This window comes from Oncorhynchus clarkii, chromosome 20, assembly GCF_045791955.1.
Source record: "Oncorhynchus clarkii lewisi isolate Uvic-CL-2024 chromosome 20, UVic_Ocla_1.0, whole genome shotgun sequence".
NCBI classification, from domain to species: Eukaryota; Metazoa; Chordata; class Actinopteri; order Salmoniformes; family Salmonidae; genus Oncorhynchus; species Oncorhynchus clarkii.
In genome coordinates, this window is record NC_092166.1 from 37,368,861 (window position 1) to 37,490,756 (window position 121,896).

The 121,896-nt window shown below is 42.8% G+C and overlaps 2 protein-coding genes and 1 long non-coding RNA gene across 4 annotated transcripts in view; 2 read left to right on the forward strand and 1 right to left on the reverse strand.

The window, feature by feature from the left end:
- LOC139376320 (zinc finger and BTB domain-containing protein 46-like) overlaps positions 1-3,631 on the forward strand; it is a 177,032-nt gene extending 173,401 nt beyond the window's left edge. Inside the window, exon 6 of the mRNA XM_071118713.1 lies at positions 1-3,631. This exon is cut by the window's left edge and continues 1,148 nt beyond it. The gene's annotated coding sequence lies outside the window, so the exon portion shown is untranslated.
- A 16,879-nt stretch (positions 3,632-20,510) lies between these two features.
- On the forward strand, positions 20,511-22,364 carry LOC139376324 (uncharacterized). The gene is made up of 4 exons (XR_011627903.1): positions 20,511-20,810; positions 20,923-21,832; positions 21,994-22,056; positions 22,247-22,364. It is a non-coding gene; the product is annotated as an uncharacterized lncRNA (long non-coding RNA).
- Positions 22,365-26,571: 4,207 nt separating this feature from the next.
- Positions 26,572-117,606, reverse strand: LOC139376321 (zinc finger protein 704-like). 2 transcript variants are annotated; one of them, XM_071118714.1, is made up of 9 exons: positions 117,013-117,606; positions 105,975-106,207; positions 56,522-56,622; positions 51,092-51,336; positions 38,554-38,654; positions 30,558-30,843; positions 29,626-29,733; positions 29,032-29,159; positions 26,572-28,911 (listed from the first exon to the last, which is right to left on the reverse strand). In XM_071118714.1, exons 1-9 carry the CDS (start codon positions 117,304-117,306, stop codon positions 28,800-28,802), a joined length of 1,608 nt encoding a protein of 535 aa, XP_070974815.1. In that variant the 5' UTR covers positions 117,307-117,606; the 3' UTR covers positions 26,572-28,799. The 2 variants fall into 2 exon arrangements, with proteins under 2 accessions (XP_070974815.1, XP_070974816.1); XM_071118715.1 differs by lacking the exon at positions 29,626-29,733 and having other exon boundaries at positions 26,573-28,911; positions 117,013-117,558.
- Positions 117,607-121,896: the final 4,290 nt, after the last annotated feature.

A 121,896-nucleotide genomic window follows, 5' to 3' on the forward strand; every position in this document is an offset into this window, starting at 1 on the left:
ATATATATATATATATATATATATGTAGTATGCTTGTGCTGTAGTTTGCTGATTATAAAGCCTATGCCTTTCAATGGGTTCTTTCTCCTCCACTTAAGTTACCATGCATTTCTGTTGAGCTGTGGTGAGAATTATGAAAGGTTGAGCAAATGTACATACAAACAAGCCACAGGGATTCTAGTAGACCGAGCAAGAGGGAGCGTTGAAGATAGGGAGAGAAAGGGAGTGTTAGAGACGGGAGGAGAAAGGGAACACTATGCAGGAACATAACCCATCACTCCAGATGTAATTGCTCTCTACTTTCAGAGAGGATATCAACGTTTTTTGGTCGCATACACAGTTTAATAGATGTTATATAGCGGTGCAGCGAAATGCTTATGTTACTAACAGTGCAGTATCCAGATCTCTACTTCAGACATTTACTCCCAGAATGAGAGAGGTTGTCTTGTCTGAGGAAAGGTGAAGAAATGCTTATGTTACTAACAATGATCTTTACTTCAGACATTTACTCCCAGAATGAGAGAGGTTGTCTTGTCTGAGGAAAGGTGAAGAAATGCTTATTTGTGTACCATTTCCCTATACGACAAGTGGGCCGATAGAGGGGTGAGAGAGACAGACTACATACACAATGATGACGGGTCAAATCTCATGCCAAAACAATCACACTATAAAACTATTGTACATGTCGCTACATGGCTTACATTGAGTCTCTCCTCCTGACCCATTCTGTCCGTCCATCTCATGTTGTATCTCTTTACTCTTTAAAACCTCTGTTTAGTGATCAATTGTATATTTCACCATCAATACAGAATATGCGCACTTTTACATCTTAGTGGACCTTAAATGATGGCTCATCTTTCTTTTTGGTGAGGACCTGTATTTCAGTTTGTATTTGTAAAGACAAGGTCAGGCTTCTGCTTGAGTCCATCCAGGGAGTGGCCTGTTCTGTTGCGTGGTTTTATGACGCTTTCTTTTGTTTGAAAAGGTCATTGATGAAAATCCATGTTTTTGTAGTGGAATTATTATACTATAAAGGCATTCCCTCCACTCTGTCTAATGCCTTCGTGTGGGCACGGTGTGTGGATGCGTTCGTGTGTGCGCACGCATGTGAGATGTGTATTGATTTTCTTCAGATGATTTCCTGTTATTTGACCATTTTGAGTCTTGTGATGATCAGAAGTAAGACTATTGTTGTTATGATTACATTATTAACATTATGATTATTAAGTGCTGGATGCTAAGCATTATTGTGCGTTTTATTTTTGATGTTTTATATCTTGTATAAGGAAATCTTTTACATTTGGCCTTGTTGTGGACAGCGAGCCATGTGGCTTTTCTGATTAGTTATATCAGCCAGTTCTCTGCTTTTCTGATTAGTTATATCAGCCAGTTCTCTGCTTTTCTGATTAGTTATATCAGCCAGTTCTCTGCTTTTCTGATTAATTATATCAGCCAGTTCTCTGCTTTTCTGATTAGTTATATCAGCCAGTTCTCTGCTTTTCTGATTAGTTATATCAGCCAGTTCTCTGCTTTTCTGATTAGTTATATCAGCCAGTTCTCTGCTTTTCTGATTAGTTATATCAGCCAGTTCTTTGCTTTTCTGATTAGTTATATCAGCCAGTTCTCTGCTTTTCTGATTAGTTATATCGTGACAGTTCTCTGGTTTTCTGTTGTATTTGGTTTTTACAGAGAAAGACAAATTAGAGGAAGTTATTCTAAGTTAGCTATGGATCAGAACTTACTGTGTGTACGGTATGGCACATGCCATTACTGACATACACTAATTCATTAACATTAGGCCAAAAACAATCTAAGACATTGTATCTAGTGCTTTTGTTTCAACCGTGCGTGTGCAGGCGCAAATATTTTTGTTTGGATGTAGTTATTTCGTTTATTTTTCAGTTTGTATACATATGGTATACTTGTATATGAAGAGCGTTGTGACCTGCTAGTCTAGACCTGCTGGAGATCGCTTCTTTAACCCCTCTTTTCTTTACTGGTCTTGTTGCCCTGGTTTCCAAAGGTGTGTTCTACTGTATATCCTAAACATAAGCCCAATCCCAAGTCTACCCCTGGCCCCAACCCCTATATACTTTTTTGTAGGTCTGAAATGATCGGACTGGTGTACATATTATATATTTCAACTTAGCCTATCAAAGGGCAAGGTCCTTCCAGACCTACAAGACATGTTTTGGAGTGCCTGGATGCTACAAGGTACAGGAACAGAGTGAGCCACAATGTTGGCTCTGGGAATTGGAGTTGGTTTGCCGGAGGTGGTTGCAAACATACCATCTGCCAGACTTCAATTTTTCCATCTGTCCCAATGCTAAACACCGTATCCAACGAACATCTGTCCCAATGCCTAACACCGTATCCAACAAACACCCCTCTGCTGTCTGTTTGATTTCACTGGTTGGAAATGCCTTCTCCATGTGTGGTGACGAGCTTTATTCAAGTTGCATTATTTTAATTTGACCCATCCATCAGCAATCTCTAATCTGTAGACGTTTTCAGAAAGGAAACAAATGACATTGGGTGGATATGTTGAATGTTAATGGCTGAATATAATGGGATTGTCCAGAAGTGTTTTTGAAGTAGTGCAGTATCAGTGATATTTCTCTGTCATCCACCCAGTGCTTTTCCAGTCCAGACTCCTGTGAACACAGGTATTTTTACCCACTTTAGTTCTCTTCTCATCATCACCTGCCTGTGTCTTCTTCTTCCTTGTCTTGGGTTGTAATTCAGGAAATATTTGCCATCCAATCCCCTCAACAATGTGCCTCGATCTGTTTTACCGGCGTGTGCGTGGGTGTGCCTGCATGGGTGTGTGTGTGGGTGTGCCTGCATGGGTGTGTGTGTGTGTGTGTGTGCCTGCATGGGTGTGTGTGTTTCAAGAGAAACGGAAATCATATATTTTATCTCAATCACAGGTGCAAAAAGTTGAGACAAAAAAAATGCAGCTATGTGTTTCTGTTTCTGAATCCTTTGTGGTTTTATGGTCTAAACTGCACGTCTCTGTTCATTTGTCATACCAAAGTCTCTAACATCCGCACACAGCTCATTTCACACCAGGAACAACTGGAGCTGTCAGAAGATGAATATAGCGATTCCTTTCTTAGATGTGCACCAAACTCAAATCCTGATTTAGCCTGTATAGCTTGATTCATATGTGCAAATCACAAAGCCATAGACATGGTGATATGAAGAGTATACTATATTTCAAAATTCTTACTTTTTATTTTCGACTCTGTTCTTTACTAAGAGTGATGTGTTCATATATATATAAATTGATATTACTATTATATATTATTTATTTTCTCTCATGTTTCGCAAGGTGTCTTTCATTTGTAAAGTGAGATGCTTGAAGCTTTACGGTTCTGTTTGGGAATTTTGTTCAATATGATACTGACTTTATATTGATTATATCATAAACCTGTGTTTGTAACGAAGATGTGTTGAATAATCAATACCTTGTTCTGTTTGGGAGGATTCAAGTGGGAAGATTTTCTGTATAGTGCTGATCCCTTGATTGTTTTTATAGCCAAACATGAACTTCCCTACCGTCCTGTTGTGAGGGCTAGCCTAAAGGGCTAACCCAGGCCTCGTTCTAACTTAATGTTTAGTGGAAATTAGCTTGACTATTATTTGCAAAACAAATCAGTCTCAATAAATTTGGAAATTGCTGCTGAAAATAAGTTGTGTGTTGTACATTTTGTGTTCATGTCAAACTCCACTGTATGGTTTCTACGTCAGTAATACACCCGTTCTTCACGAGGGAAAAGGAGGCTTTACAACAATGAAGGGTGAGGTTGCCCCTACATGCTGATCTTCGGTTAGTTTCACATTTTCCCCATTGATGGCCAAGGTTAGAATTAGGGGAGGGAAGCTGATCCTAGATCTGTACCTAGCAGAAACTTCATCCCGGATCTTGTGACACACACACACACCACGAGAGAAATGTGGTGTAGATATTGGGAGGACGAACATTAGATGGGGGGTACTCCCCCATTTTTTGATGACATTAAAAAATGCATTTCCTGAAATTCTACACAGTTTGACATATTATGCCTCTCTTGATGGGTATTCCGAGGGTGTATATGTGAAGGGATATTTTGAAAACACTACAAGTGGGAGGATAAATGGAGGATAAGTTATGAGTTGCATTATAATGATGCACACATGCATATTTATTTATATTAAAAAGACACAAAAGATGAGTTACATTATAATGATGCACACATGCATATTTATTTATATTAAAAAGACACAAAAGATGAAGACAGAGTACTATTATAATGATGCACATGAATATTTACATAGGATATCATCTACTAAGTTGATCATACATTGACTATCACGTTTCCATAGTATACAGGTGGAAGACATATACTTGGAGATATACCTTACAGTATATTTAGAGTCCTGATAGGCAGTCTAACAAACAGCTGTCATTTAAGACAATAGTTAAAGGTGGCTTTTAGATATTTAACTTAATAGTAAATAAATATGGTCACTGACACACCTAAAGGTTCAGTGTGGTCTGAGTTGAACTAAAGACTGGCGATGAACAGTTCTTGTCCTGATGTTGCTTCCAGAGGCAGTTTGGAACTCGGTAGTGAGTGTTGCAGCCGAGGACAGATGATCTTCAGCACTTGGCGGTCCCGTTCTGTGAGCTTGTGTGGCCTACCACTTCGCGGCTGAGCTGTTGTTTCGCCTAGACATAACCAAATCTACTAGTTTGAAGTGGTGTCTACATACTATATATAGTGTATGTTCCTGTATTTGTAGCTGTTTAAGTATAGAGAAGACACTGTGAACCGTACATGCTTGGGAATTTGTTTCAGGGTGCTACAGTGCCATTAACAGCATCTGTACGTTGTTAGCTAAAAGCTAAATTAGTGTGGAACTGGAATGTCATGTGATATGTATAGGCCTTTTACTGTGATCCACCATACCTGTATTCTAATTGGCTCCTGTATTAGAGCAAGAGCTTCTGGGTAGAAGATCAGTCCGGGCTGCCATGATGTAGCGTCTGGGGGTGCCACTATTCCCCCTCGCCTTAATATTTATTTTATATCCCCTTATGAACACAGAGTCTCATCCTTAAAGTTGACAGTTTAATGCACATTGTGTCAGGCCTACAACCCACAGCCTTACATTAGCTTAAAGTTTTTATTTATTTGTTTATCCCTTATTTTACCAGGTAAGTTGACTGGGAACACGTTCTCATTTGCAGCAACGCCCTGGGGAATAGTTACAGGGGAGAGGAGAAGAATGAGTCAAATGTAAACTGGGGATTATTAGGTGACCGTGATGGTTTGAGGGCCAGATTGGGAATTTTGCCAGGACACCAGGGTTAACACCCCTACTCTTACAATAAGTGCCATGGGACCTTTAGTGACCTCAGAGAGTCAGGACACCCGTTTAACGTCCCATCCGAAAGACTGCACCCTACACAGGGCAGTGTCCCCCATCACTGCCCTGGGGCATTGGAATATTTTTTAGACCAGAGGAAAGAGGGGCTCCTACTGGCCCTCCAACACCACTTCCAGCAGCATCTGGTCTCCCATCCCGGGACTGACCAAGACCAACCCTGCTTAGCTTCAGAAGCAAGCCAGTAGTGGTATGCAGGGTGGTTACAGACATATGTATGGTTACTGGTTACAAGCTGTCAGGTTGGATGGGGAGTGTCGCTGCACAGCTATTTTCAGGTCTCTCCAGAGATGTTCGATCGGGTTCAAGTCCGGGCACTGGCTAGGCCACTCAAGAGAATCAATCAGAGAATTGTCCCCAAGCCACTCCTGCATTGTCTTGGCTGTGTGCTTAGGGTCGTTGTCATGTTGGAAGGTGAACCTTCACCCCAGTCTGAGTTTGTGAGTGCTATGGAGCATACTTTAATCAAGGATCTCTCTGTACTTTGCTCCATTCATCTTTCCCTCGATCCTAACTAGTCTCTCAGTCCCTGCTGCTGAAAAACATACCCACAGCATGATGCTGCCACCCCCATGCTTCACCGTAGGGATGGTGCCAGGTTTCCTCCAGACGTGACTCTTGGAATTCAGGCTAAAGAGTTCAATCTTGGTTTCATCAGACCAGACAATCTTGTTTCTCATGGTCTGAGAGTCTTTAGGTGCCTATTGGCAAACTCCAAGAGGGCTGTCAAGTGCCTTTTACTGAGGATTGGCATCTGTCTGGCCACTCTACCATAAAGGCCTGATTGGTGGAGTGCTGCAGAGATGGTTGTCCTTCTGGAAGGTTCTCCCATCTCCACAGAGGAACTCTGGAGCTCTGTCAGAGTGACCATTGGGTTCTCGGTCACCTACCTGACCAAGGCCCTTCTCTCCCGATTGCTCAGTTTAGCCGGGTGGCCATCTCTAGGAAGATTCTTGGTGATTCCAAACTTCTTCCATTTAAGAATGATGGAGACCACTGTGTTTTTTAGGACCTTTATTGCTGCAGATATTTTTTGTTACCCTTCCCCAGATCTGTGCCTCAACACAATTCTGTTTCAGAGCTCTACGGACAATTCCTTCGACCTCATCGCTTCGTTTTTGATCTGACATGCACTGTCAACTGTGTGACCTTGTATAAACAGGTACAGTTGAAGTATGAAGTTCACATACACTTAGGTTGGAGTCATTAAAACCCAGTTTTCAAGCAGTACACACATTTCTTGTTAACAAACTATAGTTTTGGCAACTCGGTTAGCACATGTACTTTGTGCATGACACAAGTCATTTTTCCAACAATTGTTTACAGACAGATTATTTCACATATAATTCACTGTGTTACAATTCCAGTGGGTTAGAAGTTTACATACACTAAGTTGACTATGCCTTAAAAAAGATTGAAAAATTCCAGAAAAATGATGTCATGGCTTTAGAAGCTTCAGAGTCAATTGGAGGTGTACCTGTGGATGTATTTCAAGGCCTACCTTCAAACTCAGTGCCTCTTTGCTTGACATCATGGGAAAATCAAAAGAAATCAGCCAACAAAAGAATTGTAGACCTCCACAAGACTGGTTCATCCTTGGGAGCAATTTCCAAACGCCTAAAGGTACCACGTGCATCTATACAAACAATAGTACGCAAGTATAAACACCATGGGACCTCGCAGCCGTCATACCGCTCAGGAAGACACGTTCTGTCTCCTCGAGATGAACGTACATTGGTGCGAAAAGTGCAAATCAATCCCAGAACAACAGCAAAGGACCTTGTGAAGATGCTGGAGGAAGCAGGTACAAAATGATCTATATCCACAGTAAAACGAGTCCTATATCGACATAACCTGACAGGCTGCTCAGGAAGGAAGAAGCCACTGCTCCAAAACCGCCATAAAAAAGCCAGACTACGGTTTGCAACTGCACATGGGGACAGAGATCGTACTTTTTGGAGAAATGTCCTCTGGTCTGATGAAACAGAAATAGAACTGTTTGGCCATAATGACCATCGTTATGTTTGGAGGAAAAAGAGGGAGGCTTGCAAGCCGAAGAACTCCATCCCAACCATGAAGCACGGGGGTGGCAGCATCATGCTGTGGGGGTGCTTTGCTGCAGTAGGGACTGGTGCACTTCACAAAATAGATGGCATCATGACGGAGGAAACTTATCAAATCAAATCAAATTGATTTATATAGCCCTTCGTACATCAGCTGATATCTCAAAGTGCTGTACAGAAACCCAGCCTAAAACCCCAAACAGCAAGCAATGCAGGTGTAGAAGCACGGTGGCTAGGAAAAACTCCCTAGAAAGGCCAAAACCTAGGAAGAAACCTAGAGAGGAACCAGGCTATGTGGGGTGGCCAGTCCTCTTCTGGCTGTGCCGGGTGGAGATTATAACAGAACATGGCCAAGATGTTCAAATGTTCATAAATGACCAGCATGGTCGAATAATAATAAGGCAGAACAGTTGAAACTGGAGCAGCAGCACGGTCAGGTGGACTGGGGACAGCAAGGAGTCATCATGTCAGGTAGTCCTGGGGCATGGTCCTAGGGCTCAGGTCAGTTGAAACTGGAGCAGCAGCACGGCCAGGTGGACTGGGGACAGCAAAGAGTCATCATGTCAGGTAGTCCTGGGGCATGGTCCTAGGGCTCAGGTCCTCCGAGAGAGAGAAAGAAAGAGAGAATTAGAGAGAGCATACTTAAATTCACACAGGACACCAGATAGGACAGGAGAAGTACTCCAGACAATACTGGAGTCTGAGACAGGAGGGGTCAGGAGACACTGTGGCCCCATCCGATGACACACCCGGACAGGGCCAAACAGGAAGGGTATAACCCCACCCACTTTGCCAAAGCACAGCCCCCACACCACTAGAGGGATATCTTCAACCACCAACTTACCATCCTGAGACAAGGCCGAGTATAGCCCACAAAGATCTCCGCCACGGCACAACCCAAGGGGTAGAAACATCTCAAGGATGATCAATGGAAACAGGATGCACCTGAGCTCAATTTCGAGTCTCATAGCAAAGGGTCTGAATACTTAGGTAAATAAGATATTTTTGTTTTTTAATTTAATACATTTGCAGAAAATTTCAAATAATCTGTTTTTGTTTTGTTATTATGGGGTATTGTGTAAAGATTGAAGAGGAATTATATTTATTTGATCCATTTTAGAATAAGGCTGTAAACTAAATGTGGAGATCTGAAAACTTTCCGAAGGCCCTGTAGATACAATTTACACATTTTGTTACGTTCTAAAATTGATTAAATTAAATCTTTTCCTCATAAAACTACACACAATACGCAACATGCAACAATGTCAACAAATTTACTGAGTTATAGTTCATATAAGAGCATCAGTAGTTGAAATAAATTCATTACGCCCTAATCTATGGATTTCACATGACTGGGCAGGGGCGTAGCCATGCGTGGGCCTGGGAGGGCATAGGCCCACCCACTGGGAAGCCAGGCCAAGCCAATCAGAATGAGATTTTCCCCACAAAATGCTTTATTACCGACAGATATACTCCTCGATTTCATCAGCTGTCTTTTTGGATGGTCTCAGACGATCCCGCATGTAAAAAAGCCGGATGTGGAAGTCCTGAGCTGGCGTGGTTACATGTGGTCTCTGGTTGTGAGGCTGGTTGGACATACTCCCAAATTCTCAAAAACGACCTTGGAGGCGGCTTACGGTAGAGAATTTCAATTCAAATTCTCTGGCAAAGGCTCTGGTGAACATTCCTTCAGTCAGCATGACAATTGCATGCTCCCTCAAAACTTGAGACATCTGTGGCATTGTGTTGTGCGGCCATTTATTGTCCACAGCACAAGGTGCACCTGTGTAATGACCATGATGTTTAATCAGAATCTAGATATGCCACACCTGTCAGGTGGAGGGATTATCTTGGCAAAGGATAAATGCTCACTAACAGGGATGTAAACAAATTTGTGCACCAAATCGGAGCGAAATAAGCTTTTTGTGTGTATGGTAAAATTCATGGAATCATGAAACATTGGACCAACAGTTTACATGTTGCGTTCGGCCAACAATCTAAAGTGTAATACATACACACATACAAATACTCAGGCCAGGTTAGCTAAACATGGTAGCTAGCTTGACTTTATATATTTTTCAAATACTCAGGCCAGGTTAGCTAAACATGGTAGCTAGCTTGACTTTATATATTTTTCAAATACTCAGGCCAGGTTAGCTAAACATGGTAGTGTTAGAGTTGCGTCAAATCGAATCTGGTATCAGGATAAATATGATAATGAGTCACCGATTGTATACTATGTATAAGTGGTAAGTGGTAAAGCAATCAGTGGTAAATGCAATTTTCGTATATACGGGCCCTCTGTCCCACCTCGCAGGGCAAACAGAGAACTGACTTGTTCTTGACAAAGATATTATAAATATACCCTGACAGAAATAGTTCCTGCTTCCGAGCCGGCCTGTCAGAGTAGAGACTGGGCGTGGTTTAGACTCACCCAGCCTATCGTTGATTGTTGTCATACGAGCTGGTACCAGCCCCCGGGCACTCCAGTTGATAGATGTAACTTGCTTGTGAAGAATATCTATGCGCTCATGCTTGATACCGTTAGCTCCTGTTATCTAACAAAAGAGCGTTTGTTCTCGCAACACTACGTTCTGAATGTGCCCCCCCAACTCATTGCACAGTTCCTGTCTTCATGTTATTCTGTATTTGTCCATCATGAGAAAGGCCCATGGCCCTGAAACTGTTAGCAATGTTTCAAAACACACGCTATGTTGCAAAGCACATACAGTGCCTTGCGAAAGTATTCGGCCCCCTTGAACTTTTCGACCTTTTGCCACATTTCAGGCTTCAAACATAAAGATATAAAACTGTATTTTTTTGTGAAGAATCAACAACAAGTGGGACACAATCATGAAGTGGAACGACATTTATTGGATATTTCAAACTTTTTTAACAAATCAAAAACTGAAAGATTGGGCGTGCAAAATTATTCAGCCCCCTTAAGTTAATACTTTGTAGCGCCACCTTTTATGCTGCGATTACAGCTGTAAGTCGCTTGGGGTATGTCTCCATCAGTTTGGCACATCGAGAGACTGAAATTTTTTCCCATTCCTCCTTGCAAAACAGCTCGAGCTCAGTGAGGTTGGATGGAGAGCATTTGTGAACAGCAGTTTTCAGTTCTTTCCACAGATTCTCGATATTGGATTCAGGTCTGGACTTTGACTTGGCCATTCTAACACCTGGATATGTTTATTTTTGAACCATTCCATTGTAGATTTTGCTTTATGTTTTGGATCATTGTCTTGTTGGAAGACAAATCTCCGTCCCAGTCTCAGGTCTTTTGCAGACTCCATCAGGTTTTCTTCCAGAATGGTCCTGTATTTGGCTCCATCCATCTTCCCATCAATTTTAACCATCTTCACTGTCCCTGCTGAAGAAAAGCAGGCCCAAACCATGATGCTGCCACCACCATGTTTGACAGTGGGGATGGTGTGTTCAGGGTGATGAGCTGTGTTGCTTTTATGCCAAACATAACGTTTTGCATTGTTGCCAAAAAGTTTAATTTTGGATTCATCTGACCAGAGCACCTTCTTCCACATGTTTGGTGTGTCTCCCAGGTGGCTTGTGGCAAACTTTAAACAACACTTTTTATGGATATCTTTAAGAAATGGCTTTCTTCTTGCCACTCTTCCATAAAGGCCAGATTTGTGCAATATACAGTTTGTCTGATTGTTGTCCTATGGATAGAGTCTCCCACCTCAGCTGTAAATCTCTGCAGTTCATCCAGAGTGATCATGGGCCTCTTGGCTGCATCTCTGATCAGTCTTCTCCTTGTATGAGCTGAAAGTTTAGAGGGACGGCCAGGTCTTGGTAGATTTGCAGTGGTCTGATACTCCTTCCATTTCAATATTATCGCTTGCACAGTGCTCCTTGGGATGTTTAAAGCTTGGGAAATCTTTTTGTATCCAAATCCGGCTTTAAACTTCTTCACAACAATATCTCGGACCTGCCTGGTGTGTTCCTTGTTCTTCATGATGCTCTCTGCGCTTTTAACGGACCTCTGAGACTATCACAGTGCAGGTGCATTTATACGGAGACTTGATTACACACAGGTGGATTGTATTTATCATCATTAGTCATTTAGGTCAACATTGGATCATTCAGAGATCCTCACTGAACTTCTGGAGAGAGTTTGCTGCACTGAAAGTAAAGGGGCTGAATAATTTTGCACGCCCAATTTTTCAGTTTTTGATTTGTTAAAAAAGTTTGAAATATTCAATAAATGTCGTTCCACTTCATGATTGTGTCCCACTTGTTGTTGATTCTTCACAAAAAACTACAGTTTTATATCTTTATGTTTGAAGCCTGAAATGTGGCAAAAGGTCTCAAAGTTCAAGGGGGCCGAATACTTTCGCAAGGCACTGTACATACATCCACACAAGCCAACAGCAGATAATATTCAATCACATATGTGGTAACGCGCTATAGTGCATAACACAGAATCCTCATAATCACCCTTTTTACACCCCCAAGGGGTGTAACCACACCATCCGATATACTAGGTCGCTGATGAACCCAGGAACTTTAACCAGATAACATTATTATCCAATGTGTAACTTTTTCCCTCTGCCGCAAATGTTGTACATTTCTCAGTGTAAGAAATCCGTAATTTAATCCCAGATATTTAATAAAAATGTAGACGCATTCTCCCATGGCTCCTTCAACTTACATATTTTAGATAACTTCCATCTGTCCCGGAAGAAGGAATTCTACTTAAACACACCAGAATACAATGTTTAATTAAGTTAAATCAACTCCTAAAATAAACAATAAACAGTAACCAAATAAACAAACCACTTTTATCAGTAAAAAACAACCTATACAAAAACTCACTACTATAATGCTTCAGATGACATAATTACTCAGAGACTCACGTTTACATCTCAATAAAACAAAACACCATCTGCATGTTCCTCAAGATTAACCCAACTTGCCCCTGTTACAGATGTCTACGTATCAGGGGAAAAGCTCAAATAACCAAATTCAACCTAGCGAATCTGCTGCTTGTTTTTAGCATCTTTCCTGACTACCCTGACGACTTACAACTACTTTTAGAAATGTATTTGGAAATGTTCATCAACTTCTGAAAAGTGACTCAAAACAATAATGCACACATTTTCCTTCTAAATGACACAAACAATTTTCTCCGATTCCCCCAGTCACGACATCATTTCCTTGGCGACAAAAGTGTCTTGCGAGTGATGTCATCAACAAGTGCTCAACCTAGAGCCGAGCCGCAACGACTTTCAATGAATTGTAAATAATTGTTGGCTGTCTGCAGCAACAGTAGTACTTACGGGTTCGATAAACCAAACCTAATTTATCACATCTGTTGAATGCTGAATTAGAATTTACAACATCAATCAACATCTCTCATCTCTCAATTCGCTAAATTTATAAGAACATTTCGATAGGCATAAATCTATCGTAATTGTCTCTTCCTTATTATTTAGAATTCATTTGATTTAAGTAACTGTCTCGTCTTTGATTTAGCATTTTAATTACGACTCTATTCCCAATACATTATTCACTTGTCTAATTAAAACTCAGAAAATAAAACTCCTAATATTCCATATATGAGTGTACCCCTTTAAGATATCTTGTCTCTGGGAACAGGGAAATCCCCTTAACCCAAACGTTTACAACAACAACGAAACCTAATAATTATGATAATCCCTTCACATCATTCGTTTTAAATCCCTCAACGTTTCATGTAACTCATTCAGTCTATCTTCAAATTGTCGCCCCAAAATAGTTTATACACTGCCATACACTCAAACCACTGTGATAAACGGGCACTGTCCCTTTAAGATAAGACATTTCTAGCCAGCCATACCCTTTGTAGACATTTACTTGTTCCCCGTAATGAAAACAGATCATGTTTTTAGAATACGTTAACTTCTTGTTCGAATTCACTGGAGTTAACTAACCAAAAATCAATACTCGGGAAACAATCACAACTTTTTACGATTAAACTATTCTTACCTATTTATATTCCAATAACGCCCAATGGAATGCCTAGCAATTCCGTTGCTAGCTGTAGTATCTTTTCAGACTATCCTTACGATATTCAGCTCCTTAAAAAAAATGTATTTGGAACTTTTAGCCACTTTTGAAAAGTAACTCAAAGCTATAATGCACCCATTTTCCCTCTAAATGCCGCAACCCATTTTCTCTGTCATAATTTGAGGAACGGTGTTGTGTAGCCAACGTAAAATGATGCCGCAAGTCAGCCTGCCTATATCCCTATTCAGATTGAGTTCTGCTTTAAATTCTATCAACAAAGTAAAACCAACCAAACTTCTCAACTTTCTATACCCTAACATTTAAACGTACCATGTTCTGTGCTAAATGTATCGTATGTCAGTCGATTCATTAAAAAAATAAAACATCCTGGTAGCACAAAACTGTATCGTATCTCTCCGTTATTCCCTACATTTAACCAGGTTTAGGTGACTTTCTCTTCTATGATACATTTATTTAAATACGACTACCATCTCAATACATTATTCTAGCAGATCATTTTGGGCAAAATAGAAATTGTCCCGCCATTATTTTTAATGACTTATTTTTTCAATTCAATCTAAACAACATATTAAACGTTCAGTTCATATCTTATACAAACACTAGCGACCGTATTTTTTCAGGCAAAACATACAAATAGATGAATTACAATTTAAAATCAATTTTAGTCTATCGGTTTCAAAGTTCCGGGACCTCCTTGGATTTCTATTTGTGTTTTCTCCTTTATGGAAACCTTATCAATAGCTTTGACTGTTGAATCAGATATGAGGTCTTACCTATACAACTATAAGCCCAGGGGTCGTAAATACCTAGTTAATATCTTATTTTCCGGTTGTGTCAGAGGGCTTTTAAAGAACGCTAATAATCCTTATCTCACGCCACTATTTCTTAGGCTTCCCTCTCGCATGGAACCTCGTCTATAGATTTGGCTTTTATCCCATTGCTATAGATTTTGGTTTCTCCTCCTCATTTGGATATTTCAGTACTAATTGTTGAATCGGAACGATGATCAATACTCCCACAATTCAAATGACCATTCAAGTGATCTTTTCCGCATATAATTCCCTTCCTGTCTCCCCACGCCTAGTTAATACCTTATTTGTACAAGATCAACGTCCTATCCGCCAGCACCTATTTAATATCCTGTCTTAATCTCGGGCGAATATGCCTCTCATGATTAAGTTTAGTTTATTTATGGTATTGCACATTACCACTGGTTATTTTCGAACCTGCCCAGTGCATATCGGTTATACAAAACCCAGTGTATGTTGGTCATACAAAACCCTGTGAGCAAAGCTCCCATTATTGATGAATTCTAAAAATGTTAGAACATCAATCAAAGAACTCAAATCCCCCCAGAATCAAGAATATAGGCTACTGACCTTGCCGCCGACTGGGAAAAGCATTGTTCGTTGGATCTAGTCACCATCCCTGTCGGTCTGGGGTGTACACCGGCCTGGTCTTTTCACCCTCAATTCAGAGGCAACGTCTTACATAACGGGACCCGGCCCGCTCGTGCACGATTTTTCGGCGTACAACCTTCAGAGGGCAGAGACGGGTATTTTAGATCCCGGTTCGAAGGACCAATTGTTGCAGGAATGAAATTCCTCTGTTTTAATAACCAATTAAAATTAAACACTCTGTCAATTCATAAGAATTTGTATGACTCTTATTTTGTATAAAATGGACAGAGCCCAGTCTTAAAGTCAACCAGCAGCGTTTATTCACGAGAGTACTGCTCATGATACATTTTACCACAGATTATAAACTGAAAATGACGTCAGCATTTTCTAAATGTTCCGTCTCTTCTTGACACTGGTAGAAAGGCTGTATAGTTCTCAAGCCTTCCCGCATCAGTCTAGAGCCAAGGCCAGCCTGTGTAGATGAGCATTCTAGCCAGTCTGGCGATATAGTTCATTAATTTCTACCAAGGAACAGACAGTCATTGTTCTAATTCTTGATTATATTTACACACATTATATTCAGTACTAGGATTAAAAGAAAATTCATACATATACAGTAACATAATAGTATTCTGATTAGTACATATACAGTAACATAATAGTATTCTGATTAGTCAGTCCTGATTGAAATGTATATATAATAAGTCATTATTGATAAAAATTCCCTTAACATTTGATTAAATATTATACATCCAATCACATATGTAGTTATATTGAAATATAAATAAGCCTACTTCTATTTTTATTAAAAATATTTCTTATCAATATATCACATAACATAAACCACTACTTGCATTCGCACTGACTGTTTTTTAGGCCTACATCAGAATCATAACTCTTCTTATCAGGATTTTCGTTAATCTTCGTAAAAAAAACTGTCTAATATTGAAACAAGATACAACCTAACCTCCCTAAATATCAAAAATGGTCTCATCAAACATAAGTTCCCCGCAAATGAAGGATCCAGATTTGTCTACTTGTTCTGTAGACATGCATTCAGCACTCCATGGGTCAGAACCTGGAATCGGCCCGTACCTCACCATCTGTTGTGTCATCGATTTCTCCAGAGTCCTGGAAATAAGGCCTCGTACACAGGGAATTAGACAACAGCCCCATAAAACTAAAACAGTCACACAGGTGAATGTAGCCCATAATACAGTGATCATAATATTTTTCCATTTTCCAAACGTACTATCAAACCAATTAGTCAGATAAGTATCCACCCCAGAGTTTTCTGCCAAACCGTGAGCCAGGGTGGTCAAACCAGCTGAGGCTTCGGTCACTGATTTGTCCAGAGCTGTGTTATTTGGGATGTAAGCACAAACATGGTCCCGAAAATCACGCATACTCCTCCCTTTTCAGCCAATAACATATCTAATGCAATTCTATTCTTCCAAGCCATCAGGCTGGTTGCTTCAGTCTGTTCTGCCAAACCTTTAATAGCATCTCTGGTATAATTGGTAAAGCGCTGTTGATTATAATAAATATAATTAATCCAGTCCACGTTCTTATTGAGAGTAGACCACCCGGAAATGCTTAACTCTAATCCTGCTAGGATCTGATTTCTTACTTTGAACTAGTCTGGTATCCCCAGTAGAACCCCAATGTTATCAATATATACTCTGTCATCAAAAGACCCAGATGGAGTACTTATTTTCTCCCGTTTGGCCAACTTCATGTCTTGGTGTTGAATGAGTGTGAAAGGCATTCCCAAATGTACAAGGGAGCATAATCCTGTCCAATCTGCCGGTAAAACTTCGCCCTGACATCATTCCCTCACACAACCTCCAGATGTCAGCCCTAGCCCACTTTACCTTATTGAAATCCCCAGAGTTCAAACCGCCTATCAAATTAGACATGGTCTCGTCAGTGGTAATATATCAGTGGTAATATTCTCTGTCCAATTGCAGGTACTATCTTCCCCTACATATTTCCCAAGAGTACTGTACCGGGCCAAACGGTAATAATATCCTCCGGTCACTGTAAAGGGAGGAAGTCTTGATTTAAAAGGGGAACCTGTGGATATAAATAGTAACTGTAACTGTCATTATCTGGCATTCCTGCTTTCGTCAACAGCTTTACCATACTGGCCTAACCTCCTCTACCCGGAACCGTACTAGGGTGTCAACCAAAAACTGGTCATATCCAACATACAATAACCCTAGATCCTCTTTCATGACCTTTTGAAGGGTAAGGCGTATCTTTATGCAATATATCCTTCTCTCACCTTCACTATACTCCACCTCCTTCCATACTGGGTGAGTAGATTCATATAGTCCTCTCTCTCCGTATGAGCTATGACCTGTCCCCACAACCAACATGGGGACCTACACCGATATATACCATAATGGCTCAGAGTCCTAGACTGCCATGTAGTTAAAGACCCCATTTGGTCTACATAAAACTCCATTGAGAGATCCTTCCCAACCTCTACTCTAACTTCCTGTCTACCCAGATCTAGGGATCTCTTATGCTTGTGTTGGAACAAAATCCTCACCATCTAAACCATGGGTCAAATTACCACTCTCCGCATACTCAGATGGGACGTGCTGTATCAGGAATATGGCACCCACGATAAGACAGCTCAGATGAACAGCGCCCATGTGAAGCCCCACCCTCTCCCCGAGAACACATCATTAGCAAGAGCCAGACACACATTCACTTCTATGAACAAAAACAGGTGTGAAATGACAGAAAGGATATCTTCATTCGAGAGATGGCCCCCGGAATTCTGTTAATTCCAGTTCTCCTCTCGAACACTGTTTATTTTTCGACAGTGTCAATGTGTCTTACCCTCCCGCCGTGCGATATGAATCCGGGTAGCTCTTTCAGCTAGCTGTCACCAGGAGTCCTTGGTATGGTCCCCCCAACAAGCCTCTGGGACTGGATTGAATGACTTCACCAGTAGTTCACCTGTAATGCATAGAATCCTGGACATACAGGCTTGGTTAACAACACAGTTTATCATATGTTTAATCTGATTATATCTTTAACTTCTATGCCTATTTGTTAGCTAATTTTAAAAAATGTATTATTAGTTTATTATCCAATAGGCCACTAACTTACCCATCCCCCTTTTGATACCTGGCTCTGCCCAGGTAACAACCTTATCTACCCTAAATAATGATTTAGGTAGGATTAGTAAATTATCCTTATTTTCTGACATTATCATGTATGTCCAATTCTCCCTTGGGCATCCATTCATCTCAATCCTGTATCAATTCTCTGTCAAGTGTCTTATCTAGTTTAAGAAGTATCTGTGCTATTTATATATTTTCTTAAATATATATATATTTACCGATTTAAACAGTAACCCCTTTCTCTCCTATCTCTCAAATACCACTAAGCTTCTCACTGTTTGACTTTATCTAAAATCATTAATTTTAGAAAAAACATGTCTATAAGTGGCAATCTCTAAAGTCCTTACATTTCCTTAATCAATCTATCTTAATATTTACAAAAATCCTAAATCATCACAGATGTCATATATTCCTGTCAAATGTAATACTATTTAAATAAAAACCTCCTAATAGTCAAACAAAGCCAAAATGAATGCTAAATGTATCAAATCCTTCCTACACTAATAAGCTTTTTCCTTCAGGGATCCACAGTATTTTATCTGACAATAACATGAATTAACCTTAAAATCAGTTTCATCAATAATTTAATATGTGTTGCATAGTGTGTGGAATACCTTATCTACAGTAATTTATCACCTCTAAGAACTGAAACTTATTTTTCTATGTAATTTCCTGCACTATTGGTTTAATACGGTGTCCTGTCCAAACCTCAAAGGACCATGTTTTATCTCCCCCTATTTATTCTCAATGATAAATATGATTATTTTCTGTTGTAACACCAAATCAATAATAGCCAATTCAAAAACTTCAAAGCTAAAATTGTAAAACAGAATCCTGAAACACTTTCTCATCAGTGATTCAAACAATAATTCTAACCCCAAACTAAAACTCCATTATAATTAATTTACCTTAAAACTAGTAACCCAAATGACCACAAATTCATTATACCAATGGCTCTCCCCTGAGGCTGATCAGACCCCAAAAGATAGCCATGATAAGGTCAATAGGTCATACCACCCTTTTATGTAGTATGTTCCATACTACATTAGACATATTAAAGAACACTTTATCCTTAAAATAAAAAATTAACTTGTGTAATTAAAACTCATAAAGTTCCATATGTGAGCGTGCCTCTTTAAAATACCTTTGCACTAAAACAAATAGTCCTAACAAATGTTTTATGTGTATATATTTGCAAACCTTAATGAATAAACAAAACTTCCAGGGCTTTTTCAATTTGGTCATTTATGGCCTCAATCTCACCCACTCTCCCCAAGATTATAATCCCAGGAAACATCTAAAAGTGAGACACCTAAACATCAATTTCCCAGAAGAACTCAAAACGCCTAACTAGCATTCACTATGCTACTTCGATTCAGAAACTCAAAAGTGAACTATCAACTAAACCTAATGATAATTCCCCTTTATCTCAAATCATTAATCATAAGTTTTAAACAACGTCAATGTATATGTTTACTTAAATGAACATGTTACCCTTAGATACAATTAAATTGTGTTGAGGTAAAGGGGATATTTTTTTCCTCTCTTCATGGTTAAAACTTGTTGAGGATAGGGGGCAGTATTTTCACTTTGGATGAATTGTGTGAACTGCATCCTACTCTGTCCTAGATTGCTAATATATGCATATTAGTATTACTATTGGATAGAAAACACTGAAGTTTCTAAAACTGTTTGAATTGTGTATGTGAGTATAACAGAACTCACAGGGCAGGCAAGAAGTGAAATTCTGAATGTGGGTCAACTTTGACCAACTTCCCCAACAAGATATCGATCTGGTAGCACTTCCTACGCCTTCCACTAGATGTCCTCATTCAGTAGAAAGAGGAATGGAGCTTTTGGTGTGAACTTTGACCGAATGGGAGAGGAAATGGTCACTGTCCCGACAGAATGCCATTTTCCTGTGGCGCTTTTCTCTGTGGGTGCCACCGTCGTTCCATTTGGCTGCAGCTGAAAACGTATGATCCGGTTGGAACGTTATTGGATATATATGAAAATAACATCCTGAAGATTGATTCTCTACTTAGTTTGACCAGTTTATCTGAGCTAGATTGACAGCGCTTTGACCCAATGAGAATGGGGGACACCAAGGATCGCAGTGCATCTAAATAGGGCCGGACTAATGCATTTGGGGCACCTACCTCCATTCTGCAACTTTTGCCATGAGGCTGAGATTTGTTTTTTGACGGTTAAAAGCAAATTGACTGCATTTCGACACATTTTACCAGTGCTTATGAAACTTGCATATGCTATCTGGGGGCCCCAAACTCCAGGGGCCCCCAATCAATATATATTTTGAGGGGGACGAATCCACCTGTTCTGAATATTGGGGAGAGGGGAGCAATTTCGCCTATGACAAAAACACAGAGACACACACACACACACAGAGAAGAAAGAGAGACAAGAGAATACATATTCCATTCCATTTGTGTTTATTTTCTCTCTATCACATTTACATCACCTGCCTTATTTTCAACATCATCTTCATCATGACATTAAGTCATCCATTCACTTGATGTCACAGACTGACATAAGCAATAAAACAAATCCCTCTTCTACACATAATGAAGGAACATCAATCAATCAATTAACACGAACAAGATAATAAAGAAACACAAATAAGGTCAGTTTCACTCCAGCCAACGATAAGGCTCGGTAAAGACATGGCACAGCAGGAGAAAAACATTTAGACAGTTAAAAAATAAAGACAAACAGATCAAAGACAGGTAAAACAGTGACAAAGACAAACAGATCAAAGACAGGTAAAACAGTGACAGAAAGACAAACAGATCAAAGACAGGTAAAACAGTGACAGAAAGACAAACAGATCAAAGACAGGTAAAACAGGTAAAACAGTGACAGAAAGACAAACAGATCAAAGACAGGTAAAACAGTGACAGAAAGACAAACAGATCAAAGACAGGTAAAACAGTGACAGAAAGACAAACATATCAAAGACAGGTGAAACAGTGACAAAGACAAACAGATCAAAGACAGGTAAAACAGTGACAGAAAGACAAACAGATCAAATACAGGTGAAACAGGTAAAACAGTGACAAAGACAAACAGATCAAAGATAGGTATAACAGGTAAAACAGTGACAGAAAGACAAACAGATCAAAGACAGGTGAAACAGTGGCAAAGACAAACAGATCAAAGACAGGTGAAACAGGTAAAACAGTGACAAAGACTAACAGATCAAAGACAGGTAAAACAGTGACAAAGACAAACAGATCAAAGACAGGAAAACAGTGACAGAAAGACAAACAGATCAAAGACAGGAAAACAGTGACAGAAAGACAAACAGATCAAAGACAGGAAAAACAGTGACAGAAAGACAAATAAATCAAAAACAGGTAAACAGTGACAGAAATACAAACAGATCAAAGACAGGTAAAACAGGTAAAACAGTGACAAAGACAAACAGATCAAAGACAGGTAAACAGTGACAAAGACAAACAGATTAAAGACAGGTAAAACAGGTAAAACAGTGACAAAGACAAACAGATCAAAGACAGGTAAAACAGTGACAAAGACAAACAGATCAAAGACAGGTAAAACAGTGACAGAAAGACAAACAGATCAAAGACAGGTAAAACAGTGACAGAAAGACAAACAGATCAAAGACAGGTAAAACAGTGACAGAAAGACAAACAGATCAAAGACAGGTAAAACAGTGACAAAGACAAACAGATCAAAGACAGGTAAACAGTGACAAAGACAAACAGATTAAAGACAGGTAAAACAGGTAAAACAGTGACAAAGACAAACAGATCAAAGACAGGTAAAACAGTGACAAAGACAAACAGATCAAAGACAGGTAAAACAGTGACAAAGACAAACAGATCAAAGACAGGTAAACAGTGACAAAGACAAACAGATTAAAGACAGGTAAAACAGGTGAAACAGTGACAAAGACAAACAGATCAAAGACAGGTAAAACAGTGACAAAGACAAACAGATCAAAGACAGGTAAAACAGTGACAGAAAGACAAACAGATCAAAGACAGGTAAAACAGTGACAGAAAGACAAACAGATCAAAGACAGGTAAAACAGTGACAGAAAGACAAACAGATCAAAGACAGGTAAAACAGTGACAGAAAGACAAACAGATCAAAGACAGGTAAAACAGTGACAGAAAGACAAACAGATCAAAGACAGGTAAAACAGTGACAGAAAGACAAACAGATCAAATAGGTATGTCGATTACGAGTACGGTAGAAGAAGAAGCACAGAGTTGAGTGGAGCTGCCATGACGATGAATTACATTTGGATGGAGATCCATTGGCTTTGCTGTTGCTGTGCTGTTGGGCTGGACTCAACAACATCAACATTCAAAAAGCAAACAAAGAATAGAATCACTGAACATATTTCAAGGGCTTGGTTAGCTTAATATACTGGGTAATGACTTGGGACTACAGTACATTTTGAAAGAGAAAGATACATAATGGAGAGAAATAGAGGAGGAGATGGAGAGAAAGTCACTGAAGTTATGACAGGGAAATGTACAGGTACGGAACAGACAGACACCAAGGCAAGCGGCCTGTTGGAATGTGCAGGACAGGAAACAGAATCCCCAAAGGTGAAACCATGAAACTATAATTCTATTTCTCTGGATAACACACTTCCTCATTACATACAACATTACCTCAAAAGATAATAACAACAACACGTATTCTGATAAATCCATATTTGGCAGGAAGGGAGACAGAAAAGGTAGCAGATTTTAGGAATCGTGTACAAATCATTATGACTGCATTTATAGCACAGTCGATCACTCCATAGTGTATTATAAGACTTGTCATAAGCATTCACAACAGCTCATGGTTCCTTATGACCACCTTAACAAATGCATTACACCTTCATAAACATATTCATTATATGCATTACACTAAGTGGGAAGAGTGCAGTATATGGACCACTATAAGCATTCATAATGGCCAAGGACTCATTATAAAACTGCCCAAATAAACGCCTACATGCCAATGAATGCATTCGTAATAGATCCCACACAGGTGGCTCAAAGAAAGGTCATCAAAAGGTCAAGTTAGTTCAATTAAAGCACATAATTGCACAATGTAAGAAGGTGAAGCAATACTGCATGGTTGTGGTATAGATATGATATACACATGATAGGTCCAACTGTTAGTGTGTATGTTAAATGTTTTCCGATACTGAAGACAGAGCGCACTAACAGTTCTCTATAGGCAGTAGAAACTAGCCAGCGTTACAAGAAAGAAAACAAGCTTTTCTTTTTGTAGGTTTCAAATTCATCAACGTTTTTTCTCCCCTTTTCCCCTAAACTGCAATATAGAAGTATGTACATGTTATATTCAATATAGCTTCTCAATTGCCCTTTAAAAAATAGGAAGGAAAAAAATATTCTGAGCAAATCTACTTGAGAAAGTTTCCTTTTTATACAATAGAAATACAACAAAGAAAACAACATCAAAATAGCACCACGGTTCTCTTTACGGTGCATATGCCCTGAAACTACAAATCCATATCTAATAATCGTCACTGCTTGTCCCACTTCCTCTTTCAACACCTATCATAAAGCCCCAGTTCTCCAAACACACCAAATCAAAACCTTCCAAAGCCTCAGGTCTCCTAAACACGTTCTCATTTACAGCAACAACGTAGGGAATAGTTACACCGGGATGAATGAGCCAATTGGAAGCTGAGGATGATTAGGTGGCCATGATGGTATGAGGGCCAGATTGGAAATTTAGCTAGGACACCAGGGTTAAAATACTCTTACAATAAGTGACATGGGATCTTTAGTGACCACAGAGAATCAGGACACCCGTTTAACATCCCATCTGAAAGACAGCACCCTACACAGGGCAATGTCCTCAATCACTGCCCTAGGTTACATATATATTTTTTAGACCAGAGGAAAGAGTGCCTCCTACTGGACCTCCAACACCACTTCCAGAAGCATCTGGTCTCCCATCGTGGACCAACCCTGCTTAGCTTCAGAGGAAAGAGTGCTTCCTACTGGACGTCCAACACCACTTCCAGAAGCATCTGGTCTCCCATCCAGGGACCAACCCTGCTTAGCTTCAGAGGAAAGAGTGCTTCCTACTGGACGTCCAACACCACTTCCAGAAGCATCTGGTCTCCCATCCAGGGACCAACCCTGCTTAGCTTCAGAGGAAAGAGTGCTTCCTACTGGACCTCCAACACCACTTCCAGAAGCATCTGGTCTCCCATCCAGGGACCAACCCTGCTTAGCTTCAGAGGAAAGAGTGCTTCCTACTGGACCTCCAACACCATTTCCAGAAGCATCTGGTCTCCCATCGTGGACCAACCCTGCTTAGCTTCAGAGGAAAGAGTGCTTCCTACTGGACCTCCAACACCATTTCCAGAAGCATCTGGTCTCCCATCGTGGACCAACCCTGCTTAGCTTCAGAGGAAAGAGTGCTTCCTACTGGACCTCCAACACCACTTCCAGAAGCATCTGGTCTCCCATCCAGGGACCAACCCTGCTTAGCTTCAGAGGAAAGCCAGCAGTGGATGCTGCTGGCAGGTAACAATTAAATAAAGAGTGCTCCCTTTGCATTAGCCCTGGCCAGTGACCCATAAGGCCAATTTAGTGCAATAAAAAAATTACATGGCGGGGATAGGGTGACTTAAATTGAGAACAATGGACTTGATTGCTCTGATGCAAATCAAAAGTATGACTGGCCAATCCGCTGCCAGTCAATTGGTGGAGAAGTGTCAGATGCTTTGTCCGGTGGGATGGACTGAGAGAGAGCTGAGCGGGTGTGTTTAAGTGCTCACTTAAAATCAAATCACAATCAGACAGGAGTCCAAAATAGGAGTCAGTCTGGAAATAAAACCTCTTCTCTCATCTGGAATAAAATGTGAAAAAGCCACTTGCCAAGACTAAACCCAATGTTTCTGAAAGCAGTATATGAGTAGGATGTGTAGGAAACCCCATGTCGTTGAAACGATCTGTTCCGAAGACGACAACAAGCAACCATTGAATGACTGATGGGTAATGCTGGACCAGTTTCCCCCCATACCAAGTTAGGGCAGACTGCCTGAGATGTGACTTCAGGGGTCATCTCGGTGACACAATAACAAGGTTGAGGGGAAACCCTTACTCACAAAGTACCGTGCTGTACTACACTCTTAAAAGGTGCCATCTAGAACCAAATGGCTCTTCGTCTGTTCCCATAGGAGAATCCTTTGAAGAACCCTTATTGGTTCCATGTAGAGCCCTTTTGGTTCCAGGTAAAACCATTTCCACAGAGACTTCTACATGGAACTCAAAAGGTTTTCTACTAGAAAACAAAAAGTGTTCTACCTGGAACCCAACAGGGTTCTCCTATGGGGACAACCGAAGAACCCTTTTGGAAGCCTTTTCCCCAAGGCTGCATCCAGTACCACTCTATTCCAGACAACATTGTGGGCCCCATTGGGCTGTGTACACCACACACAGAGAGAACTAGACATACAGGTTCAGAACGTTCTTATGGGGGGACCCAAGAGGTGTAGAAGCCCCATCCCTGAAACCCCATTTTAACACCAAAGCAGTGACGACTCAAAACCTCTAATTAAATTTCACTTCAAAATCTGTGTATATAAAATCTCCATGTATAAATGTTTTTCTTTGTGCAGTGCAAGTTAGTACCATTTCTTTAGGTACATCATTTGTCCTCGTAATGTTATTTTCATTGGCACTTGTGAAGTTTCTGACCATTAATTACCAGCCTACTCTCCATTCTGACCAGTGAGGAACTGTAAGACACGGCTTCTCTCTCTCAGACAGAACGCCTGACAGCAAGGTTACTAGCCAACAAGCATGAACATATTTGTTGGTAATGGAAATCAAGGAAAAGACTGACATGGCATGGCTCTATTAAACACGTATCGGGAAAGTTCAGCGTGACAGTGGAATTAAAATGTAAAGGCAAATTTCCCTGTTAACATTCACTCAAACTCTGCATATGTCGGCTCAATCGGAAATTACCAGTACGCAATCTGTAAGGATTCAGGGATAAGGATGAATAGAGCCCCAAAAAGAATCCCGTTGGTTCGATTGCTTGTTTGTTGTACCCAAAAAACAACAAGATATAACAGTCACGGCCAGCTGTCTTAGAATGGCCTTCTACTGATGTCATGTCAATTAGAATATGTGACAGCTGAGAGCGCATGTGTCAACATGACAACAGATGTGTAAGACAGCCAACGACTGGAAAGTCATAGGCTGTGTTCGATAGGATAAAAGACGCAATGTATCATGGGTAAATTGTGACTGACTGATCTACAAATAATAATGAGCCGATATTTATGATGGAAGGTGATTTGTAGATCAGTCAGTCGGCAGGCAGTTGCCTGCAGTAGTTTTGATGCAATCGAACACTGCCACTGACTGTGGCCGTTGTCATCGAAACAAGTTCAAGGTGAGCTGAGGTAAGAGGCCAGGTGGCACTACAGGATGTGCACGTGCGTGACTGTGCGTAGGGCTCTAAAGTGCGGCCATAAATATTTTGCTGTGCGACCTAGATTATTTTTGTTGGGGGGGGGGGGGGGGGGTGTACTGTGCTCCTATAAAAACAAGTATCCCAAATAATAATTGTTGTAATGATTAGGCTTCGCAGTACTGTTGATTCCGAGTCCCCTAGAGAAAAAAAAGTTAGCATCATGGTTGAACCATTACTACAGCAAAAATATCTTGTTTCTACCCCAGTTAAAAAGATCTGACCCATATTACCAGCGCAGTTGTTATTCTTTCTATAGCCTATCGACAGGACCGCAATTTACGTTAATAAACCACTTCGTGGGCCATTTGTTTACAGTTTGTTCAGTCATGTTACCTCATTGGCTACCTAGCTAACAAACTGGCAACTTTACCAGTATATCCAAACATTTAGGGGCACAGAAAGGAAAAGGATAGCTTCTTCAGGAGATCGATGTCCTCATCACAAACCTGACGTGCTTAGAGACAGTGTACAATGTTCAATGTAATGCATCTCAATAGGAAAATAGTGATTTTACACAATGTAGAAACCAAATATTCCACGTAATTTCTGATATTTGTATCAACATTTGAGCTTTTATTATAAACTATCTAAACGGTGTTCATTTCTGGGGCACAGCATGTGCTTCAAAAGGAGATAAATATAGGCTGCATCTCAATCAATTAAACAATATAATCTGGTGCTCATACATTTTATGTGCTGCTCCTAACTTTTAAAAATTGGGAGCACCAGTTAATTTAGAGTCCTGTGTGTGTGTGTGTGTGTGCTGGTGTAACTTGTGTAATGGCTAGTAGTCAGTGTTGGGAGCAGAAAGAGAGAGCCTGCAGAGACTACATTCAAAGAGCTGGCAACAATCGAAACAGTAGCTAGAGTAGAAAAATACATCTGTTTAAAAATATACATCTATATCTGCTCTCATGTCTGATCAGGAATCCAGGTACAATTCATGGGAAGCAAACAATCCCTTGGAGACAAACATCTTGATTTCAACGCCATCAGATACCAGTTAAGAGCTGTAACTGGGAGTGAGGGTTGAGTAGGACTGACTATGGTACAGTACCCACAGAGAATGAGTATTCTATGTCTATGATGATACCCAGAAAATGAACACTGAGTAGCCAGCAGCGTTACAGCAGAGATTAATGTTGTCGACGATAACGGTTATCAACAATAGAGCTGATTAATCAAAGCAAGACGAGACTTTCCAAACCCTGGCGATTACACTTTGCAACTACTAGTAGCCTTGGCAACTGATCGCTGAAAACACATGTAAGAAATGAGAGGAAACACTTTAGTTATAAAGTTTACAGTGATCTGTTGAAAGATGTGTTGTTTCTGAAAGATGCATATCAGAGGTATAGAAAGGAAGAAAGGGAAATAGATATCTTTATAAACTGTACATTCAAAACGTAACATTTGGTGCAACCAGATGGAAGAGTGTGTTTCATATCTATGCAAAAAAGCAAGACTCTTATGATGAGTAGCTACGGATGATTTACTTCCCAAACAACGTGATTAGAGTTTCTGAGTTGAATATTCCATAACACTTGGATATGAAGAGCAGAACAAGCATCTTAATAAGCAGCATCTAAATTCTCAGCGATATTCTGATTTGTTTTTCCTTTGGTAGACTTACTGCCCTTTTCAAAAGAGGGACAGTTGAAATTTGAAAACGATCCATTTGAATAAAAGCCCCGAAGTGAATGTGATTTCAGTTCTAAAACATTAACAGAGATGCATTGAAAGAGGCTGACAAGGGAGCGGTATCAGGATCTTATAAACTCAAACACAGTAGCTTACATGATACTCGGACCGGTAAAAAACAATACAATAGCAAAAAGCTTATCTGAAATTTTCAACCACTCCCCTACAGTGAAGGCAGACCAAATTAGAAAATACAAAACAAATCAAAAAAGGTTTTGAATAATATTTTTCTTTTTTTGATTACCTAAAAAGTCTCATCATTAGAAAGAAAAACAATTCTTCCAAAGCCAAATTCATTTTTATTTTTTGCCTTTTTCATCAGTTAGTTGTTGTGTTTTGTGAATTCAGCTGTCTGAGGACTAGGAGAAGCGAGCAGAGAGCCCCCTGCTGGTCAGGAGGAAGCAGTGCGTGCTCTGAGGGGCTTCATCACAGAGAAACCCCCACATCTCCTCAGTGGAAGATGACACCTCATTGCAGCGCTGGCAGAGGAAGAGTCCGTCCCAGTGATGTACTGGGGTTCAGTCAGTGAATCGCTGACAGGCTTTTTTCCAGCGGCAGGCTGTGCACCACATGTCCCTCTTCTCCATGCCATACACTTTCCGGCACTTTTTGGCATCTCCGCGGGGTTTCCTTGGCAACCAATAAGATGGCACACAGTTAGACTTTACACTACAATACCATGAAGTTGCTAAACACACTCACAAAGCAAGGGTCAACACACACACACACACACACACACACACTGTGTACCTGATTCCTGGTGCTGGTTTGGGCAGGGGGGCAGTAAAGGGAGGTGTCTTGCAGATGGTGGTGTGTGTGTGAGGGGCTGGCTGTCTCTTCTCCCCGAAGCTCACCGTGCGGATGTGAGTCAACGGCCCCTGCAGGGGCAACCACAGGTCAAAGGGCATTCAACACCAACCAATCACAGCATGGCAGTCCATAATTAAGGGCTACACCTAATGCTCTGAGATTTTCCTGACCATGTGACATGACAAGAAAGAAGTCTACGTAACTACGGCTCTAGATCAGTGTCACCTCTCAGACCGTGTTATTCTTCACACTGGCTATGTTAGGGCTAAACTGATTCTAGTTCAACCCTAAAGACAATATGTCTACATAGTAAACAACACTCCAGGGACGGGAGGTAGAGGCAGAGAGAGGTAGGGTAGAAGAAAGGAGGAGAGAGATGAGCTAGAATGAAAGGGGAAAAGAGAAATTGAAAAAGAGGTTAGTTGGGGGTGGTAGGAGCTAGGGAGTAGGAGTAGGGAGTTGAGAGATGGGTTAGTGATTGAAGATAGAGATATGAGGATGCAGAAAGAGAGGGAGAGAAAGCAGCCTGCTCACCGTTAAGCCTTTAAAAATGACAGGAGGGGACTGCCAGGACACACTGATCCCATCCCTATTCCCATCAGCCTGCTCCGAACACACAGGAATACTCACAGGAGCAGTGGCCTGGAAAACACAGTACCGCACCACGGTGAGAGACAGAGAGAGAGAGGGAGGGAGAGATGAGAAGGGAGAGAGAGAGAGAGAGAGAGAGGGAGGGAGAGATGAGAAAGGAGAGAGAGGAAGAGCAGAGAGAGATGAGAAGGGAGAGAGAGGAAGAGGAGAGAGAGATGAGAAGGGAGAGAGAGGAAGAGGAGAGAGAGAGAGAGAGAGGCAGGGAGAGATGAGAAGGGAGAGGGAGGGAGAGATGAGAAGGGAGAGAGAGAGAGAGAGATGAGAAAGGAGAGAGAGAGATGAGAGAGAGAGAGAAAGAGAGAGAGAGAGAGAGAGAGGGAGAGAGAGAGAGGTGAGAAAGGAGAGAGAGAGGAAGAGCAGAGAGAGAGATGAGAAGGGAGAGAGAGAGGAAGAGGAGAGAGGGGAAGAGGAGAGAGAGGGAGGGAGAGATGAGAGAGGGAGGTGAGGGGGGAGAGATGATTAGAGAAGAAGTGAACGAGTGGAGGTAGAGGGAGGTTGAGCGACAAAGACTGATACTGAAAGAAAAGGGAGATAGATACTACGGAAAATGGAGTAAAATAGAGAAGGCGGCGACCTCACCTAAAGAAATCTATTGATCTGACGTGACGTGTCATGTGCAGCTTTAAGCTTCAACTCAGTTTCATGGACATAAGTAACTAAACACACACAGACCAGGAGAACCAAAACATTATCTGTCATGGAGTAGAGGAAAGCTCCAGTACATGAAACTCCTGGAGTCTCTATAGCAACAGAGTTCCATAGCCATTGGAGAATAAGGTGGATGTGCGTGCATGTGTGTGCCTGACTGTTCTTACCTGGTAGGCGTGGTCAGTACGGATATGGCAGAGCGTGGAGGGAGCTGATTGGCTGAGCAGACTGGGGGCATGACCCTGCGGTCCCCTCATGACGATGTGGGCGGGCTCAGAGCGGGGAACAAAGGCGGCGTGGGAGAAAGGGGGGAAGATGGGGGGAGGGCCGGTAGTGGTGGGGGAGGTGGGCGTGAGGCTGGACAAGCCCTCTGATAGGCTGTCCATGTTGACCTCGATCTCTGAGTAGTAGAAGTCCTCCTCCCCGTCACTGTAGTCCGAGTCACAGTTCCGCCTGCACCATAGGAGGGTGACATACATGAAGCAGCTTCTAAGATTCAGCCGTACGTACGGGATACACATGGTATACACCGTCCAACCAAATGCTTACTTGCAGATTCCTTCTGGACAAGGCAACATCAATAAGAAATAATATAACAATATGAAAATAAAGTAATTAGCTCAGTAGAATAGAATAAACATTTTAGCATGAGAATAATAGAGAACAATTTATAGTCCCTTATTCCACGTGTTTTGGGGAAGGGAGGATTTGAGGGGTGTTTATTTAGAAATCATAATACGAGTCTGGTAGCAGCAGTTGTAACGTGTGTGTAGCATGAATGTACAGTACCAGTCAAAAGTTTCAACACACCTACCCATTCAAGGGTTATTCTTTATTTTGACTATTTTCTACATTGTAGAATTAATGCATCAAAACTATGAAATAACACATATGGAATCATGCCGTAACCAAACAAAGTGTTAAACAAATCAAAATATATTTTGATGACAGCTTTGCACATTCCTGGCATTCTCTCAACCAGATTCATCTGGAATTATTTTCCAACAGTCTTGAAGGATTCCCTCATATGCTGAGCACTTGTTGGCTGCTTTTCCTTCACTCTGCTGTCCAACTCATCCCAAACCATCTCAATTGGGTTGAGGTCAGGTGATTGTGGAGGCCAGGTTATCTGATGCAGTACTCCATCACTCTCCTTTCTGGTCAAATAGCCTTTACACAGCCTGGAGGTGTGTTGGCTGATTGTCCTGTTGAAAAACAAATGACAGCCCCACTAAGCCCAAACCAGATGGGATGGCGTATTGCTGCAGAATGCTGTGGTAGCCATGCTGGTTAAGTGTGCCTTGACTTCTAAATAAATCACAAACTGTGTCACCAGCAAAGCTCCCACACACCATCACACCTCCTCTTCCGTGCTTCACGGTGGGAACCACATATGCGGAGATCATCCGTTCTCCTACTCTGCATCTCACAAAGACATGGCGGTTGGAATCAAAAATCTCATCAGACCAGAAGACAGATTTCCACCTGTCTAATGTCTATTGCTCGTGTTTCTTGGCCCAAGCAAGTCTCTACTTCTTGTTGGTGTACTTTAGTAGTGGCTTCTTTGCAGCAATTCGACCACAAAGGCCTGATTCACGCAGTCTCCTCTGAACAGTTGATGTTGAGGTGTATTTGTTACTTAAACATATCCTCTGCAGCAGAGGTAACTCTGGGTCTTTTCTGTGGCGGTCCTCATGAGAGCCAGTTTCATCATAGCTCTCGATGGTTTTTGCAACTGCACTTGAAGAAACTTTCAAAGTTCTTAACATTTTCCGGGTTGACTGACCTTCATTTCATAAAGTAATGAGGGACTGTCGTTTCTCTATGCTTATTTGAGCTGTTCTTGCCATAATAAGGACTTGGTCTTTATCAAATAGGGCTATCTTCTGTATACCCCACACCTTGTCACAACACAACTGATTGGCTCAAACGCATTAAGAAGGAATGAAATTCCATAAATGAACTTCAACAAAGCACACCTGTTAATTGAAATATATTCCAGGTGACTACCTCATGAAGCTGGTTGACAGAATGCCAAGAGTGTGCAAAGCTGTCATCAAGGCAAATGGTGGCTACTTTGAAGAATCTCAATTATATTTGGATTTGTTTAACATTTTGGTTACTACATGATTCCATATGTCTTAATTTTTATGTCTTCACTATTATTCTACAGTCGTGGCCAAAAGTTTTGAGAATGACACAAATATGAATATTCACAAAGTTTGCTGCTTCAGAGTCTTTAGATATTTTTGTCAGATGTTACTATGGAATACTGCTTTTATTGACAATTACATGAAGTTGATGCAAAGAGTCAATATTTGCGGTGTTGACCCTTCTTTTTCAAGACCTCTGCAATCTGCCCTGGCATGCTGTCAATGAACTTCTGAGCCACATCCTGACTGCATAATCAATGCTTGGAGTTTGTCAGAATTTGTGGGTTTTTGTTCGTCCACACGCCTCTTGAGGATTGACCGCAAGTTCTCAATGGGATTAAGGTCTGGGGAGTTTCCTGGCCATGGACCCAACATATCAATGTTTTGTTCCCCGAGCCACTTAGTTATCACTTTTGCCTTATGGAAAGGTGCTCCATCATGCTGGAAAAAGGCATTGTTCGTCACCAAACTGTTCTTGTTGCTCTCGGAGGATGTGTTGGTACCATTCGTTATTCATGGCTGTGTTCTTAGGCAAAATTGTGAATGAGCCCACTCCCTAGGCTGAGAAGCAACCCCACACGTGAATGGTCTCAGGATGCTTTACTGTTGGCATGACACAGGACTGGTGGTAGCGCTCACCTTGTCTTCTCCGGACAAGCTTTTTTCCAGGTGCCCCAAACAATTGGAAAGGGGATTCACTTTACCCCAGTCCTCAGCAGTCCAATCCCTGTACCTTTTGCAGAATATCAGTCTGTCCCTGATGTTTTTCCTGGAGAGAAGTGGCTTCTTTGCTGCCCTTCGTGACACCAGGCCATCCTCCAAAAGTCTTTGCCTCAATGTGCGTGCAGATGCACTCACACCTGCCTGTGACATTCCTGAGCAAGCTCTGTACTGGTGGTGCCCCGATCCCGTAGCTGAATCAACTTTAGGAGACGGTCCTGGCGCTTGCTGGACTTTCTTGGGCGCCCTGAAGCCTTCTTCACAACAATTGAACTGCTCTCCTTGAAGTTCTTGATGATCCAATAAATGGTTGATTTAGGTACAATCTTACTGGCAGCAATATCCTTGCCTGTGAAGCCCTTTTTTTGCAAAGCAATGATGACGGCACGCGTTTCCTTGCAGGTAACCATGGCTGACAAAGGAAGAACAATGATTCCAAGCACCACCCTCTTTTTGAAGCTTCCAGTCTGTTATTCGAACTCAATCAGCATGACAGAGTGATCTCCAGCCTTGTCCTCGTCAACACTCACACCTGTGTTAAGCAGCATATTTTGTGAAAATTAATATTTGTGTCATTCTCTAAACTTTTGGCCACGACTGTACAATGTAGAAAATAGTAAAAATAAAGAAAAAACTCTTGAATGAGTTGGTGTGTTGAAACTTTTGACTGGTACTGTATATGTGTGTGAGTGTGTGCGTGAGTGAGTGCTTGTGTGTTTAGGTGTGGAGAATCAGAGTAGGTGGTCAGTCCATTTCAAGTGTTCAGCAGTCTGATGGCTTGTAGATACCAACAGGCTCAGAGACAGTTTCTATCAGACCTGACGCTCCGATACCATCTGCCCGACCGTAAGGGAGTAAACAGCTTGTGACACTGAGAAAATTACTTTTTAATGGTGTCAGACCAAGGCTCTACATCTGTCCTCGTTCTCCTAGACCTTAGTGCTGCTTTTGATACCATTGATCCCCACATTCTTTTGGAGTTTGGAAACCCAAATTTGTCTACACGGACAAGTTCTGGCCTGGTTTAGATCTTATCTGTCGGAAAGATATCAGTTTGTCTCTGTGGATGGTTTGTCCTCTGACAAATCAATTGTACGTTAAGTCAGGGTAGTAAGTTGGTGGTTTGAAGATATCCCTCTAGTGGTGTGGGGGCTGTGCTTTGGCAAAGCGGGTGGGGTTATATCCTGCCTGGTTGGCCCTGTCCTGGGGTATCGTCAGACGGGGCCACAGTGTCTCCCGACCCCTCCTGTCTCAGCCTCCAGTATTTATGCTGCAGTAGTTTGTGTGTCGGGGGGCTAGGGTCAGTCTGTTATATGTGGAGTATTTCTCCTGTCTTATCCGGTGTCCTGTGTAAATTTAAGTATTCTCCCTTTAATTCTCTCTCCCTCTCCTCCTGGAGGACCTGAGCCCTGGAACCATGCCTCTACCTGTCCTGATTACTCTGTCCACTGGGTAGTGCTGCTGCTCCAGTTTCAACTGTTCTGCCTGCGGCTATGGAACCCTGACCTGTTCACCGGATGTGCTACCTTGGCCTGAACCTGCTGTTTTCGACTCTCTCCCTCTACTGCACCTGCTGTCTCGAACTCCGAATGCTCAGCTATGAAAAGCCAACTGACATTTACTCCTGAGGTGCTGACCTGTTTCACCCTCTACAACCACTGTGATTATTATTATCTGACCCAGCTGGTCATCTATGAACGTTTGAACATCTTGGCCATGTTCTGTTATAATCTCCACCAGGCACAGTCAGAAGAGGACTGGCCACCCCATAGAGCCTGGTTCCTCTCTAGGTTTCTTCCTAGGTTCCTGCCTTTCTAGGGAGTTTTTCCTAGCCACCTTGCTTCTACATCTGCATTGGTTGCTGTTTGGGGTTTCAGGCTGGGTTTCTGTATAGTTCTTTGTGACATCGGCTGATGTAAAAAGGGCTTTGTAAATACATTTGATTGATTGATTGGGGTGTGTGGGGTCTTGATGATGCTGCAGGCCTTCATCAGGCCCTGTTTTGAGTAGATGTCCTGGTTGGTTGGGAGCACGGTCCCAGTGATGTACTGTTCACTTAGGGTCGTGGATGGAGCAGCAGGTAACAACAGTGTTGAACGCTGAGCTTTAGTCAATGAAAGGTATAGGTGGTGATCCTTTTGTCCAGATGTGTTACGGCCATGTGGAAGAGGCATCTTACATAGATCTGTTCTAGCAGTAGACACATTGGAGTGGGTCCAGTGTGGGCCATGACCAGCCTCTCGAAGCACTCCATGATGAACGGGGTGAGTGCGACGATGCAATTGTCATTTGGGAATGTCACATTGTTTTTCTTGGGCACTGGTAGGATGGTGATCTCCTTGAAGCAGGAGGGGACTACAGCCTGGGACACAGACAGGTTGAAGATGTCCGAGAAGACGCCGGTCAGCTGGCCAACGCGGCCATCTTGGCCGGCAGCTTTGTGAGAAGGTATTATTTAGAGTTTTCCCCCCCATGTCATCCTAGGAGAACAAAAGCACCTGGTCGTCTGGAGCAGCAAGAGTCTTCCTGGATGGCTCGGTATTGTCTGCCTTGAAGCATAGAATGTATTAAACTCATGGGCATTCGGAGGACGCGGCCAGTATGTATTAAACTCATGGGCATTCGATGGACGGGGCCAGTATGTATTAAACTCATGGGCATTCGGAGGACGCGGCCAGTATGTATTAAACTCATGGGCATTCGGAGGAAGCGGCCAGTATGTATTAAACTCATGGGCATTCGGAGGACGCGGCCAGTATGTATTAAACTCATGGGCATTCGGAGGACGGGGCCAGTATGTATTAAACTCATGGGCATTCGGAGGACGCGGCCAGTATGTATTAAACTCATGGGCATTCGGAGGACGCAGCCAGTATGTATTAAACTCATGAGCATTCGGAGCACGCGGCCGGTATGTATTAAACTCATGGGCATTCGGAGGAAACGGCCAGTATGTATTAAACTCATGGGCATTCGGAGGACGCGGCCAGTATGTATTAAACTCATGAGCATTCGGAGGAAGCGGCCAGTATGTATTAAACTCATGGGCATTCGGAGGACGCGGCCAGTATGTATTAAACTCATGGGCATTCGGAGGACACGGCCAGTATGTATTAAACTCATGGACATTCGGAGGACGAGGCCAGAATGTATTAAACTCATGGGCATTCGGAGGACGCGGCCAGCATATATTAAACTCATGGACATTCGGAGGACGAGGCCAGTATGTATTAAACTCATGGGCATTCGGAGGACGCGGCCAGTATGTATTAAACTCATGGGCATTCGGAGGATGAGGCCAAAATGTATTAAACTCATGGACATTCGGAGGACGCGGCCAGAATGTATTAAACTCATGGACATTCGGAGGACGAAGCAAGTATGTATTAAACTCATGGGCATTCGAAGGACGCGGCCAGTATGTATTAAACTCATGGGCATTCGGAGGAAGCGGCCAGTATGTATTAAACTCATGGGCATTCGGAGGAAGCGGCCAGTATGTATTAAACTCATGGGCATTCGGAGGACACGGCCAGTATGTATTAAACTCATGGGCATTCGGAAGACGCGGCCAGTATGTATTAAACTCATGGGCATTCGGAGGACGCGGCCAGTATGTATTAAACTCATGGGCATTCGGAGGAAGCGGCCAGTATGTATTAAACTCATGAGCATTCGGAGGACACGGCCAGTATGTATTAAACTCATGAGCATTCGGAGGACACGGCCAGTATGTATTAAACTCATGGGCATTCGGAGGAAGCGGCCAGTATGTATTAAACTCATGGGCATTCGGAGGACACGGCCAGTATATATTAAACTCATGGGCACCACACCGCTGCATTTGCCTTTGTAGTGCATAAAAGAATGTAGTCCTTGTGATGAGAGTCTGAGTTGTCAAACATCAATTCAAGTTGGAGTCTGTATTGTCTTTTTGCCTTGTGCACGTTGCACTCCACTGAGTCATCAGGGTTCTGACAATGAATTCTGCAGTACGGGCTCTCAACATGGTGTGGATATCTCCGTTCATTTAGGGATTTTGGTTGGGGTATGTCCGGATTGTTATTGTGGGTACAACATCAACACATTTCCTAATTAAGCCTGTGACTGACGATAGGTTCCTCAATGTTGATGGATGAGTCCTGGGTGGATGAATCTTTGAACATATTCCAATCAGTATTCTCAAAACAGTCCTGTAGCATTGAGTCTGCTTCCTATGTCCAGCACCTCACACCTCACAATGCTACTTAATATAATGTTTACATATCCTACATTACTCATCTCATATGTATATACTGTACCTTATATCATCTACTGCATCTACTGCATGTAATACATGTATCACTAGCCACTTTAAACTATGCCACTTTTGTTTACATTACTCATCTTATATGTATATACTGTACTCGATACCATCTACTGCATCTTGCCTATGCCGCTCTGTACCATCACTCAATAATATATCTATATGTACATATTCTTTATCCCTTTACACCTGTGTGTATAAGGTAGTAGTTTTGGAATTGTTAGGTTAGGTTACTCGTTGGTCATTACTGCATTGTCGGAACTAGAAGCACAAGCATTTCGCTATACTCGCATTAACATCTGCTAACCATGTGTATGTGACAAATACATTTGATTTGATTTGATCTCCATGTTGGTGGCACCCTCCCTTCCCCTAATGAAGGCTTATAATAACATTCATAGCACCCTAAAGATGCAGTGATTATCCCGCTTCATAATACTCTACAGCCACATCAGTAAATTGTTATGAACATGTTAATAAGGCATTATAGCACATCATAATGAGGAGCTGTTCTGATGCTGTATTCTCTCTGACCAGCAGATGGCAGTGATACCCAGGGCCTCTGAGCCAAAGCCACTGAGTTTACGGGCGTCATTGGTCATAGCCCTCACTGACTGACAGAGTGCAGGATAGCAACAGGAGGCTATAAAAAACCTTCCTATGTGTTGATATGCATCCACCCTGCATCCCTTTATGGTACTTTGTAAGAGGATACAAGACTAACAAACCTAATGACATAAAGAAGTCATAACAAACACTGAGCCCATGGATAGGCAGCGCTACCAATGTAGCACATACTCTAAAATACTAGCTCCTTAGTAGATAAATAGAGTAAGGTATTGTATTATATCTGCTCTCTTATTGGTCCCCAGGAGACCTGTATGCAGTGATTGCTTACAACAATTACCAATTCAACTATTGCGATTGGACACCTATAGCAGTGTACCTATATCTTTCACTAGGATTGGTTGACTGGTGCCTTACCCCAGGTGGACGGTGCGGATGTGTCGCTGGATCCCTGAAGAGGTGCTGAGGACCTTTTCACAGTTCTTCCACAAGCACTTGAGCATCACCTTCACGGAGTTCTGAAACACAACAGAACAACACAGTGGAGTCAGTGCTATTGTAGCGGCAAGAGTGGGAAGAACAAGAGTGGGGCTTGAACCAACAACCCTGTGGTTATGGGGTGAGCGCACTACAAAAAGGTTCAGATCTCTCAGCAGAGCTCCACTTTGGGAGGCTACACGTATTCTACTATTATTCTAAGTGAGGTCAAAATAAATAAACACGACCTTTGAGACAAGCAGGCCTGTGAACATAGAAGCTTGTGAAGACAGGTTAGCAACGCACGCACGCACACACACACACGTGAAACTTTACACCTCTAAATTCATTTATGGAGGGATGGCGAAGGGCAAGAAAGTAATATTCCTAACACCCATAGTGTTTAACACTTCTTTAGCGTGTACTGTATGGAAGCCACTAAAATAGTGTTAAACAAAAAACAATCTAAGTGTCGATAAACTAACAACCCCAGAGTGTTGGTCCCTAACACCATGGGTGCTGCAAAGTCCAACTTAAATGAACACTTTATTCGTTCTGTACTAGAGGTCGACCGATTATGATTTTTCGACGCCGATACCGATTATTGGAGGACCAAAAAAAAAGCCGATACCGATTAATCGGACAATTTAATTTATTTATTTGTAATAATGACAATTACAACAATACTGAATGAACACTTATTTTAACTTAATATAATACAACAATAAAATCAATTTAGCCTCAAATAAATAATGAAACATGTTCAATTTGGTTTAAATAATTCAAAAACAAAGTGTTGGAGAAGAAAGTAAAAGTGCAATATGTGCCATGTAAGAAAGCTAACGTTTCAGTTCCTTGCTCAGAACATGAGAACATATGAAAGCTGGTGGTTCCTTTTAACATGAGTCTTCAATATTCCCAGGTAAGTTGTTTTAGGTTGTAGTCATTATAGGAATTATAGGACTATTTCCCTCTATACCATTTGTATTTCATTAACCTTTGACTATTGGATGTTCTTATAGGCACTTTAGTATTGCCAGTGTAACAGTATAACTTCCGTCCCTCTCCTCGCTCCTCCCTGGGCTCGAATCAGGAACACAACGACAACAGCCACCCTCGAAGCAGCGTTACCCATGCAGAGCAAGTGGAACAACCACTCCAAGTCTCAGTGCGAGTGACGTTTGAAACGCTATTAGCACGCACCCCGCTAACTAGCTAGCCATTTCACATCGGTTACACCAGCCTAATCACGCGAGTTGATAGGCTTGAAGTCAGAAACAGCGCAATGCTTGACGCTCAACGAAGAGCTGCTGGCAAAACGCACTAAAGTGCTGTTTGAATGAATGCTTGCGAGCCTGCTGCTGCCTATCATCGCTCAGTCAGACTGCTCTATCAAATCATAGACTTAATTATAACATAATAACACACAGAAATACGAGCCTTAGTTCATTAATATGGTCGAATCCGGAAACTATCATCTCAAAAACAAGACGTTTATTCTTTCAGTGAAATACGGAACCGTTCCGTATTTTATCTAACGGGTGGCATCCATAAGTGTAAATATTCCTGTTACATTGCACAACCTTCAATGTTATGTCATAATTCCTTAAAATTCTGGCAAATTAGGCAGCCCAAACTGTTGCATATACCCTGACTCTGCGTGCAATGAACACAAGAGAAGTGACACAATTTCACCTGGTTAATATTGCCTGCTAACCTGGATTTATTTTAGCTAAATATGCAGGTTTAAAAATATATACTTTGTGTATTGATTTTAAGAAAGGCATGGGTGTTTATGGTTAGGTACACATTGGAGAAACGATACGCACCGCATCGATTATATGCAACGCAGGACACGCTAGATAAACTAGTAATATCGTCAACCATGTGTAGTTAACTAGTGATTATGATTGATTGATTGTTTTTTATAAGATAAGTTTAATGCTAGCTAGCAACTTATCTTATCCTTGTGGAGTGCAACGAGAGAGAGGCAGGTTGTTATTGCGTTGGACTAGTTAACTGTAAGGTTGCAAGATTGGATCCCCTGAGCTGAAAATCTGTCGTTCTGTCCCTGAACGAGGCAGTTAACCCACCGTTCCTAGGCGGTGTGTTCTTAACTGACTTACCTAGTTAAATAAAGATTAAATAAAGGTGTAAAAAAAACTTTTAAAAACGGCCAAATCGGTGTCCAAAAACACAGATTTCCGCTTATTAGGAAAACTTGAAAATCGTCCCTAATTAATCGGCCATTCCGATTAATCGGTCGACCTCTAGAGCTGACGCTGTTACACTTTCTCATTGTTAGGGACTTAAAACCTGTGGCCTTACAGTAACTCTTTTTGGGGTGTTGTTTTAACACAGTAGGATGTAAAGCCTTATTTGCATATTTATGTCCCTTTATGCTTTTTGATTTAATTTTAGAGGTACCTGTACCACCTATGACTGTGTATGCTAGTGACAGACACATGACTGTTGATTCGATGACTTCCAGTCCTGTCACATCTACTCCTGCTCCCCCTCTCAATGGTCTACTAACCACCAGTCCTGTAGCCTCCTGTCACATCTACTCCTGCTCCCCCTCTCAACGGTCTACTAACCACCAGTTCTGGCAACCCATCTTTTATGCACACCTGGACTTCATTACTCTCTGATTACTTACCCTTATATCGTACTCTTTTGTTATCAGTAATCAGCTGGCACCACTGGGGGCGGCTATGAAAGAGGTCTTGACATTTCCAGAGGGGTGTCACGTCCAACAGGCGGAGGATTCTCTACCACAAGTCAGTACCCTAGCCAACAGATTCCGTGGCTTTTCTACTCTATTTCACTCATCAGATGGTAGCCCTCACCACGGAGTCCAAGGTTGCCACGGTTATTTCCTTGCTGACCGGACGGGCGTTGGAGTGGACAATGGCTGTCTTGGAAAGAGGAGCTGGGTTCCTATGAGGGGTTCATGGCTCTGTTCAGGGGGGACTTGGATCATCCACTGGAAGGCAGAGAGGGGGGTGAGAGCTGACAACTACGGCAGGATGACCATGGTGGAGTGTGCGCTCACCTTTCAGACAGCATCCAGCGGGTGGAATGAACCGGCACTCTGCATCCGATTCAGAAGAGGATTGCCCGAAGAGGTCCAGACGAAGTTGGCGTGCCAAGACAATCTTACCTTGGACACACTCCCCACAGCTGAGCGACGCCATCTGAGGCAGTTCGGGCTTGTCCCTATTTCAGCCAGGAGGGGCACCAGCTTCAACGGTGTCCGGTACAGCCCAATCCATCATCACCAAACCACCAAACCTTTTTAAGTATCAATTTCACTAGCTGGCTCTCATCTATTGTTTCTACAGCTCTAGTGGATTCTGGTGCGGCGAGGGATTTTATTGACCAGGCCTTGCCTCCTCCCTGCACATCCCCTCATACCTGCGACCATTAGGATCTGGCACTATCACAGTGGTTCCTCATGTAAAATTGCATCATACTGCAGCATACCTTGCGGGCTGCCGCAGAATACTATGGAATTTCATTTAAATCAAATCAAATTTTATTTGTCACATACACATGGTTAGCAGATGTTAATGAGAGTGTATTCATTGGCAGCCATTGTTGCCATTAATGCTAGTTAGTGCTACGTTGACCACCAGAGGGCATCTTTGAGAAGCATTTGACTTTTTGTATTGGCTGTACTGGAGATATTGGCTGTACTAGAGAATTTAAAACCTTTTTTTGTAAGAACATAGTAGATGGGATTGATTTTAAATTTAGCTTAATTAATTAGATGAATAGTATGGTGTTTCTATTCCAAGAAAAACTAAACCCTCAGGGTTTCCGCGAGGTAAATATGACGCTGTTTCCACACCCTAATTGTAGTCTAACCAACACCCAAACGGAGATTCAGTGAAAATAAAAATCTCATTGATTTATCAAGACCAGTCCCCATGCTTGTCTCAGAGCAGCGCAGTCTTGACCTCCGAATGCTGTCTTTTCCCCCTTCCACTTGCCATTCATTTTGAAAGAGTATTTTCCAGAAAGCATAACCACCTTGAAGTGGTCTGGAGCAGTGAAGCAGTGACGTAGGGTACCGGTTCTAAACCACAAATTACCTCTAAATCCCGGAGCATAATCTCAATACTCAACCGGTGTATGCACGTCACAGCTCCACTCACCCTCACCGTGAGACCCAGGAAAACCTTTCCTTCCTCATCACCTCCGTACCTGTGCACAAAGTCATCAGCCTGCCGTGGCTCCAACTCCATAACCATCTCCTAGTCAGAGGAGGATTACCGCCTGGGGACCAGGATGTCGAAGGACCTTCTTTCCCCTCACCCTGTGGTTCTACGTCGGTGGAGGGCCCTGTGAGTGTCCGTCAGCCCATCAATCAGTCCTCCTGTATCATTGGCCCCGTGTTTTGGGACATAGATGTGGACATCCGCCAGGCTCTGGAGGAGGAACCCGCTCCAGCCACCTGCCCTCACCTGCATCTACACACCCACAGGGGTCAAAGATCAGTTGCTGACCTGGGCACACACATCCCTCACCGCTGGACACCCAGGTATCACCCACACCACTCAATCCCTTTCTGAGAAATACTGGTGGCCCACTTTGGCGCAGGACGTTGCACACTATGCCCACTCATGTTCATGTCCAGCAGGAAGACTCCTTTTCTTTCCCGTGCCTCAGCGTCCCTGGTCTCATCTGTCCATTGATTTCGTCACTAATCTCCCCTCCTCTGATGGTTTCACCACCATTTTGGGGGTTGTGGACAGATTCTCAAAATCATGCTGTTTTATCCCTCTCTCTGGTCTCCCTACCGCTCTCCAGGTTGCTGAGGCACTGTTGCAGCAGGTCTTCTGGCATTATGGCCTTCGAGGACATCGTCTCCGATTGTGGCCCCCAATTCACATCACGTGTATGGAAGGATTTCATGGAGAAGCTGGGGTTCACGGTCAGCCTCACTTCTGAGTACCGGCCTCAATCTAACGGGCAGGTAGAGAGGATGAACCAGGGCTGAGGAGGTTCCTGAGGAGTCACTGCCAGGACCGGCAGGGGGCCAGTGGGCCTGATTCCTTCCTTGGGCTGAATACCGCCAGAATTTATTGTGACACTCCTCCACCGGGCTGACTCCCTTCCAGTGAGTTCTGGGTTATCAGCCGAACCTGGCTCCGTGGACTCCGAGCCAGACCGACGCTCCTGCGGTGGACGAGTGTTTCAGGTGCGCAAAAGAGGTATGGAACGATGCCCATGTGAGACTCTAGCAAGCCGTCTGCCGTCAGCAAGAGCAGACAAATCACCACCGCAGTGAGGCTCCCGTGTTCCAGCCTGGTGATCGCGTCTGACTCTCCACCAGGAAGCGAGGAGGCCTTTCTAATCGACCTTGCCCGGGTATCCTGGAAGGATATTGACCTCAGTCCGTCAGTAGAGGATGACTTTTCGTCTGGACTTAGTGCTCACGTGTTGTGCATTTGGATTACTGGACTAAATGCTCAAACAAAAAGGAGGTATTTGGATGTAAATTATGGACTTTATCGAACAAAACAAACATTTATTGTGGAACTGGGATTCCTGGGAGTGCATTCCGATGAAGATCATCAAATGTAAGTGAATATTTATAACGCTATTTCTGAGTTTTGTGACGCCTCTCCTCAGTTGGAAAATGGCTGTATGTTTTTCAGTGTATAGGCGCTGACCTAACATAATTGCATTGTGTGCTTTTACGGTAAAACTTTTTTGAAATCTGACGGTTGCATTAAGGAGAAGTTTATCTTTAACCTGTTGCGACGACCAAACCCGGATCCGGGATTCTATTTATAGACCTAAGCTCATTACCATAACGCAACGTTAACTATTCATGAAAATCGCAAATGAAATGAAATAAATATGCTATCTCTCAAGCATAGCCTTTTGTTAACAACACTGTCATCTCAGATTTTAAAAATATGCTTTTCAACCATAGGAAAACAATCATTTGTGTAACAGTAGCTAGCTAGCGTAGCATTTAGCGTTAGCATTAGCGTTAGCATTTAGCAAGCAACTATCACAAAAACAAGTAAAGCCTTCAAATAAAATAACTTACCTTTGAAGAACTTCTGATGTTTTCAATGAGGAGACTCTCAGTTAGATAGCAGATGCTCAGTTTTTCCAAAAAGATTCTTTGTGTATTAGAAATAGCTCCGTTTTGTACATCACATTTGGCTACCAAAAAAAAAAAAAAAAAAAAAAAAAAAGAAAACGAAAATTCAGCCCTCAAAACGCGAACTTTTTTCCAAATTAACTCCATAATATCGACTGAAACATGGCAAACGTGGTTTAGAATCAATCCTCAAGGTGTTTTTCCACATATCTCTTCGATGATATATCCTTCGTGGAAGCCTGGTTTCTCCTTGCTCTCAAATGGAAAAATAAGTGCACCTGGCTTTGCGCTCCAATTTCGACGCAGGGACACCAGGCGGACACTTGGAAAATGTAGTCTCTTACGGTCAATCTTCCAATGATATGCCTACAAATACGTTACAATGCTGCAAACACGTTGGGGAAACGACAGAAAGAGTAGGCTCATTCCTTGCGCAATCACAGCCATATAAGGAGACAATGAAAAAAAGAGCTTCAGAGATTCTGCTCATTTCCTGGTTGACGCATCATCTTGGTTTCGCCTGTAGAATGAGTTCTGGGGCACTTACAGACAATATCTTTGCAGATTCTGAAACTTCAGAGTGTTTTCTTTCCAAAACGGTCAATAATATGCATAGTCGAGCATCTTTTCGTGACAAAATATTGCGCTTAAAACGGGAACGTTTTTTATCCAAAAATGAAATAGCGCCCCTAGAGATCCAAGAGGTTAATTGTGTGTTTAACACTTTTATCTTTCATCAATGTTTATGATGAGTATTTCTGTAATTTGATGTGGCTCTCTGCACTTGAGACAATGCATTTAACATAACGCACCAATTTCAAAATAGTTTTTTGGACATAAAGAGGAACTTCATCGAACAAAACACACATTTATTGTCTAACATGGAGTCCTGGGAGTGCCATCCGGTGAAGATCATCAAAGGTTAGTGATTCATTTTAACGCTATTTCTGTCTTTTGTGACACCTCTCCTTCTTTGGAAAATGGCGGTATGTTTTTCTGTGGCTAGGCGCTGACCTAACATAATCGAAAGGTGTGCTTTCGCCGTAAAGCCTTTTTGAAATCAGACACTGTGGCTGGATTAACAATAAGTTTATTTTTAAAATGGTGCATAATCCTTGTATGTTTGAGGAATTTTAATTATGAGATTTCTGCTGTTTTTAATTTGGCGCCCTGCAATTTCACTGGCTGTTGTTGAGGTGGGACTGTAAACTCTCCTTCCAGACTCACATTAAGCATCTCCAATCCAAAATTAAATCTAGAATTGGCTTCCTATTTCACATCAAAGCATCCTTCACTCATGCTGCCAAACATACCCTCGTAAAACTGACTATCCTACAGATCCTTGACTTCGGCGATGTCATTTACAAAATAGCCTCCAACACTCTACTCAGAAAATTGGATGCACTCTATCACAGTGCCATCCGTTTTGTCACCAAAGCCCAATATACTACCAACCACTGCGACCTGTATGCTCTCGTTGGCAGGCCCTCGCTTCATATTCGTCGCCAAACCCACTGGCTCCAAGTCATCTATAAGTCTTTGCTAGGTAAAGTCCCGCCTTATCTCAGCTCACTGGTCACCATAGTAGCACCCACCCACAGCACGTGCTCCAGAAGGTATATTTCACTGGTCACCCAAAAGCCAATTCTTCCTTCGTCCATATTTCCTTCCAGTTCTCTGCTGCCAAAAATCTAGAACGAACTGCAAAAATCACTAAAGCTGGAGACTCATATCTCCCTCACTAGCTTTAAAATAAATCATCCCTGGCCACTACAGGGATATTTTAAATCGACAAATTTAAGGTTTACTTGTTCTGTTGGTCTGTAACAAAATGGTATGTGCCAATATTGCACTGACGCAACCTTGACTAGGCTACTAGTTACTACTAACCTCAGACAACATTTAGTTTTTCAGTATCACACACTAGGCTACTAGTTACTACTAACCTCAGACAACATTTAGTTTTTCAGTATCACACACTAGGCTACTAGTTACTACTAACCTCAGGCAACATTTCATTTTTCAGTATCACACACTAGGCTACTAGTTACTACTAACCTCAGACAACATTTAGTTTTTCAGTATCACACACTTCCATGTGCTTTCATGTAAAACAAAAAGTACGCTTATCATCGTAAAAAAAATAGGAGTCATGTGGACTATCGCTGTCATCATTGCTTCTCAATGGCACACTCTGCTAAAGTGGTTAACTTCCACTTGATAGTACACTTTAAACATGGGTTCGAGCCCCCCCTCGCACAAGCTTCTTTGTTGAGGAAAAATAAATAAAATGTTCACTGCAGGTCCTTCATGTTCGATTCAAAACGCACGTGGCGAAGTGGATCATTATAATAATGAATAGCCTATAAAACATTGTAGCCTTCCTTGTACATGTACACATCCATATCATATGCAATATTATTTTTAGGAAATAGCACTGTGTTTGTGTGCAAGGCTGAAGAAAGAGGTAGTTCCTTATTAAATTAATTAATAGTGTTAATGTTCAAGTTGTTGGCGTCCCTTTTCAACACAATAACAGTGCTTAAGTTTGGGCAGGAGCTCACCGGAGTACCGGCACCTCAAATTCTCAACTGCTTGAGTTTCTACACCTCTTATGAATATTAGCTCAAAAGTATACCTAAATATAACCAGTACCCAAAATGAGAAACCACACCTATTTTAGTCAGGCACTATCACAATACATGTAAATCAACATTTCACACGGGGTGGGACAACTCATGTGAGATTCAAACCCCTGGATTAGGCACATTACACAGAGAGCAACTATTTCCTCACATGCACACTCTAATAAATGCTGATTTAAAAACAACCCAGCGTTGGGTAAATAGTTGACAGAACTAAAATTGGGTTATTTGCCAATTGGGTCACGGAGTTGGGTTATTGAGCTATGATCCACCCAATCAGATCAGAAGACTGGAGGCATAGCTTAGTAGGGGTGTGACGTTCACTCCAATCTGAAAGACACGTCCCCAATAGATCACACTTCCTGACAATAACCTATGGATTTCATTTAAAAAAAAAACATTTACTCTCCCGAGTCACCAAAAATAACTATCTGAAAGCCACGCACCTATTAAACCATGCCTCCAGTCTTCCATCTGACCCAGTGGATCATAGCTCAACAACCCAACTGGCTGGGTCAAAATAACCCAATATCAACACCCCAACTGGCTGGGTCAAAATAACCCAATATCAACACCCCAACTGGCTGGGTCAAAATAACCCAATATCAATGACCCAACTGGCTGGGTCAAAATAACCCAATATCAACACCCCAACTGGCTGGGTCAAAATAACCCAATATCAACGACCCAACTGGCTGGGTCAAAATAACCCAATATCAACGACCCAACTGGCTGGGTCAAAATAACCCAATATCAACGACCCAACTGGCTGGGTCAAAATAACCCAATATCAACGACCCAACTGGCTGGGTCAAAATAACCCAATATCAACGACCCAACTGGCTGGGTCAAAATAACCCAATATCAACACCCCAACTGGCTGGGTCAAAATAACCCAATATCAACGACCCAACTGGCTGGGTCAAAATAACCCAATATCAACGACCCAACTGGCTGGGTCAAAATGACCCAATATCAACACCCCAACTGGCTGGGTCAAAATAACCCAATATCAACACCCCAACTGGCTGGGTCAAAATAACCCAATATCAACGACCCAACTGGCTGGGTCAAAATAACCCAATATCAACGACCCAACTGGCTGGGTCAAAATAACCCAATTACAACAACCCAACTGGCTGGGTCAAAATAACCCAATATCAACAACCCAACTGGCTGGGTCAAAATAACCCAATATCAACACCCCAACTGGCTGGGTCAAAATAACCCAATATCAACAACCCAACTGGCTGGGTCAAAATAACCCAATATCAACAACCCAACTGGCTGGGTCAAAATAACCCAATATCAACACCCCAACTGGCTGGGTCAAAATAACCCAATATCAACGACCCAACTGGCTGGGTCAAAATAACCCAATATCAACGACCCAACTGGCTGGGTCAAAATAACCCAATATCAACACCCCAACTGGCTGGGTCAAAATAACCCAATATCAACACCCCAACTGGCTGGGTCAAAATAACCCAATATCAACGACCCAACTGGCTGGGTCAAAATGACCCAATATCAACGACCCAACTGGCTGGGTCAAAATAACCCAATATCAACGACCCAACTGGCTGGGTCAAAATAACCCAATATCAACGACCCAACTGGCTGGGTCAAAATAACCCAATATCAACGACCCAACTGGCTGGGTCAAAATAACCCAATATCAACGACCCAACTGGCTGGGTCAAAATAAACAAACATGGTATATTCCATATTTACCAAAATTGGGTTGTTTTTAACCCAGCATTTTTTACACTGCAGAATCTAAAAACATAGAGCTATGTTTTTTCAGACCTATTTTGTCATGCAGCATTACAGATCTCAGAGGTAGGCAGTGGAGGGAGAGGTGTGTTTTCAGACCTATTTTGTCATGCAGCAGCAGATCTCAGAGGTAGGCAGTGGAGGGAGAGGTGTGTTTTCAGACCTATTTTATCATGCCGCAGCAGATCTCAGAGGTAGGCAGTGGAGGGAGAGGTGTTTTTGGACCTGCATCAGTACTAATGACAGGTTAGTGGGCGTTGGCTCGCTACCTATCAACAGCTTCCAGAAAGGGGAGAGAGAGTGACTTTAAATACAAACTATAGAACAGGTTTATCAGCGGCTGATCAATTTAACCCTTTTTAACTAGTCTATATTCTTATGCAATCCATTATTCTTTGCAGTGAAGACATCACATACAACATCTCTAATGAAACATACACTATGAAACACTCCCAACGGCTAATCTGCAGCGTCTCAACAGACAATCCCAAATAATGCCCAAAGTGTTTTTCTTCCATCTTAACACAATCACAGGAATACCCAGGTGATTTACACAGTCCTAAGCCTCTTATAGTACCCTACTCTACAGTCAGACACACTGCAGCTACTCTACTGTATATCCAGAATTACTGCTGCCTGCAAATCAGGACTTAGTTAGGCCTCTGATCTTGGCCTACTACACTGAACCACCAGAGTAAACTAACTGCCTGTTAGGTTTTCCCAGGGCAGGTTTATATACAAGTCATCCAAATTATAATGACTTTATCTATAGCCGGCTATTCATTAATAACCACACATGCATGCCAGTGCAAGCCTTATTGAGCCTCCCAAGCCTCCCAAGGCTTTGCATAATGTTGATGTAATGTTTACTGTGTCTAGCATTGTCTAATGTTCTGTCACATCTTTACAAGCGAGGTTAGGCTGAAGACGGACGTGAAACATGAAGACAAGGCATTACATTTGACGGATGACTTGACAAATAGAGCACAATCTTGTTGTACTCTAACACACAGCATAATCATCATTCAGTTAAAGTAAATGGGAATGCTATAATGTGTTTGTCCTATTTCTGGTGAAGCTAGTCAGTGAGTGTAATCCAATTTCCTTTCAGGATATTGTATATCTATGGCCTGGCCTCCTGCACGATCTTATGTGTTTCAGCTGAAATGGACTCTGATTGGCCTACAGGCCAGTGCGTTGGACCTGCACACTCCTATCAGAGCCCCTTCCAGTCTCCACACCTCTATCCACACCTGCGTCACAGTGGATTTATGAGATATTCTTCTCTCCCACTCAGCTTCCTGCAGATGAAGCCTCTCACTCCTCCCCTCTCCTCCCCTAGCTCAGTAATCTTAACTCCCCTCTTCCTCCTTCCTCCCCATCCTCTCCCACCTCTTCCTCTTGGAGATGGGTGAGGGGGCTTATGGCTCTTCTTGATAATGAAACCACATTAATGTCTTGGAAGGTCTCCACTGCATAAAAAGACAGGGGAAGAAAAAAGAGAGAGGAAAAGATTGAGCAAGAACACACTCCATCATGCTCAGAGGCGTAAAGGTTGACAGACCTTGTCGTCTCAGGGCCAAGCCAGTGTCATAAGATCCTGAATTACATTGGAAATGCGTTTTGAGATAATCTTTCAGAGGGGTTTCAGAGGCCCCCTTGAATTAGGAAAACTACACACTAGGGCAGCGATTCCTAAATCGATAGGAGCCACTGTTGGCCCATGGCCAATTTTTAATGGGTCGCAGCTTACGGTTGGTTGTGGCAACAAATACTGTTCTCATCTGAAGCATCACAAGAAACACGGAACTGGACTGGATAAATCAAATAGCTGTGATCTATGAACTCCTTGGAGAGAAGGAGATAAGTATGGAAGGATGTTCAGTAGCATTAGGATGAAGCCTCATCCTAAGCCCCTGACCCCCAGTTGTACCTTTCGCTTCCGGGGTATGGGGTCCTCAAACAAGAAGTGCGTGCTCTCTTTGACGTCGTCGATGACATTATCACTCTGGGAGGAGAGCAAGAAGCTCTTGCTGGTGTCGTTGGAGAGAGGCGGGGACGGTGTGGAGGGCACCGATTGGTCGCTGGTGTCCCAGCTCCAGTTGCCACTGGTAGAGCTGCTGTAGCTAGTTGACAGCACCTCCTTCCACCCTCTGCTGGCTGGCTCCGGAACTGCAGCTGGAGACAGACCATCAAAACCAGGGAGTCATTAATTCACTTTAATTAACTTCTTGACTTCATACATTAAAAAAATGTTCATACAATGTATTTTGCAACATTGTTCATGCAAAATTTGAATTGAGGTTTATATTGAATGTCCATCCATCCATAGGAAAACAGCCTCCCTCTCCAGCAGCGTTGGCCTACAAACCCCTCCAGTGCAATATGCTATTTTGACTGCTTCACTAATACAGATCTTATAAAGCCATAATCACATTGCCTTGTGGAGAAACATAATGAAAAATAAAGCCTTCCAGCAGGATGAGCTGTGTGTTGGAGATGAACTCATATTAAACAATGACTGACTGGTCCATGGGGGCTAGTGTAGATGAGGAGGGTCCTACAGAGAATACAGACACAGGAGTTCACATCGCTCTACATGTTGTCTCAGGGGAGACTAACCCCTTAAACCAGGGGGAAGAAAATACGACATTGGAGGTAAACAGGTACATTTTTTAAATGTATGAAAAGAGTAGGATGAAATGTCTTATGAAAAATGAATACATATTTGCCCTGTCTTCCCACATATTGTACAGTACACCCCATCCCATAATATTTTGTGGATTTGCCCGTTTTAATCAATAACTGAACTAAACTGTGGAGATGGGACCAAGAGGGGTTGAATATATGCTGTAGACCTGTGGAAGGGTTAAGAGAACGCACACAATGTTAATGACTGCTAGTCTACAACTGTTGTCAATGAAGTGTCATGACGTTGGCCTGGGGGTAGGTTTATGACAGTCATAAATACCTCTTCCCCCCTTTTTCCTTTCTCTATCCTACTGATGTTACATTTGCAAACCCCTTGGTTAACGTAGAGATTCTGGGAACATCAGAAGGTGTGGGGAAATGAACTATATTCTGGTAATCCGACCAATTGAACATATCCGGTGGTACTTAATGAATATGATGTCAGTTCGGTCGTCATCTGAGACATTCTAATCAATGATAAGATGACATAAACTCTACATCAGAGTTATCGGATTCAAATGGTATTGTTGTTCAATTTAAATATTTGAATATGAAATTATTCGTGATGGGATGAAATGTGATTTTAGCTTCTAAAATGTGAGATTTGGGTTTTCACAAGTTAGAGCTATGCTCAATCAGTGGCCCGCCCCTGTGAAGGGACATGGGATATAAAACTTTTCAAACACGCCCTCCTCTCCCTTCCTATATAAACCCTTGACGACAATATAACCTCCTGTTCCGAGGATGTAGGACGACGGTCCGATGTCAGAATGGTTCAGATAATAATTACAGAACGAAGCCAACATCAGCGTGAGCTTTGGTTGCGAATGGTATGAACGTTGAACTCTTATTCACTACAGAAGTGATACCTCCTAGCCGTTGAGTTAGCAACAGCAGCTGCAAAAGCAGGTTAGGAAGGAACAGAGTATCCAATCTACCACACAACGACATTACTACAACGTATCCAATTGACCACCAGACATTCTTCAAAGGTCTCGGTTGGGCAACACGGCCTTCCATCTACCACCAACCTACCGAAGAATGTCTGCTCAGAGTAAATATTTATTGCATTTTCCTTTTCCAAATGGGCGGTCATTTAGAATGCATAAGATACTGTATTTACGAAAACACAGCTTCACCCTTTGTTCCTCAGTCTTCCCGCTCTTTCACTCAAACCCAGCCCCTTTTCTTTTGTGTAACCAGCTGTCTGCCCGCTCCTCCTACTCCTCCTTGCACAAAGGCGGAGGTAGCGGTCCTGCTGCTGGGTTGTTGCCCTCCTATAAATAAAAGGGAACACTTAAACAACACAATGTAACTCCAAGTCAATCACACTTCTGTGAAATCAAACTGTCCACTTAGGAAGAAACACTGATTGACAATAAACTTCACATGCTATTGTGCAAATGGAATACACAACAGGTGGAAATTATAGGCAATTAGCAAGACACCCCCAATAAAGGAGTGGTTCTGCAGGTGGTGACCACAGACCACTTCTCAGTTCCTATGTTTCCTGGCTGATGTTTTGGTCACTTTTGAATGCTGGCGGTGCTTTCACTCTAGTGGTGGCATGAGACGGAGTCTACAACCCACACAAGTGGCTCAGGTAGTGCAGCTCATCCAGGTTGGCACATCAATGCGAGCGGTGGCAAGAAGGTTTGCTGTGTCTGTCAGCGTAGTGTCCAGAGCATGGAGGCGCAACCAGGAGACAGGCCAGTACATCAGGAGACGTGGAGGAGGCCGTAGGAGGGCAACAACCCAGCAGCATGACCGCTACCTCTGCCTTTGTGCAAGGAGGAGCAGGAGGAGCACTGCCAGAGCCCTGCAAAATGACCTCCAGCAGGCCACAAATGTGCATGTGTTTGCTCAAACGGTCAGAAACAGACTCCATGAGGGTGGTATGAGGGCCCGACGTCCACAGGTGGGGGTTGTGCTTACAGCCCAACACCGTGCTGGACGTTTGGCATTTGCCAGAGAACACCAAGATTGGCAAATTCGCCACTGGTGCCCTGTGCTCTTCACAGATGAAAGCAGGTTCACACTGAGCACATGTGACAGACGTGACAGAGTCTGGAGACGCCGTGGAGGACGTTCTGCTGCCTGCAACATCCTCCAGCATGACTGGTTTGGCGGTGGGTCAGTCATGGTGTGGGGTGGCATTTCTTAGGGGGGCCGCACAGCCCTCCATGTGCTCGCCAGAGGTAGCCTGACTGCCATTAGGTACCGAGATGAGATCCTCAGACACCTTATAAGACCATATGCTGGTGCGGTTGGGGTCAAAGCAAATCAAATCAAATGTTATTGGTCACATACACGTGTTTAGCAGATGTTATTGTTCTGGATCTGGTGACTGTGAAAAGACCCCTGGTGGCATGTCGGGTGGGGTCAAAGCAAATCAAATCGAATCGTTATTGGTCACATACACGTGTTTAGCAGATGTTATTGTTCTGGATCTGGTGACTGTGAAAAGACCCCTGGTGGCATGTCGGGTGGGGTCAAAGCAAATCAAATCGAATGTTATTGGTCACATACACGTGTTTAGCAGATGTTATTGTGGGTGTGTAGCGATATGCTTGTGCTTCTAGATAAGACAGTGCAGAAATATCTAACAAGTAATATCTAACAATTTCACAACATACACCCAACACACACAAATCTAAGTAATATATTAGAAATATTAGTATATGAACTAAATATAAATATATGAACGAGCAATGTCAGAGCGACATAAGCTAAGATACAGTAGAATGTTATAGAATACAGTATAAACATATGAGATGAGTAAGGCAAGATATGTGAACATTATTAAACTGACATTAAAGTGGCCAATGATTTCAAGTCTGTCTGTAGGCAGCAACCTCTCTGTGTTAGTAATGGCTATTTAACAGTCTGATGGCCTTGAGATAGAAGCTGTTCGTCCGGTTCACACCGTCCGCCTGCTTGGTCTTTAGTTTTAAACCATTTCTCAGCCATGTAGGCACCACTTCACGCTGTCTGGTCTGTATTTAAATTGCCAACATGTAGCCACAGCTCCATTCTTTCTTGTCTCATGTAAATTTTACCAGAACTGTTTTTTTTCACTCTGGGAAAAGGGGCGTTCCTTCCTTTTGTCGTAATGTCTGTGCTCATGTGGGCGTGGCCAATGACTTGGTTAAGACTTCATATGAAAAACAATTGTCTCATTTAGAAGGCTAACATCACATTACATCTTCTCACAAATAGTTTCATATTTAATCAAATCAGTTCCCTCAGAGAGGAAGGAAACCTCAAAGATTTCTGCGTGAGGCCAATGGTGACTTTAAAACAGTTACAAAGTGCCCCCCAAGTGGTACAGCGGTCTAAGGCACCACTACAGCCTCGGGTTCGATCCCAGGCTGTGTCACAGCAGGCCGTGACCAGAAGTCCCATAATAATTTTTTTTTAATGAAACTGAAATACAGAAATATCTCATTTACTTAAGTATTCACACCCCGAGTCAACACATGTTGGAATCACCTTTGGCACCAATTACAACTGTGAGTCTTTCTGGGTAAGTCTCTAAGAGCTGGATTGTGCAACATTTGCCCATTATTAATTTATGTCAAATTGGTTGTTGATCATTGCTAGACAACTATTTTCTTGCCATAGATGTTTAATAAGTCAAAACTGTAACTCTGCCACTTAGGAACATACAGGGTCTTCTTGGTAAGAAACGGCAGTGTAGATTTGGCATTGTGTTTTAGGGTACGGTCCTGCAGAAATTAAATAAAGCAACTCTCCAATGAGGGAGGTGGTTCCATAAAAACGGCAAAATAAAAACTCTTGCATATTACGGTTTACAATTGAGGTAGGACTCTGATTGTCTACTAACGTTGTCACGGTGATGAGTGCCACGGCAACGGGTAGCTCCGGAAACAACAGGCATGGCGATGTGTCCAAGGCCAGGCTGTTGGCAGGGTGAGGTTGGTTGAGGGGTAAACATTAGCTGGAGAGGTGGACACTAGAGACCAGAGGAGAGGTAGACACTAGAGACCAGAGGAGAGGTAGACACTAGAGACCAGAGGTAGACACTAGAGACCAGAAGAGAGGTAGACACTAGAGACCAGAAGAGAGGTGGACACTAGAGCCCAGAAGAGAGGTGGACACTAGAGCCCAGAAGAGAGGTGGACACTAGAGACCAGAAGAGAGGTGGACACTAGAGACCAGAGGAGAGGTAGACACTAGAGACCGGAAGAGAGATGGACACTAGAGACCAAAGGAGAGGTAGACACTAGAGACCAGAGGAGAGGTAGACACTAGAGACCAGTAGAGTGGTAGACACTAGAGACCAGAGGAGAGGTAGACACTAGAGACCAGAGGAGAGGTAGACAGTAGAGACCAGAGGAGAGGTAGACAGTAGAGACCAGAGGAGAGGTAGACACTAGAGACCAGAGGAGAGGTAGACACTAGAGACCAGAGGAGAGGTAGACACTAGAGACCAGAGGAGAGGTGGACACTAGAGACCAGAGGAGAGGTAGACACTAGAGACCAGAGGAGAGGTAGACAGTAGAGACCAGAGGAGAGGTAGACAGTAGAGACCAGAGGAGAGGTAGACACTAGAGACCAGACAAGAGGTAGACACTAGAGACCAGACGAGAGGTAGACACTAGAGAGTGGCACTACAGACCAGAACCTCTGTGTGTGTGTGCAGTCTTACCTGAGGCTGTCTGGGTATGGGTGAGGACCAGAGGAGAGGTGGACAGTGATGTCAGGACGGTAGCAGCCATTACCTCCTTATCAGCAAGACCTGAAGGTTTCCTGGAACACACACCAGAGGCCAGGTCACACACAATGTACAGACAACCAACATGCTCTTCCTGCATAGAAAGTGGGAGGATTCTATATCAAATCAGCAGACCTATAACAGTCATGCTACAATACAAGCATAGCAGCATAGTAAAATGACCCATCATGTGAGTCTGCCATAGCCAAACAGACCAAACTTATTCCAATTTCAGCTCTGAAATATTCCAGCCATGCTTTCTTTAGACAGAAAAACAAACTGTGTAAAAGCATGTAATGGAAAATTCCAGTCCAATAATAAATACTGTGGTCACATCCCCTGCGAGTGCTGAAGATTCTCCCTTAGCACAGAATGCTGACCAGACTGACATTTGCATAACGTTCAGATAACCAGGACACTCCTTTGGCAGAGCAGTCACATGAGTCTAGGTGTTTCCAACAGGGTGGGTAAAGGCTAAAGACACTGGCGGGATCCGGCTAATTGACTACAGCTATTGTTTTATTTACAGTGCCTTGCGAAAGTATTCGGCCCCCTTGAACTTTGCGACCTTTTGCCACATTTCAGGCTTCAAACATAAAGATATAAAACTATTTTTTTATGAAGAATCAACAACAAGTGGGACACAATCATGAAGTGGAACGACATTTATTGGATATTTCAAACTTTTTTAACAAATCAAAAACTGAAAAATTGGGCGTGCAAAATTATTCAGCCCCCTTAAGTTAATACTTTGTAGCGCCACCTTTTGCTGCGATTACAGCTGTAAGTCGCTTGGGGTATGTCTCTATCAGTTTTGCACATCGAGAGACTGACATTTTTTACCATTCCTCCTTGCAAAACAGCTCGAGCTCAGTGAGGTTGGATGGAGAGCATTTGTGAACAGCAGTTTTCAGTTCTTTCCACAGATTCTCAATTGGATTCAGGTCTGGACTTTGACTTGGCCATTCTAACACCTGGATATGTTTATTTTTGAACCATTCCATTGTAGATTTTGCTTTATGTTTTGGATCATTGTCTTGTTGGAAGACAAATCTCCGTCCCAGTCTCAGGTCTTTTGCAGACTCCATCAGGTTTTCTTCCAGAGTGGACCTGTATTTGGCTTCATCCATCTTCCCATCAATTTTAACCATCTTCCCTGTCCCTGCTGAAGAAAAGCAGGCCCAAACCATGATGCTGCCACCACCATGTTTGACAGTGGGGATGGTGTGTTCAGCTGTGTTGCTTTTACGCCAAACATAACATTTTGCATTGTTGCCAAAAAGTTCAATTTTGGTTTCATCTGACCAGAGCACCTTCTTCCACATGTTTGGTGTGTCTCCCAGGTGGCTTGTGGCAAACTTTAAACAACACTATTTATGGATATCTTTAAGAAATGGCTTTCTTCTTGCCACTCTTCCATAAAGGCCAGATTTGTGCAATATACGACTGATTGTTGTCCTATGGACAGAGTCTCCCACCTCAGCTGTAGATCTCTGCAGTTCATCCAGAGTGATCATGGGCCTCTTGGCTGCATCTCTGATCAGTCTTCTCCTTGTATGAGCTGAAAGTTTAGAGGGACGGCCAGGTCTTGGTAGATTTGCAGTGGTCTGATACTCCTTCCATTTCAATATTATCGCTTGCACAGTGCTCCTTGGGATGTTTAAAGCTTGGGAAATCTTTTTGTATCCAAATCCGGCTTTAAACTTCTTCACAACAGTATCTCGGACCTGCCTGGTGTGTTCCTTGTTCTTCATGATGCTCTCTGCACTTTTAACGGACCTCTGAGACTATCACAGTGCAGGTGCATTTATACGGAGACTTGATTACACACAGGTGGATTGTATTTATCATCATTAGTCATTTAGGTCAACATTGGATCATTCAGAGATCCTCACTGAACTTCTGGAGAGAGTTTGCTGCACTGAAAGTAAAGGGGCTGAATAATTTTGCACGCCCAATTTTTCAGTTTTTGATTTGTTAAAAAAGTTTGAAATATCCAATAAATGTCGTTCCACTTCATGATTGTGTCCCACTTGTTGTTGATTCTTCACAAAAAAAATACAGTTTTATATCTTTATGTTTGAAGCCTGAAATGTGGCAAAAGGTCGCAAAGTTCAAGGGGGCCGAATACTTTCGCAAGGCACTGTATTCATTGGTTCATTGCCATTGGTACAGAGGAAATTCCCAAAACCTGAGATGGGTCACAGCACAAGTTTCTCTAGCCGCCTGTATGAATATTAGGTGCCTCTGATAGGTGAAAGCTGACAATATTTAAGGCATATTTTCTGGGAGAGGCTATATGGACACTCCTGGCGCACAAATCAATTACGTATTGCGTGCAGCTGAGAGTCAGGACGAACAGATTTCGGTTCAGTCAGTCTACTCAGTCGTCCTGATGAGCCCTTTCCAGATGAGCCAGAAAAAATATATGGGTTAAAAACAGGGGTTCCCAAACTTTTTATATTCCCGTACCCCTTCAAAACATTCAACCTCCAGCTGTGTACCCCCACTAGCACCAGCGCACTCTCAAATGTTGCTTTTTGCCACACACACACACACACACACACACACACACAATCCTAAAAAGGTCCATATAGCATGCACGATCGATTTTGTATTTCCACTCGTTCCATTTGCAAAGAAAGGAATCTGTGAAAATCTCACCCTAAACGTTGTTTCAACCAGTCAAATCACATTCGTATTTATTCCTCAGAGATCCTAGAATGTAACCAGACTTCACTATATCATTAGGGGGGGGGGGGGGGGGGTATATCCTATAGGACACCAAATTTGGTCAGAGAGCGACGCCTTCATGGCACGCCGATGACGCGGGCGGTCTTCACTTGATCGACTGTAACTTGTCAAATAAGCACAGAGCGGGGTCAAACAACAAACCCCGTATCTGTCACAAAATGTAGCTGCTAACCTTGTGCGACAGCAAGCCTTTTCCTTTTGGACAAAAAATTATAGGAATATGGAGAGTTATTAAGTTCTGAAAACTGGGTGTTTTGCAAATGTTGAACTTATAATATGGCCACTAATACTGGAAAAGCTAAATCAAAGTCCAAGTATACAGATTTGACGGTGTTCTTGCAGAAAAATGTAATGTGGATGTAAATGTCTCCATGATTTGCCCAAATGTACCTGGATGACTTCACACTAAATGTCATGTAGTTTGCTCATACTTCAGTTATCTGAAACATACACTGCTGCCATCTTGTGGACACCATCGGAATTACAACCAGAGTGATCGCTAGATGTGGGACCTTCCTGTTATGGTGGTAGAAAAGATGGCTGTGGAAAAAAATTGAAATAAAACGTTTTTTTTTCTGTGTATTTTCTTCTACCAGATCTAATGTGTTATATTATCCTACATTCAATTCACATTTCCACAAACTTCAAAGTGTTTTCTTTCAAATGGTAACAAGAATATGCATATCCATGCTTCAGGGCCAGAGCTACAGGCAGTTAGATTTGGGTATGTCATTTTAGGCGAAAATTGTTTAAAAAAAAGGGGGCTATCCCTAAGTTAAAACATGAGAATGAGTTTGAGTTTTTGACACAACCCGGCTAGTGGGAAGTGACAACGAGCTCTTATAGGACCAGGGCACAAATAAAAATATTATAATAATCAATCATTTAGCTCTTATATATATATATATATATTTTACCCATTTCCTCCCCAATTGGTAGTTACAGACTTGTCTCATCACTGCAACTCCCGTATAGAGTTGGGAGAGGCAAAGTTCGAGAGCAGTGCGTCCTCCGAAACACAATCAAACCAAGCCGCACTGCTTCTTGACACAATGCCCACTTATCCCGGAAGCCAGGCGCACCAATGTGTCGGAGAAAAGTCCACCTGGCAACCGTGTCGGCATGCACTGCACCCAGCCCACCACAGGAGTCACTAGTGTACAAAGGGACAAGGACATCCCTGCCGGCCAAACCCTCCCCTAACCCAGACGACGCTGGGCCAATTGTGCCCCGCTCCATGGGTCTCCCGGTCGCAGCCGGCAGCAACAGAGCCTGGACTTGAACCCAGAATCTCTAGTGGCACAGCGATACAGTGCCTTAGACCACATCATTTTCCACACACAGTGTGGATTTAGTGTTCATTTTAGTGAGGGCCGAGAATCCACTCTTACATACAGTTGAAGTCAGAAGTTTACATACACCTTAGCCATATACATTTTAACTCCGTTTTTCACAATTCCTGACATCTAATCCTAGTAAAAATTCTCTGTCTTAGATCAGATAAGATCAGCACTTTATTTTAAGAATGTGAAATGTCAGAATAATAGCAGAGAGAATGATTCATTTCAGCTTTTATTTCTTTCATCACATTCCAAGTGGGTCAGCAATTTACATACACTCAATTAGTATTTGGTAGCATTGCCTTTAAATTGTTTAACTTAGGTCAAACGTTTCAGGTAGCCTTCCACAAGCTTCCCACAATAAGTTGGGTGAATTTAGGCCCATTTTGGTTTGTAGGCCTCCTTGCTCACACACACTTTTTCAGTTCTGCCCACAAATGTTCTATAGGATTGAGGTCAGGGCTTTGTGATGGCCACTCCAATACCTTGACTGTTGTCCTTAAGCCATTTTACCACAACTTTGGAAGTATGCTTGGGGTCATTGTCCATTTGGAAGACCCATTTGCTACCAAAATTAAACTTCCTGACTGATGTCTTGAGATGTTGCTTCAATATATCCACATACTTTTCCTCCATCATGATGCCATCTATGTTGTGAAGTGCACCAGTCCCTCTTCCAGCAGAGCACCCCCACAACATGATGCTGCCACCCCCGTGCTTCACGGTTGGGATGTTGTTCTTCGGCCTCGCCTTTTTCCTCCAAACATAACGATGGTCATTATGGCCAAACAGTTCTGTTTTTGTTTCATCAGAACAGAGGAAATTGTTCCCATGTGGCACTTTCCATGTGGCCATCTTTGTTCCCATGTCCAGTTGCAAACCGTAGTCTGGCTTTTTATGGCGGTTTTGGAGCAGTGGCTTCTTCCTTGCTGAGCGGACTTTCAGGTTATGTCGATATAGGACTCGTTTTACTCTGGATAACGATACTTTTGTAGCTGTTTCCTCCAGCATCTTCACAAGGTCCTTTGCTGATGTTCTGGGATTGATTTGCACTTTCGCACCAAAGTACGTTCATCTCTAGGAGACAGAACGCGTCTCCTTCCTGAGCGGTATGACGGCTGCGTGGTCCCATGGTGTTTATACTTGCGTACTATTGTTTGTACAGATGAATGTGGTACCTTCAGGCGTTTGGAAATTGCTTCCAAGGATGAATCAGAATTGTGGAGGTCCACAATTTTCTTTCTGAGGTCTTGGCTGATTTCTTTCTGAGGTCTTGGCTGACATCATTTGATGTCAAGCAAAGAGGCACTGAGCTTGAATGTAGGCCTTGAAATACATCCACAGGTACACCTCCAATTGACTCAAATGATGTCAATTAGCCTATCAGAAGCTTCTAAAGCCATGACATCCTTTTCTGGAATTTTCCAAGCTGTTTAAATGCACAGTCAACTTAGTGTATGTAAACTTCTGATACAGTGAATTATAAGTGAAATAATCTGTCTGTAAACAATTGTTGGAAAAATGACTTGTGTCATGCACAAAGTAGATGTCCTAACCGACTTGCCAAAACTATAGTTTGTTAACAAGAAATGTGTGGAGTGGTGTATGTAAACTTCCGACTTCAACTGTAGGCATGTGGTTTCAAAGGGCATCAGTATCTTAACGGCGCAATTTGCCAATGCAGGATACTCTGAACGCAGCCCATTCCATAAATCTGTCAGGGGCCTCAGATTAAATTACATTTTCACAGAACCGCTTGTTGCAATTTCGATGAGGCTCTTTTGTTCAGATATCGGTAAGTGGACTAGAGGCAGGGCGTGAAAGGGATAACGAATCCAGTTGTTTGTGTCATCTGTTTCGGGAAATAACCTAGGTAACTGCGCACCCATCTCACTCAGGTGCTTCACTATATCACATTTGACATTGTCCGTAAACTTGAGTTCATTTGCACACAAAAAAATCATACGATGGAAAGACCTGTGTGTTGTCCTTATTAATGCAGACAGAGAAGAGCTCCAACTTCTTAATCATAGCCTCAATTTTGTCCTGCACATTGTATATAGTTGCAGCAACTGGGAGCAACTGCTTGCACACGCATTACCACTCCACTATGTCTCCCTGTCATGGCTTTTGCGCCATCAGTACAGATACCAACATGAGCAGCAACTACATTGGCTACATACAGACTGTTCGTGGAATTGCTGTGAGAGAGCAAAAGTTAATGTGATTGGATGTTAATTATTTGACTAGGCTACCTGTATTTGACATTGTGTTGTTATTTCACTGAACACTAGATGGTATAATTTTATTTTAAATTGTATTTATTTTTTATTTTTGAGAGAGACAGAGACAGAGAGAGAGAGAGAGAGACAGAGCGAGAGAGAGAGAGAGACAGAGAGAGATACATAGAAAGAGAGACAGAAAGAGAGCGAGGGACAAGGAGAGAGAGAGAGAGACAGAGAGACAAAAAGAGAGACAGAGAGAGACAAGGAGAGAGAGAGACAAGGAGAGAGAGAGAGAGAAAAAGAGAGAAAGAGAGAGAGAGAGAAAAAGAGAGAAAGAGAGAGAGAGAGAAAGAGAGAGAAGAGATAGAGAGAAAGAGAGAGAGAGAGAGAGAAAGAGAGAGAGAGAGAGAGAGAGAGAGAGAGAGACAAGGAGAGAGAGAGACAAGGAGAGAGAGAGAGAGAGAGAGAAGGAGAGAGAGACAGACAGAGAGAAAGAGAGAGAGAAAGAGAGACAGAGAGAGAAAGAGAGACAAGGAGAGAGAGCGAGACAGAGAGAGAGAGTGAGAGACAGAGAGCGAGAGACAAGGAGAGAGAGAGAGACAAGGAGAGAGAGAGAGAGAGAGAGAGAGAGACAAGGAGAGAGAGAGACAAGGAGAGAGAGAGACAATGAGAGAGAGAGAGAGAGAGTCAGAGAGCGAGAGAGAGAGAGAGAGAGAGAGAGAGAGAGAGAGAGAGAGAGAGAGAGAGACAAAAAGACAGAGAGAGAGACAAAAAGACAAGGAGAGATGGTTGGCAGTGTTGTTATAACCTCCCACCCTTGTATTTATACTGCCCACTTAGACTGGCATGGGGAAATCTGCGTACAGAAACAGGCAGAGACAGAAAGAGAACAGGGAGAGAGGATATTATAATAACACACAGAGAGCCTGCAGTAATCTGTGTCATTGTGTTGGAAAGACCAAGATCCATGCTGCCCTCTTTCCTTTCCTCTTTTTCTTTCCCTCGAGGCTTAGAGTTCACCGGACTGTTTAAAACCGAGTCAAGGAACACACACACACTCATGTATACAAAATCTCAAACATAAAAAGTTCTGTCACACAAGGAAATGGTGAAGCAAAGATCCACACACCTATTCACCACACACAAATTAAATGAAGTGTAAACACAAACTCACAATAATAATACGAAAAAACACACAGACAAATAGTCTGCAGCTTTAAGAGGTTCGCCTCCAGACTGCTCAACTACACAACCAGAGTAAACTGGTTTGAGGAGTGCTCTCAGCCAAGCCCTAAACCCTGGCAAAGCTCCACCACAAACACGCCACCAAAATGTCTGCCTTAAGTAAACACACAACCAAAACTTATCCTGCGTTTCTCTTCTAACTGGGTTGACTTCCAAACATGAGAGAGAAACCGTGCTGGATGGGATGTAGACAGATCTGAAAGGAATGCATCAAACACTCCCTCTTTATAACAGACCAAAACAACAACACAGAGAAGAGGGCCACAGAGACTTTTACACATCGCTGTTGCTCAGGCAAACCTTGTGTTTGACCAAGTCTAACATCTGAAAATATGTTGTGTGGTGTGTGTGTGTGTGTGAGATTTTACCCTTGAGTGCACCTCCCTCTATGGTCAACCTACTGTTGTTCATCAGATAACTTTATATCAATGCTTACACAAGAGAACAGAAAAATACAGATGGCCTACACATGACCAGCAGCCTAGCTACTTATAAAACCAATCCACAGAGATAATAAACACACTCACAAGGTCACACATACAGTCACATTCATATACACACATCTACACATGACTAGCAGCCTAGCTACTTATAAAACCAATCCACAGAGATAATAAACACACTCACAAGGTCACACATACAGTCACATTCATATACACACATCTACACATGACTAGCAGCCTAGCTACTTATAAAACCAATCCACAGAGATAATAAACACACTCACAAGGTCACACATACAGTCACATTCATATACACACATCTACACATGACTAGCAGCCTAGCTACTTATAAAACCAATCCACAGAGATAATAAACACACTCACAAGGTCACACATACAGTCACATTCATATACACACATCTACACATGACTAGCAGCCTAGCTACTTATAAAACCAATCCACAGAGATAATAAACACACTCACAAGGTCACACATACAGTCACATTCATATACACACATCAGGTACTATCAGATATGTGTGTATAATCTGATGAACATTCAACTGGGATTGAAACAGTGTCACTTGTGGATTAATATATACAACAAGGCAGACATTCTAATATTTCATGAGTTCCAAATTAACTGAGGATCATTTAAGACATCTACTAAAAGTAGCCATGATTTTTTCACATCTAAAATAAAAATGTGTGTGTATCATCCAGGAAACCGAGGGGCTATTACTAGAAGTTCACCAGAATGTTGTTTTAGTAACTTAGCCTTTCTTTGGCCTATCTATAAGGAAGTTACCACCACAGAGAGGCAGTGGGTTTACACAGTGGGCTGACACAGTGGGCTGACACAGTGGGTTTACACAGTTAGCTGACACAGTGGGCTGACACTGTGGGTTTACACTGTGGGTTTACACAGACACTGGGTCAATGATGATCCATGATCACAAATCACACTGATATAAATAGGCTTTATAAATAGCATCCATCTATCTATCCATACGTCTTTTTGTCCGATCCACAACGTGGGTACATGAAACTCTGTCATGAAACTACTGGATTCAGTGATTGTGTCTATCCTCCCTTGGCTGTGCTGCAGCCTCTTGTTCAGACTGACATGAAATCTATTGTGACCTTTGCTGGGTGAGGAAAGGGGTTGAACAACATCACCTTATCCATAGGGAACACACACAGTAACACTGCCCTGTGCAGAGCCTTTTATTTACTAATAAAACCTTTAACCAGGCAAGTCAGTTAAGAACAAATTCTGATTTACAATGACGGCCTACCCCGAACCTAACCCGGACCACGCTGGGCTAATTGTGCACCACCCTATGGGACTCCCAATCACGGCCGGTTGTAAAACAGCCTGGAATCAAACCAGGGTCTGTAGTGACGCCTCTAGCAGTGCCTTAGACCGCTGCGCCACATGTTCCATCTCCAGCTTGCACCCGACTCACCCCTCCTACACACACTTCCCACCCACATATTTGTCACAGGTGTGTTTTGATATTGGTCCAGTTCTCTGTAGCGGGACAGACTGGAGGGACAGTAGGGTTACTCCTCTGAAATTTGGACAGCACTGGCTTTTGGTCTGTGTCAGCAGTCTATTTCTCTCTCCCCTTTGTCCCCTCCACCTCCCCTTTCCCTCGGCCCCGCCCCTTTCTCCTCCCCATCTGTGCTCCACCCATCCTGGCTTTCCTCTGTCACGTTACGTAATGGCCCCTGCCTCCTCTCTATCTCCCCCTTTCTCTTTAAACAGTGGGACGTGAGCAGCAGTTTACAGCAATGATATACACTCATCTCCTTACTTCTCCCACTCCCATCTGGTATTCTCTATTGAATGAATATCTCTCTATCAGACAACTGTTACAAGCATAGCATTAAAACAGGGCTCCCCCTGGTGGTATTAGTGGCACCAGCCCATGAATTTGTCAAACCAAGTTGTTTATTCCCATGTCAGCATCTTGTAAAATAATTCATAGTGCTTTATTCAGAAGTGTAACAGACTACTGAAATGGTATTCAACAAAATATATTTTTTATTCTAAATATTGCAATGTTCAACCTAGTCAAGTGATTGTCAACCCAAAATGCATGACAATTAGGCTATTTTTGTTATATTTTACTGCAATAAGTCTCCAGATTTTTATTTTATTTTGTTTAATAGAGATGAATTTGTTTGCATCTTTATGTGCACTATATCATAGGCTAATTTATTTGGGGCTAATTCACCACTTGAGTAAGTGAAAACTCAAAACACATTAGCCAGAGCGCTAACGCAAAAAAAAATACTGGGATAAAAACAATATTGTTCCGAACAAACACTTGGTTATTTTGACCCAGCCAGTTAAGTCACTCAGTTGGGTTTTGGGGTTATTGTCCTGTTTCTACTGATGCAATTCATTTGGAAACTGCCCCAGCTCGGTTACTAATCAGCTAACTTTGGAGAACTCTGTAGTTAGTCTGTCAGGCAAGAAAGCAAGAGTTGATTGGAGGAGTGTGAGTGCAAGAACGAGAGACCCAGAGAGAGAAAGAAAGAGAGAGACAGAGCGAGAGCCTGTGTGGAATCTAATTAGGAAGAGTGTACGTGTATGGTTGAGAAACAGAAAGAGGGAGAGACTGTGTGTGGAATCTTATTAGGAAGAGTGTACTTGTATGATTGAGAAACAGAAAGAGGGAGAGACTGTGTGTGGAATCTTATTAGGAAGAGTGTACGTGTATGGTTGAGAAACAGAAAGAGGGAGAGACTGTGTGTGGAATCTTATTAGGAAGAGTGTACGTGTATGGTTGAGAAACAGAAAGAGGGAGAGATTATGTTCCTGAACATAATTGTATACTATTTGTTGCTCCTCTCCCTCTGTTACTCTGTTCCTTTAGGTCAGTGGAAGTGATGGAAGTGATGTGGAAAGTCAAGGCGCAGCAGCAGAAGGTAGGGAGGAAGAGGAGTTAGAGAAGGGAGCGAGGAGGGGAGTAAGAGGAGAGTGAAGGAGAGGAGAAGAACATGGAGGGAAGGGGGAGAGGAGGAAGAAGAGGACAGAGGACGAAGCAGAGGGAGAGGAGGAGGAGGAAGAAGAGGACAGAGGACGAAGCAGAGGGAGAGGAGGAGGAGGAAGAAGAGGACGGACAGGACGAAGAAAAGGGATAGGAGGAGGAAGAGGGATAGCACACCTGAGTGTGTCTGCTCCTAGTCCCACCATTCACCCTTGTACCACACAACCTGGGCCTAAAGTAACAGTTGCAGGGGTTTTGGAGAGCTTGTAAAGGATGACACAAGAAGAAAATGGGCAGGATTGATCATCTTGACCAACTGAGAAAAATTACATTGTTGGATGCACAGGCAGAAAATGGTGAATGTATGTGTATTGGGGAATGCTCAACATTTCCATTATAAATGCATACATTCTGTGGGGGACCTTGTAAACGCCCCTTCCCAGAAACCACAGGCACGGGTCCCTGAAGGCATTCAAAATGCAGCATTCACTTTGTGACATGGCTACAGTGGCAGGAAGAGGGGAGACAAGACTGTGGCATCAGGGCCAGTGGACTCTGTAACTGATCTGAAAGCAGGTGAAGTTTGAATGGTGTGCATCTGGAGTGGACGCAGGGCAAAGATGAGAGATGTGTAAAAACCTCCTTTGGGTGCTCTGTGTCCACTTTGCAGGATGGGGCCACGCTTCCAGATGTTGTAGGTTAAATGCAAACACTAAAATGACAGGGTGAAATATGAATTTGTCCTACAGATCTTTTATTGTCTCTGAACAGTTGTTGGGTTTTGTATCTTCTCTCTTTATCAAATCTAATACTTGTTGCATTCACTGAATGTTGGTCAAAGTAGGCTACCATTTCTATATTTTGTGTCAGGCCTGGTCTGTACAATCAAATAGCCTACTTTGTGTGGGATTTGATATGTCTCTGAGATACGGATTGTGCATAATGTGAAATTGCAATTGCATAGGCCTCATTGAACGGTAGGCTACAACTGCAACATCTTTCTAGACATAACATTTACTGTTAGATTAGCACATGATTACTAGCAATGGGTGTTATATTTACACTCTAAAAAATGCGGAGTTAAAAACAACCCAGCGCTGGTTAAATAGGACAGAACACATGTTGGGTCACTTAGATTTTTCTAGTTTTTCTTTTATTGGAGGCGTGGCTCACTAGGGATGTGGCTTTCAGATAGGTATTTTTGGCCACCCGTGAGAGTAAATGTCACCCCAGTTCATCTGTTTTGTTGTATTGTCATCACTTGTTGAAAGTCATAAACAGAAAATCTGATGATCTTTGGTTGAAACCACAGCTAAGTATGATACATTACAGTTGCTTCTAAACTGACAAAGTTTGATCAAGAAGTTAGTGCTCCCATCCCCATGTCAAACACTTGGATTCAGGAGGCATGACTATTAAGGGAATAGGTAACGTCACCCTAACGCCTGCGACTCCTGTTGCGGCCTGGGCGCAGTGCACACTGACACGGTCGCCGGGTGTACGGCGTTTCCTCCGACACACTGGTGCGGCTGGCTTCCAGGTTAAGTGGGCATTGTGTCAAGAAGCAGTGCGGCTTGGTCGGGTTGTGTTTTGGAGGACGCACGGCTCACGACCTTCGCTGTAACTACCAATTGGATACCACGAAATTGGGGAGAAAAAGGGGAGAAAACTAAAAAAATACATGAAAAAAAAGAATATGGCCAGTGTCAGAACACGTCGGCAAAAAAGCATAATGAAATCGTTGCCAGCAGAGCTGGTTAGGATATTTTCATGTTATCCAGAGGTAAACAAATCATCGGCCAGAGCCTCAAGTGTGCGCTCTGAACGCAAGGAGATGAGTGGGGCTAAAACTTAAGAGGGTGTGACCTAGGGTTGCTACCCAAGCCAGCTGGTTGTTTGTTCTATCAGTTCGGGTGCCAGAGAGGCGACCCAGTCGTTCAGTCTTTTTGTTCTGTATCTATGCATGCGACCTAGTCGTTCGTTCCTAATGTTCTATTGCCATATTGGCTGGCAACGTTCTTATTCCTTGCTTGCTAGCTAGCCAACTATGGCTAACTTACGGTCACAAAAAGTGCAGCCAGAATAACAATGTAGCTGCATTTGCATTTGCTTAAGCTGTTTTCTAGTGACATTTATTTGGATACATCCATTACAATGAGCATAAAAAATTGTGCTCTCTCGTCAGGACACTGTTCTTCGAGAGCTAGCCAACACAGCTAACACAATCACTTCAAATTGAAGCTGGAAAGACTTCAAACTAATTGCACTTAATTTCGTTTTACCTGTTTTCTATTGATAGTTCTTTGTATACATCCATACAAATGATGCTGATTCATGATTTCGACCGACTGAGAAAAGCTGCCTGTCTGTCTGTCTCATCCCGACAACTTCATTACTATGGGACAGCTGGAGATCGAAATTGTAATATTAAAACAAGGTTGCAAATCTTGAAGAGACAGACGGCAAGAGTTACACAAATAGCAATTTGGCTGTTGTTGTCGGTTTAATTAATGTGGTGTGGCTGATTTCAATTTTTCGGGCTTATTGGATGCCGATTATGGCCGATTACATTGCAATCAACGAGGAGACTGTGTAGCAGGCTGACCACCTGACCACCTCGAGTGCAGCATCAGAAAGACATTGTGGCTGCAAGGAGCCAAGGTAAGTTGCTAGCTAGCATTAAACTTATATCTTATAAAAAACAATCAATCTTCACATAATCACTAGATAACCTAGTAATATCATCAACTAATGTGTAGTTAACTAGCTTGTCCTTGCATTGCATATAATCATTGCGGTGCCTGTTAATTTATCATTGAATTAGAGCCTACCTCAACTTCACCAAAAGGGTAATGATTTAACAAATGCACATTCGTGAAAAAGGCACAATCGTTGCACAAATGTACAGTTGAAGTCGGAAGTTAATATAAACATTAGCCAAATACTTTTAAACTCAGTTTTTCATAATTTCTGACATTTAAAAATTCCCTGTTTTAGGTCAGTTAGGATCACCACTTAATTTTAAGAATGTGTTTATGTCAGAATAATAGTAGAGAATGATTTATTTCAGCTTTTATTTTTTCCATCACATTCCCAGTGGGTCAGAAGTTTACATACACTCAATTAGTATTTGGGTGCATTGCCTTTAAATTGTTTAACTTGGGTCGAACGTTTTGGAAGGCCTTCCACAAGCTTCCCACAGTAAGTTGTGTGAATGAATTTTGGTCCATTCCTCCTGACAGAGCTGGTGTAACTGAGTCAGGTTTGTAGGCCTCCTTGCTCGCACACGCCTTTTCAGTTCTGCCCACAAATTGTCTATAGGATTGAGGTCAGGGCTTTGTGATGGCCACTCCAATACCTTGACTTTGTTGTCCTTAAGCCATTTTGCCACAAGTATGCTTGGGGACATTGTCCATTTGGAAGACCCATTTGCAACCAAGCTTTAACTTCCTGACTGATGTCTTGAGATGTTGCTTCAATATATCCACGTAATTTTCCTGCCTCATGATGCCATCTATTTTGTGAAGTGCACCAGTCCATCCTGCAGAAAACCACCCCCACAACATGATGCTGCCACCCCCGTGCTTCACGGTTGGGATGGTGTTCTTCGGCTTGCAAGCCTCCCCCTTTTCATCCAAACATAAAGATGGTCATTATGGCCAAACAGTTCTATTTTTGTTTCATCAGACCATAGGACATTTCTCAAAAAAGTACAATCTTTGTCCCCATGTGCAGTTGCAAACCGTAGTCTGGCTTTTTTATGGCGGTTTTGAAGCAGTGGATTCATCCTTGCTGAGCGGCCTTTCAGGTTATGTCGATATAGGGCTCGTTTTACTGTGGATATAGATAATTTTGTACCTCTTTCCTCCAGCATCTTCACAAGGTCCTATGCTGTTGTTCTGGGATTGATTTTCACTTTTCGCACCAAAGTACGTTCATCTCTAGGAGACAGAACGCGTCTCCTTCCTGAGCGGTATGACGGCTGCATGGTCCCATGGTGTTTAAACTTGCATACTGTCATGACGTTGGCCTGGGGGGTAGGTTTATGGCAGTCATAAATACCTCTTTCCCCCTTTTTCCTCTCTCTACCCTACTGAGGTTACATTTGCAAAACCCTTGGTTAACAGAGATTCTGGGAAGATCAGGTGGGGGGAAATGAACTATATTCTAGTAATCCGAACAATTGAACATATGCGGTGGTACTTAATGAATATGATGTCAGTATGATGTCAGTTTGGTTGTCATCTGAGACATTCTCATCAATGATAAGATGACAAACTCTACAGTGGAAAGTCAACACATCAGAGTTATCGGATTCACATGGAACTTTTGTTCAATTTAAATGTTTGAATATGAAATTATTCGTGATGGGATGAAATGTGATTTTAGCTTCTAAAATGTGAGATTTGAGTCTCCATAAGACAGGGCTCTGCTCAATCAGAGCAGAGCCCTGTGAAGGGACATGGGCTATAAAACGTTTCAAACACGCCCTCCTCCCCCTTCCTATATAAGCCCTTAACGACAATATAACTTCCTGATCCGAGGATGTAGGATGACGGTCCTTTGTCAGAATGGTTCAGATAATAACTACAGAACGAAGCCAACATCAGCGTGAGCTTTGGTAGCGAATGGTATGAACTTTGAACTCTTATACACTACAGAATTGATACTTCCTAGGCGTTGAGTTAGCAACAGCAGATGCAACAAGGGTTAGGAAGGAACAGACAGAGTATCCCGTCTATCACCCAACGACGTTACTACAACGTATTCATTTGACAACCAGAGACATTCTTCAAAGGACTCGGTTGGGCAACACAGCCTTCCATCTACCAACAACCTACCGAAGCGCAGCTCAGAGTAAATATTTATTGCATTTTCCTTTTCCAAATGGGCGGTCATTTAGAATGCATAAGATACTGTATTTATGATAACACAGCTTCTCCCTTTTGTTCCTCAGTCTTCCCGCTCTTTCACTCAAACCCAGCCCTTTTCTTGTGTGTAACCAGCTGTCATATCTGTTCCGCCCGCTAGGGACGTTTTCCTTTATGACGTAATTTGCAATCAAGTTATGATTTAATTATGTGTATGTGTAATTCTGTGTGATTAGTCAGGTATTTAGTAAATAAATAAATAAATAAATAAAGCCAATTTTGTATTGCTGATTCAAATTGTTAGCCAGGGTTCGTGCAGATAACCAAGAATATACAACTTTCAGATGAGACTGAATTAAGATGAAGATTAATATTGACTGCTATTGATGTAAAATATTACTAGGTCTTTAAGAGTTTATTCGGAAGATAACAGCTCTATAAATATTATTTCATGGTGCCCGCCTCTCTAGTTAATTACATTTACATGATTAGCTCAATCAGGTGATATTAATTACGGAAAAATTATTTTATAGAATAGCATGTCATATCAAATAATCCGGCATTGCCAAAGACACGACAATACTATTGTTTGTACAGATGAACGTGGTACCTTCAGGCATTTGGAAACCAGACTTGTGGAGGTCTACAATTATTTTTTGTAGGTCTTGGCTGATTTATTTTGATTTTCCCATGATGTCAAGCAAAGAAGTTTGACAGTAAGACTTGATATACATCCACAGGTAAACCTCCAATTGACTCAAATGATGTCAATTAGCCTATCAGAAGCTTCTAAAGCCATGACATCATTTTCTGGAATTTTCCAAGCTGTTTAATGACACAGTCAACTTGGTGTATGTAAACTTCTGACCCACTGGAATTGTGATACAGTGAAATAATCTGTCTGTAAACAATTGTTGGAAAAATGACTTGTGTCATGCACAAAGTAGATGTCCTAACAGACTTGCCAAAACTATAGTTTGTTAATAAGAAATTTGTGGAGTGGTTGAAAAACAAATTTTAATGACTCCAACATAAGTGTATGTAAACTTCTGACTTCAACTGTATATACAAATCGGCCGATGAATTGGTATCTGCTTTTTTTGGTCATCCAATAATCGGTATCGGCATTGAAAATCAGAATTGGCCGACCCCTATTGGAGGTGTGTTGGGTCATTGTCCTGTTGAAAAACAAATGATAGTCGAACTAAGTGCAAACCAGATGGGATGGCGTATCGCTGCAGAATGTTGTGTTAACCTGCATGGCTAAGTGTGCCTTTAATTCTAAATAAATCACAGACAGTGTCACCAGCAAAGCACCCCCACACCTCCTCCATGCTTCACGGTGGGAACCACACATGCGGAGATCATCTGTTCACCTACTATGCGTCTCACAAAGACACGCCGATTGGAAACAAAAATCTCATATTTGGACTCCAGACCAACAGACAGATTTCCACCGGTCTAATGTCCATTGCTCGTGTTTCTTGGCCCAAGCAAGTCTCTTGTTCTTATTGCTGTTCTTTAGTAGTTATTTCTTCGCAGCAATTCAACCATGAAGGCCTGATTCACGCAGTCTCCTGTTGGGTTCTGAGAATATGAAATATACTTATGTCACTGAGGGAGACAGAGTATAGTATAACGTTTACATTATGTCAGGATATGTTATTGTTAGCCATTAGGGATCCTCTGGGAAGGATCCTCGGGGAGAAGAGACACAGTCTGGTACCAGTCACCATGACAGCTGTGAGTTGGGGAGGAGTGAGCACTTTGGGGTAGAGGTCAGGTCAGATGAAGTGAGGAAGAACAGATCTCACTAAGGTTCTGTCCAGCAGCAGGGATGCATTGGCTGTTCGGATGTGTAGGAGGAGACTCAGCATAGGAGAAAGGGTTAAATATCAGTGTTTGTGTGAATTTCTTTATCGATTTTGCTGCTCGATACTCTGGGAAGAATAAACTTGGTTTAAGCTTTCACAGTGTCCGTCGAGGTCTTACTCTAATAATCAGAACCTAACACTCCTCTGAACATTTGTTGAGATGTGTCTGTTACTTGAACTCCATGAAGCATTTATTTGGGCTGCAATCTGAGGTGCAGTTAATTGCTGATTTCTGAGGCTGGTAACTCTAATGAACTTATCCTCTGCAGCAGAGGTAACTCTGGGTCTTCCTTTCCTGTGGTTGTCCTCATGAGACAGTTTCATCATAGCGCTTCATGGATTTTGCGACTGCACTTGAAGAAACGTTAAAAGTTCTTGAAATATCCCGGATTGACTGACATTCATGTCTTAAAGTAATGATGAACTGTCGTTTCTCTTTGCTTATTTGAGCTGTTCTTGCCATAATATGGACTTGGTATTTTACCAAATAGGGCTATCTTCTGTATACCCCACACCTTGTCACAACACAACTGATTGGCTCAAATGCATTAAGAAGGAAATTAATTCTACAAATAAATGTTTAAGAAGGCACACCTATTAAATGAAATGCATTCCAGGTGACTACCTCATGAAGCTGATTGAGAGAATGCCAAGAGTGTGCAAAGCTGTCATCAAGGTAAAGGGTAGCTATTTGAATTATCTCAAATATAAAATATATTTGGATTTGTTTAACACTATTTTGGTTACTACATGATTCCATATGTGTTATTTCATAGTTTGACGTCTTCACTATTAATCTACAACGTAGAAAATAGTAAAAAACTAAGAAAAACCATTGAATGAGTAGGTGTTCTTAAACTTTTGACCGGTAGAGTATTTGAGTTTAATATTGTAATATTTGTTCTATCTTTTCTGGAGGATAAAACTGAAATTGTAACCAGCTTTGTATGTCTTGTTTAATAATGGGTGATACTTTAAGCAACATTTCATTTTCAATTAGTCAGAAATTAGAAATTGTAGTCTGTATAAAAGGCAAAAGGCAATTTTCGAACAAAGGATGTACCCTTCTTAATTATCTACTGGAGAACCATTTTGGGTTTAAGTATAACTTATGTATGAGTGAAGCTTTTAGTGAGAAGTTTAAACCTTTAATATTTCATCATTTTAGCCCCCCCCCCCCCCCCAAACTCATAATCATTATATAAATAAGCACGTTTAATTTTGTCTGGCTTAGCATTCTAAATAAAATTAAATATTTTTTACTCATATGATTAAAGAAATTAGTTGTCTGGAGTAGGCAACGCCATTAGTAAGTAAACTGTGATGGACCAAAGAGTTTTTCCATAAATAGACATGTATTTACCTCTCCAAGGTTGCAGAATCGTATCTGTTTTTGCAAACATTCTATTGAAGTTAATTTATATTGTTTGAGATATGAATACCAAGTAAGTCTACTTCACCTTCCGCCCATTTTATTAGTAAACTACAAGGTAAACACTTTGTATTTTAACAATCCAATACGTAATATGGTACACTTGTCCTAATTAGGTTTTAGTCCAGAGAGGCAAGAAAAGTGATCAAGATCTTCAATGACACTGTGCAGGGATCCAGATTGAGGAAGAAAAAACAAGAGTCATTGGCATTCATTGACACTTTAGTTTTTATCCCTTGGATTTCTAAACCCTTTGATGTTCTTGTTGGATCTAAGTTTAATAACTAGCATTTCAATGGCTATAATAAATAGATATGGAGACAACGGACAGCCTTGTTTTACTCCTCCTGCTAATAATGGATGTTTGAGTACATCAAAAAAGGTCTGATATACCTCTACTGGTATACTATCAAGCCCTGGTGTTTTTCCAGACTGAAAACATTGAATTGCCTCAAAGTTCCTCCTCTGTAAGTTGGCCTTCACACATGTCTTTCAATAAATTTGTTCATTTTATACAATAATTATTAATATTATTACAGTGGAGATGGAGGAGACTGAAAAGAAAACATATGCTTAAAATATGTTGCTGCCTTTTTCAAAATATAATTTGGTGAATCATGATGTGAGACTGAAAAGAAAACATATGCTTAAAATATGTTGCTGCCTTTTTCAAAATATAATTTGGTGAATCATGATGTGAGACTGAAAAGAAAACGTATGCTTAAAATATGTTGCTGCCTTTTTCAAAATATAATTTGGTGAATCATGATGTAATCAGTTTCTTTAAAATCTTTTTGGTAGCATTTCTATGTTGAAAATTCAAGAAAAATGTAGTGCTTTTTTAAAATTCATCCAATTCGCTTTATTTTTGTAATAAATTACACTTGATCATTCTTGATCAATTATTTTAGTTTTTCCTCCGGCCTATTTTGTGCCTCTATAGTACAGTTTCCATTGCCATCCAACTGCGCTGTTACTTCCTCTATTACTAGTCTCATCTCTTTTGACCTAAACTACTTTTGTTTTAATGAGTATTGTACTGAATGGCCTCTAAAAGTACATATAAAAGTGTCCCATACAATAACAGGATCTGCTGTCCCTATGTTGTACAGAAAAAAGTATGAATTATTTTGTCTTTGATAAGAACAAATTGTAATCCAGTAGGCTTTGATTATATTTCCTATATCCCCGCTCATGTGGAAATTCTGTAAGAGTTATATGGAGGCCAATTATATGGTGGTCTAATCACATTCGCTCTCCTATTAATACTATTTTTATTTTATTTATTTTTTTACTTTGATGCCAGCAAGAATGAGACCAGGAAATACTGTAAGTCAAGACAAGCCAGCATAATGTGACATGCAGGTTGTGATGTTACGTTTGAGACCAGAGCTCCGAGGCATGCGTGGAAATTGCTAAGCAGTGTGCTTGTATGACTTTTTTAGAAGCTGATCAATGATGTCTGAAGCTTGCTAGTGTAAAACGTGTTGCTCAAAGCCTCATGTAATTAACCTATTTGACACATTTGGCTGCAATTGCTCAATGCTTCAGGAAGCTTTGTCTCCCCATCACTACTTGCAGGTAGGGTTGCAGAATTTGATTAACTCTCCCAGGTTCACCAGAAATCCCAGGTTGAAAGATACCTCAAAATGGGAGGGAATTATCAGGGAATGCTGAATCCTTCAAACAGGATTTCTGGAAAAATCTGGCCATTTTGCAAAAGTTACTGGAATTTTGCAATTCTACTTGCAGACATGATGTGACCTGTAAATGTCAGACCACTGTATTAGGGTTACAATAGGCAAAACAGGGCCTTGTGAGATGTAATTTGTCATAAATGTAATTACATCGTTCATCTAGGAACTCACTTGGTGAAGGCCACAGGATTGAAAATGAATGAATAAAACAAAAATGTCTGACACAAACAAATACAGTCATGGTTGGTAACTCCACAATTCACTCGAAAGGGAAAGGGCATACCTAGTCAATTGCACAACTCAATGCATTCAACGAAAATGTGTCTTCCGCATTTAACGCAATGCCTGGAAATTATATTGGAGGATTGGCTTAGTTATTTTTGGCCACCTGTGAGTGGAAGTGTTGTACCAGTTTAACTGTTCTATGGTAGTGGTCCATTGTTATCACTTACAAGGAACACATGGCTTTGTCACTGTGGTGGTACGCTATGTATGGCCCTGGTTTCTCTTCATTATGCACAACTCTGTGTGGTGAAGATTTTCTGGGGTTGTGTCAGTCGCTCTACCTTCTCTCGCACTATCCCTTTCTTTGGATGGACCAGGAGGCAGCAACGGTAACAGTGGATTGACCGCAACTGGCATTGTCTCTCTGGTCCATCGGACAAGGCCGGAATTGCCGGAAGGACTGGGGAAGATGGAAGGGCAACATTGGCTTTACCGTGAGTGACCCAACCTGACTCCCCAATCGACGGACACTCCCCAGCATTCAGAACCAGCACCAGACCAGCTGCCTGATGAGGAGACGAGACACTGCAGGTCTAGAGGTGAGCCTTATAGCTGATTTATGCTTAATCTGGCAATGCTGGGGAAATACAGGGGCTCCGTCCACAACTATGGCACGCCCAAACTTTGCAGCCTGCATAGCCATCATCTGTAAGATCTGTAAAGACAACCATCCCATCTCAGACTGTACCTCATGCCCCTACAACTTGTGTGGGAAAGGGTGCCACTTCTTCAGAACTTGCCCTAGTCCCGACACCGGCAGGGCAAGGGTCAACACCACCAACTCCAACCCCAGGCCCACGAACCCAAACCCACCCCCTCCACCAGAGAACACGAAGACGCAGTCCCAGAACCAAACCCAGACCTTTCCACAGACACAGCCCAACCCACCACCCAAGATGTCCAAGAAACAGCCCCCACCATTGTCACCCCTCCACCTCTGCCCCCCAAAACATCCTGTCCTAGCCACCTCTACCACTTCCAAACCCCTGGTCAAAGGGGAGCCGGTTTTGAAAGGCCATGCAACCGGAATAACCCCTATTTTGGGCAAATTAATACACTTGTATTATGTCCTCACTGATTTTGGAAACATGGGTTGTAGAGTGGCATCTGCACAACAAAGTGTTACATCAACACTGACAATGGGGACATTTAACAAGTATCTGTACCAGTCTAAACTTTTCAGTGTTAAATTAACACTGTGCTTAGTGCTGACGCTGTTACACTTTGTCATTGTCAGCAGTGTTGCAGTAAAATCATCTCAAGCTAATTTGGTGATACACAAATAACTCAAACAACATTGCATCAATTGTCTTTTTTTTAATACATCTTCCGTTTGGCATGTCTCTTACGATGCGGTTCACAGCAGCAATGACGAAAGTGTTGACAGAATTTTGAAGCACCCTTCCCCTCCCTTTCGTTCCATGCTGATTGTAGAAACGAAGCTTCTTGAAGTGTTGGGGCTTTTCATCCAATTGTGTCGAAAATAGGTTAATTATGTGAGGCTTTGATCAACACAGTGTACACTAGTGGCACCTGCTGGTCAAAATAATTTAGAGCAGACCAATTATTATAGATGATGTCCCACACGCTGTACCGTGTGCGCAGAGTAGCCTTTCTGTCTTCTACCAAAACCAATATCAAACCAATCAAGTGGTTGTTTGCCGAAATGAAGCATCAACACAATTGTCTGGAAAACCTCAATGCTTTAGGAAGCTTTGTTTCCCAATCATTAGTTTACAGGCCACATCAGTCACATTCAAAATGGCAGGGTTAAACACTGTGAGGAGACTACCTAAATCACTGAAACAACCTTCATTCAGAATGTCAGGGTTAAACACTGTGAGGAGACTACCTAAATCACTGAAACAACCTTCATTCAGAATGTCAGAGTTAAACACTGAGGAGACTACCTAAATCACTGAAACAACCTTCATTCAGAATGTCAGGGTTAAACACTGAGGAGACTACCTAAATCACTGAAACAACCTTTCCAGTAACAGGTGCAATAAATCCAAACTGATTGGATTAGTTTCTAAAAACATTGTTATTCATCTTTGTGAAGCACAAGATGAATCAATCAATCAATGTACATGCAAAAATAGAGATATTAAAAACCAATCGTAAACCTTTTTACCTGCAGGGGCGGGGTTTTGATGGGAATGTTTTACTCTCCACTGAGTAAACCTGACACAAATCACACTCAATGCTGGTTATAACAACATTAAGTGTTAATGTATCTCCTGAATCAACACAAAAAAATGTTGCACTGAAAAATCATCACTAGGCAACACTGGAGAATATCCTGTGCACACACACACACACACACACACACACACTTTATATGTACAGCAAATAACACTTTCCTCTATTTGGTGGACGTTGTAGGTTCCATATTTTGTTGCCATATTTAGCAAGGCATGTGTCAAGGCATCAGGCAACAAAACTTCACCAGGCGGAAACAGTTGTTCTACTCTGCTTGAAAAGCCTCTGACATTCATTCAAATCATATTCAAATCTATTTACATAACCAAAACCATTGGAGCCTTGAGGTGTTTTAGACCTCACCGAGATGTTAAGTCATTCCAAAGGGCTGATGAATAATTTACGTGTTTTCTGTTCTCTCGATGTTAAAGAAAACCTTAACAAAATGGAGATCCCAATATCATAGACAACTCAGTTTGCATGTCGTTAACGAAGAGGGTGGTGCTGTGTACAGTACTACTCTGACTAGGGAGATGGAGGAGTACAAGAGGAAGGGAAATAGATTGAGACAACAAAAAACCATGGAGCAGGAGAAAGAGTCTAGGATCACAACACACAGGGCTGGAAGAGGAGAGGGTGTCTTGAAACAAAAACACATGGAACCAAACCTCTCCCCAAACCAACTCTGAACTTTCACTTCATGAAGCCAAGTATCTGCAGGGCAAAGAGAGAGACACACACATGCCCAGAAAATGCTGACTTTTCATAAGAAAGAGTGAGAGAGGGAGAAAACTCAAAAGGAAAGCTAGATGATGGGGGAGAAGAGAGAGCGAGTTAGAGATAAAGAGAGAGAGAAACAGCGAGCAAAAGAGGGATAAGCAGCCACATTTGTGGTGAGTGCAGGCATGGCCCATCACCCACACACACGCCTTAGGGTTGAGGGATCTCTCTCTCTCAACAACAAACAGCCTACTGGGGCATGAGCCAGTGTGTGTGCATGCGTACATGTGTGACAGAGCGTGCCAGTATGTGTGTATTAGTAGGAACTCTTAAGAGGCTCCAGCGTAGAGCCCCATAGTGTAAACACGCAGCTGCAAGAAATTGCGGTGGAAACATGTGAAGCGAAACAGCTGAAAGAAATCCAACAACCAGGGCGTCAGTAGAGCACTGTGAACCCTCGGCAGTCAGCACTCTCACTCACTCACAGAGAGAGAGACAACTACAACGAAGAAAGACAAATACATTCAGAAAGAGAACAAAAGTACTTAAGAAACATAAATATGACATAGTTATACACATTTGAGAACATACAGAAAGTGAGAGTCAGAGAGCTAACAACCTGTTTCCCCATTTAACAGCACAGGCCTCTCCACAGTCACATCTAGGAGTCAGAAATGCCCAGGTTTCCCCATTTAACAGCACAGGCCTCTCCACAGTCACATCTAGGAGTCAGAAATGCCCATGTTTCCCCATTTAACAGCACAGGCCTCTCCACAGTCACATCTAGGAGTCAGAAATGCCCAGGTTTCCCCATTTAACAGCACAGGCCTCTCCACAGTCACATCTAGGAGTCAGAAATGCCCATGTTTCCCCATTTAACAGCACAGGACTCTCTACAGTCACATCTAGGAGTCAGAAATGCCCATGTTTCCCCACTTAACAGCACAGTGTTCTCTTTCAAATGGTTCCAAGAATTTGCATATCCTTGGTTCTGTGCCTGAGCTACAGACTGTTAGATTTGGGTATGTCTTCAGGCAGAAATGTTTAAAAAAGTAGGGGGTTGGCTCTAAGAGGTTTTAAGTAATGATGAACTGTCGTTTCTCTTTGCTTATTTGAGCTGTTCTTGCCATAATATGGACTTGGTCTTTTACCAAATAGGACTATCTTCTGTATACTACCCCTACCTTGTCACAACACAACTGATTGTCTCAAACACATTAAGAAGGAAAGAAATTCAACAAACTTGTTCATTGAAATGCATTCCAGGTGAGTACCTCATGAAGCTGGTTTTTAGAATGCCAAGAGTGTGCAAAGCTGTCATCAAGGCAAAGGGTGGCTATTTGAAGAATCTAACATATAAAGTATATTTTGATTTGTTTAACACTTTTTTGGTTACTACATTTCATAGGTTTGATGTCTTCACTATTATTCTACAATGTAAAATAAAGAAAAACCCTGGAATGAGTAGGTGTGTCAAAACTTTTGACTGGTACTGTGACATGCACACAATAACTCACACATACAAATGTACCACACAAATGCAACACACACACTCTAGTCTGATAACAGCGTTGAAGGTGATGTTGTGCTGTAAATCTAACATGCTGACCACACCACTCGCATCGCATGCGTTGCAAAATAAATGTAAACATCCATGTTATTCAATCATTGCACCCACACTGCTCGCGCACACCAACGAGCGTCTGCATTGCCAAGCGCTAAAATAGAAGTCAGTTCTATTTGTGACGCTGAACGTGGTGCAAGTCCTGCCTCTCCCATCTCCTCATTGGTTTATAGAAGCAGATACCCACATGCCATCGGTTGGCCATTTTATGTGTGGATTAACTGTTGGAGTAGAGGATTTTGTGCATTTCGGGTAAAATAACAACTCAACGTTTATATCCCAGGACAAATTAGCTAGCAACAGCAAGCTAGCTAAATATAACAAATTAGTTAGCAACTGCAAGCTAGCTAAATATAACAAATTAGTTAGCAACTGCAAGCTAGCTAGATAAATTGCCATAAATGTTTAATGCTTTTCGACCTGTCCCCAAATTAATATAATTGGTTCAGAGTTTGTTTTGATATTTCAACCTGTGTGTCGTGATCGCGTTTGGTGTGGGGGGACAAAATTCATTTGCGCACAATGGCGCGCGGCCGGTTTGGGTACGGTGCCATATAGACCAGGGATGAGTCCCAGCAAAGCAGAGCTCTATCACAAGTTGAAGTGAAACCAGAGAAAGTCACAGCTGGTAACCATGCCTGTAAAAAAGGAGAACACCAACCTCTCCATAGCTGCACAAACATACACACAGGCACACACACCGAACGCTGACATTTATAAGGCAATATAACACTTCATAATAAGTTGTTCCAAGTGAAGTGTTACCAAATACTTTTTGGAGAGCAGAAAAAAGTGAACAGCGGGCAAACCTGGATATACTTTTTTCCAGCTACAGTGTTTTTAGATGGATGCCTTTTCCTTAACCACTAACTAGCCAGGCCTCAGGGGCATTCAGGGCATTCAGGGACATTCAGAACAGACCCAAACCAACCGGTTGAAAAGTAGACAGAAGAAAAGTCCGGTGGTGAAATAAGCTTTTCCGGCGGGAGGATTCTGTCAAATGTAGACAGAAACGTTTGGTGGTGTTCCTCCTCCCTGCTGTGTAGACAGTAGATAGAGGGGGTCGCTAAGCTTAGAAAAAAGGTCGTGGAAGAGAAATAATGATTAAGATGTGGGGGTGGCTTGGTAAGCAGTCGGAGGAATTAGGTAACACACGCCGAAACAGCACAAGCATATGCACGCACGTACACTATCAGCTTCAGTGAGATGTATCATCCACCCTGGGGCATTTTCATTTTCAAGTATTGCCATGTTGGTATCATTAGTGATGGGGGGTGGAGAAATTCACTAACATATTGCAATATGATTTTTAAACAAAATTATATCAATATTTGACAATATTATTTGATATTTGATTATCAATTTGTAAAAAAAAAAACATCTTTAAATCGTCTTTTTAAATAGTGAACCAACATGTTTTCATCCCTTTTTATTTCCCTGACTGATCAGAACTCATTTTGTCCTGCTCTCTCGTCTCTCTGCAGAAGACATGTAGTGAGCAATATGTGTGGGACATCAAATCACAATACATATACTGTACATTTTAGTCATTTATCAGATGTTCTTATCGAGATCAACTTACATGAGCAGTTAGGGTTAAGTGCCTTGCTCAAGGGCACGTCGACAGATGTTTCACATAGTTGGCTCTGGGATTCAAACCAGTGACCTTTTGGTTACTGGCCCGCTGGGCTACTGTGAGAATTACAATACATATCATTTTGGCACCTAAGTATCATGATAATAATGATAATAACCTATCGTGAGGTCCCTGGCAATTCCCAGACTAGTGCGAGGACAACAGGGCTTTGATAGGACAGCTCAGTCCTCTCTCTCTCTGCACTGACAGGACACACTCACTCAGGTCCTTGTGGTTTGCTCTGGTGTGTTGGTACTAGAACACACCAGCTGACCTTTGTGACCGTCCTTCTGCCAGAAAGCTCCATATTATCTTGGCAGAAGTGCAGGAGTTAACCCCCTCTCTCTCCACAGAAGCCAAGGTAATGGCTGAGTAAACACAGTGTAACATTTAGTGCCCCCCTCTCACTATGTCCAGAATAGTTTTAGTGACATCTTTGGAAGAGACTAGGAAACCATCCATGTTGAACGTGGAAAGTTGAGCCCGATTCAGCGGGTTTAGAAATACCTCAGCACATGTTGCCTAACAACAGTGGAGAGAAAATAAGCTAAATATCTATGTTAAATGAACTGTGACCGGGGCACTATGTTCCCTTATTGCAGGGTTCCCAAACTCAGGCCTGGGCCCTTGATTTGTACAGCAGCTTGTACAAGCTGGACGGGGTCGACAGTTGATCACACACACATTGCCACTGGATGGGTCATGTGGCAGCATATTGAAATCAATGCAAAGGTGAAACAAGTAGAGTCACTCCAACCGCTGTGATCTGTGACTTGGAGAGAGGGGGAAGGGTTAATGGGAAGGGGAGAGGTCACAGAGATGGAAAGGGAGAAAGATGGGAAAGATAAAGGACATGAAGAGGGTTTGGAGCAGCTTTCAACCATGAAATATCCTTCTATATCAGCCAAACAACTCTCTTACTGCCCTTTCTTTTTCTTCTGCTGAGACAGACGGAGACCGTAGAGACAGACAAAACAGGGAAAGGAGGAGCAGCTGCATCTGGTCTGAGAAGGGGTGGGAGGACAGAGAGAAAGAGAGAGAACTGTGGTGGTGGTGGTGATCAGGTCTTATGTAAGTGTATTATTGTGCAAAGGTGTTGCCATGGTGATCAGATCTTATGTTGCCATGAATTTGACAGTATCTTACAGGCAGCTAGCTTGGTGGCGAGCAAAGGTCTGTATTTCATTTGGCAAATTTTGTTTTTTTTTGTAAAATGTACGATATTATACTGTAAAAAAGTAAATGCTACAGTAATCGGGAGGAATAAATGGATGGATGAATTACATTTATTGAGAGGAGGCATTTGTATTTCACAATATTTTACTTTAATTACAAGGGATTGGTGCAAGCAGTTTGGCTGCTTGATAAAGTGTTTACAGCTAGTGATGGGGAAACTAAGCTTCCTGAAGCATTGAGCATTTCCAGACAATTTGGTTGAAAATAGATTCATTACTCAAGGCTTTGATCAAGACAAGACAAGTGGCACCTGCCGGTCAAAATAATTCAGAACAGGCAAAATACACTGCTCAAACAAATAAAGGGAACACTTAAACAACACAATGTAACTCCAAGTCAATCACACTTCTGTGAAATCAAACTGTCCACTTAGGAAGCAACACTGATTGACAATAAACTTCACATGCTATTGTGCAAATGGAATACACAACAGGTGGAAATTATAGGCAATTAGCAAGACACCCCCAATAAAGGAGTGGTTCTGCAGGTGGTGACCACAGACCACTTCTCAGTTCCTATGTTTCCTGGCTGATGTTTTGGTCACTTTTGAATGCTGGCGGTGCTTTCACTCTAGTGGTAGCATGAGACGGAGTCTACAACCCACACAAGTGGCTCAGGTAGTGCAGCTCATCCAGGATAACACATCAATGCGAGCTGTGGCAAGAAGGTTTGCTGTGTCTGTCAGCGTAGTGTCCAGAGCATGGAGGAGCTACCAGGAGACAGACCAGTACATCAGGCCGTAGGAGGGCAACAACCCAGCAGCAGGACCTTTGTGCAAGGAGGAGCAGGAGGAGCACTGCCAGAGCCCTGCAAAATGACTTCCAGCAGGCCACAAATGTGCATGTGTCTGCTCAAACGGTCAGAAACAGACTCCATGAGGGTGGTATGAGGGCCCAACATCCACAGGTGGGGGTTGTGCTTACAGCCCAACACCGTGCAGGACGTTTGGCTTTTGTCAGAGAACACCAAGATTGGCAAATTCGCCACTGGCGCCGTGTACTCTTCACAGATGAAAGCAGGTTCACACTGAGCACATGTGACAGACGTGACAGACTCTGGAGATGCCGTGGAGAACGTTCTGCTGCCGAGATGAGATCCTCAGACCCCTTGTGAGACCATATGCTGGTGCGGTTGGCCCTGGCTCTGGGTTCCTCCTAATGCAAGACAATGTGGCTGGAGTGTGTCAGCAGTTCCTGCAAGAGGAAGGCATTGATGCTATGGACTGGTCCGCCCGTTCCCCAAACCTGAATCCAATTGAGCACATCTGGGACATCATGTCTCGCTCCATCCACCAACAAGACTGTCCAGGACTTGGCGGATGCTTTAGTCCAGGTCTGGGAGGAGATCCCTCAGGAGACCATCCGCCACCTCATCAGGAGCATGCCCAGGTGTTGTAGGGAGGTCATACAGGCACGTGGAGGCCACACACACTACTGAGCCTCATTTTGACTTGTTTTAAGAACATCACATCATAGTTGGATCAGCCTGTAGTGTGGTTTTCCACTTTAATTTTGAGTGTGACTCCAAATCCAGACCTCCATGGGTTGATAAATTTGATTTCCATTGATAATTTTTGTGTGATTTTGTTGTCAGCACATTCAACTATTAAAGAAAAAAGTATTTAATAACAATATTTCATTCATTCAGATCTAGGATGTGTTATTTTAGTGTTCCCTTTATTTTTTTGAGCAGTGTATTATAGACAACGTCACACACGCCGTAGCGCGCACAGTGTAGCCTTTTTGTCTTCTACCAAAACCAATACCAAACCAATCAGCTGGTCGTTCGACCAAACGAGGCTTCAGACGTCATTCACCACATCCTTCTGATAAAGCAATATAAGCACCGGCACAGTGCTTCGAAATAAACTGCCTAGCAATTTCAACGCCTCAGAGCTCTGGTATCTAAAGTAACATTACTGGGTTACAACACATTAATAAATATTTTGTGCTTTATATCACTTGCAAATCTAGAGTAGATAAAGGCTCCCAAACTGTCACCGACCAAAACAACACAGCAAAAACATATAAGGTTTAAGATTTGCTGCCTGCTCTAATCTGTCCCCTATACATTTTAAATTGAAGGGGTATTATAACCACATAGGACTTAAATTGGTACAGCATTCTCACTCAAGGGTGCAACAAATATAGCCTCTTTCAAGGCACGCCTAAAAGTATGTTAATGAGCTAGATACAACAATACCATGCACCCACTAGTTGTCAAAAGCTAGGTACTAGATAGTTGTCAAAAGCTAGGTACTAGATAGTTGTCAAAAGCTAGGTACAACACTGTATTCTGTAGGGTGGAATTACAGTACCATATGAAATACAGCAATTTTCCCACAGTGCACCATAATATACAGCATGCTGCAGTTAAACATGTTGATAATACCTAAAATTATAAATTAGTTTTCCATTACAGTGTCGGCTATAAAACAGGTGTCAAACTCATTCCATGGAGGGCTGAGTGTCTGCGGGTTTTTGCTACACCCTTGTACTTGATTGATTAATTAAGGCCACTAATTAGCAAGGAACTCCCCTCGATTGTGCGGGAGAAGAAGACAAAAAAAATGGTGAAATAAATGCCTTTTAGCCAATTCAATGATGTAAACACCAGTCGATGTAAATGCATTTGACTGGTCATGCTTAGGTTAATTTGCATAATTTAGTGGAATTGAATTGGCACGTGTAGGCTACAGTATATTTGTTATGCATCTTACTTACCCGTGTAGCATACAGAGTAGCAGCATCTCAAACGCAACGGAAGGCAGGTTTCATCAGCACATCACACACCACTTTGCAATGAGCTGGAGGCTATGCATTTTGACAACATATAATAGAGCTGCCTCTGATTGGGAACCACACACATGGCCAAAAACAAAGAAATAGAAAACAGACTTTCCCACCCGAGTCACACCCTGACCTAACCAAACAGAGAATTATAAGGATCTCTAAGGTCAGGGCGTGACAGCGCGTTTAGTTCACTAATCCAAATACAAAGCGCGGGTGTAACAGTTGTTAAAGTACTATGTGAATTTCACCAGGTTCATATATCAATATGTTGTGTTGATTTGTTATGCATGCCTGCATCCTGGGAGAAGGGGAGTGTGTACTTACGTTTTGCCCGGCGTGCTCGTGCTCAAATCATTTTGATGCACTGAGAGAGGTAGGCACGCTTTTCTGTCTTCAGAAAAGTTTGATTCTTTTAAGTACAAAGTCATACACACAATGTTTTGTTCATGAATAATGATGTATATTTAGAGGTTACTCATAAGTGGATGGTATTGTTAAGATGCACTTGTAATTGTACTTTTTAGGATGATATCAACATTCTGAATTCAACATGTGGTTAATAGCTAGCTAAGGTATTAGCAGGCTATTGTATGTGTGAACGATGGCTAGCTCCTCGAATGATCCCAGTCCCTCCTATTGTGCATCTGTTGTAGAAAGAGGCGACGATTCTCAGAACAGATGTGCTCTACAAATGTTTTATTTCCTTTTGGATGCAGGTATGTGGTTTTATCAATGTAAAATATGTTATGTATAATAAGGAGAGAGTGTATTAATTTTTGTATTCCAAAAATCATTTTGATGCACTGAGAGAGAAAGAGGCGACGATTCTCAGAACAGATGTGCTCTACAAATGTTTTATTTCCTTTTGGATGCAGATGCAAGATGCAGAGAGTCAGTTCTGCTTGATTAAAACTACCTGATCTCCAAAGTCCACGTTTATGGTCTCTATCAACCACACACAACGCAGAGTTACAGCGGTGTAGTAGAGCACCGGCTACATTGGTGCCTTCTAGACCCGGATTCATCGTTGATCGACGTCAGCTCAAAAATCGGAACTACAGTCTTTTTTTTCTGTTTATTTTTTTCTGACAACGATGTATTGAGAGCGCTGTTTATCGTTAACCAACATAGAAGTGTGTTCATCAACAGACATTTTAACGTAACTTTAGTGGCATGGCATCTTATAATGGTGATGAACCCAAATTCACTGCTGGGAGGGGGAGGTTTTTCTCATACTCTGATCAAACCCCTGTAAAGTGTGTAGGTGCAGGAGGTTCCCCCATGTTTTGCTCCACAAACAAATTGGATGAAAGCCCTTCATCTAGTGTTAATCCAAATGCCCCTGTAGATGGTCTAGCTGAGCTGGTCACTCAGCTAGCCCGGGAAATAGGGAGCTCCATTAGGGAAGAACTACAGAGTGGCAGGTCCAGTACTTATGAGCCACCAGTAAGTACAGAAAAGATAAGTGATCATCATTCAGAGTCAGTAGGATATGTAGATCTCAGTCAAATTAAGTTCATCATGCAATCAGACATAAAGGAACCTCCTACATATAGAGGAGATGGTACAGACAAATGCTCCATTCATGAATGGGAGGAGTTGATGAGAATATACTTGAGGAGGAAGGGATGTCTTGTTGGGGAACAATCAGATGAGTTGATTAGTCGATTATCTGGCAAAACAAGAGACATGGTAAAGATAAATTTACGCAATGAGACAACAGTTGATCCTACAGAGAAGCCAGAGATTGTATTTGACATTCTGAAACAGAATTTCAGTGAATTGGCCTATTCGTGCATGCCCTTGGCTGATTTTTACAATACTAAACCTGTACCCGGAGAGGCTGTTATGGAGTACTGGGTTCGATTGAACAAGGCCGTAGATGTCGCTGACGAGGGCCTTAAGAGACAAGGTAAGAAGATTGACAGCTCCAACTCTGATGTCGTTAGGATGTTTGTAACATACTGCCCTGACCCCAAACTGGCAGCAGTATTCCAATACAAGTCTGCTGAGAAATGGACTGCGAGTGAAGTACAGGAGAGAATCTATGAACATGAACGCCGCAGGAAGGCCACCATGTGTCAATCTACCGCTGTATCTTCAAAGCAAGTAACAGTACATCCCCAGATAACTCCATGTGAAGGCGGGGTCAATGCTGGTACGTGCAGTGACACTTCTCTCACATCAAGTGCCAAACAAGATGGGCAGAGTGCAAGTATCGAGAGACTCATTCACCTGCTTGAACGTACCTTAGAGAAGAGCATACCACCCGTTATGGTTTCACAGACACAGGCCAAGGCACCATCTTTCCCCACCCAGCCCTTCAGGCGTAGGGAATGCAGGGTTTGTGGCTCAACAGATCACTCCACTGTGATGCACTGTAGACATGAGAACCTGTGCCTCCTGTGCTTTTCCCCAGATCATTGGAAGTCAAATTGTCCTAAACCGGGGGAACGCTATGCCAATCCCGGTGGTGAGAGACGCCCACCACAACAGCAGAGAAACTCCCTACCACAGCAGCAACCGTTAAACTGACACGCCCACAGGTGAAGGGGGGAAATGTGGGTGTTCAACTGTCTACCCCCAAGAAAGAATTTGATGATCTTGAGAAAACGTATGAGATTTTGTGCTCTGATGCGAAAGAAGGAGAGAAAATTGTTATGTTAGGTTCACAAGAAGTTGAGGCTTTTTCAGATTTGTTTTACACCTCTGTGTCTGTACATGGGAAAGTGCAGCTTAAGGGCATGCTTGACACTGGGTCTATGGCCTGTACATTAAGTGAACATGCGGAGCAGAGACTTTTGGAAGCAGGTGACAGGAAGACCTCAACAAAGTGTTTCTATGATTTGGAGATGCAAATCTATGGGATTGATGTTAAAGTGCCCACTCTAGTTGTTCCTGGACAGCGTGATGATCTCATCCTGGGATCGAATGTCATTAAGCATCTATTGCATGAGATGAAAGGCACGGATGAATACTGGAAGCTCGTCAACAACATGGATGGCCAGACCCACTCACCAGAGGGTGAGCAGTTTCTGCAGATGATGACAAGTGTCACAAGATGGAAGGGACAGCAAGTCGATGGCAAGATTGGGACAGTGAAGCTCACTCAAGCTGTGACTCTTTCGCCCAAGACTGAACACTTAGTTTGGGGTAAACTTCCTAAAAATGTGGCATTGTCTCCAGGCAGCACTGTAATAGTCGAACCTACCAGGTCAAAGGTCATGCCCAGAAACATACTCGTGGGTAGAGTTATTACACCCATGTGGGGAGATGGCTGGGTCCCTTTAAAGGTAGTAAACTGTTCTGACAAACATCTCACCCTAAGACGTAACATGAAGTTGGCAGATGTGTCTACATGCTTGGCTGTTGAGGATGCAACAATATTTCAGGGCCTTCATGAGGTGAGGAAAACCCCAATGGAACAGAAGCAGGATGACAATGGCTGCCACAATCTGAAACAAAGGCTGTCTGATCTAGGATTAGTAGACATTGACATTGATGGATGCCAGGTAGCTGACCAGTGGAAGGAAAAGCTTGTGAATACCATCACAAAATATGAAGACATCTTCTCAAGACATAATCTGGACTGCGGAGAAGCCAGGGGTTATGTTCACCGTATCCACCTGGTTGATGACAGACCCTTCCGGTTACCATACAGAAGAGTTCCGCCTGCTCATTACCTGAAGCTGAGGAAGGTATTGACAGATATGGAAGAAGTAGGTCTTATACGCAAGTCAGTTAGTGAGTATGCCTCCCCTTTAGTCATGGTATGGAAGAAAGACGGGAGTCTGAGGTTATGCACTGACTTCAGGTGGATGAATGCACGAACGGTGAAGGACGCTCATCCCCTTCCTCATCAAGCAGATTGCCTCGCAGCCCTTGGTGGCAGTGCATTTTTCAGCACCATGGACTTGACCTCAGGATTTTATAACATTCCAGTTCACGAAGAGGACAAGAAGTACACAGCCTTTACCACACCGATGGGACTTTATGAGTACAATCGCATGCCACAAGGTCTGTGTAACAGCCCGGCCTCTTTCATGAGAATGATGTTGAGTATATTTGGGGACCTAAACTTCTCAAATCTCCTTTGTTACTTAGATGACTTGTTGGTCTTTGCACCCACCGAGGAACAGGCTCTACAGCGACTTGAAGTTGTGTTTAGCCGTCTAAGAGCCAACAATCTCAAGCTAGCACCCAAAAAATGCCACTTTCTACGAAGAACAGTGAAATTCCTCGGACATATCATTAAAGAGAACGGTGTGTCAGTGGATCCTGAGAGGGTGGAGGCCATTGCCAAGATGAGCCAAGCTCAGCTGATGGAGGCAGATGGATGCACTCCCTCTGCTCGGAGGCTGAAATCCTTCTTGGGTATGGTATTATATTACCAGCACTTCATTCCTGACTGTTCTGCTGTAGCCAGACCTTTGTTTGCACTCACTGGGGGTCAAAAGAGAAGAGGAAGAGATGGGAAGAAGGGCAACAGTGGGATTTTCCGGAAGCTGACGCTATCGGATTGGACTGAGGAGTGTGTCGTTGCATTCCAGAAGCTGAAGGATGCTCTTTTGAATTGTGTCATGCTAGCTCACCCTGATTTCGAGAGGCCGTTCATTCTCTTCACTGACGCTTCCTTGGATGGTCTTGGGGCTGTGCTTTGCCAAGTACCTGAAGGTGAAGATAAGGCAAGGCCCATAGCATTTGCGAGCAAGACACTGAGTAAGTCGCAGAGAAGGTACCCGGCACACAGACTTGAATTTCTAGCACTGAAATGGAGTGTGTGTGAGAAATTCAGTCACTGGCTTAAGGGGCACGAGTTCACTGTCTGGACAGATAGTAACCCGTTAACGTACATCATGACAAAACCCAAGCTGGACGCTTGCGAGCAAAGATGGGTTGCCAAGCTGGCACCGTACAACTTTGATTTGAAGCGTATCCCAGGCAGCAAGAATACAGTAGCAGATGCACTGAGCCGCGATCCCTTTGCAGTGACTGTTGCGCAGAGACTGATGAGGGAGTCCTACCTAGCACTTCTGCCTGAGGCTGTTGGGACACTGAATGATGATGTCCAAGATGCCTTCCGTTGGGCTTCTTATCCCCAGGAGATAACCTCTTTGACCACTGCTGAAGTGAAGGCCATATGTCAGCTCCATATTGACTGGGAATGTTCAATGGAGATGCAAGCAATCCAGCTTGGTTCCAACACCCAACGGCTGCTTTCTCCTGGTATTGACACTTTGCCTGAACTCTCGCACGAGGAACTTCGAGATCTCCAGCTGCAAGACTCTGTGACTTCCAAGGTCATCCCTTTCGTCTTCAATAAGAAACGGCCCACCAGACGAGATCGATACAGTGTTTCTTCTAAAGTGTTGTTGCTGATGAAACAGTGGGATCGCTTGATCCTAAGAGAGGGAGTTCTGTATCGTGTCATTGAGGAGAGTCACACAAACCGGAGAAGGTTCCAGTATGTCTTGCCAGAGGTGTTGAGACTCAAAGCGATGACTGGCATTCACGACCTTGCAGGACATCAAGGCCAAGCTAGAACTCTAGCTCTGGCCAGGCAGAGATTTTTTCTGGCCTGCAATGGAGAGAGACATCAAGAAGTATGTGCGCTGCTGCCAGAGATGCGTTCTAGCAAAGACACCAGAGCCAGCGGCTAGAGCCCCGTTAGAGAGCATCAAAACTTGCTCTCCCATGGAGTTGGTGTGTTTGGATTTTTGGACAGCGGAAGACAGTAAGAAGAACTCAGTTGATGTTCTGGTGGTGACTGACCACTTCACTAAACTTGCCCATGCATGGCCATGCAGAAACCAGACAGCCAAGCAAGTAGCTCGTAAACTGTGGGATCATGTCTTCTGTGTCTACGCTTTGCATCAAGGATCCATACTGATCAAGGCGCAAATTTTGAGAGTGAGCTAATAGCAGAACTGCTTAAGCTCTCCGGTGTCCAAAAGTCAAGAACCACAGCATATCACCCAATGGGGAATGGAGAAACTGGGGAAGCACCTCTGAGATTCTGGAGCTGATTCCTTCAAACTCACCTCTGATCAATGATCTAAGGCCAGAGCCACCGTTAGTTACTATGGCCCCTAGCCCAGTGGCAGGTCGCACAAGGGCGGGGAGGGTAGTTAAACCAGTAAAGAGACTAATAGAGTCAACCCACCAGAAGTTTAACATAGTACAGAGATGATTTAGTACAGGATTTTTTTTTAAGGCTAAGAATGTAGATATAGTGTAAGAGGCACTATGCATCTAGGGGCAGTTGAAGGCCTGACCAACTTTCACTTGCCCTGAACCCTATGGGTAGCTTTGAGCTGAATTCAGAATTAAGCCTTGAGCTTGGTAGGTTATTTTGTTGTTTTACAAGGTTGGTGAAATTCAGGAGGGGTGAATGTAACAGTTGTTAAAGTACTATGTGAATTTCACCAGGTTCATATATCAATATGTTGTGTTGATTTGTTATGCATGCCTGCATCCTGGGAGAAGGGGAGTGTGTACTTACGTTTTGCCCGGCGTGCTCGTGCTCAAATCATTTTGATGCACTGAGAGAGGTAGGCACGCTTTTTCTGTCTTCAGAAAAGTTTGATTCTTTTAAGTACAAAGTCATACACACAATGTTTTGTTCATGAATAATGATGTATATTTAGAGGTTACTCATAAGTGGATGGTATTGTTAGGATGCACTTGTAATTGTACTTTTTAGGATGATATCAACATTCTGAATTCAACATGTGGTTAATAGCTAGCTAAGGTATTAGCAGGCTATTGTATGTGTGAACGATGGCTAGCTCCTCGAATGATCCCAGTCCCTCCTATTGTGCATCTGTTGTAGAAAGAGGCGACGATTCTCAGAACAGATGTGCTCTACAAATGTTTTATTTCCTTTTGGATGCAGGTATGTGGTTTTATCAATGTAAAATATGTTATGTATAATAAGGAGAGAGTGTATTAATTTTTGTATTCCAAAAATCATTTTGATGCACTGAGAGAGAAAGAGGCGACGATTCTCAGAACAGATGTGCTCTACAAATGTTTTATTTCCTTTTGGATGCAGATGCAAGATGCAGAGAGTCAGTTCTGCTTGATTAAAACTACCTGATCTCCAAAGTCCACGTTTATGGTCTCTATCAACCACACACAACGCAGAGTTACAGCTGTGTAGTAGAGCACCGGCTACACGGGCACTAAGTCCAGACGACAAGTCAAAAAAGTTCCATTAAAACTTGTTGAGGATAGGGGGCAGTATTTTCACTTTGGATGAATTGCGTGCCCATAGTGAACTGCATCCTACTCTGTCCTAGATTACTAATATATGCATATTATTATTACTATTGGATAGAAAACACTCTGAAGTTTCTAAAACTGTTTGAATTATGTCTGTGAGTATAACAGAACTCATAGGGCAGGCAATCTTCCAAACAAGAAGTGAAATTCTGAATGTGGGTCAACTTTAACGTCATCGCCCCCTCCTTCCCCAACAAGATATGGATCTGGTAGCACTTCCTATGCCTTCGACTAGATGTCCTCATTCAGTAGAAAGTGGAATGGAGCTTTTGGTGTGAACTTTGACCGAGTGGGAGGGGAAATGGTCACTGTCCCGACAGAATGCCATTTTCCTGTGGCGCATTTCTCCATTTGGCTGCAGCTGAAAACGTATGATCCGGTTGGAACGTTATTGGATATATATGATAATAACATCCTGAAGATTGATTCTCTACTTAGTTTGACCAGTTTATTCGACCTGGAATATATCTCTTTGAAGTTTTCGTGCGAGTTCTCCTGGACCAGCGTCAGTTTTTGGGCACGTGAGCTGAAAGTGATAGCAAATGCAGCTACTTGGACACTAGTATTGGACATTATGGAACAAAACAACGATTTATTGTGGAACTAAGACTCCTTGCACTGCATTCTGATGAAAGATCATCAAAGGTAAGGGAATATTTATGATGTAATTTCGTATTTCTGTTGACTCCAACATGGCAGAGAAATACTTTTACGTCTGAGCGCTGTCTCAGATTATGAGACACAGCGGTTGCATTAAGAACCAGTGTATCTTTAATTATATGTAGAACATGTATCTTTAGTCAAAGTTTATGATGAGTATTTCTGTTATCTGGCGTAGCTTTCTATAATTTATATAATTCCTCCGGATATTTTGGAGGCATTTCTGAACATGGAGTCAATGTAAACCGAGATTTGTGGATATAAATATGCATATTATCGAACAAAACATAAATGTATTGTGTAACATGTCATATGAGTGTCATCTGATGAAGATTTTCAAAAGGTTAGTGATTCATTTTATCTCTAATCCTGCTTTTGTGATTTTTTCTTTGGCTGGGAAAAATGGCTGCGTTTTTCCTTTGATTTGGTGGTGGACTAACATAAATATATGTTGTGTTTTCGCTGTAAAACATTTTAAAAATCGGACATGATGGGTAGATGAACAAGATGTTTATCTTTCATTTGAGGTATTGGACTTGTTAATGTGTGAAAGTTAAATATTTCTAAAGAATATTTTTGAATTCCCTGCGCCACCTTTTCAGCTGAATGGGGGGGTGGAGTTCTCCTCGGGGATCGCCTTGCCACAACAGGTTTAATGTTCGTAGAAACATGTCAAACGATGTTTCTAATCAATCCTTAGGATGTTATCAGAAATATTCAATAATGTTTCAACCGGACAATACTGTTTTTATTCGAAAGGAAAGGGAACGGAGCTCACGGCCACGCGCGATAAACAACTCAGCTTACAGCTAAGCCACTTGCTTTGAGTGGTCTTATTCTCTCCCCTTTCACAGTAGAAGCCTGAAAAGAGTGTTGACATCCACTGGAAGCCTTAGGAAGTGCAATCTGACCCCATTTACACTGGATATTGGATAGGCAATAACTTGAAAAACTACAAACCTCAGATTTCCCACTTCCTGGTTGGATTTTTCTCAGGATTTTGCCTGCCATATGAGTTCTGTTATACTCACAGACATTATTTTAACAGTTTCGGAAACTTTAGAGTGTTTTCTATCCAAAACTACTAATTACATGCATTCTAGCTTCTGGGCCAGAGTAACAGGCAGTTTACTCTGGGCATCTTATTCATCCAAGCTACTCAATACTGCCCCCCATTCCCAAAGAAGATAACTAAGTGGCTTGGGGAACAAAACATTTATATTTTGGGTCCATGACCAGGAAACTCCCCAGACCTTATTCCCATTGAGAACTTGTGGTCAATCCTCAAGAGGCGGGTGGACAAACAAAATCCCACTAATTCTGACAAACTCCAAGCATTGATTATGCAAGAATGGGCTGCCATCAGTCAGGATGTGGCCCAGAAGTTAATTGACAGCATGCCAGGGCAGATTGCAGCGGTCTTGAAAAAGAAGGGTCAACACTGCAAATATTGACTCTTTGCATCAACTACATGTAATTGTCAATTATGAAATGCTTTTAATTATGCACTATGAAATGTTTGTAATTATACTTCAGTATTACATAGTAACATCTGACAAAAATATCTAAAGACACTGAAGCAGCACACTTTGTGGAAATTAATATTTGTGTCATTCTCAAAACTTTTGGCCACAACCTCCTCTAGTTCTCACCCTGCATACTCTGTGTCCAATATTGGTCTCCAAACCAAATGTTTACCTGTGGCCTATGTATAGTGCTCAAGCTCTGATTTGTAAGTGAACTCATTATCTAAAAGTGTGTTCAAGTGTCAATGTGGAAAGGCAATTGGCGAAATAGTGTAGCAATGTAGAGACCAATGTTTACCGTTTTGCTAGAAGTGTGTTATTAAATTGCAAACTGAGTGTAAAGCAGAGAAAGTGCATTCAGTTTGGTACACTTGGTAAATGCATTGGCTACAAGTGTTGATGGTTTCAGAGATAGTGCTTCAAGAATTCACCTGTTAGTGTTTAAGCATTCAGAAAAAAACTGTAATTGTTTGAAACCTGAATGTTTTAATACACGAGTCATGTCTTACCTTGCTTCAAAGTAGCCTATTAGAACTTTCTAAATTTCAAATGGATATTTTCATCTCGGTCACATGAAACCGCTCGCATGTGAGGTGCCCTTTTGTTTTATATGGAACACCGTTTGGGTCAAAAAAAATACACGTCTAATAAGCTTGTTGACCAATCAGGACCTGAAAATGACAGCACATAATAATTTAACATGTTCATACATTTACTTAGTTACCTTTGCATCAGAATAACTGCTTATGAAAGTTTATTTTTTATGTAGCCTTGGCCTACTGGTTGTATGAATTTGGGCTCTATCTTCGCACAACTGTCTCAGAGTCTGTTTGGAATAGGCTATTTGTCGATAAACTGACCAATAGAATAGATCAACTTTACTATTAGGGAGAGGAAACTCAGCAAAAAAGAAACCTCCCTTTTTCAGGACCCTGTCTTTCAAAGATAATTTATAAAAATCCAAATAACTTCACAGATCTTCATTGTAAAGGCTTTAACCTCTCTAGGGTAGGGGGCAGCATTCGGAATTTTGGATGAAAAGCATGCCCAAATTAAACAGCCTGTACTCGGACCCAGAAGATATGATATGCATATAACTGGTAGATTTGAATAGAAAACACTCTGAAGTTTCCAAAACTGTTAAAATAGTGTCTGTGAGTATAACAGAACTGATTTAGCAGGTGAAAATCTGAGAAAAATCCATTCAGGAAGTTGTTTTTTTGTTTGTTGGTTTTGTAGTTTTCTATTCAATGCCATTACAGTATCCATTGACTTTGGACTCCATTTGCAGTTCCTATGCCTTCCACTAGATGTCAACAGTCTTTAAAAATCGTTTCAGGCTTGTATTCTTATAAATGAGGAAGTAAGACCAGTCTGAACGAGTGGACCCTAACGTGACGCAGAGTTTTTTCAGGCACATGTGCATTTCTTCTTTAACTTTTATATTGACGACGTTATTGTCCATTTGAAATATTATAGATCATTTAGGCTAAAAAAACAACCTGAGGATTGAATATAAACATCGTTTGACATGTTTCTATGAACTTTGCGGACACAATTTGGATTTTTTTGTCTGATTGTTTTGACTGAGTTTGAGACTGTGGATTACTGAAGAAAACACGCTAAGAAAACTGAGGTTTTTGGATATAAAGAGACTTCATCGAACAAAAGGAACATTTATTGAGTAAATTAATGTCTTCTGATTGCTACCATATGAAGATCATCAAAGGTAAGGGATTCATTTTATCTCTATTTCTGAGTTTTGTAATGCTTCTGCTTGGCAGGTTACTGTTTGTAATAATTTGTCAACTGGGCTATGTTCTGGGCTAGGTATGCTTTCACCGAAAAGCATTTTATAAATAAGACACTGTGTTTGGTTTAACAAGAAGTTCATCTTTAAACCTATGTAAAATATGTTTTGTTTTCTGAATTTTTATAATGAGCATTTCTGTAATTGAATTTGGCGCTCTTCAACCTCACTGGATGTTGGCCAGATGGGACGCTAGCGTCCCACATACCCTAGAGAGGTTAAACACTGTTTCCCATGCTTCTTCAATGAACCATAAACAATTGATGAGCATGCATCTGTGGAACAGTCGTTAAAACACTAACAGCTTACAGACGCTAGACAGTTATGAAAACTTAGGACACTAAAAAGGTCTTGACTCTGAAAAACACCAAAAGAAAGAAAGGTCCCTGCTCATCTGAGTGAACGTTCCTTAGGCATGCTGCAAGGAGGCCTGAGGACTGCAGATATGGCCAGGGCAATAAATTGCAATATCCGTACTGTGAGACGCCTAAGACAGCGCTACAGGACGGACAGCTGATCATCCTCACAGTGGCAGAACACGTGTAACAACACCTGCAAAGGATCGGTATATCCAAACATCACACCTACAGGACAGGTACAGGATGGCAACAACAACTTCCCGAGTTACCCCAGGTACGCACAATCCCTCCATCAGTGCTCAGACTGTCCGCAATAGGCTGAAAGAGGCTGGACTGAGGGCTTGTAGGCCTGTTGCAATGCAGGTCCTCACCAGACAACACCGGTAACAACATTGCCTATGGGCACAAACCCACTGTCGCTGGACCAGACAGGACTGGAAAAAGTGCAGGTCTACAATTTTGTTTCTGGTGTCCTTTGACAGCTATTTGGTCTTGGCCATAGTGGAGTTTGGAGTGTGACTGAGGTTGTGGACAGGTGTCTTTTATACTGATAACAAGTTCAAACAGGTGCCATTAATACAGGTAGTGAGTGGAGGACAGAGGAGCCTCTTAAAGAAGAGGCTTACAGGTCTTTGAGAGCCAGAAATCTTGCTTGTTTGTAGGTGACCAAATACTTATTTTTCACCATAATTTGCAGATAAATTCATAAAGAATCCTACAATGTGATTTTCTGGATTTTTTTTCTCCTTGTCTGTCATAGTTGAAGTGTACGTATGATGAAAATTACAGGCCTCTCTCATCTTTTTAAGTGGGCGAACTTGCACAATTGGTGGCTGACTAAATACTTTTTTGCCCCACTGTATGTTAGCTGGCTGAGCTAAAGATAGACTGACTGACCTATCAGTGGCAATCTCTCACAGCGTTGACATAGAGAAATTAGGTCGGATTGGCCTTGTACAAGCAGGCTGGGGCAGTATTTCCATTCACTTAAACAACTGCCTCAGAGCCAAAACCTGCAGGAGAAGAGTAAAGAAAACAAAGCATTTCACAACAAACCAGCCAAAAAACTAGACTGAGTACCTTGTCATTGCCAAAGAGCCTGGCATTTCGGTAATCTCAAAGTTCAATAAATGCTGGATTTACAGCAGAGTTGCTCATTGGTTGTTGGAAAAAACATGAATGTTTTCCAGGAAAACATGTGGCGCATCAAAAATAGAATTAGAATTTATAACAAAGTCAAAAACAAACATTTAGCTGTTAGCTATGCAAGTTGTTGTATCTGAGGCTTTAAATGAAAACAAACTGTTCTGTGGTTCAAATTGCAGTATGTATTTAGTTTGCGAATTTAGACATGAGCTAGCAACTTTTGACAGAAAACGGTTGCTTAGCAAGCAGATACCAACGTGTTCTGTGGAGAAAAAAAGTTTCAATATTTGCATAATCATTGTGATTTGAGGATAGCTGTTAGGGTGATCGAATCAGGATCTGATCCTCTGTTTTTCTCAAGGTCATTAAATGATACAATGTTCATGTAGGTAATTATCAATAAAATGTCACAATAAGGTGCAGAGCGTTCGATTTTTCTGCTGGGGGGCAAGGAGACCCGCAGGTCTACTAAAACCATTGACAAGTGGGTGTCTATTCGGTTGTAATATCATGACCTCTTGAAGAGCGGACTACAAATGTCCAAATATTCCATGCAAAACAATTGCGCACATTTAGCTCTATCATCATCAAAGTTATAGGCTACAACAAGTAAGCGCATGTTTTTCATCACCAGTAAACATCAGTTGATCATGTCATTTCAGATACGCAAGGGTAGAAAGTAGAAACCCGCACACTGGTTTCTTCATTTCTCTCTCATGTTATTCAATTGTTACCATGCACCTTCAACAAAGATAGCTCAGATGTGCCAGTGCCTTTTGAATTTTGAGATACGTGAGGGTAGTCATGATATCACTCAATATTGGCAACCATTAATTGGATATTTGACTGATATAAAATAAATTAATACAAATTAGTACTTTGCTAGCTACCGGTAGAAACTTGGCTAAACATAGTAGTAGGTAGACCTAATGCACTTTTTTCTCCAAACATATGCCAATCTAGCAAAGTTAGCTAATGTTTTCCCTATTTCAACATTACTTTTAAGAGTGTTTAATCACAATTGCTGCCGACAGGCTACATTGATTGATGTTGTCAGCTAACGTCAATATGGTTAGTTAACAAACTAACTGGATAAACTAGGTGGATATATCCAAATATGGCTAGTTAACAAACTAACTGGATAAACTAGGTGGATATATCCAAATATGGCTATATCCAAATATGGCTAGTTAACTAACTAGATAAACTAGATGGAAATATCAAAATATGGCTAGTTAACAAACTAACTGGATAAACAAGGTGGATATATCCAAATATGGCTAGTTAACAAACTAACTGGATAAACTAGGTGGATAGATCCAAATATGGCTAGTTAACAAACTAACTGGATAAACAAGGTGGATATATCCAAATATGGCTAGTTAACAAACTAACTGGATAAACTAGGTGGATAGATCCAAATATGGCTAGTTAACAAACTAACTGGATATATCCAAATATGGCTATGTCCAAATATGGCTAGTTAACTAACTAGATAAACTAGATGGAAATATCCAAATATGGCTAGTTAATAAACTAACTGGATAAACTAGATGGATATATCCAAATATGGCTATATCCAAATATGGCTAGTTAACTAACTAGATAAACTAGATGGAAATATCAAAATATGGCTAGTTAACAAACTAACTGGATAAACAAGGTGGACATATCCAAATATGGCTAGCTAACAAACTAACTGGATATTTCCAAATATGGCTATATCCAAATATGGCTAGTTAACAAACTAACTGGATAAACTAGATGGATATATCCAAATATTGGTTGACTTGGCTAGTTAACTAACTAACTGGATAAACTAGATGGAAATATCCAAATATTGGTTGACTTGGCTAGTTAACTAACTAACTGGATAAACTAGATGGATATATCCAAATATGGCTAGTTAACAAACTAACTAGATAAACTAGATGGATATCCAAATATGGCTAGTTAACAAACTAACTAGATGAACTAGATGGATATAGCCAAATATTGGTTGATTTGCTTGCAATCTATAGAGATGACAATGGTCCGACTGACAACTTTACCACCAAGAGGACTTGCGGATGTCAAGCTCTTTCCAAAAGCCTAATCTCTGATGAAGCAAGCTAAATGACATGTTGTTTGCTCACATGCCAAATGGATAGCCTACCCTCACATATTTAAAAATGCATGCTTAATTGAGGTTTACTGATCATGAAAAACATGCAGTTACTTGCTGTATGACTCTTATGATAGAGATAAATGTGGAATAATTGGACATGTGTAGTTCTGATTATGCTCGTCAAGAGGTGATATAAAATGTATTTAACAATCCCTTGAAAACAGCACAGTTGTCAATGGTTTTAGAAGAGAAGCTGCCAAATCGAACTCTGCATCGTATTGTGACTGATTTGAAGATAGCAGAAAGGCCAGTCTCTTAGTCACATGACATGAAGTATAGGGAGTGGATTAGCTAAAGAGACTGGTACTCAGGCTACCAAAAAGCTGCCCCAACCCAAGTCCCTCCTCTTTTAGTTGCAGAGAAGCTTGTCTGGGCTTGTCTGCAGGACAAACAGTAACACAGTGATAAAGGCCTGAACTGAACACATTGCCCAACTCTACAAAACACTGCCTGGCTAGGGTGTGAGAGGTGAAACAAACACACACGTACACACACCAGACACACACATACACAAGTGTGACAGCTGAGAGGTGAAACAAGGCAAATGCTCGATTACACTGTGAAGAAGTAGCTTACAACAAGAAACTGTCTATAGTCAGACCATAAAACTATACAACAGACTGTAGCATTGAACTGTGGGACAGATGGACACTAGTGGACTGAACCACTATTTATTTTCTGTGCTTATTTTTACCTTTTCATCACGGAATGAATACAGCCATACAAACAACCAATATCCAATTCCTTCTTATTGCAGATAAATGACATAATCTATTTGACTTTAACTGATCCTTATGCTCCTGCTAAGAGAAACTGGCTTACAGACGCCCACATAGAGCAGACACCCATTTGAAGGGGAGCAGGGTGAGACAAGGAGCTAATCCAAACGTTTAATGTAGCCACAAGGGCCTCGACAAATATGACCAAATCATTAGGCCTATGTAACATTATTCAAAGTTGTTAGCAGCCCTGGCTGTATGCCCTGTTTAATATGCTGGAGGATAGAGCAAGACAGTAAGGGAGTCATCAACTCAGACTGGGGGAGAAAAGGCATTTCAAGTCATAGGTGAAAGGTGAGCATGGCAGCTGTTGTGTTGGCTGGCTCTCGCAAACACATGCGCGCTGCGCACACACACACGCACTGAACTGAATTTCTCACCCACATACTTACTCACCCAGTGACACACACACAGAAAGTGTCCGTACTTTGGAAAGCAAGCTCAATCTTGCTGCATGCTCCCCGGGAGGACACTTTCATCACACATGATTTCCTGCACATGAACTTCACATGATCCTGATATAAGAGAACAGTGATTTTAAACCAACAACACACTCATCAGGCCATTGTTCTCCATTGATCCACCATATTGGATTTTATCAAGACCTCATTGCAACTCTACTACCGTAGGGAACTTTGTTAATGTATAACCACATTGCAACTCCTACCCCTCGCGCACACAGACACAGAGTTCCCCCCTCACACACAGACACAGAGTTCCCCCCTCACACAGAGACAGAGACACACAGACACAGAGTTCCCCCTCACACAGAGACAGAGACACACAGACACAGAGTTCCCCCTCACACAGAAACAGAGACACACAGACACAGAGTTCCCCCTCACACAGAGACACAGACACAGAGTTCCCCCCTCACACAGAGACAGAGACACACAGACAGAGTTCCCCCTCACACAGAGACAGAGACACACAGACACAGAGACAGTTGTTCCAAACTATCAATGGTTGTAAAAAATGGTGAATAAAAAGGCTTGAGTTCCCAGACCTCCTGTCTGTTATGTAACAGAGTTATCTATTAGAGCCTGGCTGGCCATGTCCCTGGACAGACACCGCTCTCTCTCCCTCTGACTGCTGCCTGTGTCTGGGCCGCTGTGTGTGTGCTTCTTCAGTCGATCCATATCAGAGAGAGTGCCCTGCACAACACACCAGTGCACGCGCATGTGTGTGAGTGTGATTCACAGGGAAAACAGCCTTGAGCTTCTCTCGCTCTGCTAGCCACTGAGTCACACACAACAGTACAAACTACTGACAGAATAACATATAAACAAACACAGACACACGCTTAATGATACTGAGTCTGGATAGACACAGAGAGATTATAGAAAGAAAAGGGAAAGCGTTAACACTTTCATCTGAATATGAGGCATGGATTAAGTCGCAGGAGTCCATCTCGCCTGGACATAATAATGATTTTTCAGATTAGAAGGGGCTGGGGATCTTAGGGAGTGGATAATTCCACAGCATGTCCAATCCATGACAGATGCTTCAACACAATGTCATCTAGTATGAAAGATCTCAACAAGGCGGAACATGGGTATTCTTCTGTAGCGCTAAATGTGAGAGATACTTGAATCTCAATGTTAAGGTAAAAAATAAAACATTTGTGTGTGGTTGGCCATGGTGTGCAATGCATTGACATCTTGTGCATTGATTTGTGCATTGACTAATCTAGCAATTGGTTCATTGGCACTATCACAGTAAGAGCAGTATTGGTTTAGGCTTATCAGTCAACAGCAACATGACCATCATTTTTCCCATTTTCTCTCACATGATTGGGCAATCTTGACCTTATTATAGAACTTTGACACTGAGTTATTTTCTAAAGTCTTGAGAATATTCCAGAACTATTCTGATTCTGGAACACTGAAAAGCATTCTAAGAATCCAACAGCAGTCATCTGACCAAGCCTCCCCCACAACATTTATACCCAAACCATAGGATAGCTTGAACCACTACAAGGCTAGAGTCAATTCCATTTAAACTCTAGTTTATTCAGGACTGTTTTGGGATTTGTTTTGGGATTTGAGGTGAAAACACCCAATTCTGTTTTCACTTTTTGAAATGCTATGCCAATTCTTAGAGCTATTTTAACTTTCTGAAATTCTATCAACTTTCTGAAATTCAATGACTGCATCATCTGGACCTGGAATGGTATAGACCCAACTATGGGTAAGGCAGCAACCATGCTACAGGTAATAAACATAACGTTATACATGCCTTACTAGGCAATAACAGTTATTAGCCATGTGGTCCCTACCTGCGTCGGGGGACAGGTATTTGGGAGGAGGGATGAGGGTATCTCTCCTCAGGTGGAACTTGCTGTCCATTTGTTGCCTGGCAACCGCTGGGCACCAGCGGGTCCCTGGCCTCTGAGTGCATGTGTTTGTCCGCCTTCTGCCCTTTCCGGATCAGGCAGTGTGTGGGACTGCCGTTAGTAAGGATCCCAGTCAGACCACTGTTTCTTTCATCTGCCTCCCCACCACAACCTGCCTGAAGGATGAAGAACAATACACACACAGAGAAATGATCGAAATGTTGGAGTCTCAGAACTGATGTTAGTGCTTTTTGCTTCCAAAGCTTGTGGTAAAAATAGATAATATAAAGTTAATTACATAGTCCGCATGATAGTTTTAGGCACCATTTAACATATGTTTTTGGCTACATTGTTGGGAAGGGGACATGTGCTGGAGATTTTGTTTGTAAGGAAATATACAGTGCCTTGCGAAAGTATTCGGCCCCCTTGAACTTTGCGACCTTTTGCCACATTTCAGGCTTCAAACATAAAGATATAAAACTGTATTTTTTTGTGAAGAATCAACAACAAGTGGGACACAATCATGAAGTGGAAAGACATTTGTTGGATATTTCAAACTTTTTTAACAAATCAAAAACTGAAAAATTGGGCGTGCAAAATGATTCAGCCCCTTTACTTTCAGTGCAGCAAACTCTCTCCAGAAGTTCAGTGAGGATCTCTGAATGATCCAATGTTGACCTAAATGACTAATGATGATAAATACAATCCACCTGTGTGTAATCAAGTTTCCGTATAAATGCACCTGCATTGTGATAGTCTCAGAGGTCCGTTAAAAGCGCAGAGAGCATCATGAAGAACAAGGAACACACCAGGCAGGTCCGAGATACTGTTGTGAAGAAGTTTAAAGCCGGATTTGGATACAAAAAGATTTCCCAAGCTTTAAACATCCCAAGGAGCACTGTGCAAGCGATAATATTGAAATGGAAGGAGTATCAGACCACTGCAAATCTACCAAGACCTGGCCGTCCCTCTAAACTTTCAGCTCATACAAGGAGAAGACTGATCAGAGATGCAGCCAAGAGGCCCATGATCACTCTGGATGAACTGCAGAGATCTACAGCTGAGGTGGGAGACTCTGTCCATAGGACAACAATCAGTTGTATATTGCACAAATCTGGCCTTTATGGAAGAGTGGCAAGAAGAAAGCCATTTCTTAAAGATATCCATAAAAAGTGTTGTTTAAAGTTTGCCACAAGCCACCTGGGAGACACACCAAACATGTGGAAGAAGGTGCTCTGGTCAGATGAAACCAAAATTGAACTTTTTGGCAACAATGCAAAACGTTATGTTTGGCATAAAAGTAACACAGCTGAACACACCATCCCCACTGTCAAACATGGTGGTGGCAGCATCATGGTTTGGGCCTGCTTTTCTTCAGAAGGGACAGGGAAGATGGTTAAAATTGATGGGAAGATGGATGGAGCCAAATACAGGACCATTCTGGAAGAAAACCTGATGGAGTCTGCAAAAGACCTGAGACTGGGACGGAGATTTGTCTTCCAACAAGACAATGATCCAAAACATAAAGCAAAATCTACAATGGAATGGTTCAAAAATAAACATATCCAGGTGTTAGAATGGCCAAGTCAAAGTCCAGACCTGAATCCAATCGAGAATCTGTGGAAAGAACTGAAAACTGCTGTTCACAAATGCTCTCCATCCAACCTCACTGAGCTCGAGCTGTTTTGCAAGGAGGAATGGGAAAAAATGTCAGTCTCTCGATGTGCAAAACTGATAGAGACATACCCCAAGCGACTTACAGCTGTAATCGCAGCAAAAGGTGGCGCTACAAAGTATTAACTTAAGGGGGCTGAATAATTTTGCACGCCCAATTTTTCAGTTTTTGATTTGTTAAAAAAGTTAGAAATATCCAATAAATGTCGTTCCACTTCATGATTGTGTCCCACTTGTTGTTGATTCTTCACAAAAAAATACAGTTTTATATCTTTATGTTTGAAGCATGAAATGTAGCAAAAGGTCGCAAAGTTCAAGGGGGCCGAATACTTTCGCAAGGCACTGTAGAAGCTGTGTCACTGAATCTGAATGACTAAAAAGAAAAGTCAAAAATGTGTGTTTTAAGATCTCTTTAAAAAATGGCCACAGTTTTGGCCCCCCTCAGGTTCTCTGGCAGGCTGTTCCAGAGGCTGGGGGCATAGTAACTGCCTCTCCATGGCTTTTGGTCCTAGGCTTTGGGATAGTTAAAAGGCCAGTGCCCGAGGACCTGAGGAACCTACTGGGTACATAACTTAAAAGCATGTCTGACATGTATTGGGGTGCACAATCAAGGATTTATTTAAAAACCAATAGAATCATCTTAAAATGAATTCTAAAACTCACAGGCAGCCAGTGCAGAGAACTTAAAACCGGTGTAATGTGTGCTCTAGTACAGTACAGTTGGATTGCCAAAAACCTTTAGACCACTAGTGGGTGCATGGTATTGTTGTTTCTCGCACATTAACATATTTTGAGGCGTGCTCTGAAAGAGGCTATGTTTTGTTGCACCCATGAGTGAGAATGCTGTACCAATTTAACTACAATGTGGTTATAGTGCCCCAAGAACTAAACATGTATAGATGGATAGATATGGATAGATTGGAGTGGCACCAAGTCTTAAACAAGCATTTCTCCATGTCCGTTTGGTCTGTTTTGTCCTGAACAGTCATTCTGATTCCCATGTAAAGCAGCCTCTAGTGTGACTAAACCATCAACCAGAAAATGTATCCTGATAAAAATGGAGAAAATGTATCTCTCATGTGAAACTACCAGGAAGTCTGAAAAGACAGACTAAACTGAACAAAACATGTTGGTCCCATGTTTCATGAGCTGAAATGAAAGATCTCAGAAATGTTCCATACGCACAAAAAGCTTATTTCTCTCAAACGTTGTGCACACATTTATTTACATCCCTGTTAGTGAGCACTTCTCATTTGCCAAGGTAATCCATCCACCTGACAGGTGTGGCATCAAGAAGCTGATTAAACAGAATGATCATTACACAGGTGCACCTTGAGCTGGGGACAATAAAAGGTCACTCTAAAATGTGCAGTTTTGTCACACAACGCCACAAGTTTTGAGGAAGCGTGCAATTGTTATGCTAACTGCAGGGATGTCCACCAGAGTTGTTGGAGTTGTTGCCAGATGAAGAAATTAACATTAAATTACCATAAACCACCTCCAGCATCATTTTAGAGAGTTTGGCAGTACGTCCAACCGGCCTCACAACCGCAGACCACGTGTATGGAGTTATGTGGGCGACCAGTTTGCTGATGTTAACGTTGTGAACAGAGTGCCCCATGGTGGCGGTGGGGTTATGATATGGGCAGGAATAAGCTACGGATAATGAACACAATTTAATTTCATCGACGGCAATCTGAATGCCCAGAAATACCGTGATGAGATCCTGAGGTCCGTTGTCGTGCCATTTATCTGCCGTAATCACCTCATGTTTCAGCATGATAATGCAAGGCCCCATGTCGCAAAGATCTGTACGCAATTCCTGGAAGCTGAAAATGTCCCAGTTCTTCCATGGCCTGCATACTCACCAGAAATGTCACCCATTGAGCATATTTGGGATTCTCTGGATGGCTGTGTACGACAGCGTGTTCCAATTCCCGCCAATATCCAGCAAATTCGCACAGCCATTGAAGAGGAGTGGGACAACATTCCACTGGCCACAATCAACAGCCTGATCAGCTCTATGCAAAGGAGATGTGTCGGGCTGCATGAGGCAAATGGTGGTCACACCAGATACTGACTTGTTCTGATCCACAACCCTACCTTGTTTTTAAGGTGTCTTTGACCAACAGATGCATATCTGTATTCCCAGTCATGTGAAATCCATCGATTAGGGCCGAATGAATTTATTTAAATTGACAGATTTCTTTATATGAACTGTAACTCAGCAAAATCTTAGAAATTGTTGCATGTTGCGTTGATATTTTTGGTCAGTATAGACTGAGTGGGTGGGGAGCTAGTAGACTGAGTGGGCGGGGAGCTTGTAGGCTGAGTGGGCGGGGAGCTAGTAGGCTGAGTGGGAGGGGAGCTAGTAGGCTGAGTGGGAGGGGAGCTAGTAGGCTGAGTGGGAGGGGAGCTAGTAGGCTGAGTGGGAGGGGAGCTAGTAGAATGAGTGGGAGGGGAGCTAGTAGAATGAGTGGGAGGGGAGCTAGTAGGCTGAGTGGGCAGGGAGCTTGTAGGCTGAGTGGGCGGGGAGCTTGTAGGCTGAGTGGGCGGGGAGCTTGTAGGCTGAGTGGGCGGGGAGCTAGTAGTGGGCGGGGAGCTTGTAGGCTGAGTGGGTGGGGAGCTACTAGGTTGAGTGGGCAGGGAGCTAGTAGGCTGAGTGGGCGGGGAGCTAGTAAGCTGAGTGGGCAGGGAGCTAGTAGGCTGAGTGGGCGGGGAGCTAGTAGACTGAGTGGGCGGGGATTTAGTAGACTGAGTGGGCGGGGAGCTAGTAGGCTGAGTGGGCGGGGAGCTAGTAGGCTGAGTGGGCGGGGAGCTAGTAGGCTGAGAGGGCAGGGAGCTTGTAGGCTGAGTGGGCAGGGAGCTTGTAGGCTGAGTGGGCAAGGAGCTTATAGGCTGAGTGGGCAAGGAGCTTATAGGCTGAGTGGGCGGGGAGCTAGTAGTGGGCGGGGAGCTTGTAGGCTAAGTGGGTGGGGAGCTAGTAGGCAGAGTGGGCGGGGAGCTAGTAGGCTGAGTGGGCGGGGAGCTAGTAGGCTGAGTGGGCGGGGAGCTAGTAGGCTGAGTGGGCAGGGAGCTAGTAGGCTGAGTGGGCGGGGAGATAGTAGTGGGCGGGGAGCTTGTAGGCTAAGTGGGTGGGGAGCTAGTAGGCTGAGTGAGCGGGGAGCTAGTAGACTGAGTGGACAGGGACATAGTAGCCTGAGTGGACGGGGAGCTAGTAGGCTGAGTGGGCAGGGAGCTAGTAGGCTGAGTGGGCGGGGAGCTAGTAGGCTGAGTGGGCGGGGAGCTAGTAGACTGAGTGGGCGGGGAGCTAGTAGACTGAGTGGGCAGGGAGCTAGTAGGCTGAGTGGGCAGGGAGCTTGTAGGCTGAGTGGGCGGGGAGCTAGTAGGCTGAGTGGGCGGGGAGCTAGTAGGCTGAGTGGGCGGGGAGCTAGTAGTGGGCGGAGAGCTTGTAGGCTAAGTGGGTGGGGAGCTAGTAGGCTGAGTGGGCGGGGAGCTAGTAGACTGAGTGGGCAGGGAGCTAGTAGGCTGTGAGTGGACGGGGAGCTAGTAGGCTGAGTGGACAGGGACATAGTAGCCTGAGTGGACAGGGACATATTAGCCTGAGTGGACGGGGAGCTAGTAGGCTGAGTGGGTGGGGAGCTAATAGGCTGAGTGGGCGGGGAGCTAGTAGGCTGAGTGGGCGGGGAGCTAGTAGGCTGAGTGGGCGGGGAGCTTGTAGGCTGAGTGGGCAGGGAGCTTGTAGGCTGAGTGGGCAGGGAGCTTGTAGGCTGAGTGGGCAGGGAGCTTGTAGGCTGAGTGGGCGGGGAGCTAGTAGTGGGCGGGGAGCTTGTAGGCTGAGTGGGCGGGGAGCTAGTAGACTGAGTGGGCAGGGAGCTAGTAGGCTGAGTGGACAGGGAGCTAGTAGGCTGAGTGGACGGGGAGCTAGTAGACTGAGTGGGCGGGGAGCTAGTAGGCTGAGTGGGCGGGGAGCTTGTAGGCTGAGTGGGCGGGGAGCTTGTAGGCTGAGTGGGCGGGGAGCTTGTAGGCTGAGTGGGCGGGGAGCTTGTAGGCTGAGTGGGCGGGGAGCTTGTAGGCTGAGTGGGCGGGGAGCTTGTAGGCTGAGTGGGCGGGGAGCTTGTAGGCTGAGTGGGCGGGGAGCTTGTAGGCTGAGTGGGCGGGGAGCTTGTAGGCTGAGTGGCCGGGGAGCTTGTAGGCTGAGTGGGTGGGGAGCTTGTAGTCTGAGTGGGAGGGGAGCTAGTAGGCTGAGTGGGCAGGGAGCTTGTAGGCTGAGTGGGCAGGGAGCTTGTAGGCTGAGTGGGCGGGGAGCTAGTAGTGGGCGGGGAGCTTGTAGGCTAAGTGGGTAGGGAGCTAGTAGGCTGAGAGGGCAGGGAGCTAGTAGGCTGGGAGTGGGCGGGGAGCTAGTAGGCTGAGTGGACAGGGACATAGTAGCCTGAGTGGACAGGGACATAGTAGCCTGAGTGGACGGGGAGCTAGTAGGCTGAGTGGGCGGGGAGCTAGTAGGCTGAGTGGGCTGGGAGCTAGTAGGATGAGTGGGGGGGGGCTAGTAGACGGAGTGGGCAGGGAGCTTGTAGGCTGAGTGGGCAGGGAGCTTGTAGGCTGAGTGGTCAGGGAGCTAGTAGAGGGCGGGGAGCTTGTAGGCTGAGTGGGTGGGGAGCTAGTAGGCTGAGTGGGCGGGGAGCTAGTAGACTGAGTGGGCAGGGAGCTAGTAGGCTGAGTGGACGGGGAGCTAGTAGGCTGAGTGGACGGGGAGCTAGTAGACTGAGTGGGCAGGGAGCTAGTAGGCTGTGAGTGGGCGGGGAGCTAGTAGGCTGAGTGGACAGGGACATAGTAGCCTGAGTGGACAGGGAGCTAGTAGGCTGAGTGGGCGGGGAGCTAGTAGGCTGAGTGGGCGGGGAGCTAGTAGGCTGAGTGGGCGGGGAGCTAGTAGGCTGAGTGGGCGGGGAGCTAGTAGGCTGAGTGGGCGGGGAGCTAGTAGGCTGAGTGGGCGGGGAGCTAGTAGGCTGAGTGGGCGGGGAGCTAGTAGGCTGAGTGGGCGGGGAGCTTGTAGGCTGAGTGGGCGGGGAGCTTGTAGGCTGAGTGGGCGGGGAGCTTGTAGGCTGAGTGGGCGGGGAGCTTGTAGGCTGAGTGGGCGGGGAGCTTGTAGGCTGAGTGGGCGGGGAGCTTGTAGGCTGAGTGGGCGGGGAGCTTGTAGGCTGAGTGGGCGGGGAGCTTGTAGGCTGAGTGGGCGGGGAGCTTGTAGGCTGAGTGGGCGGGGAGCTAGTAGGCTGAGTGGACAGGGAGCTAGTAGGCTGAGTGGACAGGGAGCTAGTAGGCTGAGTGGACGGGGAGCTAGTAGGCTGAGTGGACGGGGAGCTAGTAGGCTGAGTGGACGGGGAGCTAGTAGGCTGAGTGGACGGGGAGCTAGTAGGCTGAGTGGACGGGGAGCTAGTAGGCTGAGTGGACGGGGAGCTAGTAGGCTGAGTGGACGGGGAGCTAGTAGACTGAGTGGACAGGGAGCTAGTAGACTGAGTGGACAGGGAGCTTGTAGACTGAGTGGACAGGGAGCTAGTAGACTGAGTGGACAGGGAGCTAGTAGACTGAGTGGACAGGGAGCTAGTAGACTGAGTGTACTGGGAGCTAGTAGACTGAGTGGATAGGGAGCTAGTAGACCGAGTGGACAGGGAGCTAGTAGGCCGAGTGGACAGGGAGCTAGTAGGCCGAGTGGACAGGGAGCTAGTAGGCCGAGTGGACAGGGAGCTAGTAGGCCGAGGGGACAGGGAGCTAGTAGGCCGAGGGGACAGGGAGCTAGTAGGCTGAGTGGGCAGGGAGCTTGTAGGCTGAGTGGGCGGGGAGCTAGTAGTGGGCGGGGAGCTTGTAGGCTGAGTGGGTGGGGAGCTAGTAGGCTGAGTGGGCGGGGAGCTAGTAGACTGAGTGGACAGGGAGCTAGTAGGCCGAGTGGACAGGGAGCTAGTAGGCCGAGTGGACAGGGAGCTAGTAGGCTGAGTGGGCAGGGAGCTTGTAGGCTGAGTGGGCGGGGAGCTAGTAGTGGGCGGGGAGCTAGTAGGCTGAGTGGGCGGGGAGCTAGTAGACTGAGTGGGCGGGGAGCTAGTAGGCCGAGTGGGCGGGGAGCTAGTAGGCCGAGTGGGCGGGGAGCTAGTAGGCCGAGTGGGCGGGGAGCTAGTAGGCCGAGTGGACGGGGAGCTAGTAGGCCGAGTGGACAGGGAGCTAGTAGGCCGAGTGGACAGGGAGCTAGTAGGCCGAGTGGACAGGGAGCTAGTAGGCCGAGTGGACAGGGAGCTAGTAGGCCGAGTGGACAGGGAGCTAGTAGGCCGAGTGGACAGGGAGCTAGTAGGCCGAGTGGACAGGGAGCTAGTAGGCCGAGTGGACAGGGAGCTAGTAGGCCGAGTGGACAGGGAGCTAGTAGGCCGAGTGGACAGGGAGCTAGTAGGCCAAGTGGACAGGGAGCTAGTAGGCCGAGTGGACAGGGAGCTAGTAGGCCGAGTGGACAGGGAGCTAGTAGGCCGAGTGGACAGGGAGCTAGTAGGCCGAGTGGACAGGGAGCGCACCTTGACTGGGGATTCTTTGAAACCGCTTTTGTCAAGCAACATGCAGTGAGCAGTGTTCCAGTGAGATTATTTCAAGCAAATTTGCTGATACACAAAGTAACAAATACTGAAACATCAATCCTGTCATGTATGTTTTACAAATTATTTGTTATTCCAACTGTTTGATTATTGTAACAGCGTCAATGTAAACAAAATGTTGACTGTATAATTTATCTAGCATGCCTAAATGGAATTGTCAGCACTGTTTATCTTATATTATTATAGTTCATCTTGGACAATTTCAGTTAGTGATGTTACGTTTGATACCAGAGCTCCGAGGCATGCGTCGAAATCGCTAAGCAGCTATCTTCAAAGCAGTGTGCCGATGCGTGTATCACTTTATCAAAGTACGTCATCAATGATGCCCAAAGCTTCGTTTGATCACGTGCCTTTTCAAACCGTGTGTTGTAAAACACAAGACTGAACATTCAGGGATGTGTGGGTATGAGGTCAAATCCCGTTGAAGGCACACTATGTCAAAAAAAAATGTGTGAACCACGCTTTCTGAACTGTTGTTCAAATATTTATAGTATAAACTTCTGTCTTAAGCATCCTAGAATGCCATAGATTTCATTTTTGAAAAATAGTAAACTTAAAGGGAAAAAAGGGACCGCCATATATAATCCACAGAAGGAGAAGAGGTTACTAGAAACTAATTAGGTGTCCTCTTTTATCTGTGGATTCATTGTTGGAGTAGAGGACACATGATATTGTGTGACTCAAAATGAGTCGAGATTCTACAACAATCCAGCAAAATAAAGGACCTTTTACATTTCAAGTTAAAAAAAACAACCCAATGTGTATATCCCAGGAGAAATTAGCTAGCAGCAGCAAGCTAGCTAGCTAGCTAAATGTCCATGAATCTTGTGTGTTTTGACCTGTCCCCAAAATTATACAGTTGGCTCAGTTTGTTTTGACATGTCAACCTGCGTGTCCTGATCGCATCTGATGTTGAAGGCCAAAATCAACATAATATTTGGGCGACCCGACCAAATTCATATAGAAATGTGTTTTATAGATCTGTCATTCGCATTGAAAGCAAGCCTGTTCTATGTCCGCTATTTCTATGCTTCCCGCTCTTAAGTTTAGTTTTTGCATCTTTTACTTTGGGTTTTGTACACCAGCTTCAAACAGCTGAAAATACAATGTTTTTGGTTATGGAAAAATATGTCACAGCGGTTTAGATGGTACAATGATTCCCTACACTATACTTGCTTGTTTTGTCACAAACTGAAATTAGGCAAACTATTAAAATTTTAGCAATCAGCAAATGGCGAAGCAGTTTCTGCATAGTGCATCTTTAACCTTCCTAATATTGAGTTTCACCCCCTTTTTCCCAGAGAACAGCCTCAATTTGTCAGGGCATGGGCTCTACAAGGTGTCGAAAGCGTTCCACAGGGATGCTGGCCCATGTTGACACCAATGCTTCCCACAGTTGTGTCAAGTTGGCTGGGTGCCCTTTGGGTGGTGGACCATTCTTGATTCACACGGGAAGCCTGAAAAACCCACCAGTGCACCTACTACCATACTCCTTTCAAAAGGCACTTCAATATTTTGTCTTGCCCATTCACCTTCTGAATGGCAAACATACACAATCCATGTCTCAATTGCCTCAGGGCTTACAAATCGTTGTTTAACCTGTCTGCTTCCCTTCACCTACCTACACTGATTAAAGTGGATTTAACAAGTGACATCAAAAAAGGGATCATAGATTTTACCCTGGTCGGTCTGTCATTGAAAGAGACAACATTCATATCGCATGCATATCAACAATATCAAAACGTTTCTAGGAATTTTCCATTTGGCATGTCTCGATGTAATGATATGACAACTGTAGCAGTTTTGGGCAACCCTTCCCCGCGTTTGTTCCATGCTGGCTGAAGACCTTGTCAGCCAGTTAATAGCGAACACCAGACACATATGAAAGGGGTTAAGTGTCTTAGACGAGTAGGTAAAAGCTCTTATTATATTTGTTGACGTGCTGCAGTCAAATTTTGGCACCAGTAGACGAGCTACCTAGCCATGTAAACCACGCCCCTCTGCAAACACCTTCTGGTTTGTTTGTTGAAAGGCTGCATTTATTTTTGAATTAGGTAAGAGAATAAAACATTACCAAATGTGGCATTTTGTAAATTAGGCTTTTTAATAATCCTGCCTCCATCCCACCTCCTGAATAAGTGTTTGACATGGGGAGGGGACCAGTACATTTATGATCAAACTTTATCAATGTAGAAGCAACAGATATGTTCATACTTTGGTCGTCCTAATTTGATATGGTTTCATCCATATGACCCAATTTCATGAAAACATGATTTTGACTGAACATTTAAAAACTTTGAACATGCAATGGGCCGCCATTTTAACAGATGAAATCCGTCATATATAGGCTACTAGTTGTAATTAGTAGGCTAACTAACTCGGGTTAGTCGCATGCCTGACCTATATTTTCACTTGAGAACATAACCGGGTCACGTCGGCAGCAGAGTTAGCCTCTTCGCTCCGGGAGCCCTGTAACCGTATTGGGCGCACAAACTGTGGGCTACAGGTCTTCCGGAGCGAAGAGGCTACAGAGAAGTCAGAGCGGACTGGTTCTGTATTGCGGGTGACTGCAAAAGTAGGCTTTTCGGCAACAATGGGACTTCATGTGAATAATTTAATAGGGTGGAAATGAATAACTAACCAACTCACTGTTAGACCAACAAATATGGAATAGAACCTACTTTATTCAGGTGGTATTTTTCTTTCCCTGATGACAGGTCATTCACATTGAGGACGGTGTCCTGTCTTGTACATTCTCTTAAAGATCCATCATCCAACACGAATTTGTAGAAAACTGCTCCCGTTGCGGGACCATTCTTGCACGCCAGAATGACACCGCTGTCCGCAGTGGCGGCGACAGTAATTTTGCGTCCCTTGGACCCCTCTGCATGCTGATCAATACCGGCTTGTTTCGAAGCGCCCCCGAGACGTATTCCAACAGCGGACATGTCAAGCAGACGTTTAGAATTCATCATTGGACTAGAGAAAGATGACCAGCTTTCTATAGATTTTAGTGCAGATATCTGTAATAAAATACATTTATCGGGATTGTCTGGAATCGATCTCCGTCTGTTACCGCTGTTCTACGGTATAGTTAAAGATTGTTTAGTTATTTAGTAAAAGAAAATACCACGCCTCCACTCCCCTGCGTGTCCAGACCACTGGTGCAGCCTGGTGAGCTTCACAGGGCACCGCCTTCAGTTCACTCTCATTGGTCCTCAGAATACATAAACACTCCAGTTCGGCACGCAGCCGTCGGAAGCCAGCAGCCCATTGGCTAGTTTGGACTTTGTCACTTCTTATCAGCGAAGATTGTGGGGGTGTGTCGCTCCAGCTTGCCCTTTGCCGGCCGGCGGTTGGAAAGGGGAGAAATGAAAACAACAAGTAGGCCAAGACTTGGTTGAAGTCGAAACAGTAGCCTTATGTCTGTGGAGATCAAGTGTATCAGCCTATTCACAACTTGAAAGAGTATCCCAAAGCGGGGAATTAATCACTCGTTTTAACACCGGATAATAACAAAAATGAGCCTATGCCATTGTATCAGTGTTTCCGTAGCCTAAATGCCTGTGTTTACATTAAAGGGATAATCCACCCCCAGAAAAAAAACTATGTAACTCAAGTATATTTTTCGCTCAGTGGGTAAAATAAACAATTTCAACATCATTTAACTTCTAAGTGGTTCCGTCTTAGCCTTGGCAGCCGATAGTTGGTGCTAAATCTGCACTATCTAGGATTGATGTGCATTCCCGGTAATACATGGACAGCTCGTGCATACAGCATCCTCCATGCAGGCTGCAAAAGCATCATTTTCCTCCTTAACCAGCTAAAATGGTGAAAAAAAAGGAAAAATATGTGAACTGTCTCAATAAAACACAATTTTCCACCACCAATTTACTATGTTGCACACTGCTTTCACCCAAGTTGGTGAATTGTCTGAAAATGGTGGTGCTCTCTTTAACCTGCTCCGGAAAGTCACTTCTGGTCGTAGCTGTACTCGCTCTAGTCACAAAAAGTGGTGTAAAGTACTGAAGTAAAAATACTTTAAAGTACTACTTAAGTAGTTGTTTGGGGTATCTGTACTTTACTTTACTATTTATATTTTTGACAACTTTTAGTGTTACTCCACAACATTCCTAAAGAAAATAATGTAAATTTTACTCCATACATTTACCCTGACACTCCAAAGCACTCGTTACATTTGGAATGCTTAGCAGGACAGGAAAATGGTCCAATTCACGCACCTATCAAGCGAACATTCCTGGTCATCCCTACTGCCTCTGATCTGGAGGACTCACTAAACACACATGCTTCGTTTGCAAATTATTTCTGAGTGTTGGAGTGTGCCCCTGGCTGTCCGTAAATAAACAAAAACTGAAAAGATTTGTGCAGTTTGGTTAATATAAGCAATTTGAAATCATTTATAGTTTTACTTGTAAAACTTAAAGTCTATTTTTTGCAATTGCATTTACTTTTGACACTTAAGTATATTTAAAAGTAAATACGTATGTACTTTTACTAATGTAGTATTTTACTGGGTTTAATTGTCTGGGGCTGTTTTCATGGTTCGGGCTTGGCCCCTTAGTTCCAGTGAAAGGACATCTTAACTCTACAGCATACAATAACATTCTAGACGATGCTGTGCTTCCAACTCCATGGCAACAGTTTGGGGAAGGCCCTTTCCTGTTTCAGCATGACAATGCCACTGTGCACAAAGTGAGGTCCATACAGAAATGGTTTGTCGAAATCGGCGTGCAAGAACTTGACTGACCTGCACAGAGCCCTGACCTCAACCCCATTGAACCGCAGCCTTCCCAGAAGAGTGGAGGCTGGTATAGAAGCAAAGGGGGGACAAACGCCATATTAATGCCGATGATGTTGGAATGAGATGTTCGACAAGCAGTCGTGTAGCATGACAGGCCAAGGCTAGTTCCTTAGCTCAGTGTTTCGCTCCCTTTTTTGATTACTATACTGGCTGTCACATGATTTTACCCTTGGGGATTAAAGTACTACTATACTCCCTATACTTACCATTAGACATACAGTGCCTTGCGAAAGTATTCGGCCCCCTTGAGTTATGCGACCTTTTGCCACATTTCAGGCTTCAAACATAAAGATATAAAACTGTATTTTTTTGTGAAGAATCAACATCAAGTGGGACACAATCATGAAGTGGAACGACATTTATTGGATATTTCAAACTTTTTTAACAAATCAAAAACTGAAAAATTGGGCGTGCAAAATTATTCAGCCCCCTTAAGTTAATACTTTGTAGCGCCACCTTTTGCTGCGATTACAGCTGTAAGTCGCTTGGGGTATGTCTCTATCAGTTTTGCACATCGAGAGACCTCCTTGCAAAAAAGCTCGAGCTCAGTGAGGTTGGATGGAGAGCATTTGTGAACAGCAGTTTTCAGTTCTTTCCACAGATTCTCGATTGGATTCAGGTCTGGACTTTGACTTGGCCATTCTAACACCTGGATATGTTTATTTTTGAACCATTCCATTGTAGATTTTGCTTTATGTTTTGGATCATTGTCTTGTTGGAAGACAAATCTCCGTCCCAGTCTCAGGTCTTTTGCAGACTCCATCAGGTTTTCTTCCAGAATGGTCCTGTATTTGGCTCCATCCATCTTCCCATCAATTTTAACCATCTTCCCTGTCCCTGCTGAAGAAAAGCAGGCCCAAACCATGATGCTGCCACCACCATGTTTGACAGTGGAGATGGTGTGTTCAGGGTGATGAGCTGTGTTGCTTTTATGCCAAACATAACGTTTTGCATTGTTGCTAAAAAGTTCAATTTTGGTTTCATCTGACCAGAGCACCTTCTTCCACATGTTTGGTGTCTCTCCCAGGTGGCTTGTGGCAAACTTTAAATAACACTTTTTATGGATATCTTTAAGAAATGGCTATCTTCTTGCCACTCTTCCATAAAGGCCAGATTTGTGCAATATACGACTGATTGTTGTCCTATGGACAGAGTCTCCCACCTCAGCTGTAGATCTCTGCAGTTCATCCAGAGTGATCATGGGCCTCTTGGCTGCATCTCTGATCAGTCTTCTCCTTGTATGAGCTGAAAGTTTAGAGGGACGTCCAGGTCTTGGTAGATTTGCAGTGGTCTGATACTCCTTCCATTTCAATATTATCGCTTGCACAGTGCTCATTGGGATGTTTAAAGCTTGGGAAATCTTTTTGTATGCAAATCCGGCTTTAAACTTCTTCACAACAGTATCTCGGACCTGCCTGGTGTGTTCCTTGTTCTTCATGATGCTCTCTGCGCTTTTAACGGACCTCTGAGACTATCACAGTGCAGGTGCATTTATACGGAGACTTTATTACACACAGGTGGATTGTATTTATCATCATTAGTCATTTAGGTCAACATTGGATCATTCAGAGATCCTCACTGAATTTCTGGAGTTTGCTGCACTGAAAGTAAAGGGGCTGAATAATTTTGCACGCCCAATTTTTAAGTTTTTGATTTGTTAAAAAAGTTTGAAATATCCAATAAATGTCGTTCCACTTCAAGATTGTGTCCCACTTGTTGTTGATTCTTCACAAAAAAATACAGTTTTATATCTTTATGTTTGAAGCCTGAAATGTGGCAAAAGGTCGCAAAGTTCAAGGGGGCCGAATATTTTCGCAAGGCACTGTACACTACCATTCAAAAGTTTGGGGTCACTTAGAAATGTCCTTTTTTTTAAAAGAAAAACTCATTTTTTGTCCATTAAAATAACATCAAATTGATCAGAAAATAATAAGATGGGCAAAAGAACACAGACACTGAACAGAGGAACTCTGCCTGTAAGGCCAGCATCCCGGAGTCATCTCTTCACTGTTAATGTTGAGTCTGGTGTTTTGCGGGTACTATTTATTAATGAAGCTGTCAGTTTAGGATTTCTGAGACGTCTATTTCTCAAACTAGACACTCTAATGTACTTGTCCTCTTGCTCAGTTGTGCACCGGGGCCTCCCACTCCTCTTAGTTAGAGCCTGTTCTGTGACGGGAGTAGTACACAGCGTTGTACGAGATCTTCAGTTTCTTGGCAATTTCTCACATAGAATAGCCTTCATTTCTCAGAACAAGACTGATGAATTTCAGAAGAAAGTTCTTTGTTTCTGGCCATTTTGAGCCTGTAATCGAACCCACAAATGCTGATGCTCCAGATACTCAACTAGTCTAAGGCCAGTTTTATTGCTTCTTTAATCAGGACAACAATTTTCAGCTGTGCTAACATAATTGTAAAAGGGTTTTCTAATGATCAATTAGCCTTTTAAAATTAGAAACTTGGATTAGCTAACACAACGTGCCATTGGAACACAGGAGTAATGGTTGCTGATAATGGGCCTCTGTACGCCTATGTAGATATTCCATTAAAATCAGCTGTTTCCAGCTACAATAGTAATTTACAACATTAACAATGTCCACGCTGTATTTCTGATCAATTTTATGTTATTTTAATATACAAAAAAACTTTTGAACAGTAGTATAAGGGCACAAGGCGAGACCCAAATGCAGACACAGGAGGCAGATGGCTGAGCTCTGATATTTATTATACCAAAAGGGGTAGG

Coding starts and splice junctions, on each gene's coding strand:
- LOC139376321 (XM_071118714.1), bottom strand. CDS start 117,306: ATGATGAATTCTAAACGTCTGCTTGACATGTCCGCTGTTGGAATACGT. Junction 56,623..105,974: donor ATACCTGTCCCCCGACGCAG/GTAGGGACCACA, acceptor TGTGTGTTCCAG/GAAACCTTCAGGTCTTGCTG. Junction 29,160..29,625: donor TCATTTTTAAAGGCTTAACG/GTGAGCAGGCTG, acceptor TTGCCCCTGCAG/GGGCCGTTGACTCACATCCG.